This window comes from Coloeus monedula (assembly GCF_965178545.1).
Source record: "Coloeus monedula genome assembly, chromosome: 13".
In the NCBI taxonomy this organism is placed as follows: domain Eukaryota; kingdom Metazoa; phylum Chordata; class Aves; order Passeriformes; family Corvidae; genus Coloeus; species Coloeus monedula.
The window spans coordinates 1,503,354-1,609,265 of record NC_138793.1 but is presented as its reverse complement, the minus strand read 5'-3'; the positions used below and the strand labels follow the sequence as shown (position 1 = coordinate 1,609,265).

Here is a 105,912-nt window from a genome sequence, read left to right as displayed (position 1 = left end):
TAATCTCCCACTTTCATGCCAGGGAACCAAAACTGCTCCCATTCATAGGTGAGTGTGCAGTGAGCCTTACAGAGCACAGCAGTTGAGCAGCAGGATTTATTCTGTTACAGTTTGCAGATTGAGTGAATTGTAAAGCAAATATGAATTTTATAGAAGGAGAATCTTAAAAAGCAAAGGCCAGCTCATCATTGTGTTAAAATTGCCAATGCTGTACAAAACAGCTTCTCAGACGCAATTAATGTTTTATTTCTTCTTTTAGGTAGTGTAAGTAACAGTCATATTGCAGTGGCTTGTTTGGAGGCAGAATAGTTCACAGTGAAATCCTTTTGAGTTAGCTGCTGCTCGGCTGGCAGGAGTGAAGGCAGAGGTAAAGACATAAATAAGAGGTGGTGTAGAAAGGATTTCAGTGCTACAGTGGAAAACCTCTTGCCATAAACAGCTGAAGCACTAGAATTTCATGTCTAATGACACCTTCCAAAAATTAAGGCTGACATATTTTGGTTTTAAGCTTTATTAAAAATAAAATTAGTGGTTTATTTAATTTCTAACTTTTTTTGAAAAACAACAGTAGAGGGTGTAATTCTGGTAACTTACTGCAGTAGTTTTACTGAAGTTGACAGTGTTAGTGAGTTGGAAGTTGAGTGCTGTATTAGCTGGACTGAAATGTCACTGAGAGATTCAGGGGTGAAAAAATGGGGGGGGGGGGGGGGGGGTGTGGTTTTGTTCTGTCCCCCTGGCTTCTCCTTAGGTTATTACTTGTTTTTTGTTCTTAACCATGTGTTGTCATTTGGTTTACAGCATGAACGGCCAGAATGGAACTGCACAAGCAACTACGGGGTGAGGTATTTAGGAGGTGCAGCTGTGCTGCTCGTGCCTGGGCAGGGAGGAGTTGGAGGGGCAGAGAAAGCTCCTGGATCCCTCCTGTAACATGCTTTGAAGTGAAGGATTTTTAATGTATTTCCTTTACATGGGCTGCTCCCACAGAACATGGGACAGGCTCTTGGCTGTTCTGGGCAGTTCTTTTGAAGTTTGGTAATACAGAATGAGCCACTGAATGCAGGCTGCTGCTGTGGGGAATGAAAAGCTGCTTTTCAGAACTGGTGGAGTATGAGGCTACTGGTCACCAACACTATATTAATGTAGAATTTCCAACTCAAACTTTCTCTTGCTTTTTAGAAAAAATTATCAATTGAAGCATTAATTAAGCTCTCAAGTAATTAAACCTCAATTTTTCAAATGACAATTTGTTCAACTCCTAATAGCAGTAATGGTCATATGGAAGGAATATAGTTGGAAGGCACAAGATCTAAATGTTAAAATGGAGGAGAAATTCTTCCCAGGGCTTTGGCTCGGCAACCTAATGCAGGCTCTGTCTCCACTTACAGTTTTTGAGCTCAGCTCATTAAATCAGTCTACAAACTGCTATTTGCAGTGATATAAATTGGCTCTGCTGTCACACAGTTCTCAAGTTGTTTGTTTATAGTCAAGCAAAATTCTCTAATGCAGATAAGCTTTTCTGGCTGCTTTTATAGAAACAATTCTTGATGCATTTTTAATTTACTTGGTGAATTTGAGTGCCATGTATGGACAAGAAAATACAGACTATTACAGAGTGTACCTAGTGTCTGCATGCTTTTAATTCAATATCCCTTTTCTGCAGCAGAGCATGGAAAGAAATATTGACCGTTTATGACTGACAGCAGTTAACCAGAGATTCATTAAGCTGTTCTGAGGGAGGGTGAAGGAATTCCCAAAGCATCTAGAGAATCACCTTTATGAGGCAAATGATAACCATTCAGGAGAAAGAACTCTGGGGCCCTGGTGACAGATGCCCATTTTCTAAAGAGCCACTGTAACTTGTAGATGATCATTTAGTGTTTGTAGTGTTTCTATGTGACATTTTAGCTTTACTTTATGAAACCCTTCCATAGTTGAACCACAGAGAGAGATGCATCCTTTCCTGGCCTCTGGACTCTGACAGCTGGGAGCAGATTGATGTGCCATTTCAAGTTCTGACCTTTACAACAAAGACCTCTTGCTAACCATTTATTAGACTTCAGAAGATCAAATCAGCTTGTGTTCAGTCTGTAGATACCATTGATATCTGCTTCAAGCTTACTTCTACTGCCCCAAAATTTTAAATTTTGATTAGAAAACTGAATAAACACAGAATTAAGGAAAATAAATTTGGGGTTGTTCTGTTTCTGTGCCTATAGGTAGGGATATTTGTTCATTTTCTTTGCAGCTATAAGGACAAGAAGCCCTCCATTTTGTGCATCTAAAATACAGAATGTGCAACAAAGCAGGAACTAGGATCAGGATAATACAGCAAATTGTACACAAGTCAGTTATCTGGTTTTTGCTTGCCTGAGATTATTTCTGGGCTAGTGCCTAGGCAGAATGACTACAGGGAGCTTATACCTGCAGACAAATGTACGTGAGGGAGAGGCAATGCTTTGATTTGGAGGCCTTGATGCTTGTAAGGGAGGAACAGGATGAAGTAAATACATGTACTTGTAGATATAGCTTGATATCTGTTATATTAAAAGAAGGAAGTTGCTGTTTAGATACGTTACCTTTATCTCTCTCATCAGCAGACTCCTTCACTCACACAAAAAGAAGAAGTTTGCAGAACAATTTCCAAAAGAAAAGATACTTACTCAGCAGCACTTGAAGCTACCTGCAAACGTTAAGCAATTCCATCCCCGCAATACTGAGGCAGTGGCTGGAGATAAGACGAGACAGACCCCCAGGAGCTGCTGTGGTAGCACTTTGGCTTTGGAGGTGTGGGACTGACACCTTTGCTGCTGGGTAAGCGCAGGGCCAGAGCTCTGTGGGACACAGGGCTCATCGGACTGAAGCATTATTGGGGATTTGGAGAGGAGCTACAAGCTGGAGAGTGCAGAGGATGCTAGAACACAGAGACCAGGCTTCACTAGTCATGCTTATGGAACAGCTCTATCCTTGCAAATTTTGCATTATTTTCAGTTAACAAGTGATACCTCTATAATACCATTTTATATGGAAAATACAATGAAATGTCAATGTAAGTGGTGTTCTTAACAAATCAATGTCCTCTTCCTTCTGAAATGATCCTTCTCATCACAGCTGAAGTGCGTTGTGTTGCCAGGTCAGGAGGTCAGTGCTCGTAGCCTGCCTCATTTCTTTAATGGGTATAAAGAGGCACATACAGTCAGGCTGATACTTTTCACCACCAGAGCAGGGCATGTGTCTGGCAGCCTGACCCTCATGCAGTGTTTCTATTCTTTATTCAGTGCACTAGTGCTCTCTGATTCCTCTGCTGGATGAAGGTTTGCAGTACTGTAATCAGGACTTTCTTTTTTATCATATCAAGAGAAATTGTAGCTACTCCAAGCCTCTGAAATCAGAAGCTATGTAACTTCAGACCTCCTTAAAAGTACTAAGTGAGTGCACTGCTAACTCAGCTGGCCAAATAAAATGTGGATTTATGCAACTGTAGTATTTGCTAACTGATTGCATTGGAATATACAGTGACTGTGACCTGTGAGTGCAAGGAATGATGGCCAGTGCCCTGTGCAGCCTCCAAAGTATGAGCCTATAAACTGTACTGGACAGAAGTGTGGTTATCTGAAATATGTAAGAAGTGGAAGATGAAGCTATAAAAGAAATAAGATACATATATGGTGCATTAATCATAAGTGCTTGGACAGATGTTGTCTGTCTGCCCCAGCACGTTCACAAAGCGCCTGTTGTGACTGGAATTTTACAGGGTCTGTCCCAAGTTATGTTTGTGCAGCACAGTGAATAGCTGCAGTTGCAGTGAATAAGAAGAATGTAAAAAATGTTAAATAGTGTTTTATTGCAGATTTAGAAGGAGAAATGACCTGTAAGCCTGCAGAGTGGTGTTAGTCAGAAATATTTTAAATAGTTGTGCCTAGCGAGGGCAGCCATTCAAATACAGTGTGTGCTGTCTGCCAGAAGATGGTGCCCTAAAACACACTCTAGAATTACAATTTTTAGAAGCTGCAATCAATTGCAAATGAGAATTTTAAAAAACAGGTCGGAGCAGAGACAAACAAATCACCCAAGTCCAAATACATATTAATATCCAAACTTCATATTCCAAAATTTTTGCGGCTACTTAAAAGTATTGCAACACAAATTAACATACAGGATCCAAACATGCAAAACAAAGAAATATAAACCCAATACAGCTACCACTTCAAAGAAAATCAAAGCTTCAGTCTCCCACCCCAAAATAAAAACACTTCTTAGCATAGTTTTTTTGAATTAATTTCACAAAGTTTTGGGGGGTTTTGTGTTTGTTTGGGTTTGAGGTTTTTTTCATCAGCTTTAAAACACACCAGAGATAAAAGAATAATCATTTATGTTCCTTACCAAGAAATCGATCCATTTTAAAAGTGGAAAACAGTTACCTTGTGGATGTCATATAATTTCATTGATTTCTTAATGCTGGAGACAAAGAAGGAAATTGCAAAAAAGCAGGTAGCATCCAGTTCAGTAGGCAAATCTGTGGAGCAGCTTCAAATTGTTCAGTTGATGAAGTGAGACAAAGAACTCCCTCCTGCATTGTGTCAGGTCTGATATAACACACACACACCACAACACAAGTAATGGGATTTTTGCCATTGTCTTCAACCGAGCTGACTTTTCCACGGGGAGTTCTTACACTGACAGATTCCCTGCTTTGTTGGTAATAAACTGTTTGCAGCTCGGGAAGCAAAGCCTAGCAGAGCAGCAGGTCTCCCTGCCTGCTGGCCTGGGCAGTGCTCCCTTGTAGACGCTGGCAATTACAAGGAACAGGAGTGCTCTTGGGAGGCCTGGCCAGCTGATATTCACAGATCAATAACTCCACCTGGCCATTTTGCTCCCTCTGAGTCTTAGACAATGGAGTTTATTTAACAGAAGCAGCTGGCTTTACTTAATATCTGATTTACTGAAATAACTTAAAATCAGGCATAAGGATAACCACACCAAACCATGAAATGAAGTTCAGCTTTTATAACGCTCTCATAGTTCTTGTGCTCTTAGTTGCAGAAGTGTTAGTCTTTTTGCAGTATATACACGTTACTGCTGGTTGTTATAATCAAGTAAGTATATTGAAAATTATGTGGGGAGAAAACCACATCAGGATTGTCAAGCTGGAACTACCCAATACTTTGGATTTTCATGTATCTAAAAGTGAGGAGAATGATGGGGCTACTTAGTACAGCAACAGCAGCTTTAACTCCACTCTTTTTGTTTGCACAGCCTGGTACAGACGGTCCTCTGTGAGAAATGCAGCAATGCTCTGTGTGCTGTGTACCACTGCAAGCATATTTATTCCACCTGTATGGTCCACACCTGGGGCTGTACTGCAGATAAATGTGATGTTCTTCATGCATGTGACAGAAGTACAACTCCCTAGTGAAGAGGGAGCCAGGAGCATTGCCCCTGCAGCAGGGCTGAGATGGGAACACGGTACCAGGATGCTCTGGCCCGGGAGTTACTTATCAAGCATAAGCTTTCAAACAGTAAGTGATTTTTATCATTTGATCCACACTGCTTACTAAAATGGGCTGTTTCCTTAGACTCTGCAGTATGTTTTTCCCATGAGTGCATACTCAACAAAGTACATGCTTTCATGACTTCTGTACCAATAGACTTAGTGCAGAAACCTGCTATGTGCTGGCAGCAGAAGCAGCATAGAACTGAGCAGCCTCAAAAGGGCAGATTTGTGGCTCAGAAGGACAGAGCTACAGAAGGACATTGTAGCTGTAAGTGTGAGCTGTAGCTTCAGCTCTGCAGTTCCTGCTGTAAGGATACCTGCCCAAAATGCTTCCTTGCATGAGCACACAGGCAGGGCTTCCCAGTATGTCCTAGCCACTCTGTTAGATTAATGATAATGTTATCTAATGTTGTACGGTTAAAAAAGAAAACCAAAACAGGACACCCTTAAACCAGAGTACATTTTCTTTACATGTGCTCTGATGGACCTACCTTCCAAGCTGTCAAGGAGCTTCTCCTGCTTGCAGTGGCACACAGCACACAGAGCATTGCTCCCAGTTTCTCAGGAAGACAACCTTACAAAAGTTGGCAGTAACAAGAGAGAACAGCCTCATACAGGCCCCAGGAATGACTGAATGAGCTCTGCACCAGTACAGTTGAGGGCAGCAGGTCACAAGATGCCCACTGCCACAAACAAACTTCATCCCTGGTGAGGCAGATGAAGCCTCAAGTTAAAGGTGGTCTCCATGTGCCCTGTGTGGGAGGAACCTCTCTTTGATCTTAGCAGGGATGTGTCCATGTGACATGGCTGACGGCACAGTTTGTGTCTGTGTATGACAACTTTACCAGAGTCCATGGCTTGAATGGGACAGGGACTTGAGCTGCTGCTTTGATCCCGCTCGGAGCTAGGGCACATTGGCTGGGAAGTGCTCGCTGCTGGTGCCGAGGGCCCTGTGTGAGCGGGAGCAGCGAGGGGCTGCACCAGGACACGCAGCTGCAAGCGGTGCCTTCAACCGTCACACACCTGCGGGCTACAGGTGAAATGTAACTTGTTCCACAAGCACCACACGTGACAACAACTTGTTTAGGAGATGGGCAAAAAGTGTAATGAAAGATGTGAACACAGAAAAGAGCACTTGACTCCCAAGGGTGGTGGTGTTAGCTTACGTATGTCTACGTGGATGTGGACTGCCTCTGCCATGCCTAACATTTGTTTTTCAGGTCTTGTTCTGCACATTTACACGGTTTGTTGGATTTTTTTTTTCCTGCACACGCAAGAAAACAGATTGCCAATCAATTGCCCTCCACAGCTGGGGACATTTTTGAGTACACAGTTGCTTTTAATGTTTAATTAGGTCAGATAACAGAATAAAATGTTCTTGGCACAGCAGAGTGCCTATAGCTCAAACTTGAGCCATATTTCTTTCCTCACAGGGTGCTCAGCACCCAGCAGTGTAAGGACACCTGTCAGATACCTGTTGTTAGGGCTTTGTCAGCATTTCTGCCATCAACACAAATGATTGTCAGGGAGATGCAGCTCAGTTGCCAAAAAAAAAAAAAAAAAGAAGAAGAACGGTAAGCCACGGTTTAGTATCGGGGGTCTTGGTTCAGTAGCTGTTTTGAGGGTTTGTTTTTCGACAGTCTTTCCCGTGAGCACACAGATGTAAATAGCAAGTGGCGCTGGGGTGTTCGTCACCGATCAACAGATGAGAAGCTCTTGCAGTTACACACACAGTAGCTGCTTTTTTACACTCCCATCAACTCACAGATTGCTTTAGGCCACAATATGTTTATCATATGTCTCAGCGCTGCCTTTTTTTTTTTTTTTTTTTTCTCCAAGACTTAATAAATAACTGGCAACAACCCTCAGTTGCCGTGCTACAAACACAAGCTTTTTCAGCGGAAACACCTGGCCAGCATTGGGATCTCCGCACAGGTGCGGGGCTACTCCCGACCCCCCACCCCGTAGCGATGCCGGCATTTGCTGAGGGGAAGCCCCAGCCGGAGGTGGGGTAGAGCCAGCCCTTTTCCAACGCGGGACGAGGCCGCGGGTCCCGCCGGAGAGTTCCAGTGAGGGGTACGGGCGGCGGAGCCCCCCCGGGCCGGGACCCCGAGCGCTCCTGCCCGGGAGCTCCGTGCGCGGCTCCCCGGGGCTGCCCGAGCCCCGCGCGGGGACCCCCGGCGCGGTGACAGCCCCGCCGCCTCCGCGGCACCGCCCGCCGCCGGCCCCGGGCCGGGCTCGGCCGGCCCCAGCCGAGGAGGGAACTGCCGACCCCGCCGCCGAGCAGCGCCGCGGCCGCCCTCTCCCTGACTGACTCGGGGAAAATCATTGTTTGGCTCCAGCATTAACTACATTCCAGCGGGACGCAGCGCCCAGTCTCCTTCCTCGCATTCCTGCCCCACACAAAGGAGTCCCTGCCTCGCCGCGCCCCGCGCTGCGCTCGCCGCGCTGCAAAGCCCCTCCGGCCCGGCCGCCGCCTTCGCCCCCCGCCCGGGGGTGCGGGCGGGCCGCGGCCCCGCCGCGGGGCGGCCGCCGGGGGCGGCGGGGGCAGGGACCCGCCGAGCGCAAATTCCTCCGCGCAGCGCGCCATTGACTGGACCGAGCAACTTATTTAAGGCTGGAAAGTGACACAGGGGCGCCTCGTCTGCGCCGGCCGCGCTCCGCCGGGCAGCCCGGCCGCACCGAGCCCAGCGCCGCGGCGCAGGATGCCGCCCGGGTGACCGCCCCTCGCCCGGCCGCCGCCTCGCAGCTCTCCGGACAAGGAGCCGTGTCCCGCCGCTGCTCCGCCAGGACCGCGGGAAGGGGCTTTCTTTTGGGGTGCTTTTTGTGCTGCTGGATTTGGGGATTTTTTTTTTTTTCTTTTTCCTTTTTGGCTTTTTAATTTTTTTTTCCACTCCTCTTCTTTCTCCCCTCCGGGCTGCGTTTTCGCGGAGAGTTCATCGCCCTCCCCGCCCCGCGCCGCCGGGCTCCGGCCGAGCATGGAGAAGTACGAGGAGGACATGGCACTGAAGGCCACCAAGTTCATGGAGGACCTGTCCCTGTACGAGCCCTGCCCGGAGAGTCCGTACAGCCGGGGCGGCCGCCGGGACCTGGCGCTGCACCCCGACCTGGAGGAGACCAAGCGGGTCATCGCCGCCCACATGACGGCGGAGCAGCGGGGCCGGAAGATGAACGGTACCGCCGCGCCGCCGCCGCCCGCTGAAGGCTTCCCCGCCGCCGCCCCCTGCGGCAAAGCCGCCCCGCTCCGCGCCAACGGCCGCGCCGCCGCCGAGCCGCCCCCGGGCGCGGGGCCGCCGTGCTGCGAGGAGGGGCTGTGCACCCGCTCCGAGGTGGCGCTGCCCTGCTACAGCGGCTTCGCCGACAAGGGCAAGCGCTACTCGGCCGAGGGCTACCGCTACGCCGCGGGCAGTGCCTACGAGGGCGGCTACGTGGCCAAGGGCGGCGGGCGGGCGCCCGGCGGCCCGGACGGCAAATTCGGCGCCGCCAGCCCGCGGGCCAGCCTGGCCGCCTCCTCGCCGGGCCCCGCCGCCGAGCACGGCAAGTTCTCCAGCCCGCGCTCCAGCCTGGGCGGCGCGGTCGCGCTGCCCTACGAGAAGTTCTCCAGCCCCCGCTCCAGCCTGGTGGTGCCCGGGCAGGACAAGTACGGCAGCCCCCGCGCTAGCCTGGTGCAGTACGACGGAGCCGCCCTCAGCCCCCGCTCCAGCTACGCCAGCACGGCCAGCGACACCAGCAAACACTCCAGCCCCCGCGCCAGCCTCACCGGCTACGACGGCGGCGGCAGCAAGCCCAGCAGCAACCGCACCAGCGGCATCAGCATGGGCTACGACCAGCGCCACGCCAGCCCCCGCTCCAGCACCGCCAGCCAGTACTCCTGCACCGCCAGCCCCCGCTCCAGCTACTCGGACTCCAGGTACGGCCCGCCGGGCAGCGCCGAGCCCGAGGGGGCGGGCGGCGCCGGGCTCGCCCTCGCTAGCCCCCGCTCCAGCCTCTGTGGCCCCGAGGGCCGCGGCTCGGCCGGCCCCGCCGTGGTCAGCCCCCGCTCCAGCATCTCCAGCCAGAGCTCGCGGAGCTCCCGCGGCTCCATGAGCGCCTACCCCGAGCTGCAGCTGCCGTCGCCCCGCTCGTCCCTGCTGGGGCCCGGCCTGCAGGAGGACGGCGCCGTGCCCGAGCTGGGGGACGTGTACCACCGGATCCATGCCCAGTCCCCGCCGCGGCACGAGCAGCAGCACCCGGCCGGCGCCCCCGAGCCGCCGCCCCCCTACGCCTACAGCCCGACCAAAGGCTCTGCTTCGGCTCCAAAATTCAAGCTCCCCTACCAAGTGACGCCGTGCCGGGAGAGCGGCCCCAGCCAGGCGGAGAGGCGGCTAGAGGCGCTGACGCTGGAGCTGGAGAAGGAGCTGGAGATGCACATGAAGAAGGAGTACTTCGGTGAGTGGGGCGGGGGGAGCGGGCGGCTGGAGGGCGGCGGTGTGCGGGGCCTTCCGAGCCGGGCGGCTTCGGCCGTGGAGAAGGCGGGTGTGCGATGCCCGGGGCTGCTCTGGACCAGCTGCCTGCTGAAGTTTCACATGGCCGCAGACACTGTCTGGTGTCCGAAGCGCTTGCACCATAGTTCGCTCCCGGTATGTGAAGTCTCTCCCGTCTCTTCCTAATGCAGTTTGCCGGGGTTCGTGATTCTTCCCTTTCCACGTGCGGATGGGAGCCTTGTCTGAAGTGTGACAAGAGCTGTTTGTGCAGTCGGGGCTTACAGGGACTCTTGTTTGTTTCCCTTCCTCACGGGCCGCTGAAGCTTCCCTGTTAACCTCCAGCATCTCAGAAGCTGTGGTGTTCGCGATCGTGCTCTCAGTCTGTGGTAACTTGTAGATGATGAGTAAGAACTGCTCCACCAGCCATAGTGCCTCGTTCAATGAAATCTTTGTGTTGGTTCAGAGTACCTGTGGGAGCCCAGCATTGTTCCTGCCCCGTGAGGCCTCGCAGGGTCTGCTCCACACGCGGGGACATCCCTGGGACTAGGGCAGAGTTTGGAGGAGAGGAGGGCCCTCGGTCCTTGCTGAGGTTAAATCAGCCTGTTGGTCATCTCCTGAATTTTTGTTGCTTCTTTATGGAAGAAAAGTAATTTCATGAAATATGGATGAATGCACGTGTTTTATAGCCACACTAGTTAGGATTAGGCCTCCTCTGTCTTTCTTACTTTGTATTGGATGGCAAAGGTTAAAAACACCTGTGAAAAGTTGATCCTGGAGCGTGCAGATACTGCCCTGGCTCTCCTGCGCTGGGGACTGCCGATGAGCCGGCAGCTGCCGGACCTGGGCAGCCCTCGGGAGCAGCTCGCTCGTTCCCTGCTGGAGCGAGGGCTCCCGTGCGGGGATGTCAGAGCTTCCGCAGGGGAGGGAGGATGAGGCCTAGGAAGGTGAGGGGGTGTGGATGAGCCAGCCCTATCCGAGGCCTTTGAGGGAATGGTTATCTCCGTGCTGTGTGTGCTGCCGGGTGTGGGGAGAGGCTGCCTGGCCGCGTGCCTTCCCGAGGATGGAGACGTGTGCTACCTTGGTCGCCGATTTAATCGCGAAGCTCCGCGTGCTTGTGGCGCAGCACTGGTGTGCTCTGCAGGGAAGGAAGGAGTTGCAGGGCTCCCTTCATTTATCTGGGAGAGAGACCCGGGCCGATCAGTGGAGTGATCACCCTAAGTGAGCAGTAACCTCTCTACCAGGAAAACCTTCCTGTAAACTGCAGTGGCAGAGTTTCTCCAAGCTTTTGTGCCCAGACAAAGGAGGCTGAATGCAGTGCTTACTGCCTTCCTTCATCTGTCTAGGGCTGGTAAGAAAGCTGATGGATCACCTACTGCATCTTTTGCGGTGTTGGCACCTGGATGTTCCTCAGCAGCTGAGGGGATCCCGCTGAGGACAGTTGTGACTCCCTTCTGAGGGTCTGCAGAAGCTGGATGGGGCTTGTAACACATGAACTGTGGGAAATGCTACCTTCCAAATTTCCACGTTATACACTGAGAGACTGAGGAAAATCATGTAAAAGTAAGAAACAGGTTATCTGTCCTGAGCCTCTGGGAGGTGTTTCCAGTGGCCTGGGAAAGCTGGGTGTGCGATCAGGGCCTCTGGGAGCAAATGTGGGGAATCTGTGTTGAGGATAGATTTTCTTATTTATTGGAGTTTGGCTGTTGCAAGTGTCCCTGCTTGCATGTGTGTTCCTTAGCAATGTGCTGCAGCAGGCCCCAAAGCTCGGGAGATGCACCCAGGGCAGGATGAGCAGTGAGCCTGTGCCTGCAGAGCCTGTGGGCTGCTCTGGAGGCTCCTATGGCAGCACGAAGGACCACTGCTGTGACTTCCATCCTGGAAGCAGATGAAACCCAGAAAACTGGGGTGCTTTGAAAGAGAAAGTTGATTTCTGTGAGTTGTTGAGGTTTTGATAAATCCTGGTGGATTTGATCCCACATTTTGGTTCAGATGATCTATGTAGGTGAATGCTGAGTTTTGGCTGAGCTATTGCACGAGAGGCTGGTGGGGCTGACCACAAGCTGTTGGGTCAGTGTCAAGGAGTGTGAGAACAGAATAGGGGAAGTCTGTTTTTAGTTTGACTTACCTGAGAATGTCTTAAACAAGTTAATAAAAGGAAGCAAGGAAAATTCCTTGATTTTCATTGTAGTTTGTACATGCTGCAGCTGTGAAGTCTCTGCTTAGCACTGGTGTCTGGCACACTCCAGAGGCAATGGTGGGTGTCCTGTGATGCCTGTGGAGAGCAGAAGTGTTGAGCCAATAGGTCCAGCAAGATAGAGGGAACAGAGGAGATGGTTTACTGCTTCTTAATTAGGTGGGTTCAATTGTCTAGTGAGTGAATGCTGATATGAGGACACCAGGTATTCACTGTGCTCTGCGTCCTGCCATCATGTTGTTGTTGTCTGGCCCCCACACCCCCAGTAAAATTAAAAATTGAGCAGTGTGCTCTCTTGAAACTGAGGTCAAGGGACCAGCCAGCTCTGCTTGGAGGAGAAGCAGCTCTACTGTGCCTTCATCCTGGTTGTGGGTCAGTTTGTGTACGTTCCCCTAAGGGTGCTGGTGCTGGCAGGCCCTGGCTGCTTTCCCACACCTCTCTGCTCTGCTTCAGGAGGGACCCGTGGTCTGGGACAGATAAATACCAGATGGAGGAGAAGTGCAGGGTCTGAGCTCCAGAGAGGGCTGAGCAGGGTGCAAGCCCTCAGGTCTGGTGGAGTCACAGCTGTCTGCCCGTGCTTGTCTGCAGGGCCCGAGCAGTGCTGTGCTGGGAGCTTTGCTTTACTGCTTCACCTTCTCCATCCTCGTCTTTCTTCTCCCAGGCTTCAGTGCATTTGTAGAGAGAAGGAAGATGCCCTCCTACACTTGGTTTAATCTCACTAAAGATGCCAGTGCTGCCAAAGGAAGGTTCTGCATCTGCACAGTTGCACAGGTGAGGGGCGGCACCCTTCCACTCCCAAGTGCTCCCACCAACACCTTGCAGCCACCTGCTCTCACTGATTTGACAAAAACAAAGCCTGCAGAGAAAGAGGGAGAAGAGGGAGGGTTGTTAGGGGCTGGATTGGTAAGCTGCTCCAATTCATCCTAGTCAAAGAGATGGCTGGAGCTGACCCAAGGCAGAGGGTGCAGACAGAGGGCTCCAGGAAGCTGAGACCCTTCCTTTGGCAGCAGCTGAATTGGGTAAAGCTGTGAGACTGTTCCCTTGTAGCTGCTTCCTGTGCATTCCCTGCCCAAACCTCTTCCTCCTCAGCCCTGTGAGACCCCCTGTCTGTTCCCTGTCAAGGTACTCACGGTTCAGTAAACGTGCTTGGTTTAGTGGCAGATGCTGAGAAGTGAGGTAATAAAAATTACTTTCACTCATTTTCATAACTCTTTTGAGCTGAACGTTGATATAAGGTGAGGTGAAAGTTGCTTCAGGAATGTTTTTTAAATTGAGTGTTCATCCTAAGTTGTCAACAGGACACTCGTGGGTGTTGGAAAGTCATAAGCTCAGGGGCTGTCTTAAATTCTATTTTCTCTGCAGAATACTTCAGTCTGATGTCTAGGTTTTGGAAAAAAGTATAAGGCAAAAGTTGGATTTTGGCACACCCATGCAAGTCATGCATCCTTGGGGACTGACTGTAAACCTATGGCTTGTCATCTGCCAGGCAGGGAAATGTCTGTGTTGAACATAATGCTGATTTGGCTGTTATTTTTGAAGCAGATTTCTCTGCTGGTGTGCTCTCAGCAGTGGCAGGAGGGTGCATGGAGGGGTGCAGGCAGCAGTCACACGCTGCTGGCAGCCCCTGCTGTGCTGCAGCCATCCCCCAACAAGGGTTCTGCTCATCCTGGTCAGGGTGGTGGGATCCAGCACAAGAAGTGACTTAATTGTCTCACTGTCCTCAGCTAAAGATGTAAGAGGCATCTGGTCCTGGGGAGGTGGGGAGTGCAGATTCCTGCCTGTGCAGAGTCTGGAGAGACAAGCAAGTCTGTACTTCTGCCCTTGTCCTTTAGGTCCCTTTATGCAGGGAGTGCCCTTTGTGAAGGTGTTTTCCCCATCTCTGCACATCCAGAGCCTTCCCCACCCCTTGCTGCCACCTCACCCCCGCCTCTCTCACAGCTGAGATGCAGAACACATACCTTGTGTGGTGCTCCTCAGCGAGAACAAGTGATCCTGTCACAGAGCTGTCACCTTCCCTGTCTTCCATGGGCATCTTCATCTTCACCCTGCAGAAAAAGGCCTCTTCATCGGGCCATGAGTGAGCTTTACCAAGGGAAGGAGGGATGTCTCAGAATGAGACACAAAGTCTGGTTTCTGTTAATAGCTCCAGTCCTCTAGCACAGCCCGTGCCTACCCTGGCAAGTAGCCTGGACTTCTGAGAGCTCCTGTCTTTCCAGAAAGCCACCCAGCAGTACCAGCACGTGTTTTTTGAAGCACCACCAAGAAATGCTGCTGATAATGCAGTGTTGAAAAGCCTTTGGCCTGGTAGGTGAGGGAAGACCAGGTGAAGAGAAGTAGAAGATCTCTAGACCCATGCAGGCCCTCTCTGCCCTTTATGTGCATAGTCATCCATGTAAATCTGGATTTCAGCCCTACAATATGCCTGTGAATTCAGAGTTGTATGTTTGTGCTTGTTCTGGGTGTGCAGGTTGATGTGACCGAAGGGTGTTTATGCAAGTGAGATCAAAATAAGATAGGTAATAGTGGTGAGTCTCTAGAAGCTTTATTGCTTAGAGATGAAATTTGAAAATTTGAATGAAATTTAGATGAACTTGCAGTTGGTGACCAGAGCACTTGAGAGATTTGCTGTGGAGTTGTTTTCAGTCTTAGGAGTTCCTGAAGGTTTCTTTGTAAAATATTAGGTCTTTCCTGATTGCATTGAAGTAGAGGTAACGATTAATACATCATATTGTTTGGGGGGGTAAGCAAAGATTTATTTTCTGGTAATTACTTTCTATTTCCCTTCAGTTCGGCTTAGAAATCAATTGGGTGCTGGTAAGCAGCTGAGATCCTCCAGCATTTGCAGTTGAGGCTGTCCTGTGAAAAATTTGCCTTCAGTAGGGAAACATCTAAATAGAAATAAACTCATGTGGTGGGGTCTCCTGAAGTGTTCAAACAGGCCGTGAACCTCAGAGTTCTGGCTTTCTCTAACCTCCCTTTTATAGCTGGAAAATATATTGCTGAAACTGGTTTGTGAGTGGTCAGACTTTTCTCGCCAAGAAGCAAGAAAGCCCTCAAAAAGGGGTTGGGGCAAGGGAGGTGTGTGTTCAGGAGGAGCTGCAGTGGGAGATGCTGGGGTATGTGTGAAGTAGCAGCATCCTTGTGGCTCACGGCTACCAGGAGCCTGTCCCCTGGATGAGGCAAGAAAATCATGCTAAATAGGGATACAGTTGGTAGCTGGAGCATCATCCAAAGGGAGGAAGGAGTAGAAAGGTGGGGGGGGGGGGGGGGGGGGAGAGAAAGTAGAAGGAATTAACATGAAAAAAGCACGAGGTAACACAAGTCCTCAGAGCTGGGAAAAAGGAGCCTTGTCTGTGCTATGAGGGATGCTCTTGGGATGGCTTCTTGCAGTCCGTGCTAGCCATGCACATCCTTATGACTCTCCTTGAAGGTGGGAATTGATATAATAACAGCAGGGGAGAGCTGTGGAAAATGTGTATTTTTATTTTATTAAGTAGTAGATGCATGTAACATGTACAATTAACACGACATGGGAATTTGGATGACTCTGGCTTGGACAGAAGCCTGTGTTATGAGTGGGGTCAAATCTTTTCTTACCTTCAGTTGCAGGAAGCTTGACTGTGGATGGGACATTTTTTGGAAGCAAATTTTTTTTTTTTTCTCTGTATTGCATATGCTTGTAGTCAGTTATAAAAGCACTGCCTGTAAAAGGGAAAGAAGAAAACCATTCTTCCAAAGAACTGCCGTGTGTTTGATTAGAGGTACCAAGGTGAGGTTTCCAGTACAGAGGTTTGGGTCTGCAGTCCAAGAGCTGGTGTGGGCATGCGCCCTGCTGTGCTGTTACCTGCTTGGTGACCCTCCTCTGCTGCCCCACGGTCTGGGAGGAGTTCCTGTGTGTGCCCAGCGAGGCTGCACCTGAGCTGCTGAGCCAGGCTGTGCAGCAGTGTGCCAGGGGGCAGGAAGTTTTGCAGGGGCTGTGGGGAGCCTGTGTTGCAGTTTGGTTTGGAGTAGGAATGAGGAACACTGAGCAATTAATTGCTTCTGCTCAGCTTTTAGGGCTACCACAAGCTCCAGGCCAAGGCCGTGTTGCTTTTTTCAAGTATAAAGGCCTCAGAATCCCAGAAGTACCACCAGGCTTTTAAACATACCCTTCCCCCTTTGCCTACTCCCTCACCTGAAAAAAACCCCCAACCCAGTCAGCTCTGCTCTCTCAGGTGGGTCAGGGAGACATCCTGAGCAAGACTGAAAGGCAGAAATGGTTCTGTAGCAGAGTCGAACTTGTACTGGCAGTTGTTTCCCTCGCCTCCATGCTGGATCTTCCACAAAGATTTTTGGGTGTGAATGTCCTGTTTGAGGTCCAGTCATTCACTAGAGATTCATACATGGTGGTGTGTGAAGTGCCAGTAAATCCCAGTTTAATGACTTTAATGGGTTCAGTGGACACTGAAGTTTGCAGAACAGAAATGTGGCCCTGCTGTGAACTGTCAAAGTAGCTGTTGTTATAATGTGATTGAAGTTGATTTTTTCCAGTGGAAAACATCCCTGAAGTTCTATCACTTTTACGTCTAAAGTGTGTAAATGGTACAAGTTTGTGTGCTACCACTGATGGCTTCATGGCAGCAGGTCTAGGCTGAAATCCATAATATCCACAGTTAATAAATTAGGATGTAAATGTCTCTTAAGATGTGTGGATATTGGATGCTTAGAAAACACTCTCAAAGGAAGAGAATTTGCCTAATACTAAAGTGATTGTTCTTAAAAAATGCTCAAGTAATTATTTTTAAAAAGTCCCAAACTTGGCAAAGTAATTGTCAGGTGTATAGTAGGGTTGTTCAGCAGTGGAAAGAAAATAAGCTAACAAAGCCAAATAGCTTTAGTAAAGTCAGAACATTTATGCAGACATTTAATAAGCTCTGGGCTTGGCCTTCTACCTACATCATATGTCCCAAATATCTCAGGACAGCACTTCACAGCATGTTGGCAGATTCTGGTAGGTTGTGTCCAAAATAATTTCTTATTCTGTGACTGGAGAAACTGAGTGTTTTAGAGTATGATGTGCTGGTTGATTTTTATGCCCATCCTGGACAAAGTGCCTCCTCTGTGACAGGGATGGGATGTGTGATATAAAGCAGAACTGAAGGAGCCAGAAGGGTGAGATGCAGGAATGTGCATGATGCCTGTAAGTTTTATTATGAGCTTAGGAAGGCTCTCTTTGGAGGGCTGTGTTAGCTGCCTGAAAGGTTCAAGTCCCGACAGGACATCAGTACCTGGGGTTGTGATGTGGCATTGCTTGGAGCTGCTCCAGGGGTGTGACAGCTCCTGAGGCTGGCAGCAGGATTCCTGCTGGCTTATTAGCCTTCAGCTCTGAACAAAATTAGCAAATGTGCTAATGATCAACCAATAAATGTGGTGTTTGGCTGGATTTTTATGCAGTTTTTCACTGTGCCTGTGTGGGTGCTGTCTCTGGAAGCAGATTCTCTCCCTTTTTTTTTTTTTCCTACATTGCAGCAGATAGTTCCTTTCTGTGGTATGTGTTAACGCTTCTTGTTAACCTCACTGGGTTGTTTTAGCTCCCTATCAGCACAGCCTTGCTCGTTACTGTGCTGAGATGGAGCATAAAAAAGTGGCCAAGCAAGTCATGTATCTCTTCCAGCTGGAGTATTTCACATTGTCTGAAACTTCGTTCCTTGTTTTTTGGAGCAGTTTTTACTAAAGCTCTAATTTGTATTCCAGCAAACTTTTAAGAAAAGACCTATGACTCATTAAGGAAAAAACCCCAGCACCCCAGAGCACAAACACTCATTTACTGCTCAGCTGAGAACTACTGTGCCTATAAAACATGGAAGGGCTTACACAGGGGGACTCAGCTGGGGGGGGTGAGGGTTTATTGCTAGTGACGCCTATTTCCAAATTTGAGGTGCTGGAAAAGTTTTTACTGACAGGTTTTGCATGAAAACCTGTAGGCAGCAGGGTTTGAGCCTCTGTTCTATGTTGCTGGGGTGGGGCACAGAGACCACTGTCTGACTCTCCTGCTGCTGAGGGAAGGGGCACCAGTGGCAGCTCCTGGTAAAAAAGCCATGTTGGGCTGGTGGGGTTGGTGCTGCCCACCAGGGCTGAGCTGCCCTGGGCTCCCTGATGGTGCCACACGTGCAGGTGGGCTCAGGGATGCCCTGGTGAGCTCTTAGGGGCTGAGCTACCCAGCAGAGAGTTCGTCTGGTGCCAGGGATGAGAAGTCAAACGACTTTGGGAGAGGGATGTGGTTGGGTTGGAATAGCAGCACAAATACTTAATCATCTCCCCCAAATCCAGCCTTAATTGTAAAGTCATTAATTGCAGGCAGCAACAGTGAAATGCATCTGATGTCCTGTGAGGGTTAAATGTGTGTGTTTGGGCATGTTGGGAGAAGTGCAGGGAAAGCAGTGTGCAAGTGTAAAGAATGTTAATATCATAGGTTGTCATGAAATAGGGAGTGGATCAAATGGACAACCAGGAGCCATTTAATAGGTTACAAAAGGTTGTGTCTCATATGTAACATTGCTCTTCTAAGAATTTGGCTGAACAAGGCTTGTTTCAATTCAGAATGTATTTATAGTTTTTTGTGAAAAATAGATGGCTATTGTGGAAGAGCTGCTAGGGACTTCCATTGTTTCCCAGCCATCCAAACATTTATTTAATTGCTGAACTGTTTCACTTCTGACACCTCAGAACTCCTGGAAAGAGAAAACAAGATGTTTTCTTACTTTAATGTGGTTGCTTGAAAAAATTAGAAAATTTCAAAGTTAAAATAAAGAGAAACAAAAAGCCATTCCTAAATGCAGTTTGACAGTTGTGCATGTTTAGATGCTTCAGCTGGCTTGGATCATATTTCCTGTGGTCCATGGAGAGCCTGTGGCCTCTCCCAGGCATGGGAAATCCCCTTTTGTTCTGGTGGTCATGGCACAAACCTTTCCCCTGTGCTGCAGCTCATCCCCAGGCGTGCAGGGAACAGGGATGCAGGGGTGAAGCTCCCGGGGTGGCAGCTGGGTGGTCCTGCTGCGCTTTCTCAGCCTCCCTCTGTGCTGGCACTGCCACCCGGGAGTTTTGGGGAGCATCAGGTAAGGCCAGTCCTCAGTGTGGTCTGTGGTTGGGTCAGCTGTTGGTGAAACTCAATTCATGGATGTCCCAAATTTAAATGTGAGTAATTTGAGGGTCCTTTTTTTGTGCCTCTCTGGCAAGGGCCAAGCTGCTGCATGTGTGCATGTTGATTGGAAACCTTTGGTGGGAAGGGATTTCTAACTGGGTGGGAGAAGTGTGATAGTGAATGTAATAAATCAAACATGGACTTGGCTGAAATGAGAGAGCCGAGGGCTCTGCTGCTGTGGCTTGGTTCTGTTTTCTTGGCCTTGTGGATATGACATTGCCTTCAGGAGCATTAGAGCAGGATCTTGGTTTTCTGTCTTTTGCTGGTGTGAAATTCCTAATAAATCCATTTATTTGGGTCAAATACTGAATGACTGGAAAATAATCACTGGTGGAGTGGTTCTGAGCAAGGGGATAGTGAATCAACTTTGTCACTTACCTGTGGTTTCTCCTGCTCACAAGCGTGTTAATCTGGCCATGTGCTGCTCTCTGCTGCCCTGCCTGTTCTTGTCATTGACACGAAATGCAGCAGGATCAGACCTCTTGTCTGTGAATGTCTCACCTGTCGCTCTTTCCATCTCTCCATAACTATGCTGGTTAAAAGGGAATGTTGATTTTTGGTTTTGTTTAAAGGAAAAGGAGAGAAGAAGCAAAAGATACTGGAGTGCAACATCAGCTAAGACAAAACAACTGTATAGTAGGCAATGGAAAGAGCTGGAATTGGTAAAATCTTGGATTCTCCGTGTTTCTCTGTATTGTGGCAGTTGCTCTTAACCTTGAGCTCCCAGGTGTAGGTGCATTCTCAGGTGTAGGTGGGGAAAACAGGCAATTCCTCAGGGAACAAGGCAGAAGTTTTGATGAATGGTAATAACTGTTGCAGCTCTTTTTTTTTTTGTTTTTGCCAGGCAGTTACGTGAAAATTCTCTGCAGCTGGTGGGTTGCCCATTTTTAATCAAAGCCATGTTTTCCAGATCTAAACACTCAATAGAAAACAGACCTGCACACCAATCAAGCATGTTAGAGTCCAGAGTCTGAGCTGGTTTCAGAAATAAGCATGTAAGTTTTTGAAGTGTAGGTCAGTAGCTGGTTGTCTTGGAAAGTCTCTTGGCTTGTTGTACCTGTTCCTGGCTAGAGCAGGGCTGGGCCTCTGCAGTGCAGCCCTGCAAAGCTGCAGTGGTGCAGAGCAAGTGATGCACTTGCTCTGTTGGAACCCCATGACTTGGGTGCAGACCTTAGTGCCTCAGCTCAGGGGGGTGAAAGCCCTCAAGATATCTTAAAATAAAATTCATGCAAGGTATTTACTAGTACAGTTTTATTTAGAAGGTGGAACGCATCTGATAAACCCAGCAGCGCCTCATGAATGACAGTCCTGTTTAGGTCATGGGGCCATGATTGACTTGTTTCTGACAGCTGGGAGTCATCTCTGGTTGTTTTTATTACACCACAGAGATCAGGGAGTAAGTAAATTCACACCAGTGTTTTTCCCTGGCCATGTTTCTCTGCTTGGCCTGTCCAGCAGCCGCTGCACCTCCCAGGCCATGCCCACCATGGAATGGGCAAGTGTGTCACTGCTTTGTGCTGGGGCTGAAAGAGCCACGTGCTGTTTGCCTGGGAGCGTGGTATCCTGACAGAGAAACGCTAATTTTCTGTAAATTGTGATACAAGTAACCATGAACAGGGGGAGTCAGTGGTGTGGGAGGGGGCTGTGATGCTCTGTGTCCTGCTGTCCTCCCTCAGCTTGTACAGAGTCGCTTCAGGGCACAGAGTTCCCAGTTGCTTTGCTTGCAGGACAGGGCTGGAAGATGAGTGTGGTGGGATAGAGGCTGTGTCCAGATGTGAGCTGTGCATCCTCTGCTTTTCTTCTCCTTGTTATCTTCTGCCCAGAGCAGGGGTCCTTAAAGGTATCAAGAGCTAAGCCTGGAGGGGATGTACAGCACAGCTACAGGCACAGGCAGGGGTGATGCACATGACCTGCAGGTGGTTCTAGAGATCACCCTGATGCTGCCTGAGGTGCTGGGGCTCTGAGGACTCTTGTCATTTTCTTCCTTTGGTTGCTTTATTTTTTTTTTTTTTTTTTTTTCAGCAAAATAATAGGTCCAGCTTATTCATGCTGTCCTGGTTTGACACTGGCCAAACACCAGGCACCCACAAGAGTCACTTGCTCACCCTCCCCTGCCACAGCTGGGTAGAGGAGAGAAAAAAAATTAACTAAGGGCTCATGAGTTGAGATAAGGACCGGGAGAAAACACTCCAAGGGCAAAACAGGGTCAACTTAAAGTTGCAAAGTGAATTTATTACTAACAGAGTCAGAGGAGGATAACGAGAAGTAAAATAAGCCCTTGAAACACCTTTTCTTCCCCCAACCCCTCCCTCCTTCCCACCGACAGCGCAGGGGGACAGGGCATGGGGGTTTGGTCAGTTCATCACCCGAGTTCTTCCACTGCTCAGGGAGAGGAATCCTTCCCCTGCTGCACCGTGGGGTCCCTCCCACGGGAGACAATTCTCCGTGAACTTCTTCATCATGGCTCCAGTCCCACGGGCAGACAGTCCTCCCAAAACTGTGGGTCACTCTTCCACAGGGTGCAGTCCTCCAAGGCCAGGCTGCTCCAGCTGGGAAGCAAGGAGCTTCTTCTCTCTCCACCGGGTCTCTCACTGGACCACAGCCTCCTCCAGGCATCCACCCGTTCCGGCGTGGGCACCTCCCCCAGGGGCCGTGGGTGGATCTCTGCATCCCCTGTGGATCCCCAGGGGCTGCGGGTGGATCTCTGCATCCCCCGTGGATCCCCAGGGGCTGCGGGTGGATCTCTGCATCCCCCGTGGATCCCCAGGGGCTGCGGGTGGATCTCTGCATCCCCCGTGGATCCCCAGGGGCTGTGGGTGGATCTCTGCATCCCCCGTGGATCCCCAGGGGCTGTGGGTGGATCTCTGCATCCCCCGTGGATCCCCAGGGGCTGCGGGTGGATCTCTGCATCCCCCGTGGATCCCCAGGGGCTGCGGGTGGATCTCTGCATCCCCCGTGGATCCCCGTGGGCTGCGGGTGGATCTCTGCATCCCCCGTGGATCCCCGTGGGCTGTGGGTGGATCTCTGCATCCCCCATCGATCCCCAGGGGCTGTGGGGGGATCTCTGCATCCCCCGTGGATCCCCAGGGGCTGTGGGTGGATCTCTGCATCCCCAGGGGCTGCTTCACCATGGTTATCACCACGGCCTGCAGAGGAATCTTGGCTCTGGGGCCTGGAGTCCCGCCCTCCCCCTCCTTCACTGACCTTGGTGTCTCCGTGTTGTTTCCCTCACATGTTCTCACTTCCTCCTCTTCTCTAGCTGGAATTAACTGTGGCCCTCTTTGTTTTGATTTTCTTCTGAAATCTGTTATCACAGAGGCATTACCAACCTCTCTCATTGGCCCAGCCTTGGCCAGTGCCACGTCCATCTTCAGAGCCATCGGGGATCGGCTCTGCTGGACAAGGTGGAAGCTTCCAGCAGTTTCTCCGAGAAGCCACCTCTGTGGCACCCCTCCTACCAAAAACCAGCCCGTGCAAAACCAACACACATACTTAAAGTCTTTTTATGAAATTTTGGCAGTCATCAGGTGCAGGTCTCAGATGCTGTTTTACGAACAATTAGAAAAAAAGCTTGTTTTGCTTTGCCTGGGGAGAGAATCTCCCACTCTTTCTATGTGTTGGTTTGAGGGAGACGTTCCTGTGTGAGGGTGGTGACAGTGACGGCGCTGGGAGGTGTTGCCTGGTCGTGGAGAGTGGTGTAGGACTTCTGGCAGCCACACCAGCAACACCTGCAACTGGTCACTGCCCAGTTCAGAGAGAGGAAAGAAATCCACTGCAGGTTTGGGCCTGGGGCTTTGGATGCAGCACGGACAAGATTTGCCCCTTGCAGGAGTTTCTGGCAGAGTGGAGATGTGGCAATTCACTCACCAAATCCCACATTACCTGAGAGCCATGAGGCCATTCCATGTGGGGTAGAATGACTCTGGAGTGCCAGACCACGCCTCTTAAAAAAGCAAACCCAAAAAACCTCCCTGACCTATTAAGAAAATGTAAAAAGAGAAGGGATAGCTTAGGGTTGGCTGAAACAGCCTTGCATGCTGTGTAAGAGCAAACTGATGTTAAGTCTTTTGGGAAAAGGCTTTCTCAGCCCCTCTTTCACACCTGGGAGGAATCCAGGCCAGTGAAGAACCAGCCCAGAAAGCGGTGATTGAGGCTGCCCCAAAGAAAGCACTTTGAAGTTGTGCCAAGTGCAGACTTGCAAATCAGCTTCCTGGTGTGCCAAGTGTGTGAAGCTCTGCTTTTCCCTGCTTCCCACCTCCAGGGGCTTTGCCTGGCTTCCCCACAGGGGTGGCAGGAGGGATGATAGGCAGGAGCAGGGAGCAGCTCAAACCCACGTGGCCACAGCAGTGGCCTGGCTCTGGCTGGACACCACATCTTGCTTGGTCTGTCTGATTTACTTCTGCAGCTTGTGAAAGGGGAAAAAACAAGCCCACAAAACACCCGTGCTTCTGAGCTGAAGGACGAATCCTGGATTCCTTTGTGGCAGAACTTCCTTTGGAGTTCCTGGGTGTTTCACTTGGTTGGCCTGGCAGAATTGGGAGCTCTGGTGTTAGGTTATTGTAAGGTCAGAGAAACAGCTCATTTCAGGGTTGAGGGGAAGGACTTTTCTGACAAAGTACCCTTGAATAATGAGCATTGACTTGGAGCTGTTCTGTTCCCAGCTGGGTCAGTGCCTGCATGGGGAGTTTCTAGCCCTGTCCCAGGTGTCACTGCCTCCAACTCGCAGCCCACATCCTTGGTTAAGGGTAAAGTGCACTGGCTGATCCCAATGGTCAGAGTTCCTCTCTTCTCCTTTGAATGGGGTTGTGCCTGCTTTGATTCCTGTTCCCTCTCAACACTCAAGTGCAAGGTCTGTGTGGGCTTGTTCAGAGGCCACGGCTTCTTCAAGGACTTGGCTGCTCTGGTCCTCAAGGTTGCTGTGAATTTTGCTGTGATACTTAAAAGCAGAGAGGAAGAGATATGTGCAGTGAGTGTGTGGGAGCATCTCTTCAGAGGGCCAGTCACTTTGGGAGTGCCCACTGTGACTGGGTGGCTCACCAGTGAGTGCATTTGGGGAGCTCTAGCTTAGTGTCCACATACCATGTGAAAAGGCAAGAGAGAACTTTGACTAAAAAAAAAAAATGGAGGGAGGCTGCTGAGAGTTCTGGCAGATATATGGTAATACTTGCTTAAGTTTCTGAGAAATACATTATTTTCATCTCTATTATGAAGCTTATGCCTGTGTATTTGCAGCCCCCTAAGTGTTTTCTGGGCTTTTGCCATTTCAAGGCAATGTTTGCTGGTCCAGAACTGCCAGCACCAGGGGTGAGCTGAAAGTGGTACAAACTCACTTTGTTTTTAATTTGAGCCATTTTCATTTTGACCAGGGAACCAAATTATAGGGGCACTCTGGGGGACTGTTAGGTCGCAACTTCAGTTTTGCTTGTACACGTTGTAAATTTGATTGGGAATGCAACCAAAATGCAGCGAGATGGGTGAGCATGTGCCCTACTCAAGGGACAAGAGCTGCACACCCGGGTGGCAACGTTGTGTAAAAAATCTCCCTAAAGAGTGGACATTAATTCCTGGTTTGAAGGAAGATTTGGGAGCTGGGTGTGCTGCTGGTGCAGGTTCAGTTCTGCATGCATCATTTCCTGCTGGAACACTACTGTTCCCAAAAAAATAGCTACCAGCCAGAAAGTGCCCAATAAGTCTGCAAATAAATTAAGTTTTTTGGACCATGCAGCTTGCAGTTTCTCACCAAGCAGTTGACTTAAGACAACAAAGTAAGTGTTGTCTCGAGGTCTAAATTAGAGTAGGACTGACTCAAGATCAAGTGTGACCACTGGGGAACAATCAGTTGCATGTTTGTGCTCATCCTGCAGCCCAGGGCAGGGCACAAACTTGGAAGCACAAGGGGGAGGGAAGAAGTGAGATAAGGTTGTTCTGTGCAGGCTGGAGTGTAGAGATCAGAACAAGTGACAAGTCCACATGTTTGGTCCTAAATAGGAATAAAATAGTTCAGATTTTCTTCTCTTAAAGAGCTCCATGATCAGGTCATGAAGAAACAGTGGCAAGTGTCGTGGAGGGGAAAGAAGAGTTGGGAGCCTGGGGGACAGCCGCTATTTCAGGTCTGAGCTGAAGGTCCTGCTGCTGTGAGCAGATGCTGAGCTGTTGCCTTCTCCAGCAGGTGAAGGGCTGAGGTGCTGGCTGGGATTTCAGCCTGGCCCTGCAGAGGGCACGGCTCTGTCAGGGCCCAGAGCAGGGTGCTCAGCTGCCTCATAGCACACACCTGGGCGGTGTGGCTGCTGGTTCAGGGAAGGACAGGGAAAGGGATGCGTGTTCCTCCTTGCACAGCCATTCCTGCCAGCCTGAGTCATTGACTCCACTGCAGGATAAAAGCTGTGGCTCCACCAGCTGAAAACCAATGGGGAACAATCATTTTTAGTGATCTCTTAGGGTTTTAGGGTTTTTTTTGCTTTGCTTGAAGAAACATCTCTCTCGCTGTGGTGGAAGACAACCAGAGAAGGCGTTTTGTGACTGCTGCTAGAGTGAAGCACAGTCTGTTTTAACTGAGGATCAACAATGATTCCTTCTCTAAAAGGGACAATTAGCTCCTCTGCAGAAATGATAAAATCCTTTGTCTGTCAAAGGCACCAGTGGGAGAAGCAAGGGATGTGCAGCTCAGTACCAACTCTGTACTTTACTCTTAACCTTACAGAGAAAGCACAGTAGAGAGTTTCATCATTGATTTGGTAAAAGCCACCCTTATTTTCATGGATATAATTACAGAAGAGGTTACATTCATCTGCAAACAAAGGCTCTAGTAATTTTTTTTGAAAGCAGAAATAAATTTAAAACCCCCCCAACAACTAAACTAATTCTTTTAGTTAGTTTTCAAAAGATAAATTTTGGGGGTTGCATTAGTTGCTTTGTTGGGTTTTTTTCCAAGGGAGCATTGAGGAACCTATTTCTTGGTGAATACAGTGAAAGGAGAGATTCCAAAAGGGTTTTTGTGCAATTAAGGAAATGTTTGCATTAGGTTGTGCTGCAGTGATTTAACACATGAGAAGGAAAAATCCCAACTGAGTGATTAACACACTGATCTCAAATGTTTTGATCAAAAGTCAGACTCAGAAATGCATTTGTGCTTATTTTTAAGTCCAAAGAGAATCCAGTGGGGAGTTAAATCTCTAAATAGGCACCTAATGTGTAAATATTCACAGGTAGCTCTTTACTTAGCCATGTGATTTTGCTGTGAATTTAGACAGGGTGAGATATACTTGGAAGCTGAAGTCCAGACTCCACCAGTACCTACAATAGGGGAGAGCATTTCTGTAGACTGAACTGACTTTGAATATTTCATGTATAAATTCTGTGCTTTACTGGCTTACAGGAGTTCTAAAGTAGGTAGGGAGAAGTAAAAAGGGGTGAGGAAAGCTGATTGATTTTTTTCAAGGATTGCAGTCTCTTGGTTCAGGAATGGTCCATCCTGACATGCAGGACGTGGCAAGAGGCTGTGTGGACGAGCAAGGGGTTCTGAAGAAAGAAATGGAAAGGATATGTGTAATTTAAAAGGGGTGGGGGCAGGGACAGGTGACCTGGGGGGAATATAGAAGCCCTGCCAGAGAGAGTACACATGGATGGGGTCAGGAGACACAAGGCTGGTCTGGAGCTGGCCCTGGTGAAAGACAAGAAGTCAAGAAGTGCTTCTGCAGATACGTGAGTGAAAGCAAGACCAGGGAAAACGTGGAGCAGGGGTGCTGGGTTGGCCTTGTGTGATGAAAAGCCTGGGGAATTAGGGGACAGCAGTGCTGCTTGATGTCAGCTTTACTAAAGCTTTTGATGCTGCCACCCATAACATCCCTCTGGCCAAACTGGTGAAGTACAGGCTGTGAGATGGACTGAAAACTGGCTGAGCTCAAGTGTGACCAGCAGGGTGAGACTGAGTTGGAACCAGTTGCTAGTGGTGCACCTCAGAAGTCTGTGCTGGAGCCAGTTCTGGAGTCAGTAGTGTTTGACATCTTCATGAATGACTGGAGTGGTGGGAGAGAGTACCCCTCTAGCCAGCCTGTGGATTGTACCACCATGGGAGGACTGCTTGATAGACTGCATGGATGTGGTGGTGCTCAGCAGGGCCCTGACAGGCCGCAGAAATGTGGGAATGGGAACCTGATGAAATTCAGCACAGGGAAAAGCCTCCACCCAGTACTGGGAGCTGCGAGCCCACTGGCTGGAAGCAGCTCTTCAGAAAGGCCCTCTGGGGTCCAGGGTTGTGCATTTGGCAAAGGAAACCAACAGCAACGTGAGCTGGAGTTGAGGTTGTCTGTCCTGGATCATGGGGACACTGAAGCTGGATGTGTGTCCCGGGTAGCCCACGTGCTTGGTCCAGCCTCAGTGTCTGGGCGGTTTGCCCACAAAAGCTGTGTACCAGGGGCTGGTAGTGGGGTGTGTCAGCTTCTGGAGTGGTCTCCTGGGTGAGAGACACTCCAGCTCCCACTCAGTGCCCAGATGGAGGGTCCCTCTGTGTGTTGGGGGCCTGTGGGGAGCTCGGGTCTTATCCAGGCTTCCCGAAGGCAGCCCCTCCAGTGCCCACTTCTCAGGTGGACCCCCTGAAACCTAAAAGGGCACCAGACAACTACCACATAGTTCATAATCAGATGTGAATGATCTTTTATTGCTTTTGCCATGATCCTAATCTGAACCACTGCTTTAGCAGCAGGGAAAATACCAGTGACATTGCACGGGAGGTTTCCACTGGGATCTCCAAGGACGGGTGCACAGGCAGCAGTTTAGGTGAAAAGGGTTGCCTCTCTTTATCACCTCTCTGTTTTGCTGAGTGTTTTAATTAAAACCAAATAGAGGAAAATTACTCACACTGTTTCCAATTTTTAGTGGCTTTACCTGCTCTTGAAAATTGCATTAAGACATAACAGTAAAGGGAAGATGTAAAGAGGAATGAATGCTCCTTTTAGTGGCTATGAATAGGGGCTTCTCATATCAGTTAAGTGTTGACTTATAATTATGAAAAGATTACAGGTTTCTGTTATTTTTTAGCCAGTCCTCTAACACATGAATTAACTAACATTTCACCACTTCATGTAACCTTTCAAAATGGAAAAGGGAGGTTTGGCTGATGAAGTTCATAAGATCACATTTATTTGGAGATGTTGACTGTAACTAACAAAGTAAAAAATTACCTTCCTAACCCTTTTCTGTCTGCTCACTCTTTCCCTGGTTATACAGTTCTTGAGGTGGTGTTTTTTGCTGTTTCTAGAGGGATTTTTAAAGAATAATTTCACCAGGGGAGTTTGCTCTTCAACTGTACTTTAGTTGTATTTTTGTAAGAGTTGCTAGGAATTTAGCCACAACTCCTTTGCTGTCTCATGACTGTGGGTGGTGGAGCTGATGAGTTGCTCACTAAATGAGAGATGTTTGGGTGGTGAGGTGTCAGGAGTGGGAGAGAAGAGCATCTCGTGTCTTGTTCCTCACTTTGACTTGAGTCCGGCATCCAGCTTATGCCAAACAGAGTCCATCTTCCAAAAATCATCCTAAAAAGAGGATGCCTGGCTATCTTGGCATGCAGATGGTGAGTGGGGTGAGCGTGGAGAAGGCACCCAGTGTAGTTCTGGGGACAGGCCTCTCTGGTGTGTGGCTGGGTGCTGCAGTGCTGGGTGGCTGCTGTTTAGTGCTCTTGTTGGGCACCAGTGCCAGCACTGTGCACAGGGATCATTAGCAAAGATAAATCCTTTCCCCCTCAAGCAAATTGCTCTTTGACAGGAGCTGTTGAGGCCAGGAGTGTTTCCCTGTTTGCATCTCAGTGCCAAGTGCTCTTGCAGGACACGTGTTCTTTACTAGCAGCAGCTCAGCACTGCAGCTGAGCGGCTGCAGGTTTCTCCATAGGGGTTGTGGGCCAAGGCTTTGGCTGCAGGTGCAGTGGGCAGGTTGTGAAAGGAGCTGATGATGCCAAAACCCTGTTACAGGTGGGGGTTGCCTTCTGTGCCAGGTCCTTTCCAAGCTAAGTCAGTGTCTTGGATATTGTTCCCTCGGTGCCCACAGAGCAGCCAGGCACTTGTGTCACTGGTCTGTCTGTGAGAACAGAAAAGGTAAAAAAAAAAAAGGCAAGAAAAGGGTGCTTTTAGACTCAGTCTGCCAGGTCTGGCTGGTGGTTTGTCACTGTCTGGGAGACAGCTCATAACTGAGGGCATAAGCAGAGCCAACATGTGCTTCTTGGCTGGGTGCTGTGACTATGCCCATTTCACACTTTTTTCATTGGAGAAAATTAGCACTATGGGTTTTTCTTTTTTTTCCTCCAATTTCTGCCCTTTGGTACCCGCTTTGCTCCCGTTTTGTGTCAAGATGACAGTCTAGGTCAAACTAGGGGAGAGGGATGGTCCTGAGAGTAGTATTTGTGCCTTTCTGGATCGTTCATTGATACTATTTGGATGTGGATCAAGTGTGTGTTCACATTTGTGTTGAATTAGCCAGAGAGACCACATACCCTGGAGTTCATTCCAGCTGCTGGAGAGCAGACTGTTACCTGATCCAGGACTGACAATACCTGATCCAGCAAAAAGTCAAAGCAGTCCAGACAGAAGATACCTGACCTAGCAGAAATCCTGCCAACATCAAGTTAACTATCAGTACTTTACACTGTGTGGCATCTCTTTTTATGGTACTAAGAGCTGTAAAGCTGGATTTATTCAGGTGTTGGAACATGGCCTCCTGTGCTGCTGCCCATGTCAGTGGAAGGTTCAGTGTCAGAGTGAGGCCTGTCCACTCCTGCAGCTCTGGGTGGTGCTGGGGGGAGTAAGTCCCTGAAGGTGAGAATGGAGCTCAGGTCCTCTCATGGTTATGGCAAGTTCAGAGTTGCCCTCTTGCAGGAATCATTGTAGACTGGAGTCTGACAAAAGCCTGGAGCAACCCCATGCCCACCTTAGGTCTGCTCTGGAGGGCAGCTGAACACATGGGCAGCGTGTTGATTTTCTAACTTTTCCTTTTTCCCCCCAGTTGAATTCAGAGGCAGGAAATGAGCCTACATCTACAGCATTTAGTGTTGCTGTTTCCCCATGGTAGAGGAGGCAAAATTAGAATATCCTGTTTACATGTCGTTTGAGCTGTATTTGACCAGCTGTCCCAAGGGTTTTTAACTTGCTAGATCAGGACAGGCTTTTCTTACAGTCTGAGCATCTTCCTGTCTGAGTGGAGTGGAGGAGTGTTTGCACTGAGCACCTCCCTGGGCTGAGCCTTACAGCTGCAGAGGAGACAGCTTTTCACTGTCACCAAGGTGGGGAAGCTGTGGCCTGCCAGTACGTCAGAACTGAAGTCCTTCATGACTAAAGGTGGGAGAAACCTATGGCAAATTACTTTCTGAAATGGTTGTTCCTGTGCCTTACAGGAAGGTACATTCCTCCTCCTGATGTTCTCAAAGCATCCTTGAGTCACTGGACTTGAAGTGACTGAAAAAGTCTCGTTCAGAGGGTTGAGGTGACAGATTTTTAAGTCACTTCCAGCTTTTCTTAAGTGAATAGTTCAGTCTTTCTAAATATTAGCTTGGTATAATACCTGCCTTTATGTATGTTTGTGTTTAAGCAAACCTATTTATGCTTCTGGGAATCTTGAAGAACCTCCCTGGGGCAGGTGAGAACTATGGAGAGGTGTCAGCACTTTTGCTGGGTGGCTGCTTCAACTGTGGGGCTGTGGTGTCCATGTAGGGCTGGGAACTGCTTGTGGAAGGAGCTGCTGAGTTTATAACCAAGTGTGGTTACGTAATTCTATGCCTTTTCCAGACTGTCATGCTCGTGCTGGAAATAGACCGTTATCTAAGAAAATAGGAAAGTGCACCTGGAAACTTTTAGACTAGTCTCCTTGTTTAATCATAACCCATTTTAAATATGTCAAAGAAGGCAGCTGTAGTATATGACCTTTTGCTGCCATATATTAGAGTGATGACTCATACATGCGATGTCAGGAGAATGTAATGAAAAGTCTCTCCAACTTGATGTCTGTGCAGCTCTGTTTGCAGCTCTGACATGCTGTGGAGTTCAGGGTATTTGGGCTGCATCATTGGTGCTTTCAGTATCAGTGTTGTTACCTGGTTGCACAGATTTTTGTAAGCTGAAGTATTTAAACTGATTCTGTCTTTTCTGTGTCATCTCAGAAGGTTTTTTCTCTGAAGACCACAGCAGTGTCAGTGACTCATATTCACTATAGAAAAGGGCCAAGACAGAGACTAAAGGTAATTAAGAACATCAAAACTGGAAAAGAGAGCTGGTACAGTAGGTTTTCTGACTGGTTCTGTACTGTGAACACTGTCACTTATATAGAAAAAAATCTGTGCTGTGTAGGTAAATACACTATTGTTAATGTGTGGCATCAGCAGAAAGGAAAGGCAATAGCGATATGAGCTTTAAATATTCAGTTTATTGTTTATTTGCTGTAATAAAACTGTCTCAATGTCTGTAAACCTGTCACTGGAAAATAAAACTTAATAAAAGCTTAAATAAAACATAGAAGGTCTACTGTTTGACCTGCTTTGTGCCAAAGTCTGGAGTAATGACATGGGCAAACATGTCACCCCAGAGCTCAGGTGATCTCCAGCTGGTATAACCAGCAACTGGTATAAATTGCAGTATTCATGCTATTTAAAAACCAAGTCAATTTTTTTGGAAAATCTCCTCTGTCACCCTCTGTGAACTGCCACTTCTTCTGTTGCCCATTACATTGGGATGTGCGGTGTGAAGGTCTGCCCTCTTCCTCAGTCAGTTTGAGTACAGAGCTGGCCTGAATGCCCCTAATGCTTCACACCAGCTCCCCGAGGTGGGCATTTGCCCAGGAGCACTGTGGAGCTTCGGGTGTTGGTATTTGATCTGTCTGTACTGAAACCAGGGGCTGCAGGAGCATCGCTCAGTTCTGCTGGCTCTGGGCCCTACCTGTGTCTGTGTGTGTGCTGGGCTCACCCGAGTCTCTGGCTGTGGAGCTGTGTCCTCCTCTGCCAGCAGTTGTACAAGCTCCAGTTTTTGGCCCTAGCCTATCCTCCCCGGATTGCTACTGCACTCTGCTAGAAATTCAACACTCCTCAATTGGCTGAGTTATGAATGTGATTGCATTCACTGTGCTCCAGGCAGAATAAGTGTGGTTTGAGCTGAAAGGCCTTGCTGACCTGGTCCTTTTGGGCTGTAAGAGGGCTCATGTCCACAGCAAGACACTCAGGTATTCAGCAGTGGAGGGGCAGTAGAACAGGGATTTACAGATTTTTCCCTCCAAGTTATTCATTCCCAGTGGTGCTCTCCTTTACCACCCCAGCTGTGTGTGTCTCCTGGCATTGATAATCCCAGTCATCACAAGGTGCTTTTAGAAACAGGATCTTTTTCACTATTTTTGGTTAATACTTTAGTTGCTAAAGTTATTCGCAAATCCCCTTTGTGCTGTGGTTGTCAGTGTGAGCATGAGCCTTGAGCAGTCAGCTGAGTTCAGAATCCCAGACAAAGCAACCCACAGTGGCACAGCCCGTGGAGCAGCCACGAGAACTCCTCTGTCTTCCACTTCACTGCCTCAGTAGCAAAAGATTTTTCTCTAAATGCCAAATAAGAAATATAAATCACCCTGGAACTGCCACACACTAAATCAAGACACAGAGAGATGAATGGATATTTGTAAAGCGAGCGTCAGTGTAACTAAAACAGTGCAGGAACAATGGGGCCGTGCTCGGCCTTGTGCCGTCGGGAGGCTCCACACAAAGGGCAGCTCTGCAGCGGCGCCCAGCCCGGCCAGGGCGGGGTGAATCCCGCAGATAGTGTCAGTAATTTCATGCTTCAGAGCAGTAATTTCAAATGAAGCAATAAGCATTTGCTGTGCTGGCTTCGGGCTTTCACTGTGCGATGGGCTGGATATACTGCAGCAGTAACAAAAGCCTTGCCGTTTCCAGCAGCTGCTAATCAGAGCTGATATGGGCGCCCATGGCACCTCCACTCTGCAGTGCTGGCCTGGAGCTGGTTTAATTCACCAGCACAGACATGCCCTGGGCTCAGAGCTGCTAAATAGGGAGATGGTGAGGGTGCTGTTTGTGAATTGTTTCTGTGGCCTTCTGTTCCCAGACACTTGCCCATCACCTCACCCTACATCTGAAACCCCAGAAGGTTAAGGACAAAGCAGAACAGACAGCATGTATGGCTGCTTTCAGAGCAAGCAGGATTAGGCTGAGTCCTGCTGGCAGCGCCAATCCCTCAGGCAGGTGAAGCTTGGCTCCTGTGCTCTGATCAGCACTGTCATTCCTGGAACTGGTCCCAGTGCCTTCCTTTGTGGCCATGACCTCTCCCAGCAGCTTTGTCCTATGCGAGCCTCGTTAAGTAACAGGCAGAGTGGAGGTAATGAAAGTCATTCCGGAACCTAGAGCATTGCTTCTGCAAAACTTCCAGTGAATGTGAACTTTGCTGCATTTGTAACCAAACATAAATCAATCTCAAATTTTGATTTTTCTACACACGCATCCCTCCTGTGTGTTAATTGAGTAAAGCCTCCTGTAGCAGGCAGGCACTGAAGTGCTGGAGATCTTTTTAAGTCAGCAGATGTGTATCTAAGGGCTTAAATCATTTATTGTTTATTCCTTGAGGAGGAAAGCAAGGTTGGGGGCAATCTCAACAAGGTTTAACAGTGACAGCAAGAAGTTTCCTGGTCTACAGGCTGCTTCTTGCCTTGCTTTGCCTAAGCTGGGATTTGTGTTAGGTGTTGTGGCCCATGTTCCTCCAGTTTAGTGTACTCCAGCACAGTCGGTGCAGGGAGCACGTGGGGACTTCCAGGCTGGAGTTGGGAGTTGTGTTGCCAGGTGGAGTCAGCTCCCTCCCGGCTCCTGGGTGTTGGGGTGCCAGGTATGGATGGGCTGGGGCTTGGCAGGGGAGCCTAAAACATTTACTTGAGCTTTTCTCACTTTCTTTAACCTGTCATTTTCAACCTTAATTTAAGTCCTGGTGTCTTTCCTGGAGCAGAGGCAGTGCTGGTAGCTTAGCCAGGCAGTCCTTCCATCATTCCCATCACAGGATGTTGCTGCTGGGCATGTCCAGGTTGTATTTATTTATAACTTGTATGTACTAGATTTAGTTTCGTGTTAGATATTGACTCCTTGGTATATTTGCAAGGTATCTGCCAGGTAACAGGTGAAAGCCCTGCAGTGAGAGCTACCCATGGTGGCAAGGGCTGGGAGGGTTCCCTGGGCTGCCCTGCCTGGCTCTGCCCTGTGCAGGTGCCTCGTGTCTTCTATCTGCGCCTGACTGAGGGATGACGTGTGTGTTGGAAGATCCCTCCTCCTGTGGTTGTTGGAAGGAGAGGAGCATTTTTCTCCCCTGAAGTCACCTCTGCGACCCAAGCTGCCACAGCCCAGGACATGCACGGGAGCTGCCGGGAGCTCAGCAGGTACTGCAGCAGCAGTGGCACAGCTGCCTGGGCTCAGGGCAGCTCTGGGGCTTCACTGTTTACCTGGCTTCTTAGCAGAACACATTTTACAGGTAGTAGCAATGCCCTGTGTGAGATCACTGGCTGCAGGCAGTGTGGGAACACCTTCCCTGGCCAGGGGCACCTGCAGGCGTCTGACGCAGCCCCTCCACAGCCCTCTGCTCTTGTAGCTCTTGCTGCAGTTTGGCTTCTTGTTTGGAGCTGAGGCTTCCCTCCTCATTTGTTCTCCCTGCTCCGTGGCAGTAGGTTTCCATTTCCCTGCCCCTGTGCCATGGAAAGGCTGCAGGTGTGGAAGATTTTGTTTGGGGCTTATGTAGAGATGGTCTTTTCCTGTCTGAGAAGAAAAGGGGATTTTGCAGTGGCCCAGCATGATGTTCATCCACCCTTTTCCCAGAACTGCAGAGGCAGGGAGGGAGTCATCTGTGCCATGTGTTAGTTGTTAATTTTAGCTTTACCATAACTCTTGATGACAGGGCTTGGTTGTTTCCTACTGTAGGCAGCATGTAGCAGTTATCCTGGAGATACGGTGTGGCTGTAAGGCAGTAAAGCTGCAGCTCATCCCTGAGCTATGGTGCCCTGTCTGTGGTAGCTGGATTCTCCCAGCTCTCACAGCTGCTGCCTGCTGGAGTTGAGAGGCCACATGGTACCATTTTTCTTGCATTTGTGCTAAACCTTTGCCTTCAGGTTACAAAAGGATGGCATTAGGCAGAGGCTGCATTCAACATGTGTCTGAGGACGAAGCTTGGCCAAAAGGTGGTTAAATATCTGCTATGATATGCACTGCACTTAACAGCCCTTTTCCTAATTCTGGCTGCCTGGTGAAGTCTGTATGGAGCAGCAGCCTGTACTGGCATGGCCAAAAGAGCATTCCAGGATTTGATGTACAGGTCCCAAACTGAACTTCTTGTAATGCAAAGGCTACTACCGGGAACTCTTACAAGTACAAGCAGGCTGAAAAATTCTATAGTTGCAATGTCTTCTCTAGGCTGTTGCTGATACCTTTGCTAATTATAATGGTCTCAAGTCTTGAGCAAAGTCACTGAGCACATCAGAAAATACCTGTCTGATCTTCTGCTGGTGCTGATATTCGTGTTTGCTGGTGTGTGAGTTACCCAGAGAGCATCGTGCCTCTGACAGCTCTGTTGCCATGCAGTGCTGGAGGCTTGCCTGGCTTGTGTCCAGAGATGATGTTCTCACTGATGTAGTCAAGCTCAGTGAAGTGGACTGGTTAAAAGTGTGGGGAGCACTGGCCATGTGCTGGAGTCCAGCAGGGAGTCTCTGGGAGCTCCTTCTCTTTCTAGTACCATTTTTGTTGGTGTTCTTTTGCTCTGATCCACAGAGTGTTTGTTCGGTCTCTGCTGTCCCGTTTGGTTAAACACTGTGAGGGTGTGAACAGCTGTCCACCCCAGCCAGAGACTGCTTGTGACACTGTGCTCCTGGCTCAGCCAACCTTCTTGGCGACTTTGAATATATGCAACATCTGGCAATGTCTTTTTCTGGGTAGAGACACCAGATCTGTAGGAGAGCTGATAACCTGGGCAGAAACATAGCAGGTGATGTGTTAAAGAGCTGGGGTACAACTGTCTGCTCAGAATCAAGGTGTCAGGAGGACAAGGAATCATATAAAGGCAGGAATTGATCTGAAGTCATGTCAAGGAAAGTGTCAGAAACGAGACATGCTTGCTCTGCAACAGAACATTCTTCATGGGCAGTTTAACAAGCCTTGGAATTAAATTTGGGGGGGGAAAAAGTGATGTAGCTGTTATGTCAGGGCTTTAGAAGCTTGCAGTGTGCAGTCTGGGTTGTGACTAGTGGAAAAGCAGACCTGAGCAGCCCTGTAATCAGGGCTTTTCCTAGGCAGTTATGAGCTCACACTAAACTCACACTGCAGCTGCATATATATTTTCCAAAATACACTTTTGGAATTTTACATACGCTTTTTTAGTATGCTAATCATCTCTGTGGTCATTCATTCCTGGAGTTAATGACTGCTCTCTTGGAGAAAACAAGTTAACAAACTGACAGCTGCTCCTAAGAAATCTCTTGCCTGGAGAGGCCAATGCATGTTTAACATCCACAATAAATCCTTCTTTTGCTTCTGATGGTTCAGTGCAGCAACGGCAAAGAAATGAGGTAATAACTTTCATCTATCAAAGCAGTTTGGACTGTAGTAGATTTGTTAACAAGAGCTCAGAGACAGAACTGCCGGAGTTACAAACTGGATTCCTGCTCTTCTTTGAATAGCATTAAATGTAGACAGGAAAACGTACTTCTGTCAGCATAACCTCCCAGGCAGACACATTATCAGTAGCTGCCAGTGTTGGCATGAACAGGTGGGCAAGGAGTGCCCAGGGAGCTGGGGGGCTCTGAAGGGGCTTCCCCTGTCCCCAGGGCCAAGAGTGAACCGAGACGTCGGGCCAGGGCCTGATGCTGAAGTGACATTGGCTTGTTCCAGCTGTGCCCCCCCTGTTCTCTGCAGAGCCCCTGGGGTGTGCTGGGACAGCGAGCAGGTTCCTGGGCTCTGTGCTGCTGCTGGGAGTGAGGAATTCCTGCAGCTGCTGGCTCACAGGACACCTTTTCCAGTCACAGTGTCCACAGTAATCAACAGCTATCTTTGATCAGTTAACCTTTAACTCATGGCAAATAGCAGATATTTTCCATAAAATTTGGCTACAAATAAATGAATAGACTTGGCAGCCTTGAATAAGGCAACAAATGTTCTGAAATTCCCATTTCTTGTGTCAGGGCTGAGCTCACTTGAGGACTGGCATTTTCTTAACATGTTTGCAATAACCTGATGGATCTGGATGGCACTTAGTTTGTCTTACAGGTTTATCTTGGGTAGCTGTTAATCTTAAAGTTACAGGTTTTGCTTCCCTAAATTTCTGAAATCAGGTTTAAGATTTTAAAAAATCGTAGTAGATGTATTGGATTTTAAAGTTATCATTTTATTTGACAAATAGTCTAAAATGTGCCAGGATGTTGAGCTAGCTGAATGAAAGGCTAATGTCCCTTCATGACATTAAATGGGGGAGTTAAAGGTATAAACACCAGTAAAACCCATAATTTAAAGAATGGTCTTTTCATTTCAGTGTTGGACTTTGTACTACAGGAAAAATACTTTTTTAAAACTTGTCAGTATCCCAATTAATCTGATCACACTCCTCAACTCATACTGATGGTGGGTTGATGCTGCTCTGAGCAGAAGCAGTTCAGTTCCAGAAAGGGTGTTGTACTGGACTGGCAGGGCCAGGTTTTGGTGGTGGGGTGGCTTCTGTGAGAAGCTGCCAGAAGCTTCCCCTGTGTCCAGCAGAGCCAATTCCAGCCGGCTCCAGGACAGACCCACCCCTGGCCAAGGCTGGGCCCAGCAGTGACAGTGGCAGCAGCTCTGGGGAACATCTGGGAAGGGGGAGGAAATCCCCGAGGAATTGCAGCTGGGTGACAGCAGTGGGAATTTGTGAGAGGAGCAGCTCTGCAAACCCCCAGGGCAGGGCAGGAGGGCCAGGAGCTGCTCCAGGAGCTGCAGCTGAGGTTCCCCTGAGCCCGGGTGCAGCCCAGGGAGAGGCAGCTGTGCCCCCGCAGCCCGTGGGGTCCAGGATGGATCAGAGATCCCCCTGCAGCCCCTGCAGGGCCCCACACGGCAGCAGGGGCTGCCTGAAGGAGGCTGTGACCTCGGGAACTCCACGCTGCAGCAGCTCCTGGCAGCACCTGTGGCCCTGTGGAGAGAGGAGCCCAAGCTGGAACAGGTTTGCTGGCACAGGGGACCAGGCTGGAGCAGCTCCTGAAGGACTGACTGCACCCATGGAAAGGGACCAGGCTGGAGCAGCTCCTGAAGGACTGACTGCACCCATGGAAAGGGACCAGGCTGGAGCAGCTCCTGAAGGACTGACTGCACCCATGGAAAGGGACCAGGCTGGAGCAGCTCCTGAAGGACTGACTGCACCCATGGAAAGGGACCAGGCTGGAGCAGCTGATAAAGGACTGCAGCCTGGGGAGGCTCTCAGGCTGGAGAAGTTCATGGCAGGATGTCTCCCAGGAAAAGAGAGGGACACCTGTTCATAATATGCTGATCTTCCCCCAAAGAACTTGCATTTTTATTTTCCATGTACTTACCTAGAATGTTCACAGCACAGCAAAGAAGAATTCTGCAAGATAAAAGCCTGGTTTTGTAGTTCTCTAGTTCCTAGGTTCTTAGGTGTATTAGCAGTTTTGTTGATGCCAATGATTGATGCCCAGCTTGTGCATGCACTTGTAGAAATAGAGCCTCAAACAACACATGGAACACAGCAGTTTCTTTAGAGTTGTTTGAAGCAAAAAAATCTCCATTTTTATTTTCTATTGTAGTATTTAAAAAATATCACCAGCCTTGTCTTGATGGACTGTCCTGCTAGAATTGAATAGAGACCTATGGCCATCTCAGAAGAACTTAAGAATCAGTAGTCCCAATTGTGTGACAGATGGACATGGATTCGCCAGATTTTAATTTCTTCTTCTTAGGGATACAGACCCAAAGGGATCCTTGAGTTACCTCCCTTTCTGGGTTTGAATTTAGAGGGGTTATGCATAGGTAGAAAGAAACGCACAGGGAAACCACTCTTAAAACTTTGAGGAAATAGGTTTAAATACTCCCAAAACTCAAACCATCCCAAAAAAACCTCTTTGTAGAGTTTACTGAAAGCATGACCTTCCTGTGAGTCGGTCATGTGTAGAGCTAACCACTGACTTGTTGGCTCCTGGTGCTTTGTTCTCCTGAGGACTCCATGGGAGTCATCCCTGGCATCACCAGCAGCAGGCCTGGGCAGTGAAGTTGAATTTCTGACCCCACTGAAGCAGAACTGTGAGCCAGAATTTCTGCCCTGAGATCATAAGGAAGGCAGAGGCTTTGCTGTTTGGTGTGGTAAGGTGCCAGGTTGTGTTTATGAGGTTACATCCTCTGTTCACGAGGAATTAATTACTAAATGTGACTGACAGATCCATTTTTCAGTGGCCTTCACTGCGGACAAACGCGCTTGATGTTGCCTTTGTGGAGAGGGCCAAGGAGAAGTCTTTTGGGTTTGGACTGAATTGTTTTATCAGTGATGGTTGAATGTCATGTGGTGGATCATTTAGTTGTGAAGGTCTCACTGAATTATTTCTTGGGCTGGTGGAGTTGTTTTCAGGGAGTGTGTGGATTTCTCTGTCCTTTCTGGTGGCACCTGCCTCCTCCGGGTTTCTGTCTGTAGCCAGCCTCAGTGTCTCTGCACTAAACACCAGCAGAGGCTTGGCCCCCCTTAATTTTGGGTTAATTCCCATGCATTTGTTTCACTGCAGCCGCCTACTGCTCCCTTGGGTACTTGAATCTATTCAGGGTGAGGAGCTCATTGATTTAGGGTCTGATGGGGGGCATCATGAGTGCTGTGAATCAACAGCCTGGAGCTGTTTTTAGGAGCTGTGGAGGATTTTAACTTTGATTCTCTTTCTGCTTTGTAGGTATTTGTATAAAATGTGGAAAAGGTGTGTATGGAGCGAGCCAGGCTTGCCAAGCAATGGGTAACCTCTATCATACCAACTGCTTCACGTGCTGCTCTTGTGGTAAGTCAGATCTGCCATGCCCCTGGTATGTGGCTTCCTTTTGTAATATATATTCCTTTAGCAAACAGTGTACAAAGTGAGACCTCATCTTGCCTGCTTCCCTAGGAAAAATTCCCACGCAGGGCTCCAGCTTCAAAAGTTGTTTTTTATTTGCCATCCGTAAGTGTTCAATGGTGTTTTCCTAAGCAGCAGCCCAGAAAAGTAGTGTTTGGTTGTTCGAAGGGCTGCATTTACAAAATGGCTTCAACCTGTCTATTGGAAGCACTACATGCTTTAAATCACTTGTGTTTATAGAACTGTAATGTGCATGTATCATTTTAATAGAAAAAAGGGGTAAAATTTGTGCAGTGAAAACCATATTTTTGTCACTTTCTATTTGCAAATGCAGGTCTAGTCAGGCATGTGTATTTGTCATTTCTGTGTATGCGCAGTGCCCAAAAATTGTTCACTTATGGTTGAATGTGACAAGAACAAATAGAAACTGTGTGTTGAAATGTCTCACACTATTACAAGATTTTATTTTTGTAGGGGAAAAGTAGATAATAAATCACTGTTTCCTCCTTGCTGTTCTTGGGACCTTTTTAGGTTTCCTTTTTAATCTGAAAGAGATGTTTCTGTGTGTGATTTGGGGAAGTTCTGGCTTTGCCAGGGGAAATGGAAAATTCAGGGCAGCAGTTTCAGAAGTGTGCCTTAAGTCAGGCATTACAAACTTAAGTTGGAGACTTCCTCAGTGTCTTGTCTGTAACTGCTGAGAGCTCACAAATTCCCACCAAGCTCAAGGGAAGTGTGAGAGCTCAATTTCCAGGAGTCAGGTGATTTTTCTTGTTTTATATACACATCTAGTGAGGTTCCTTATATATGGAAATATTTGCCTGGATATTGAAGATCTTGTTATGATACACATACACAGGAAAAAATTGATTCTGAGCAGAACGTGCTGAGCACAGATTGTTTATAAAAAGGATTAATTAAGGATTAGAAAAAGAGTAAAGGATTATTGGCATAGAACCAAATAAATTGATAATCAAAAGAACATTGTAAAGTTCACTTCTGACAGGAGAAGTGTTGTCTTTTCTCCTGAGATTTGTACTGATAAATATTGGTTTAAAGAAACCTTCAACCTGAATGTAGAATTTAGTGACCTTTCTAAATGACTCTGGACCATTACCAGATGTGGGGTTGAACTCATCTCAGACCTTCAGGGATTGCTCCTGACTTTGCTCAGGTCTGGCAGTAAGTGAGTAGCTGTTTTGTTGGCTCCCAAAGTGAACAGCATCCAGCTTAGCAAAGGATTACAAAACAGTGTATCAGATAATGTCTGTCCACGGCATTAACCTAACCTAATTGTATGGGTGAATTCCAGCTTCCTCTCTGGGGCAGAAATGTTGTTTTCAGTACTCAGGCTGCATTTTTGCTGTCACGGGGTTCTGTGTGCAGGTCACTGTTCCTTAGGAAAATGTATAAGGGACAAGAAGTGTATTTAAACAGCAAAATACAAACTCAATTATTTAAACACACAACAAGCTTTTCTGACTGTTCTGGAGAGATGTGTGTGGCTGTGGTGCAGCTTGAGACATGTCCACTTGGAGCATCGTTTGCCCCACCCCACAGTGCCCTGGAATTTGATGATTCAGGCAGCTCCCCGTGAGTCACCACACGCACAGGGAGATGTCCAGGTTGTCCTCCCAGCCTCTCACCGTGCTGCCCTGGGCTGGAGGGCCCAGCTGTCATCCACCAGGATGGTTCACAAGTGAGAAGGGCTTGGATTTCATTCTGTCTGCAACCTCTGATACAACCCCGTTGGAAGGGGAGTGTTTGGGCACTTCTTTAGGCACTGGAGAGGGGCTGTGCTGCTGCTGTGGCTGCAGTGCCTGGGGCAGGTCAAACACCTGATCAAAGCTTCGGTTCAGCTGTGTTCAAGGGTGAGTCCAAAGCAGGGCTTTTCCTCTCAGCTCAGCTCTGAAATAGGATCAATGTGAGCATAGCTGGGAAGAGGGTGTTGCATTAACTCTTTCGTGTCTCGCTATATTTTGGGCTGTGCAACCCATGGGAAACCCAGAGTGGTTCAGTACAGTGCCAGTAGATCCAGAGCCTGGGACCAAGGCATGCAGGTCCTGTCTGTGGGAACTGTACCCTTGAGAATGATGCTGGAAAGGCTTTACAGGAGCTCTTGGACAAGCAACCAAATGGGAACTTCTTACACTACTGCAGTCTATGAACTGGGAGTTCATTTTGTGACATTGCTGGGACCCATGTGAGAATCCTGAGCTGTAGGTTTGGTGACCACCTTTAGATGGATGAGAATAACTAGAGAGGGCCCAGAAGAACTTCAGTAGGTGATTAAAGGCTGGAGAAAAGGTAATCATAAGAGCCCAGTGTATCTTGGGTATCTGAAATTATGGGAGGGCCATGTGACTGGAGCTTGTAAGGACTTGGACCATGAAACAGCATTAGAAAGTGGTCTCATATGTACTAGAGACAAACACAAGAGAGATCTTTCCTGGAGCCTGAAATTACACAACTCAAGTAGGAAATCAAAGACAGTTTTTCTACAATGATTAACTCCTGGAACAAAATAGCAAGAGAAGTGGCAGATTCTCTATTCTTCTTTGTTTTCAGATTAAGACCAAATGTCCCTTTGGAGAATGTTTTAAGTTGAGCCAAGCTTTAGGTAATTGGGTGATCATTAATGATCTTTGTTAGGCTGAGGGTCACAACACTGGTGCTTGTTCTGAGTCTTTGATGGGAGAGTAGAGAAGTCCATTGGTTCTCTCTGCCTAAACCGGTGTCTATGCTGTAGTTCCTGTGCATGTTTATGTGGTGGTTGACCCCGGCTGGACACCAGGTGCCCACCAAAGCCACTCCATCCCTGCCCTCCTCAGCTGGATGGGGAGAGGAAATGTAAGGAAAGGCTCATGGGTCAGGATAAGGACAGGGAGAGATCCCTCACCAGTTACTGACACAGCAAAACAAAAAAATCTGTTAACAACCAAATCAGAGTTGGATAACGAGAAATAAAAGCTAAAGCTTAAAACACCTTCTCCTCACCCCTCCTTGCTTCCTGGGTGTAACTTTACTCCCAGCTTTGTCCATCTCCTCCCCTGAGTGGTGCAGGGGGATGGGAAATGGGGGCTGTGCTCAGCTCATCCCAGGTTGTCTCTGCTGCTCATTCCCCTCAGGGGAAGGGCTCCTCACACTCTTCCCATGCTCCAGTGTGGGGTCCTTCCCACAGGAGACAGCGAACTCCATGAGCTGCTCCAGCCTGGTCCCTTTCCATGGGGTGCAGTCAGTTCTTCAGGAGCTGCTCCAGCCTGGTCCCTTTCCATGGGTGCAGTCAGTCCTTCAGGAGCTGCTCCAGCCTGGTCCCTTTCCATGGGTGCAGTCAGTCCTTCAGGAGCTGCTCCAGCCTGGTCCCTTTCCATGGGTGCAGTCAGTCCTTCAGGAGCTGCTCCAGCCTGGTCCCCTGTGCCAGCAAACCTGTTCCAGCTTGGGCTCCTCTCTCCACAGGGCCACAGGTGCTGCCAGGAGCTGCTGCAGCGTGGAGTTCCCGGGGTCACAGCCTCCTTCAGGCAGCCCCTGCTGCCGTGTGGGGCCCTGCAGGGGCTGCAGGGGGATCTCTGATCCATCCTGGACCCCACGGGCTGCGGGGGCACAGCTGCCTCTCCCTGGGCTGCACCCGGGCTCAGGGGAACCTCAGCTGCAGCTCCTGGAGCAGCTCCTGGCCCTCCTGCCCTGCCCTGGGGGTTTGCAGAGCTGCTCCTCTCACAAATTCCCACTGCTGTCACCCAGCTGCAATTCCTCGGGGATTTCCTCCCCCTTCCCAGATGTTCCCCAGAGCTGCTGCCACTGTCACTGCTGGGCCCAGCCTTGGCCAGGGGTGGGTCTGTCCTGGAGCCGGCTGGAATTGGCTCTGCTGGACACAGGGGAAGCTTCTGGCAGCTTCTCACAGAAGCCACCCCACCACCAAAACCTGGCCATGCCATCAGAATGCATCTCAGAAATGTGAGAGTAAGAGTACGAGACTGCCTTCCTTTTTCAGTCTGTCTTTTTTCCCCCAAATAACAAGAATGATCTGAGCTCACCTCCAGCAGTTTTCAGTTTTACTTTCAATCTAATGGCTGTAGAAAATAAAAGGCAATGACCAAAGAACAATAATTCTGCACCTGAAGACATCTGATTTAGATAAGGGCTCAATACTTAACCAGCTACAATTAAAAAATAAATAAAATAATATCTCAAACCCTTGGGAAAAGTTGTGGTTTGGAGACCACTCAGGCTGAAATGTGATAATGAATGATGGAGCCTCCAAGGCCTCATTTCATCACTTGGCAGTGAGTGTTTTCAACTCAGCAAAGACAAGTGCAGTTGTGCAGAGAAGTGGAAATTCTGCCTGAGTCAGAGCCCTTTCTTAGGCACTTCTTTGAGTTTGTCTTCGGTTTCTGTGCCAGGTGCCATCTGTAAGGGTGTCCTGGTTGAAGTGGGCAGCGTGTGCCAAGCCAGGCCATCCTATGCCTTCCCAGGAGCTCCCAGTGCTGTCCTTTCCCACTCCCACCATTGTTTATCACACGGTTGCTGGGGGGTTTATGTTGCTTGTAATTAAGTGGAGACCCAAAAATAGACTCTCAGCCATGGGCACCTCTGGGAGGGCTCCAGGCTTGCCATTGTAGGGGTATAAGGATGGAAGGGGGGTTATTGGGGTCTCCTGCAGTGATGGTGGTTCCCTCTTTGAGGACACGACTGCAGAAAGAAGAGGAAGTATTTCAGGTACACAGTAAATAAACAGGAGACTTCTGTCCCCTCTAGACATTTTGGTAAAATGCTCAGATGGTAAATGTCTTCGTTGTCTTCCTAGTTCTGGCAACTTTGGGAAGACAACTCAGTAATGTATTGATTCAGAGTGTACAGGATCTCCTCAGAAAAAGGAGATGTCACCAGTAAGCTGAGATTAGAATTAAAATGCAAAGGAAGAGTGGATGACATGCTGGGCATGTTTTATGTGCTGCTTTTCTGCCTGTGTTCAGTGGGCTCTGGATGGCTGAGCCTTGCTCCCATAACTGAGCAAGTTCAGCATCTCACATCCTGGCTCTGTCAGTAGACTTTTGCCACATCTCTGTAAACCCCTACAGCCTTCTGCCTAAAGCCATGCTCCTCAGATAGCTTTTTTTTCCAGAGGTCAAATAACTCTCTTCAGGTAAGGTAGAAGCCAAAGTGATCTGATTTCCTGAGATCAGGTATTTCAATGTCGATCTTTATTCACAATCTCTTAGAGGAAACAACTGAAGCTTGTTAGGATGGTTTTTAAATGCAGATTCTGTCTCAGCCCTGACACCAACAGAATCTCTTTTAGGCCTTGATTCAGCAAAAAAAAAAAATTCAGTGTGTTTAGATATGTTTTATTACTCGTATGTAAAATTGTTTTGCTGAATCTCAAATAACAGACATGAATTCAGGCAACAACATACTCTGTGCCTTCTGTTAAGTTTAAAACCTTGGCTTTGGCAGGAGTTCAGTTGCAGATTTTGCTAATGGAAGACAAGAGCTGAAAAATATCTGCCTGAAAAGCTCATCATCTAATTCCTCTTGATAGTGTTTCAGAGCATGACAGGATTTCTTGAAGGGTAATTGCTATAATGCCAGATAGCTTGTGTGATCTAAGTGCAGGTGAACAGTTGCAGGAATTAGTGGATTCTGTTTGATACTCATTAAAGAAGATAACTTACCAGGCAGGCACCTTCAGTTTGCAGATCATAATGCTGTTTACAGCGTCTTTTCAGGCTGAAAATTTTAATCCAGTGGCAATGATGGCAGAAACTGCAGTGATAAATCTTTACAATGAGGACTGTCAGTTCTCTGTTTGTTACTCATGGGGTGTAAGAGATGGTCAGGGAATGAGCTTTGCAGAGCTAAGGGTTTGAAGCCTCTACTCTCAAAGCTGAGATGTATTTCGCCATAAAAACCAGGGCCATGTTCTGCTCTCCTATGTGAAGGCAAATCCATGAGCATGCCATTCATCTTTAATTGGAGCTTTTGCTGCGGTTTTAAGGCACAGGAAATCATGGCAAGATCAACCAGAAGCTTAAAGCAAACTGTGGCACCTGAAGGGATGCAGCTCTCACCTGGTGGCTGTTGGCCAACCTGGAACACTCACAGGGGTCAGACAGCACTTTCAATTTAGAGGGACAGCTCGTAAGGGTGTCACAGTTTAGGTGATGATGGGCAGTGCTGCTGCCTTTGTCCAGTCTTCACAAGCTCATCGAGGTCTCCGGGGGGGATGCCAGGGAGGGCTGACACAGCTGCTGGTTTCAAAGGCCCAAGTGGAACAACCACAGTGGGAGTATTGTTATTATTACCCCGAGGCTATGAAGGGCACTTCTGCACCAGCCCATGCCCCCAGCTGATGGGAAAAGGGAGTCAGTTCATGGTTACAGTCACAACCTGCCTTTTCACTTCTGTCTGAGGCCACTCAGTACTACTAGATGTAGATGTCTATTAATAGGAGGTTGCTCATGTCCCGGAGAATTCCTTGTGACGCTGGAAATGGTCTTCTGCGTATTTGCTGCCCCAAGTTGAACCTTTGTTTGCTCTTGGTGGTAGTAGGGCACAGAACATTTTAAGGAAGCTGTCCCTTCAGTGTATATTTACAGCAGTTGGTGAGTTTTTAAAACACCCAAATTCCCAGTGGAAGGTTCATTTTCAATTCACATTTTTTCTGTCCCCACAGTGTATTTATAAGTTTGGCATGAGTCACCTCGTCGAAATTGCATGCTGCCAGTACATGCTTTGTAGCTGCAAATTAAATTGTCTGTGAATGTGACTTTCACATAAAATAAAACAAAATTCAGTGTCAAATCTATGAGCTCTGCAGTGTGTGTCCACCGGTGTTAGAGTTGGTAATCACAGTGGTACAAATGCGTGTGTTTGTGTCAGTGGTTAACCCTTGGTCCCTCGTGACCGACTGTTCCCTGACTTAGCTGCAGGTTCAGTATCTGTTCATCTTTCTGCAGCCACTTTGTGCTACTCCTCTGGGCACCAAGGAAACCCAGCAAGAGCCCTGAAGGAAGAGGGGCTCATGGGCATTGCTGCGAGGGGCCATGCAGTGACAGGCTGCTGGGTAGCTCATGTCCTTGTGCACTTTTCCCTGCTGTTTTCTAACCACGTGCTGTTGGACTGGAGCAGTCTGAAATGTTGGGGTTTTTGGTCTGTAATCCTGCCAGAGGCATTGGCAGTACCTGGTGCTCAGGGGCCAAGCTGAGCAGTGACTCAGTGCTGTGCTGTGGGAGCCTCCCTGCCGACCCTCTCAGCTCACACCCTGCCATTGTTGCTCATCCACGACTCTGGCCCGTGGTTGGATTGAGTCTGTGGCCACCTGGATGTTTGGTGGTTTCCAAGCCATAACTGGAGCTGGCAGCAGGTCCTGATGCGTGTGGGGCAGATACCTGGAGTCGTGATTCCCAGGAAAAGCCGAGCGCTGTGCGGAGGCGCGAGGTTGGCTATGAGGAAGGATTTGGTGTCTGTGCTGCTGACTGGGGCTGGTGTAGATGTGTCACTGAGATGACTCCTGCTGCTGCTGCAGGAGGGCAGACTTCTGCCTGAGTCAGTCTGCATCTCTGGGATGAGTTACAGCCTGTGCTCAGCCCCACCTTCCCATTTAAAACCTATCAGGACAGGCAGATAAAGCTATTTCAAGTCTGTCTGTAGTAGCAGTCCCAGCCAACCCCCAGTGCAGGACTCAGGAAAGGGAGGTGCTCACTGTAGAAAGAGGCAGTGGATGGCAGAGATGACAGCTGGCTTCACATGGTTTGGGCTTCCCTGTGCGAGACTCTGAGCCATGAGTGAGTCTCAGCAAAGGAATGTAATAATAAATTTAATTAAAAGTAAAACTTGGATACCAGCCCATGTAACAGCCCAAGTACCTTTGGGTACCGAGTGCTAGAAAAATGTTTTATCTTGATCTGTGGTTAGTCTGGTAATATCCCAGAAGAACAAAAATAATGGGATGGAAAAGGGTCATCAGAAATGTTTGAGATGGGGTAGACACAGGAAACTGTCCTTTATTTAAAATTTATGTAGTTGGGTTTAACATTTTAGGAGGCATTTTGTATTTCTCTGCATTGCTATCTGTTGTCCCAGGTAACTCTGGCCCAGCAGGGCACTGATCTGTGTGCTGGGCTTGAAATAAAGCAGTCCATTGCTGGGTCCCTGCTACAGACTATGCTGTAAATGTTATGTCATGAGATGTTTTCAATTCTGTGACTAACTTAAACTTAGTTCAGCTCTACGAGAGAACCTGTTTTTTAGGGGTGTCTCATCTGATTGCCTTAGTGCCATGGGGACATCCCAGACACTTGAAGATGCATGTGCTTAAAGCTTGTTTTGGTTGGGAGAGTGTGTGTCTTGTTACAGTGTCACTCTGAGAGCTGCTTTGGCAGCCTTGGTAGAGCTGGAGGCTCAGTGCCAGGGAAAGGTGGTGGGGATCAGTATTGGCTGACAGAGAACTGGGAAATGCTTGCACTCCCTGCTTCTGATGATCAGAGGGTATGGGATCAATAGTTGGCTGGTGGTTTGTCTCTGTCTCCTTGTTTGCTTGAAAGGTTGTCAGTGCATTCTGCTATTAATGATTCCAGCATGAAATATATGGCTTTTGATGGTTATTTTAATTGGTGGGGGTTGCCTGGCAACTCATGATGGAAACTTGATTGACTGACCAGAGATGCATTCCTTCCACAATATTTTTGTGTTCATAATGTGGAACCAATCCCTGATTGCACCTGTGATCGTTTCAGGGGTTGGAAAACACATAAAGTACAAAAAATACGCTGTAATTGACAAGGTTTCTGTCTCTGTTTTTTATTTCTGTAGAAACTCCAGAGAACCTAATCACTTCTTCACATAGTTTTGTGGGTCTGAAATGTCACCTTTGTCTAGAGTAACAAATTTCCCTGTTTCCTTATTGGCATCTTTTATCTGCAGGTCTTCTCTGAAACCTACATCTTCTGGGTGTTCAGTCTTTCCTTCTCTTTTTTTTTTCCTTTCTTACTTTACCCTCTGCCCATTTAAAATGTTTTCTTGGAACACACCTCAGTTCCTACACAAGAGGAGACTCCCTTGGGCTGCTGTTGAGTTCATCTCTCAGAGGGAAGAAATCCAGATAATCCAGAACAGAGCACAGGCAAGTCACTGACGTTGTCAACAGATGTTTCTGTTTCCCATTTCCAGGTTCTGTAATTTTTAAGTGTTACCAAAAAACAGGTGGAAGGAAAAAGTGAGGAAGAGAATGAATTAAGGGAGAAACACAGGGCTGGTTTCCTGTAATTCTATTGATCTGTTTCTCCTGTATGTTGTCCTGTATGTTCCCTAGTGCAGAAAATGCTTTAGTGATGTCCTGGATCTTTGCTCATCTGAAAACTAAACCTGCAAACTAAACTCTGAAATAATTTCTTATGTAAGATAGATCATCATCCCTTCTTCAACAATAAGTCAGTTCTGTGTCCACACCTGCAGTTAATCAGTTTTGTCCTTCAGCACTCAGGGAATCTGTTGTCCTGCCCACAGCCGACTGATGGTTTCTTTCCTGGAGCCTGTCTCAGTACACTTTGTCCTCATACAAAACTTATCCATGCACACAAACACGTTCAGGCTCTCTGTGTTTAGCCTACCCTAAAGCCCTGTATCACCTGGATCCTCTCTGGCATTGGGTGACTCTCCACCTTTCCTTTACCCTGGAGCTGATCTCATTGTTGCTGCTCTGGAGTGACCAAAGTAGGGTCTGTGGGCCACCATTACCTGATTGTTCTCCTGGTGTGTTGGAAGGATTGAACTTCAGTTTTTGTCTCTGATGCATCTTGTGGGAAGTTTTCCATCCCCTCCGTTGTCTTTCTCCTTCTTTCTGCCTGCATTTGCTCTGATGTGTCTGCTCTGCTACTGAAGAATTCAAACTTTCTTATTATTTCTGTGTGGGCATCTTTTGTTTTCCATCTCAAACAGGCACAATGGATGACTTTAGTCAAGATCTTAACTGCATGTCAGTACCTTTTTCTCCAGAAAATGGTGAGCTCCTCTTGCCTTTGGCACTGTTTGAAGTCTTACTGTACCCTGGTAATTTCCTCTTTTGATTTGTTACGCATATCTCAGTCTTTTCCTGGAATTCCCAGCATCTAAGGACTGCTGGCAGCTCATCATCCCCGTATCAAGGAGGCAGGATTATACCACTTTCCAGCCATGGAAACTTCAGTCTGTCCTGCCTCACCAGCAAAGCTCCTCCTCCAAACTTCAAAATAGTTTTCTATTCTTACTCCTGTTACCTGTGTTCCTGCTGTTTCCAGTCTTGGACTTGTTGCTGTTGGTTCCCTGGGGCCAGTGCAGGGACAGGACCTCTCCCCTCCTGCCAGGCCAGCTCTCAGTCCAGCTCTGCAAGCCCAGCCTAACGAGGACTGGAGCTCTTAGCAGAGGACACGGCATGAAGAGGAAATCTGGTTTTGCTGCTTCTGTGACCTTCACCTCCCATGCTGTCTGACAGGAGAGCTCTGGCTTTGCTCCTCACCCATGCCCCCTTGTCCAGGCTGGGTGACAATCTCATCCCAAATGCTTGTTTCCAGGGAGAGTCGTCTGTATGGCCTGAAAACACATTAAAGTTCTCACCAGAAAGCAGCCTGGGTTTACCTTGCAAATTCATTTTACAGATCAAGGGTTTCCACTGCCACTCTTCATCTTAAGGATGCTTTGACTTCTTGTGGGTCTAGAAAAGCTCTTTCCCATAAGAATCTTGCCATGTACAAAAAAAAAAAAGGATTTTTTTTTGTTAAAGTTTGTCTTCATGCTTATAAAACATGCAGTTGCAGCAAACCTCAGCAGTCTGTCTTCGAGGCTTTCTTCTGGCAGAGAGTATTGGCAAGCAACAGAGGAAAAATTCTTAGCTGAGAGGATTGGTAGGTTGGTGGTCACCAAGGGGTGCATCAGCCCTGTGAGGCAGAGGACAGGGTTTTGCTCCACTTGCTAAGGCTTCCTTGTCCTCTTGGGCAGATCACTTCACCTGTCTGGCTTGGCCCATGTGGACATAATCCTTCTCACCTCCCTCACCTGGGCGATATTGTGCTGCTTTCAGTATTTTGAAATTATGTGGAGATCTTGAGGTCAAAGTACCAGAGGAGTGAGAGGTTTTGTAAATCTTTTGGTAATTAATGTTATATCACAAAGAGATGCACTTGCTGGAGGAAACACTTGCAGTGTCTGGCAGCCAAACCATACAGCTGCTACTGCATGCTACTGAAACTAATTACTTGCTCAAATAATGCGTATTTACAGTTTATGGGGGACCAGTTTGAGGATTATATATCATTAAATAAATGGACTAATGCAAGATTTTAAAAAGCCTGCTTTCCCAGCACTGCTCCCAAGAGCCCTTAGTGCCTGGGCCACGTCAAAAGCGTTCCCATTCCTCTGTCCAAGCCCAGCGTTGTGTTTTTAATTTATTTTCAGTATCCCAGGAATGCTGTCTCCAGTATTCAGAGGACTCTAAATCGGATGTGAGACACAAATACACCAGAGAAGCTTATCAGAGAAACAGGCTTGGCGTAAAGCCTACACAAACAACCATAAATTTTTCTCATTTAAATGAGAGGACTCGGGAGGATTGGCCGATTATAGCTGCAGTGGGCTGGCCTTGGGCACCAAGGAAAGTGCTTTGGTAACCCCTGGTATTTGACATGACCTGAATGTTTTGGCTGCTTATAAACTTACTGTTATAGACTGACCAGCTTGGTTCTGGTAAATTCACTTCTACAGGTCAGAGTTATTTGTGGATGTTTTCTCCTCTCCTTGGACTTCTCAGGAAATTTTAGCTTGCTTTTAACCCAGGTAATGAAGAGCTCTTCTTTCCAACCACCCCTCTCTGCCTCACTCCCTTAGAACACAGAACAGGAAGAAACTCAGTAAATTCAGTCTTGGCCAGAAAGCTGGGTTTTTTTCCCCTGCTTCCAATAAATATCTCATTTCCTGAAAATCCTGACTTTGACCAAAACTTTTGGGACTTTCTAGATTTATCATCACTCATGGCCAAATCCAGTTTCAGTTAGTGTCGGGGTACCCTTGAGTTCATGGAGGGCAGTGTGAGCTCCGAGCGGGGCAGCAGGAGCTTGCCCCCATCACACTGACATTAATGCTGTGGTTTGTGCCAGGTGAGCCTCTTCCCTGTAGCTGTATAAAAACCAGGTGATTTTGCAATATGTCTTTGATTATAAACACCATGCCAGAAACAGTAAGGAATTATTTTATGGTTTTGTTGTGAAATTCCTATTATCTTACCAGCATGAACCCTACATGTGTGTGCCCTGCACTGAACTGACACAGGTAAAAATAGCCAACCATCATGCTTGCAGACTTGATCCCACAGTCTTGAAGGTACATAAATGCTTTCTGAAAGGAGACCTGAAGCAAACCCCGCTGTGGCCTCCCTGGTGGCCAGCGTCCAGTCCATCCATATCCAGTGCTCCTCCTTTTATAGGATCAGTGGCTGCCTCTGGCAGTTCGCAGGACTGGTGTCTGATGAAGTGGAGATTGTGTGCTGTGCTCTTGGTGCTGGGCTGGAAATCAGTTCTGGGCTGTCCCCTAAACAGTGCCCTCTTGCTGATCCACCCTCTTGCAAGGGCTTACCTGCTCTCCTGGCTTCAAGTTAGTGAGGATTGTTTTCTTCAAGTAGTGGAGAGAGGAGGAGTGTAATAACTTCAGGTGTAGTTCTGTGTTCCTCACCTGCCCCAAACATCCCTGCAGGCTCAGGGCATTCAAGGAGTGAGGAGGGAATGGTGTTGAGTGTTTGCTGGACACTTGGGCCTCTTACTCTGTTTCTCATGGACACTGAGTACTTCAGAACAGGTCCTGTGTCTTGGGGTCATGGGCCAGAGTAACCTCCTACCATTGTTTTGTGGTAGTGGATGCTCAGGGGCTTAAGCATTTCACGGACAAAATGGCTGTTCCTGGGCAATGAACAGCCCACCCTTGGAGCTGAAGTGGCAAAGAGCATTTCAGTCTCTGTGCCATGTGCCACAAAGCCAAGTGACAGGTGAAGATGTAGCTCAGTGTGTTTTTGTGTTTGTGTGTGACATTGACTGCAGAGGCCTGGCAGCCTGTGGGGCAGTAAGTGTTGCTCATCCTCTCAAAGTGTCTTCTGCTCAGTGGTTTTTCAGGTGCTCTGGTCACCTGGTGCACTTTCAGGCAGGAGGGTGCCGGGGAGGCTGTTAACAGTCGTGGGGTTTAAACCCCAAGGTAAACTCCATTGTTTTTGAGGTTACTGGGGCCCTGTAAAACCATTCCCAAAATCCCCCAGGAGTGCTTTCTGCCTTTTGGTGTTAGGGGCAGGCCTGGAGAACCAGTTTTCAGGTCCCATGGAGACCCTCCCTTTCCCCTGCCCGTTCATCCCGTGGAGTGCCGGTGGCACAGCAGCTTTTGCTGCTTGGTGACGGGGTCCCTCGCTGCTTTGTGCACTGTCCTGCTCTTGTTGTCTGCACAGGCTCCCTTTATGGATGCACAGAACCCTGTGTTCCTTCCTGTTCAGGGCCCCCTGCCCCTCCTTATCCACTGTTATTGCTGCTCTGCTGTGGCTCAGCTCTGGCCCTGGCACTGCAATGCCCTGCCTGCTCCCCGTGTCTGCCTCCTGCAGCCCACCGGGGCTGGGGAAGGGCTTCCAGCAGTGCTCCCTGCTCTGCCTGCCCCCTTAGGCTTGGTGCTTTCTCCTCTCTGCCTGCCCCCAACCTGATTTCTTCTTGTCTAAAACCTTCCAGAATTAACTATTTGTTTGCCAGACTCCTGTGAACTTGCACTGTGTTTGGAGTAGTGGTAATAAAAATGAACGATGAGCCAGGCAAGAAACAGGCAGGGAACTGGAGGAGAGACACTTTTGAGGTATCTGCTGTAAGAAGAATACCAGCAGGGACTCTGGCTCCAGCCAGCAGGGCTGGCTGTGCTGGTGTGGTGACTCTGCCAGCACATGTGCAGAACACGGCCACCTATACCTGCCATCTCTTTTAGCTGTACCTGCCTGTGCAGAGTGAAAGGCATCTGATTTTCTGTATATTTAAAAGCAGGAATGAATTCAGCAGTCGTTTTTGATTACTCACTGTTATATCTCAGGAGATGTCAGTCAGTGTGTTCTGAAACACAAGCATGCTATGTCCTGATATTAAATTAGCTATAGTCACAGAACCTCAGTCACACAACTCCTCTGGCTGCCTGGGTACTCTGCACTGTCACTCTTCCAACTGCACTGCCTGCAAAATTTTTCCTGGAAGTAATGCAAATAACTTTATTGAGTGAGTCAGTGGATTACTGATTTTAGGAACCACAGCAGTGTAAATTCAGACCCATGGAAACAATTTGCTGAATCAGTATTAACACTGCAGTGGTCTCTAGAGCCGCAGTCTCCAAAGTGGGGTGCAGGCACCCCAGTGTTCAAGATGGTCCTTTAGGGCACAGGAAGAAAATACTTCACTAGTGGATATATCTAATTCATAAATATATAAACATACGTGTATTGGGATGCATGTGCAAACATTTTTTACTGGTAGGGGAGCACGATCAAAAGTTTGGACTAGAGAAAGAAAGCCTAAAGAACACACAGACACCAGGAATTGTTCTGCTGATTCCATGAATTATTTAACAAAGCAGAATGGGTGCACTTGGGAAAATAAGGCTGGAAATCATCTACTTAATATCTTAAGAAAGTGTGTAGGTGAGAGCCAGAGATCATGTTTTCTAAGCCTTGTTTTTGAAGGGATGGGTTTTTTTATTGCCCTGTTTAGATTCAAGTAGCAAATCATCCCTGTTGTTACAATGTGCTGTTCCAGGCCCTGCTGCAAGAGGCTGGTTCATGGAAAGGGGCCGGTGGCTGCTCTCTCTGAAATCCTGGGGGGTTCAGATGATGATGCTGAAGATAATTTGGTTCACACACAGAGATGGCAGCACAGAAGCTGGCAGATCATACGGTACCTGCACATTGAAACCTCGAGGAGGTTTCAAAGTTCGTGCAAAGGGGAAAGTCTTCCTTTATCAGTGAAGTTCTGATCCTGGGCAGTTGGGAGTGATCAGCTTCGGGGGTCATGGGAGCCAGTGCATTTGATGTTTGTGGTTTGCTGTATAGCTGCTTTTTCATATTTGCTTCTAGAACCTTTTCCCCCTAGCCCAAATGTTGGGCAAGTGAACAGGATATGCAAAACCCAAAAACGAGGGGAAATCAGAAGGAGTAACCAGTCTTGATAGGAGCATGGCTAAAGGCAGAGGTTTGCAGGGTCTTGGTCACCCCTGGCTGTAGTGGAGAGCTGATGTCTCATGCTGGGTAGAGAAGAGAGGAAGGAAGTAGATTTAGCAGAAAATTGATTGCATCTACTTGGGCTCTTTCCAGCTGAATCCTGAGTTAAGTACATTCATCCTGAACTAATCGTTGTGGAGAATTGGCTGAAATCTCACATACTTGTTAAAAGGAAAGCTAAGCATTAAAGGAACAATATCCTTATTGTACCTGAGTGCCAAAAGAAGTGAGTGTACTGTCAGGAGCTGTACCTATTCAGCTCTCTGGCTTGGGAGCTGCTTGTGGGTTTAGTACTAATGTGACCTGTTGCAGGAAGCTGTGGTCAGCCCGCCACAAAATATCAAGGGCAGCCCAAGGAGGGCTGATCTTTGATTAGATTTCAAATTGGCTGAGTTAGCCCCAGTTCTTTTCAGTAATTGAGAACAACTATAATTTTCAGTTTTGTTTTGTTTACAGCAGAGTATACAGGAATATTGTCAAAAACACATATCTAAGGTCCTAGCAAGGTTTTGTCCCAAGTTACCCAGGATAAATCTGAAGTAATGTTATTAACATCAGAGGGATTGTTCACCAGTGTGGGCAACAGGAGAGTTGTTCTCTGTGCTGGTCTTTCAAATTTACAGCTAAGTAATCTAAACCCAAAAAATGTCCTTCAAAACTAGCAGATGCTTTAATACTTTGTCATTCTGAAAATACTTTTTTACACTGTGTACTGTCCTTTCTAAGTTTTCTTCGTGCCCCTGGACCCAAGGACCACTCCCTGACACATTCTTCCATGATCCCTTGAAGAAAAGTTACAGCTGTTGCTCAAGATGCCATTTCTAGGCACTGTGGATCCTAACAATCTCACTTTATTGCAAAGATTTATCTCAGGGGAAGGAGATTGTGCACTGTGAGCTTGGTTGCACCAACATGGGGTGCCGTTGGTGCTGGCTGTGAGCGCTTTGTGGATGTGACTCAAACCAAGCAGCGTGTGGAGGTTCGGCGGCAGCGCCCTTTGATGCTGCTCACGCTGGGGTGCTGACTCACACAGTGCTACTGCGAGGGACAGTGAACTCTGCAAATCCATTCTTGTTTCTCTGAGACAACGGGGAGAGAGTTTAGGGAAATTGCTCATCTCCCTTGAGGCTCTCTTGCGTGTTGCCACAGGACTGCGCTGTGTCCACTCCTTTTGTTCAACCTTTTTTATGTTAGGAGAGGTCCAACAGCCTCACCCAACGTTTGCTGGTTGTCAGCTGGAGCCTCCAGTGGGTTCTGCTCTGAACATCTGGACACTGAGGACCAAACATCTTTTTTCCTTCTTCCTTCTTTTCTTCCTTTAGTCTTACTGGAATACAGTAGCATCTTCTTTTGGATGTGTTCCCATAGGAATTGCCTCCTGTTGTGTTTCTCAGCAGCTCACCCCTCACAAAGGCTGCTCAGGAACTTGGGGCAGTGCAGAACTCGGGAGGTTGGTCCTGTCTCCCTCAGGGATCTCACACAGGCTGTGTGAACTTTGAGTCAGGGGCTCTGTTCCACATGTGTGTGTCCATGCTTGTGTTGTACAAAGAAGACCTGGGCAGATTCTCAGAATGCTGCTAGATAGAAAGACCAGTTGTGTGTGCTAGAGGTGTGCATCCCAGTAACATCCAGGTGCAGCTGAAGTTTCAGACTTACAGAGCTCTTGAATCTGGTGGTGATGACTGCAGAGGCCGCCTTGTTCTCTAGGATGCAGCAGAAGCTTGAGATCAGCAGAGGTTCAAAACAAACAAAAGAGAATGTTTCATACAATGCACAGTGAAACTGGGACTCTGCCATAGCGACAGCATGGAGGCCAAAAATATAAATGATCTCATAGAGAAATTAGACAAATTAGAGAAGGATTGGTCCAGTGAGGCTATTAAACATAATAGTTATGATGCAACCTGTGGTGCAGGAAGGCCTTAAGTGCTGGCTGTTGGAAGCTGAGAGGTTATTCTTGGGAACACTGCAGCCTGTGTGAGCCTGTAGTGCTCTTTCCCAGGGGACTTCCAGTCTTGACCAGATCTGGAGACAGGATGCCAGGGTAGATGGATCCTTGTTACTGACATTGTGGTGGTTCTTCCTGGAGGCTGAATGAGGGTCACCCACCACTGACACATGGGTAGGGACCAGCAGGGCAGCTGGGGAAGCTGTGTCCTGCCTGGAGCACCAGGAAGGGTTGGGCTGCACTTTGGTGATGGATTTACTCTGCCATAGAATGGGCTGGCACTTGGACCCTGGGACAGTGTGATAAGACAAGTACTCTTTTAAGTCCTGGCTTGCAGGCAGCAGCTGGAAAATTGGAATTCTTTGCTGATAACGAACAAGAGCCTGTGATGGAATGGTGAAAGCTTCCCACAGTGGAAACTACCTTGGGGGAAGAGCTATACCCCCTGCCCTCCCAGCTTGTCAAGTGGTGGGGGAGGCCTCTCGTGGTTTGGTGGGGTTTTTTTCTCATTTGTAAACCCAGCCCTGGGGGGGAAAAGTTAAATTGAAGTACACTTGGAGCTTTATTTTACATTTTCTTAGTGTTGCTACTTGCTGGCTTGTTAAGTAATATACTTTTAAGATGTGTGTTAATATATAGACCCAAAGTAGCTATTAGATCAATGCAGGCAGTTGTATTTCTGTTTTTAAATATATACTTGGCTTATGTTTTTGCAAACCCTTTTTCAGCATAAGTTTTTCTGTTAGAGCTCCATGGAAATAATTTATGTGTTAACCCTGAAATTGATGGGTGGTATGGGATAGAATAAATACATAAGTAGGAGAGAAAGGAAACATCTGCCAATTTAAACTTTTGCAAATTATATGGAAGCTTGAAAGTATCTGCTAGGTTTATAATACAGTCTGCACAGGAACGCCTTGCCAGAGTGCCAGAGGTCAGAGAGCTTCTTGTCCCTGCAGCTTTAAGCAACCTTTTTGTCAAATAACCTGACTGAAGAGTAGGAGGAGACAGAAAGGAAGAGAGAATTCCACACTAGAGTAAACATGGCACAGAGATTATGGATACCCTGCCAAGAAAGGTGGGGTTTTCCAGCAAGGTAACAAAAGATATTAGCTATCTATCTACATAATCCTGCTGGAGGCTGACAGCTGCAGTCATGCAGGGAGGCTGGGGCAGAAATGTGCCCTCCACACCTCAGAAATGTGCCCTCCGTGTCCTCAGCACCCGCTCGGGGCTGTGGTGGAGTCCTACGGAGGTCTGTGGTGCAGGGATGCGGGATGCAGGATGCAGGATGCAGGGGGGTTGGATGCAGCAAAGGAGCACCTACTGAGCACAGACGTGTTCCCTTCGGTGCCATGGCTGGCACGGGGCAAAATCCCAGGGAAGGTAATGAAGTTTTTCACTTTGACATCATGGCAGGTTAAGGTAAACTGCAGAGGAAAGCCTAGCGTTTACCTTGGGCTACAAACATGTCAGAATGATAAAGTGCTGTGTTTTCATGTGGATTTTAGCGCACGTTGGTGAGTGCCCAGCAGAGAGAGCCGTGCTTCTGTCGCCCTGGCAGCTCCGCAGCCGGCCCGGGGCCGCTCGGTGCCGGCAGCTGCCGCGGAGAGCCGCGGGCGGGGCAGCGGCTGCTCCCGCCCGAGAGGTGGCACGGGGCGGTGCCGAGCCTGGACAACAGCCCAGAAGGGAGGTGATAATTGTATTAGACAAGAGTGTGCTTTTGTCAGAGTCCGAGTGAGAGCTGGGCGACGGTAATTGGGAGGAAAAATAGTTAACTACCATCTGCCTCCCCAGGGCAGAGCGACGAGATGGAGAGTGAGAATGAATGCTGACTTTGTAGCCACGGTTAATTTGCACTGAAAAGCCCGGTTTTGGTGTACAAATATGAATTAGTATAGGAACTTAAACTAGAGAATGATTTCCAGTTATTAATTTGAAAATAATTAACTTGAAAATTATAATTTAAATTATCGTTTTAAACCATTTTTATGCTTTTTCCACATCAGTATTTCTTGAAATTGAATCTTCTAATTTCTTTAAACTGTTTGTTCATATCTTGCTATGTCTGATGATACCTGATGATAATATTTTATTAGAATTTGTTCACAGACTCTGAATACTCTTTCCTGAAAGAACCTATGTAAAGGGAGAAAACAATACACATCCTGTACTCCACCTTAGTAGGCCTCCAACATACGATGCCACCTTTTGTTTGCAAGAGTTTAAATTTCAAATAAAATCCCAGCATTCTTTTGAAAAAAAGGAAAGGGCCTCTCCCCTGCTTAGATTGTCAAATCCCAGACTAGCCCGGAATTGAATAGGCCAAGTCAGTGACCTCAGGCAGAAAGAATGTTGGTTATTTACGTAGGGCTTCTGCTATTTTAGCAGCAAACCTTTTCTTCTGAAAGGACAATGTATACTGTTTTGTGTTTATGGCCGAGTAAAAAGCTTGTACATTTGAGATTTGCATCGTAATAGCCTCGTAACTCAGTATACAGCATCCTCAAAAATAGCAGTGCAAGGCTCTGTTTTGTCTTAGCTGGTGCAGGTCTTTTAGAGGCTTTTACAAAAGTTCTCTGAAAAACCGACCTTAGGATTCAGCTGCTTATATGTTTGCTTTGGTGGCTTTTTTTTTTCCTTTCCCCAGAGTTGTTTTTTTTTCAAAACCTAAAATTACACGTGGTTTCTTTAGGAGCTATCAGGTCAGTGCTCAAAATATTTTGATGCATCTCAAGCTAAGCTGTGCCTGCAGCTTGAAACCAGGAAAACATGTGAGTGTGTGTGTGTGCAATTCAGACACTGAGCATTTTTCCTGAAATAATGGGAGATCTTTACAGGCATTCTGGCCTGGTGGATGAGCCTGCAATTCCAAATGGTTTTTAAAGTGTGCCTTTCTCAATAGATCGTAACCATGAGGAGCTATTGTGTGAGTAAAGCACACATTTAGGATCCAATCCTGCATTCCTTAAAGTCAATGGGAGTCTGAGCGTGAAAGGAATGCAGGATTGGGTCCTGGAACAGGGGAGCAAAATTGTGTGCCAGATTGTTTTGAAAAGAAGAATACAGCACATCCACAGTAGCCACTTTTTAGTGTTTCAGATTTCAAACGGCTGGAGTCTGTGAAAAGTGGCTTCTGCCAACATGCAGTATCTTCTATTCAAAGGAATTTGGCATTGATTTTTTTTTTTTCTTCCCCTATCTTAAACCCCCTGAAAGCCCTGGAAATTCACCTCTTCTTTCACAAAGGCTGAGCATTATGAGGAGGGGAGGGGGCCGTGGCGGTTGGGGGATGGAAGTTTCTCCAAGCCAGGGGCTGGGCTGGAGCTCAGTCCCCTCCTGGCACCCTGACTGTGGTGGCAGCTTCATCGCAGGACCCCGGCACCGAGAGCTTGTGCTTGGTGGCTTTGTGTGAGTCCACTGTAGGAGACCAAGGAGAAAAATTTAATTAGCACTTATTGAGAGGTTAAAGCAGCCTTGGTTCACCCCGGCTTGCAGTGGGTGGAGTGGCAGAAACCCTGTGGAAAGAAAACCTCTGTGCAGAGAGGCAGTGTAAGCCAGAGGGAGGGATGGGGAACTGCCGGCCCAAACTCACATGTGAGTAAAGGAGGAATGGTAACAAATAAAGAAAAAATATTGGAAGCTTTTGTTTTCTTTTGTCACATTTTCAGTTCCTGGGCAGGCAAACCTCCTCTACTGCTTGAAAGGAAACAGCTCTCCTGGGTGAAATTCTGCACCCATTTTAGCCAGAGGTGACGGGGCAGAGGAGGTAGCAGCAGTGGCTTGTTATTACTTAATGTTTTCGATTATTATTTGTGTTTGTAAAATTTGGTATTCCTCTTGAAGTTTCAGCTCCTGGACTCATCTGGCAACTTAAAATTTAGCTTCCACTGTTCAGAAATAGTAGCTGTCAGACCTGGGGGGATTGTGGAGAACTGGTTTGGGTTCTGGAGGTTTCACTTGCCCTTCAGCTTTTGAGTTCTGTGTGTCCCAGTTCCTCAATCATCAGGTGGTGTCGCACAGGTGAGAGGGACAGTCAGTCCTTGCATGCCAAGAGAAGCTGCAGCATGTGCCAGAGGTTGGTGGGCAGTCATGCCCATTGTGCTGCTGCTGTGGGCGGGACCTTCAGGAGGACCCTGGGCTGGAAAAGTGCCTTTGGGAGTGTGGGCAGCCCATGGGTGCACCAACAACCAGCTCAGAATCGGAGCAGCCCCAGACCAAGAGCCAGGGCATTTTGCAAAACCAAATGACCAGGTTTGGCCTGGTAAAAGTTTACATTGCATTGAGTGATGGAGAGTGTGGCAGAGGTGGGCAGTGGGCAGGCAGAAGTGTCTGCTCAGCTCAAGCCACCTTGTGTCTCATTGCACAGGGCTTTGGGGCAATATATGGGAATTTTCCTTCACTGTTATGGTAGCTGGGAAATATTTGAGCAAATGTTGTTGTGTATTAATCCTCTCTGTGTGTGTTTACTCATCACTGCAGTCTGAAGGCTTTGGGAGACTGTCACTTAAGGTGCTGGGATGAGACGAGTACTGGTGCTGGTGTCACATCAGTCACTGCAGAGATGGCATCTGAAGCAGTTAACAAGCAATTAGGTCCATGTTTAATATTGCTAACTAAAACAGGCACAATTCTTTGGTCAGCCAGGCATGAAAAGCTCAGGCTGCCACAGTCAGGAAGCTGAACAAGTCATGGACCAGAGCTTCCAGAGCACGGAGATTCTCACTGAGTGTCCCGATCACCCTTAGCACTGACAGTTCATTAAATAAGAAGGGGGAAGAATCCCAAGGAGAGAAGCAATGTGAGATTTTTTTTTTTCCTCCAGAAAGAGCTGTTAAAGGAGGATGCTGTGGATCTGTCTTGCTGCTGTGAGACAAGTCAGGAGCTCCTGGGTGCCACTTGACCAGCAGGAGCAGGGCATGGCTGCGCTGGGGGCTCCGGCAAGGCTGTGGTGCTGTGCAGGGCAGGGACAGCCACCCTGCCTGGTCCTGCAGCTGCCTGTGCCTTGGCCACTGCCTGCACCTTCTCTGTGCTGCACAGCCATGTCCCCAGCCAACAGGAATGGCAGCCACTGGAGTGATACTCCGTGGCATTAACTTGGGCTAATTAACAGTTCAGACTGTTAATTAGCTCTGCTTTAACGAATTTCTCATCTTTAGCAGTGATACCTACAACTGAACTCTTGGATTGCACTCCATTTGGGAGGGTTTAATTACATTTTGTGGCTAAAATAGGATCCTTGTTCCACACAGCTGTGACATTAGAAATAAGAGGACATTTTTAGTCATTTCACTCTTTGTCCCCTCTAACACTGAAACTTTCACACATGGAGGTAGAAGAGGCACATCTCTGTTGAGAATACCTCAAGAAGGATCCTGATGGTGAGGAGGTGCTCTGCTGTGGGTTTTTCAGCACGCTGGTAGTCTCTGGGATGCACCAGGCGTTTTCTGGGAGGCAGGGCTGGGGCTGCAGCATTCCCATGATGTCAGAGGGGAGCTGTTTGTGTTTGAGTAGCGTCAGGCACGGAGACAATGCAGGCTTCTCACATGAACTTGCTTACTCTACAGTACTACTAAATCATGATTTCCAAAGGGTTGTGTGTTTTTAATCATCAAAGTACTTAAAATATTATAATAATGCTTGGCACTTTTCAACTTCAAAGCATGCTGCAAACAGTAATTAGGTCTAATAACCCTGCTGTGACAGTGAGACATTCCTATCTCCTGTCTTACAGCGGTGAGGGGGATGTCAGCCCCTGATCCGGTTGCATCCATCCTGTGTGAGACAGGAGATCTTCCACTGAAGGCTGTGATTGATAAACTTACCTCCCCACAGGCAAATACTCAGGGCCAGCAGCAGCAGGGAGGGCTTGGAATATGCTTTCCAGTCTAGAGGGAACGGGGCAGGACACTTGCAGTGCCCTTTTTGGGCCATGTCCTCCACACTGTAAAACTTGGGCTGATTCACATTTCGTTCCATGGGGGCCTGGAGCAGCATTTGAAACAGCATGGGAAAAAAGTTTTACTCCATCTTGGCTTCCTGGCTGGTGTGTTTTCACCACCCAGCAAAGTGTTCTGGAGACTGGGGAGAATACTTGTGGACAGCCTGTGTCAACTGGGAGTCATCTTTCCTTTTGCAAGCTGTCTTTGAGTTGAATCCTTTGATAATGCAACAGCTCTCCCATTCCTTTTGGTTTGCAACATGTAGGAGATAAAAGTTGTGCAGGAAGTAATTGATAGACACATTTAAATAACAGAGACTTATAAACTGGTTAAACGTCCAAACCAGTGTTAAAAACCTAGAGATGATTCTGCTTTTAATTTTTTTTAAGAGTTCCACAAACCTGCATTCTTTTGGATGTTTGTCATGTTGGTTGCTATCACCAGTTGCTATCAGTCCTTGGGATAGAGTCATTTCTAGCTTTCATTTTATTATCTGCTAGATTATCTCATGAGTGTTTGCACTGTTTGCTGGAGTGTTCCTGAGGTCTGTCTCCCACCCGAGGTGGCGGAACTCCCTTGGCCTGGGGTGTCAGTCAGGAAGTGGGAGTTACTTGTTTGTCTCTGGGAGTGCATAAGCTTTGTTTTCTATGGGAAAACAAGGCTGAAGAGCACTCGGGGGAGAAGGGGCTTCCCCCTAAAAGCTGCTGCTGGTGTCAGGAGCCTGTGCACAGGTGGGTGGCTCCCGCCCCGGGCCCGGTCCCCCTGCACAGTCCCTGTTCCTGCTGCTCTGTCGGGTGTGAAACGGAGCCTCTTCCTCGCTGCTGCTGCAAACTGGTCTGACAGGGCAGGCATGCCAAGGTGAGTATCCAGCAGGAGGAGGAACCAAGTGCAGTGTTTGTGAAACCCCACATTCGTGAACTCTGCTAGGCTGCTCATTATTATTGTAATGAGCCATCAGCAAGTTGCATCAAGTTTTGTCAGAAACTCTTGACTTTTTTTGTTTCAATATTATGAAAGCAAATAGTAACCAGGCTTGGCTAGACTCAGTCATTCAAAGGAAAGCCAAGCAGCAGGGCCTGTGTGCCAGTGGGCAGGGTGATATTACCTTCTCTGGCTGGCCAGGTGCTCAGCTCAGCTGGCTAAAGGAACATCAGGGGGTTTTTAACTTGAATTTCTGCCTAATTGACAATAACAGGTTACAGCTACACAGAACAGGCTGGTGCTGTGCAGGTTCCCAAGCTGCTCCAGGACCTTGAAAGATGAGGCCACTTTGTCCAGTACCAGGAGCTCAGGGCAGGCATCCCAACATCAAGGTGTTGCACCCACCCTGCTGCACCGCTGCCCTGCGGCTGGGGCCACCGCCGCTGCCTCTCCTCGGGATTCCTGTCTTCCTGGCTGCAGCTGCCTGCACTTCCCTCTTGATTGTAGTTTGCACATGATGCCCAGACACTCAGAGGGTGGTGTTTGACTGTGTTCAGTGCTGTCATTTAGTAAACCCTTCTGGAGGGCAGTGAAATGTACGCTTTTGCCTTTATTTCTAAAATGCAGGATGTTGAAGCCAATATAGGCATCCATGGTTGTTTGAGTGATAACTTGCTGTTTCTTGTTTGTGAGGTAACTATTGTACGGTCCCTGAATGAAATTCTTCTAAGGTAAAAGGCCTGTCAATCTTATTAATCATTGCTAATAATAGTCATTATCATGTGAGCAAGCTGCTTGCCTGCTTTATGAGTTTAGGCAAGTCAGTTCCCTAGCAGGCGTCTTGTTTCTTTCAGCTGGAAAATGAGAGAAATGGTATTTTCCCTGAGTTTTGAAAGGTGGTGTGCTGGGAGTGCAGCATAGTGGTGGCAGGTGTAGGGCAGGGAGAACAGCTCTCAATGCTGGGCAGGTGGGGGCTCATGGGGCAGGCTGGGAGCAGGGATCCCACCAGTGCAGGGCTGATGTGGAGACTCACAGTGGGGCTGGGCACAGGGCAGTCAGCTGCCAAATGCATCTGAGACCTGCTGTGTGTGAGAGCCACTCCAGAACACTGGCTTTGGGTCAGAGGCTTCCCACTCCATCCCGGCCCAGGAGAGCGCTGATCCCGCTAGTGATGCTGTGCTAAGGAAAGAACCAGAGCAGAATTTGTGCCGTTCCCATCAAGCTCAGCACTGGCAGGCTGGGGTACAGAGTGGGATGTCAGGGTCCTCCTGCACCTCCTGCAGTGCCTCGGAGATGCTGGCACCTCCCCGCCCTGGCGCCTTGCTCTCCTGCAGAGATCCTTCCAGCAGCTGGCTCTGGGATTTGTCCCTAATCACCTCTGCTGCTTCTCACCACAGCGGCTGTGGGCTGAGGTGGTGGCCAGCGCTCCTTCTCCTGAAACACACGCCCGGCTCTGTGGGTAAGCACAGGGGAAGTGCTGCATCAGCACATCCAAGGCAGGTCCCTGTTCTGGGTGCAGCCATTTCATGTCCACCAGCTAAAGACAAGTTGTATGCCAAGGCTGGATCTGACAGAGACAACCTGTCCTTTACAAAGCCATTCTGGCCTCTTTCCTTTCTTCCTTTCTTTCCGTGTACTTTATCTTTCACTGGAGAGGTTAAAAAACATCTTTGATGAGCAGGAGGGAAGATCTAGATTTGGTTGCTCTTGCATGAGTTGAGAGAGGCCCCATGGTCCCCTGATTGCTGTCCCAGCCCTGTGCCTTGTTCAGGGGATGGCCCAGTTTTACCTAAGACTCTCAGAGGGATGAGCACATTGCTCACGTCACCAGGGTCCTGGTCCCCACCAGAGCCACCGGGCAGCTGGAAAGACAAACAAGAGCTGACTCCACCTACCAGCAGTATGGAGACAGCAGCCCGTGAGATCGACGGCCCAAGAATGTGCACACAAAAGAAGCATTTCCCTCAGCCACGACAGTAAAACCACCAGACAACCGCATGCAGCATGTGATTTCCCAAAAGCATCAGCCCAGATCCCAACTCTTTGTGCCACACAGTTTCCCAGGATCAGATCACAGTGGCAACGTGTAAAAGGCGCTTTCAAGCACTCAAAGTTAATCATATTTTCCTCAACATTGTTTATGGAAACCATGGAGAGTACTCCTGCCCCTCTGTGCTGGCCAGCTGGCTCAGCTCGCCAGCCCTCGGTGTCAAGCCCTCCATGGAGATCGGTGGTGTTTCTGCTGGAGTGGGAGGAGACAGCCGGGCTGATTCCATGGAGTGAAGCTCCGGTAGTGACCTGGGATCTGTTGACCCGAGTTCCTCTTGCCCCCTCTCCCTTTCCCTGTGCCGCTGCTGGCACAGCCCAAGGCAGCCCTTGTCCATCTGGGGCTGCCGAGGGCTGCTGAGAGCTCCCACATGCCTGGGAGGTTTGGCCAGTGGGACCTGGCAGAGTGGGAATGAGGTGAGTTGGGATCAGTGTGGTTTCCCTTTTCCCTCTCTGGTTTTACACCGGTGAAATGGCACTGCTTTCTACAGAGCTCTGATCTGCTGGATCTACAAACTGACTGGGGTTGGTGGTTCTTGAATTCCTGGTTTGCATCCTTTCTGTTGGGACTCTCCTGGAGTCTGCTGTACATTTCTTCACTGTAAAGGGAGCCATCAGTTAATGACTATCACAGGCTTTGTCACTCAAGTTCTGTGTGGGCTAATGAAATGGCAAATGTCAAAGCTTGAATGCAAAATCTCTTGTTTTCTGTGTGATTTTCCTGCCCTTCCCTCCATCATGTGTGCCTTGTACTGCAGGGAGCTGCTGTGACATTGATTATTAATATTCTTGAGCGTGGCAGGGGCATCCATATGCAGTATCCCTTGGGTAGTCCTTTGAAGACAAATGCTGCTGTTGTTGATTGCAGTGGATGTGAGCCTGCTGGGATTTTATCTGCCAAGAAGATTGTCTCAATTTGCAAAGGAGCCTTTTCCCCCAAATAATTTTTGAGTTGAGATTGCAAGTTTTTCAGGAACTGGTATCAGCTGGGTTCCATAACCTGCACTTAAAGATAACATTTAGTTGGTACCTAAGGCAAGGTTTGGTATCTGATTGGGTAAGGCCAGATAGAGCAAAGAGCCTGACCCTCAGCCCTGGCTCTGGATGGGCCCTCCAGGGAAGAGAGGGGCCAGGAACCGACCCCACAGACAGGTACAGGGGGTGTGCTTTTCACTTTGCATCCTGAACGACTGGGTTTGGGCATGGAGAACAAAATTCTGATGGTCCTGTGTTTTAACAGGGAGAAGACTACGAGGAAAAGCATTCTACAATGTCAATGGCAAGGTGTACTGTGAAGAAGACTTCCTAGTAAGTAAGATTTCAGGCTTTTTTTTTCTTATTTCTAAAGCAAATTGTTCTTTTATATTGGCTTGTTTGCTCTGAGAGACAGTTTGATGATGCGGGGCCTCCTGCCAGGGATGGAATTGGGAATCATTTACCACTGACTCCACAAGAGCACGATCAGCCCCTTGGTCTGAAGTGGTGGCTGTAAAACCAAGTACATAACTGTCCATAAGCCATCACAAAGTGTAAATTATGAGAATAAACACTGGAGCTGCTCAAGCTTGGGACTTGAACTGCAGCCACAGAGCCTTGCCTGCCAAGCCTGAGCTCGAAGTCAAACATCTGGGGAATACCAATCATAACAGGAGGGAGACGTTTGTGCCGGGAGCACGTCAGGGCTGTGCACAAAGTTGCTTTGTTGAGGCACAGTTTAATCACTGCTCTGCTCACAGGGCTGTGGGGCTGAGTTGTGATTAGCTGGGAACTGTTGGCCATGGAGGGGCAAGTCAAGTTCTCTCCCTGCTCACAGATTTTGTAAGTGCTTTACTTTAATAGAGACTCAGGAAAAGACAAATGAAGCCTGTTGCTGAGCTGCGTTGTTCCAAAAATAAAATATTTGTGCAATTAAGGGTGAGGATTGTGCAGTGCACAGCAAATGATTCGATAAGTACAGACCATTTAGAATTAAGAAGAAGAGGATGGCATGGCTGGGAATTGCAATTAGAGAGCAGTGATATATTTTGGCTTAGAGGAAGCTGAATTTATGCCACCTTATTTACTGAAAAACCATTAATTTAGAAGCTTGGATCTTCCAGAACAACTTTTCATTTCTAATGGAAATATAATCATGCTTTTTGCAAAGGAATTATTCAAACTATATCTCCCAACAAAATTGTTACTGGCAGTTCAAATGCATTTCTCATCAATGCAATCCATAAAAATCATGGAAATTCCTAAAATATAAGCCATCTTTGCCTTCATGTGTTACACCTTTACTGTGAGCTGGAGCCTGTTGGAAAAAAACCCCAAAATGTGTTTTGTGCAGAAAATAAGTATCTTGTTATAATCAAAACTTGTTACTGTTTTCTTGCATTCTGGAGAGAATTTTTTTTTTCTTCCTTGCTTTTTTCAGCTTTCTTTCCTGTGTTTCTGCAGAAGCACAGCGAGGAGGGGAAGAGGTGGAGTGTGAGAGGGAGGGGCTCAAACCCTTGAGATTTTTCATTTGAACTGTGTTGGAATGTACTTTCCCCATGATCAAAACCTTTCATCCAGACTTAATGACATGATTGTTGTTATTAGCTTGTCATTTCAGCCTATACACAAGAATTTTAAATCTAAAAATTGTAATCTTTTGGAGAACATTCAGTTTTCATGGGGTGGGGGGGGGAAAGCTCTTTATCTCAGGCATGTTCTGTAGTGGGTTTCTGAAGGAAGATACTTGCAGAGATTTTCCAAGGAAAACTGAGATTAAGGACTTGATAGGAATAAACTTTCTGCAAGTTAGGGAACTGTTGGGACATTTAAGGCACAGATTTAAAAGCCCAGACTTCCCACAGGTGTGTTTTAGCAGATTCCCAGGAGCACAGAGGAATGGGGGAGAAGCAGACCAAGGGACGCTGTGTAAGTCAGCAAGAAACCAAATTCTGACGTTGTCCCTGCTTGTGGTAATCTTGCTGCTTCTCAGGAAGTAATAGCATCTTCTCTCAGCTCCCCTGAGCAAATGTCATAGCAAGAATCCTAGGAATTGTATTGTTTCACTAACGAAATCAAACAACCTTGCCTACTTTAGAGTTCTGTGAACAGGGAAAGCTCAAAGCTTTTCTCAAAGTTGAAAGGAAAGAGGTTGCAAAGTCACCATTAAAAAGGAAATTATTTTAACTGCTTCATCTTCCCAGGTCTTCCTCTTGAACACTTCGAAACCCCAATCCTGTCTAAGAGGCATTTTCAGTCCAAAGCAGAAAACCCAATGCTTTTTCTGTATAACTGAGAATTTCAGTCTCTACTGTGAGTCCAGTTCTTTAGTGCAGCTTCATTACAGTGCAGCAGGATTCCCTGCTGACACTGTGGAAGTGGAATGTTAGGGAAGTTAAGGCAGGGGGATAAGAAAAAGATTATTTCAGTTTGGGAATGTAAACAGATACAGTCTAACTGCATTATAATTGTATGGCTGCTACGAAAATGCTGCCTGCCATGGGTATCCTTCCTCTTTCTTGGCTTTTGTTTGCCTCGGAATTGATCAGGAGAATCAGATGCTCCTCTAGGTTTGGGGGCGGGGTCACAGCTCTGTGGACTTGCAGCCCCACTTGTGACCAAGTTATTTCAAGCAGCAGGGATTAGAAAGCAGAGCAGCTTCAGAAAATGTGGGCAGGAGGTGCAGTGCTGTCCCACTGGGGGCACTGGTGACACCCAGGTGAGAACGGGCCGTGTGTACCTGGCTGGGTTTGCACCAGCCACGTGATCGTACCACGGCTTCCCAGGGACAGACTGAGAGGTTGGTGTTTCCTTGCTCACAGTCCCACCGAGGCAGCAGTGGCCTGAATGAGCCCCTCGTGTGCTTCCCAGCAAGAGGCATCCCGAGGGGAAGCTGCTGTGCTGCCAATGGGGGACAGAGGAGCCTCCCTGGTACCTGGAGGAGAGCCCGTCCACTTCCCTGGGAGGGCTGTCATTCCTGCAGAGCTCTGGCAGCCCCTACTGCAGCATCTCTTTATCCCATTCATTTGCTGCAGGTGCTTCTTCCCTGTCCCTGGAGTCTCACTGGGTATGTCCTGCAGGCCAGTCCGGGCAGGACACAGCGACTTTGGGGCTGCAACAAGTAGCACATGAGCAATGATGGGCAATAAAGGTGAACTGGCTTTTGATGTGAATGAATGCAGAAAATTTTAGTGAAGAACGGATATTGTTTTTGGGTTTCTTCCTACTGTAGCTGCTAGAAATATTTAACATCCTATAGATGTCAGTATTTTATTCCTCCTGCAATACTGCAGTTTGCTGTGCCAGACCAGCTCCTGCTGGAGCTCTCTCCAGAGCTGCAGTTAATGGCTTACATGGGATACCTGGTTCTTTAACTACCACTCATTCACGACAAATCAGCTCTTCCTCTCAATCAAATGTGGTACATGGAATTCACTGCAGTGTCATGTATGGTCCCTGAAGCCAAGACCTTGAGAAAACCCATTTTCCAGTCCTGTCAAATGTTTGACTCTTGTAAGAGCTCTCCTTGGCTAAAGTGTCCTCCTGGAGGTTCAGCCAGTGCCGGGGCCAGCTGCTCCAGGGGGTGTCTTCCATTTGCACTCTGGCTGTGAGCTCCTGTGCAGGTCACATTTGAACAGAGCGCAGTTGTCACTTCAAGCATAGCGAGCACCGAGAGCTTTGGCTACCAACTGCTTCCAAAAAATCAGTCGGTAAAAGTGTGGCATGAGGAGCTGCTGGCATCAAACTTCCCAAATCTGCCCCTTTCTTGCAAAAGTGCTTTTGATTTGGAGACACAGGTCATGAGTGAGCTGTTGCTGGTGCTCCTGGTGAGCACTGTGAGGCTGCCCCAGGACACCCCACACTGCCCCTGCAAAAGCCACAAGGTACATCCTTCTGGCAAATAGTTCTCCCATGTTTGCTCTTACTGAGGGCACAGTCTCAGTACCAGGTTATTTTGAGCTTATTTTGCTCATTCTTTGCAGGGAAGAAGTGTTAGAAGGGTTTAGCCCCACTGTGGAGCTGTAGATGGGATAGGGATGCCACAGTGCTGCCTTCTGTGGGGCTGGGAATGGATGGCTGGGGCTGGGAATACCCTGCACCTGGAGGAAATGGAATACCTCTGCCTTCTGGGGTTATCTTTGTCAGCCTCCTGCTTCCAGCCCTGATTAGCTGCACATTCCCTCAGTGCTTAAACACAAGCCATATTGGCTGAGAGAATGAATCAGATTAAAAAAATAAATCCACAGATAATTCTACTTCTGCCTAAGCATGGCACAGACATTGCCTGATCTGTGCCATCTCCAGTAGGATACCACATGTGTGAGGAGCAGAAAGAACAAAAACAGCCCCCCAAACTTTACATTGCTTTGCTTTAGCTCTGGGGAAGATCCAGTTACTCCTTTAAATGCCACCTTAAGTCCAGCAATAGCCAAGTCTTGCCCCAGCCCTGTTAGGAGAGTTATTTCATGAAAGGAAATAAAACAAATGACAGTTTAATCCTTTCCTGAAAGCTCTTCGGACACAGATGGCTAACTAGCCATAACAGAGACACTGTTCCTGGTGAAGTGAACAAAAAATAAATGCCTTACTGTATAATAAATAATCCCAGTCAGATGTTCTTGTTTCATTTTGTTGATAAATTGCTGCATAATCATAGGTAAAGGAAAAATAGCTCAATAATTTTAATTTGTCTTTCCTTTTCAATGCTTAAATATCATGTTAAGAAATTTTTTTTAAAATACTGTTTTGCTTGGCAAAAAACACTTTTAAAATGTCACCAAAGCAGCCTGAATCTTAGATCTATTATCTCTCTCTCTTTTTTCCCCCCTCTTTTTGATAGGCTTTTCCTTTTTCTCTTGAGGTAATGAACATTATTGAGTGGGGGTCCAGTTGAGGTTAAGAAATGAGAGAATTTCCCTCGAGGGAGGAGATGAGAGGGAAAATGAACCTCGTGACAGATGTTAGTTACATTGCTTAATGCACTACTGGAAGACGCTCAGATGCTCTGGAAATAACCTATTACAGACACCACAGGCTGCAGTGCATAGCATTAAGGTCATCCAAAACTTCCCCTTTTAAGATTTTCTCTTCCACTGTCTTAAAACTTTGCCAAATTTTATCATTTAGGCTGAACTTCTTCATGCTAGGTTTTTGCCTCTGGCTAACTTTGCTGTCATTAGTTGTTGGAAGTTTCATCTAGAGCTGTTCATGCATTTCATTGAGTAAGACTGGAGGAACTCTGCCCATAAATCCTCAAAGAGAAAGGCTCTAAAAACTTGGTTTTGCAAATGATGACCATAAAGAGACTCTGTGCATTGCAAACCTGCAGGAGCCTTTGGGAGTCCCCTTCCTGCCCTTCCCAGGAGGGTGCCCAGCCCCCGTGAGGGCTGTGGCAGGAGGAGGGCAAGCAGCCTACGGCCCCAGCAGAGCCCCTTGCAGCCCTGCAGCCTCTCTGTCTCTCTCCAGCCTTCCATCCAGTCTGGTGGGATTCTGGATCCCTTCTCCCCTACACCAGCCACAGGTTCCCAGCCAGGACACTTCTCTTGGCTCGTCACTGCAATGGAAAAGTTGGCTACAGAGGACATACGGGGCTTTGTCTTACACCCACAACTGTAAAATTGACAATGATTTCAGAAATGCAAAAGTATCAGGGTGTACAAAACTGGTAGGCAGGTGGGAAATGGAAATGCTCAGCCTTTCATGGTGGAAGGGACAGGATATCAACTGAGGAGTAGCTGAGTGATGGGCAGCTCATCAGAGCAGGGCTTGCACCTTCATCTCCTGTAGCACCAAACACAGCAAGACCCTTATCCCAACCAGGGCCCCTGAGCATGGCTGCAGTGTAAATATTAATACTAATGAGGCTTTTCTTCTCAGTTTGTGCACATGCTGTTTTCCAAGCCTGGCAGTGTGGGAAATGGCCTGTCCCACTTGCTGGGGCCCTCAGAAGATAGTTTTTATTTAGTGTAGCGGAGGCTGGTGTCAGCTGGAGTCAGAGGTTTGATTTTCCATCTCAGCGACTATAAATGTTTGGAAGTCCCCCTTGGGAGGGAGCCCTGGGACTGGTGCATTAGTCAGAGAGCCCATTTCTGCTGAGACTTTTAGAAAAAAATAGACTCAGTTGAAAAGGTGAATGATTGAAGTTGCAGCTTGTGTCCATTTCATATCTAATGGGAATCACAGAGCAAACCGAGTTCTAGATAACTGGGAGGATGTTGTATTTAGGAGACTTGCTATTAGGAGCCATACTCCAGTCAGAGAGCAGACAGACATGGGTGTTTATTGATATGTTCAAAGAATGATGGAATCAAAGCATGGAAAGGGATTTGCTGCAATACTCCTGATATACACAAGCATAAGGAAGTCTGTGAGGGTTTTCAAGGTGCTGATGGCTCTAGGTTGGGACAGGAGGTGCTTTCAGGTTCCAGAGGCATCATGAATCCTAAGTGTTGCTGTGCTCCCAGATGCTGTCACTGAAAACAAAGGCAAACAGTTAATGGCGTGTTTGTTCCTAATCGGGGCACGAGGGAGTGCAGTCATGTTGCTGCTTGTGTGTGTCTTGCTCCAGCCCCTGCCTGCCAAAAAAATTTGAATACTTTCCTTCCTTAGTTTTCCCTAAGTTTGTGGTGTGCCAGTGGTCCCGGGTTTATTTTATAAATGAATTTGACAGTAATGATGATTAATTGGGGTATTCTGAATTGAAGCATTGGGTCAAACCTACAGATGAGCTTAAAATTCAAGTTTCATAATTATCTAGGGATAGTCAAATATTGGTCTGCCTCTGCACTTTGGACTTGGATGTGAATCAGCATGAAGAGTGTGTAGAACTGGCAGTTTGGGTTCACCTCTCATTGCAACACAATTCCAGAGTGCTGTATCCTGGATCAAGAAGTTACAAGTCCACTGAAACTGGTGGCAGAACTCCCGTTGTCTTCAGAGGGGTGTCTGGGTTTTGTCCCAAGGATTCATCCCAGAGGACAAAGTTTTAAAGCTGGGGCCCATAAACAATGAGAGAAGCTGAGGGTGAAGGCTTGTGAGCACAGCGTGCAGGACACACCGCAGGCCTCACTGGGCAACACTGGGGGCCACAAGAGGAAACCAACTGGAGTCCTGAGACATCTTGGTTCTATGAAAGAGCAGTACACAGGTGGTACCTAGGCCCAGGTGATAATGTAGATAAACATAATGCAATGAAATTTCCATGTGTGAGTAAGATCTTCGTTCACTAAAAGGGCGCTAAGCATTTCCTGAACTGGCTTGCAGATTGTTAAATGAGTCGCAGGAATCACCTTCTGGGACATGGCAAAAGAGTCAAGGAAAGGCCAAGACAGGTTTTTTCTGAGATGTATCACTATTGACTACCATTTGTAGCTATCCCGTATGGTACAGTTGCTGGTGGAATGTTTGGAAGTGTGTTACGAAGGCCAGTTGGTTTCACGCCACATAATCACTCCCTTATTTCCTCTTGAGATGGTGATCCAAATAGTCAGACTATCCATTTTTCTTAATATTATACTGAAAAGTAAATTACAATAACTGAAGCACACTTAAAAGACCTAGAGCTCTTTCTAATTATGTCCTAACTCCTGCCACACACTTGTAAGCAGACAGCATTAATTTTTTCCTATGGGAGAGTTTAAAAAAGACCCATGTGAGAAAGTGGCATGTTTCCACTTTGGTAATAAACGTCAGTATTAGATGCTGTTCTGTTCTGAATTGAAATCTCTCAACAACTGTTTTGAATAAAATCCAGATAATTTTTTTTCCAGGAAGATAGGTTCTTGTGTAAACAGTTTCTTTCCGTGTATGCAGTAGATGGTAGCTGTGATGGTAAATAACCTGAAGCAAGAGTATAGCTCTGTGCAGTGTGAAGTGCTTTACAGTGTGAATCAAGTCAATAAATGTTGGGCTCTGTAATATGATGCAGAGCTAAAGCTGTTTGTTCAGCCTTTTTTCTTGATCATTGTCACTGTGAAGCTCCCACAGGAGTTTGTTTAAGGAAGATCTAGGTAAGAAAATCATTAGTGGCTCTTAATTAATCACACAGCAAAGTAGCCTTGATGAGTGCTCATCCAGGGTCTCTGCAGGTGCTGTAGGATGTAAATGGCTGGTCCCTTCTCAGGGCTATAAAATGCTTGACTGCCAGAGGCAGAGTTCAGGACCAGCTGAATTCCTGGGTCTTGGCAGAGTTTTGTGCATGGCCAGTCTACCTCCTACCTCTGTGCAGAGTGTGGAGTCCCTCCTTGCCCTGTCCTTGTCCTTCAAACATAACAAAGTGGAAAGACAGAAGCAAGAAGGCAAACTGCTGTGTAGTGTTTCCTCATGGACAGCAAGACAGAGTGAAGCAATAGGATTTATGAAAGGGTTTCAGCAGGATGAAGAGTAAAGTTGTGGACTGTTTTCCTTCAGTTAATCTGTCACCTGCCATGAGGCTCCTTTATCTTTGAGCCTGAGAAGGCCCCATTTTGTCCAGTTCATTTTAAGCACTGTATTTAAATATGTGTGTAAAAAACAACAAAACCCCATCTGCATGAATCCAAATTTCATATTTGCTCCCTCTCTTAATGTGATCCCATGAATTTCTTACATTGTTGTGTCCCATGTAGTAAGGGTCCCATGCAGAGAGCAAACAATACAGCAGTGAGAAGACAGATGCTCTGCTAATGGGAAACCAAGGAGCAGAGAGTCTGTGAGGGATTACAGGCAGCCTGGGGTAGGAATACGTTATTAGCATAGCACCCAATTCAGAAATTAAATGCCTGAAGCATTTTGGCAAAAACTCCTTATCATCCCGCTCAAAAGCTCTTAAAGCATAAAAGAGTAGGAATCTCAAGCCTAGGCTGAGCAGCCACGTTCGGTGACTTTGCAGTGCTGCAGCAGTGAAATGGAGATTTTACAGCTTCATACCATTACCGGGGCAGCAGCTGCCACACCCACTGAAATGTAACCCGCTCGCTCTGCTTGCACAAACCTTCAGCAGGTTTTGAACATCCTCATCAAAGAGGCAAATGGGCCTGAATGAGATTCCAGGGTCTGTTTCCAGGAGGAAGGTTTTGTTTTGTTGAGTGCATAACAGCAGGGAAGAGCACCAGCCCCTCCTTGGGCACGGTTAGGCATGTGAGGGAGGAGCAGTGACATGTCTTTTCAGAGGCCTGACATTGCCCAAGGTAGAAAGTTTGGGTCCTGAAGCCCTTTTCAGGCAAACTATTTTCTGAATGTTTTTCTTTTGAAGATCATGATGGGAACATCAAACTTTGAAAGACCCTGGTAGACAACCAGGATTTGCTACAGGACTGAGAGCAGGCAGGAGAGATTGTTTCACATAGTACTTGGTGGGATTATCCTCCATGCATAATTGTTCATTACATGCTCCAAAATCATTGTTAATTTCTTTTAGATATATTGCATATTAGACAGAAGAGTTATAAACCCCGAGATTATCACAGGAGGATACTAACAGGCCTAAATATTCAGGACAGAAGGGGACTTGTTTTCCTCTTACATTGAAACAAAGACTCTTGGACAGGATCATTAGAGATTTCTCTTTTTTTGTCTGTTTGATAATCAAAGTATATTGGACAGCAAACAAAAGAAAAGTTCAGTCAGCCAAGTCTTCTACTTTATTTTTACTCCTCTATTCTAATATAATTAACATATTTCTCAAGGTTTATTTAGTTTCCCAGAATCTTATTTTATATAAGTATCATTGGGGAGCTGAATTACAAAGTGTTGATTTGTGCATATAAAATGAGATTTTATTATCCTGCTAGAGAAGGCAAGGACAAGGTAAATAAGGAAGGAAATGAGAAAACAGTTGAGACCAGACTAAGAAATCAGGAAAAATAATATGCCAGCTCTTCAACTTGCACTTTGTTTTCTTTGCATCCTGTTGTATCCAGTACTGTACTCCTGAGTCACAGAAGGGAGAGTAAAGGGTAACACTTCATTTTCAGCTTAGAATTTCAGAGCTGGTCTTTTAATAACAACTTCTTTCATTGTTTTTATATATGCTTAAGGAGTATCTGTAATGAATATTAGGGAGAATTCAAAATTACGCTTCCCATTTGTTGTGGATACAGAGTGTCCATAGACTTCTGACTGTTCCCATCCACACTGAGATTGGTCTGTATTTACATCACTTTACTGCTCTGCCAACAAAATACTTCAAGAACCTGGCACAGAGGGAACCCTTATAGAGTAAGGCTAGAATTGAGCCCCACGGTGCTTAGATCCTGAATGAAATTGTACCTATGAATACCATGGGAACAAGAACCAGAGCCGAGATTGGGCTTCTCCATGAGGGTCTTGCCTATCAGCCTGTGTCACTTCACTGCTTTACCTCCGTCTGTTTTTCATGCCTTTCTGTGAATGGGGGCTGGTGTGCTCAAAAGCTCTTTTTACCCCTCCAACTCTGTCAGGAATAAAAAAGGCTCTAAGTCTGTGTAGTGAAACCTTCTCCTCTCCTGCAGTTACCTGTTCACAAGCTCTGGGGGACCAGTGCTTCTCCCAGCCAGCCATGCTGGGAGCCCACCCTGGGAGGCTCTTGGTGTGCTGAGAGACAATAAAGAGGCCGTTCTGCTTTGTCTGCAGTCTGGAGCAAGTCACAACTCCTCTCCCATTGCACACACAAGATCTGTGAACGTTGTTAATAATCGAGTGCTTCAAAGACAGACATTGACAATTTTAATTAGTATTTTAAGACTTTCAAGCTCTGCTTCTAAAATTCAAAGCTTAGTACAGTAGCCCTGTTTGAACACTCCAAATTAAGATCAAACAGTGCAAAGAAGCAGTTTACAGTAAGCTCCAGAAATGTTGAGAAAGTAATTTATTGTTTTTAGCAGCAGTGTCCACAGTACTGCCATCCTGTAGAAAACAGTGCTGCTGGGCTCTGAGGCTGTTTTCTTTTTCAGTCCAAATAGGTTTAAAACACAAGCAGACCTGAATCCAAAACCCTGATCTCACTGAACCAGGCCTTCAGTGTGTTTGGGACTGACCCTGTGACCAGGAGAGAGAAGAGTGTAGTGGTAAAGGACAGCTCCCTGAGCCCATGAAATATTTTGTCACTGCTGTTAGACTTACTGCCATTTAGCAAAGTCTTCTTAATTGGGTAATCTAGTTCTGGATGTGTTTGACTAATAACAATTCTCTTGTTAAAAACAAATCATGGTTTTAATTTAATAGGGTTAGTTATATAAAGAGTGATTTTGTGTCAGCAAAGCCTTTCTTTCTGACAAACACTATAATTTATGACAATCTAGTTAGCAATAAATGCCATTAATCTGACCACTGTCCCATTCTGTTCCTGGGGAATAATGTCCCCTCTTAATCAATAGCTGGGTGAATGCTCCTTTGCATTCCTTATCAAATGACAGCCAGATGGTGCTGGTAAATTCATTCCAGCAGGATTTTAGAATTAGGTGGGTTTGTGCTGTTGTTAATCCTCTGCTGTCTGTGTCACTAGGACCTGCCCACCTGTTTCCAGTAAGCCTGGAGTTCCCAGCCCTAGGAAGCAGCCTAGCCAGAGGGTTGCTCAGCCACAGTGCAGCCAAGAAACATCCCTAGCAATGAGACCTTTTTCTGCATTAGTAAGAAGAACAAAAAAGCAAATGAAAGCAGTATCTTACAGAAACAGCCAGCTAGCACTGCCTGCCTCTGTATTTGTTCCTCAACACCCTCATCTCTTCTAGGAAAGTTTCAAAGTTTCTTGAGACTGCATGAGCTGTGTTTCTTAGGGCACAGTAAGTTTTGGCCTGTGTCAGTTGCTATACCATCGTTTACTGACTTCTGGGCCCATCAAAGTGTCTACAAGACCTTTTTCTTCATAGTCACTTTGTTGCATAGCAACAATAATTTTGTCTCCAACCTATTGATCCAACATAATGTGTAATCTCCTCACTCCAATGAAAAGGAAAACATATGGCAGCTCCAGGCTGGGAACCACAGGCTTTTGATGTGAGGGGACAGTTAATCCCCACTAAACCAGGGGGGAATGGAGCAAGATATAAGCTCTGTTGGGGCTTAGAGGATGCCTTAGGTGCCTGAGCCAATTAACCTGTGTTCTAGGAGAAGAGTCTGGTTTACATTCATCCTCCCCTCCTCATCTTTTATCTTGTGCAACTAAAGCACATTTCAGGTGAGCTCTGCTAAAAGAGCATCACTGTGCAACACCCCCAGAAAGGTGAGCACCCCTTCCTTCTGGCAGGACGGTGCACACACAGCTCTCAGCTGAGATGGGGCTGCAGAGGGTGAGGGAGAGTTCAAGCCACTGCAAACACCAAGTTTCAAATGTACATGGCTGGAGTTGCTCACAAAGATGTCTCTTGTTTGTAAGGTGTGGTTTGGTAGGTCAGTCTGATAACCTGGATGGTTTTTCTATACCTCTAAACAGAGGACTAAAAGCAGACCTTGGCATCTGAAACAGGATCTGCTTTGGGGACAGGAGCACAAAGTTACGGTCAGGACCACTCAGGCAGGGAACACAGAGCTTTGGTCCCAAGCAGGCAAAGCATCTCCCCACAGCTGTGCCCTTGGCACTGCAGCGTGGGCTGGCAGCTGGACCATCTTGCTGAGGTACCTTACTGCTGCCCACATTGTGCAGTGAGCCCAAGCTCCTGTGAGTGCACTGCTGGATTCTCTCCTGGCTGGAAAGCTTGGTATCAACAGGGCAGCTAAATCCTTCTTGGGCCTGTCTTCATTTTTCTAGCTTGCAAATAGCGCTGAGTGAAATGTAGGTCCAAAGTCTGAGGTTGCTAATTTGAGGGTTTGGGAGGTGAGTCCTATGTTATTTAAAACAACCACCAAAAGAGTCAATTCAAGCTAATTTCCAAACATCAAACACAAACTTTCCAAATAGACTTTAAAAATAAAAAATCAAACTTACAGTAATACTGCTACACTGGGAATCTCAGTGGAAATACTGCAGTGGATCAGAAGGCCAAACTGGTATCTAAACATGCTGCAAGAGCTGAGCAAAGACTTCTGAGTCACTGTCTCCCAAACCTGTGTCATACACAGCACAGGCTGGAAAACAGCACAGCTTTCACCTAAAAGGTATTTCTATGGCTAGAGGAGTGTCTACTAATGATCCTTTCTTTTCTGTCATTTTAACAGTATTCAGGTTTTCAGCAAACAGCAGACAAGTGCTTTGTTTGTGGACACCTCATAATGGAAATGGTAAGAGACCTAAACTCCTAATGACGGGTAACTTGGCTTTCCCTCTACTTTGGGAAGTGCACTGTGAGATGTGCTTTTCCCTACCCAGGCTGGCATTGTGTCTTCACTGCTGTCAATGTAGTTTTTGAACCCGAGGCAGTAAATAAAAATACCTTCATGCTCTATTACTTCTATTAAGTACAGAAAGCTGGGCTTCTTTGCTACCTAAGAATGTGGGAGGCTGTTATTCTGCCATTTGTGAGTTAAAATAAAATAGAATTTTAGTACTAGAGGGGGAAAGTACAACACAACTTCGTATGAGAACATGGTAAAGGAACATGGCAAAGGAACATGGCAGGTGTGCTCTGTAAGACAGTGGATAACAAGAGCTCAGTCAAGTGGGTGGAATCTCGGCTAGAGCTGAGAGGGACACTATCAGTAGTCCTCAGGTTTGTCACCTGCTCCGTGACTTGCTTTATTTACCCTCTGTTGCTTGCTCCATGTCATTTCAAATGCATTATTGCCACTGGGATTTGTAGGGAGCCAGTAGTCAGAGTAACTTTTGTAATAAAAATCAAAGGGCTTTGGGTTAGCCAGATACTACTGGCATCATTTCAGTGGGTGAAAGTAGGAAAAGTTTTGTGTGCTCTTCCTAAGCAGAAATTCCCAAACAAAATGAAGTGGTTTGCACAACGAAGAAGGGCAGATCCCTTCATCTGTACATCTGTAGTTTGTCTATTTTCCTCTTGCTTTTAAGTGTGCATGAACCTCAGTGTGCCTAAGAGAAGTAGCTGTTGTGTTGCACACACAGAGGTTCAGTTGGAGCTGGAAGGGAGACTTCACTAATGAGGATTCTGGCTCATATCCTGGCACCACTGGTTGGACAAGGATATTGTTCGTTTTAGCCCAAGAGCAAATTTCTAGAGTTGTGTCATGCTGGGAGGGGGAGGGGTATCCTGACTTGAATGCTTTGAGCTGGCCCTTAATTGCAGAATCCCAGGCAAGTGTCCATAATATCTCGCTGGTGGAGCTCAGTAGCTGGAAGCTTGGCAGGTGCTTGTCTGCCTCTCTCCCATCAGCAAGTGTGCTCTGACAAAAGGAAACAGCTCTGGGAGCTCCAGGAATTCAGCACTCCTATTTGGCTAATTCCAGTGGGTTCCTGCCTGGGAGCACGGCCCGGCTGTGCCGTGTGCTGGCCTGGGGCAGGGCTGGGGCTGAGCAGGGCTGGGTGAGGAGCTGCCCTGTGCTCAGTGCCTGTGGCTGCACAGCTGTGCCAGGCTGGCACCACAACGCACTCCTGCCGCAGTACCAACCCCAGCACAGGGACCCGTTGGCTCTGGCTGGGAACGGCCTTGCCAGTCAAACAGAGTCAGATACCAGTCACTGAACTACAGGGCTTCATCAGAGAGGGAAAAAAAAAGGTTAAATTAAATTTGCCTTTTTTTCCTATACTTTTTTCCTGTTGGTTTGATCTTTATTCACAGAATCACTATAGGGCCATGGGAGCTTGGTCTGGGGAGATTTTTCTTCTCAAGCTTCCCAGCAGCTCCAAGCTGAGCACTGTGCTAGCAGTTGCTTTTTGAAATTACCTTCCAAAGCTACTTCTTACACCCAAAATGTATGGCATTGGTCTTCTAACCTGTTGAGAGCTGCCTGAAGATGACGCTGTGTCTCGCTCTTCCCAGGGGCTTGTTCATGGGCTTGCAGCATCCTCCTCGATGTCCCAGTGCCACACTGAGTGTTACATACAAGCATGTCAGGAGGGAGGGGATCTGTTCTGTCATAGTGCAGCCAAGGCTGCATCAGACCTTTCCTTGAAACCTTTAAAATGCAGTAGGGAAGGTCAGCATGGGAAAAGCCTGGGCAGGTGCATGGTTCAGTATCCAAACACATGGATAGTGATGGAATTTTATCAGAAACCGATGGGCCCCTGTGACTGAGTCAGTACCTCTGGGGGATTAGGATCCTTAGTTAATAAAGAAGCACCTCTTTATTTGTTTGTTTTGTTATTTAGCTTCTTGAGTAATGACCAGTTTGGATTCTGTCTGTCACAGCCTGTAAGTTTTATAAAGTAACTCTGTATCCCAGCAACTTGTATTTGGGATTTCCCTGGAACTGGTCTGTGAAGCCATTTTTAATTCCCATTGGGAATTTAGCCCTGTAGAGCTAAAACTGATGGGTTTAGCCTGATTTTCAGTTCTTGATCTTCATTGGGAGCATATTGAAACCCACTAAAAATATGGTTGATTGTTTCAAGAGGCCCCTTGCTGACAGATCTGCGGAGTGTTAATTTCATCCTGAAGTGCTTTTCTCACTGTCATTATTAAGAATGAGGGAGACACAGTAGTTTATGGGGAGAGAATATCTCATGTAATCATGCATCCACTTATTTTGTTGTTTGCCTCATAAGATCTTACAGGCCCTTGGAAAGTCCTACCATCCTGGCTGCTTCCGCTGTGTGGTGTGTAACGAGTGTTTGGATGGAGTCCCCTTCACTGTAGATGTGGAGAACAATATTTACTGTGTCAAAGACTACCATACGTGAGTACACAAATCCACTGCATGCTCAGAAAAATTACAGTAGTTAAATCATTGATGTAGTTATAAGCCTTCTAATAGATAAAAAGGTCACTCCTACTTGCTCAGATGTCCCTCAGCTGCTTCTTTCATGTGTTGTATTTGTAGAGTACTTTAAGCTTAGTTTATTAAGTATTAACTAGTCCTTCATGGGCCCAGTATGGCATACAGTGGGCCAAGCGAGGCTGAAAATCAAAATGTGTCAGAGGATGTGTTACTTGGGGGCTGTTCCTCTACTTCTTTCAGGACTATCAATACCAATTATACCAGGCCACTTCTGCAAGTGTTGGTAGGCTCTGCTGGCTGTTTCCAAGAGTGGAGGTTCTGGCAGTGCTAGACATGGGTGTAAGTTTTGTTAACCGACAGAAGATGTGTAATTAACAGTTAGCATTAAAACAGTTTTAGCCTTACCTGGCAAAAGGCAGAGGTTTAAGAGACTGCTCAAAGGCAACGGGATCCTGCTCTTAGCTCGAATACACCAGTAACTCAGTTATGCAGCAAGAGTAAATCACCCTGAATTCAACCCCGTTGGTGCCAATCTAACCGTGTTACAAGGACACAGTGAGTGTTGGCCCAGTGATTTTCATTAAATGCAGCTGTGGACCATAAGCCCAGTTGTGTATTTAGCTGTAGATCCTGGCCACAATCAGCCCCTCTCCTGTTCAGCATGGTTATGTCTTCCTGATGTCAGAGAGTGACAGTCAGGAAGCTGCTTTGCAGTCAATCATCTTAAATCAGGAGCTGCTTTGCGGTCAAGCATCAAGGCTCTGGAAGAATTTGAATGGTTTTATAAATAAAGGAAGGAAAGAAAAAAGGCGTATGCAGGAAGAGGGGTGGATTCACTATGCCTCAGGGTTGGGAAGACCTAAACAATAAAGCTGGGGTAGATCAGCCTTTCCCAAATCTCCTTTTCATTGAATATCATCTAACAATTAGAGGTGTTTCAAATCCTGTGGATCTCCCTTTTTCTAAAAACAAGGCATGATTAGAATGACTCTATTGGTTCTACTTTTTGAAGAAGCTTTAAATGTGATTGGAACACTTTCTTTTTGCACCCTAGGGTTTTTGCACCAAAATGTGCTTCCTGTAACCAGCCGATCCTCCCAGCACAGGTAGGTGTTAATATGCACTGACTCTTAGGGAAAACAGCTGTTGGCATATGGGCACTTCCTGAAAACACACTAAATGCTTTTCCTTCCTCTCTCAGAATCTATACTATGTGAGATACTAAATTAAACGCAGTTCAGCAGTTAAAGGCACTCCCAAACATTCCCAGAGGCAGTAATAGTCATACTACTTCTACAGCATAGTACTTTATATCTTTAGGGTGCTTTCCAGGTCTTCATTAATCTGTTAGAAACTTTATTTAATTGAAAATACTGGCTCGGGCTCCAAGAACAACCCAGAGAGTAAAGCCTTTGAAAAGACATCTGATGGTTACCCTGACCCTGTGAGAAGGCCACACAGTCTGTTGTCCTGAGGTGGCAATGGAATGAAAGTTCTTAAAGGGGTTGAAAAGGCAACAACAAAAATGGAACCAGGTGAAACCTGCTTGCAAGCTCAGCCTGTGCTGACAGTACTGTTGGCACAATTAGCTGCAGAGTGGGGCTCCCTCATGCTCTGGTGCGTGCAGGACCCTCTGGCTTCCCTTTGCTGAGGTCACTGACCAGCTCATTTGTAAACAAGGGCCTCAGCATCTCCTTGCTTTTCCTCCAGTCATGTTTATAGAGCCAGAGCTCCCTCCTGTAAGCTGCTGTCCCCCAGTAAAGGCTGAGACTAGAGCCTCTCACAGGCCCACCTCCATCACTCTGCACATTACTCTCATTTGTCATTAGTATTTCTGTTAATTGGCCAAGTCTTACATAAAAAACCCCCCATAAAGACTGAACCAGAACTGCTTGTCCTGATGATGGGTTGTGAGGAGAAAACCTCTATGTAAATTTCACCGAATTTGGGTCTTAAAATTGATTCTTTTTTCTTTTTAAGAAAGAAAGACAAAGAAATAAAAGGTAGTCATAGTGCTGACTCACATGATGACTAGCAGGACAGACTCCATATTCTTTCCCAGGGAGATTTCTAGGTTAGTTCAAGTCTAGCAATGCAGGTACTAACTTGCCCACAGCTTCTCTCAGACATGTCCACGTCATATCTGGTGCTCTAACCACACCTGGAACTGGAAACAATGCAAGGCAACCAATTTAATGAGCTCTGTCTTCAGAGTGGATCAGGAAAAGAGCCTGTGAGGTTACTAGAAGGGTATGGCCTGCTCTGCAGGGCCTGGGGCTTAGCCCGGAATTGTACAACTCCTCTGCACCCACCCTCACGCTGAGGTTTGGCCTGTGCACATAATTACCTGCCAGACTGGTATGTCAGCCCCTGTGGGGACACAGCGACATGTGCATGTGCAAAAGAGCTGTGCAGCAGATGGTCTGAGGGGAATACAAGCCCTGGAAAACAGAGCAGGATGTATACAAGGAAAAGTTACCCAATGAGCAGGTTTTTGACTGGTAATTTGTTCAGATCCTGGGTGCCCTTGGAAGATTGAAGATTACTTGATTTCAAGACTGATTTGTTTCTTGAGGATGAGGTTTTGGCTACACTTCCCAAATGACCCGTGCAGCTTTAGATGTGCCAGACACTCACACTGCTGCAACACAGTCAAGGAGTGGTGCAGTGCCGTGTCCCTGGGCCAAGACCCTGAGCGGTCACAGAGCTCTGCTGTGTTGGGGAAGAGGGATCCCCCAGGGAAACAGCTCTCCAAAGCAACAGGCTGGGCACTGAGTGAAGACTGAAAAAATGCTGCTTAGACACCACTCTTCTTTTCTCTTTGCTCCCCCCCAGGGCTCCGAGGAGACCATCCGGGTGGTGTCGATGGACAAGGACTACCACGTGGAGTGCTACCACTGCGAGGTGAGCCCCGGGCTCTGCCCGCCCGCCCTCGGTAGGCTCTGCCTCTGGGGGGACCCTGACTCACCCCATGGCCTGCACTCGCTGGCTCTTGCACACCTGGGCAGGTAGGGCTCTGCCCCACAGCTTCTGGAGGAAGGCAAAAGGGTGAATGCTGCCCGGGCTGGAAGTGGTGCTGCCATTGCCAGTACCAAATTACTTTAGGAGGGCTTTTTTCCCAGTATATTAACTTCAAAGCTGGGCTAGGTTTGTTGGGTTGAATTTTCTCAATACTTCTGGATGGGCAGAGAGCAAAGAGTAGGTGCCAGTTCTCTTTTTCCTCATCTCTAGGTACAGTCTGTAGGGCTCTGATCTGAGGAGACTTGAATTTGCATTGGCTGTGCAGGGAAGGAGTCTCACTGGAAGGCTTTTCTAGGGGATCTGGATTTTCCATGCTGGATGAATATTGATTCTTTACTAGGAAACAGGCAAGGATACCGCAGACTTTCTGTTACTTTTTTGGGAGTAGTTTCTTATTGTGCAGAACATCTAAACATTTATTGCCACAGATCAAGCTGTGGAATTAATGCTCTTGCTTCAGAGAGGCGACCTGAGATCATCCTTAGTCCTGCATCCAGGAACATGAGAAGGGAAACAAACTCACTAAGTTGGGATCAACCAAAAACTTCCCTTTTGCCATAGATTTGGCACTCTGACATAGCACACAAATATCCAAACAGATCTTACCTGTTAGCACCAGGGGCAATAATGCAGCAGTGCTGCCTTCGTGCACTGTTGCGCAAAGGTTTTACAAAGAATCTTCTGACTAAGAGAGAAAGTAACAAAATTCAGGGCATCTTGAAATGCTATGTACCTAAATGTAAGGAAGGTCCCATCCCCTCAGCTATCTCCTTTCAACAGAGACACCTGATACTCCATCCATTTCTATTAATTTTTCAAGAGAAATTGGCACAGGAAACCGCAATATTTTGGAGAGCTGAACTTCCCTCCTCCTCCCCCCAACTATTGCTTTGTGCAGGCTTCACGTAAGATGACAGCTCCCTCCCCTGCTCTCTCAGGCTATTGACTTGATTCTGGAATGTCCCGCTGGGGGTTTATTTTCCGTTCTGTTTCATTATTCATTTCCCCATTCCCCTTCCCATTTGAGGCAAATCAAGCTGCCTCCACATCTGCCCAGAAAGGCAGAGGGCATTTACGTACAGAAATCAGGAGTTAGCCATGTGTCAGCAGGGCTGGGTTACTGCCTGATGGTCTCAGATCAGGCTCTCTGTACACTGCTGTCCCCAAATGCTGCTCAAAAGTGAGTGCCAGTGTTTTGAGGTGCATGCAGACCTTAGTAAAGGCTGCCATGACTCAGGCAGCCACTTCTCATCTGCTGTTGATGTCACCTCACCTGCTGGCCATACACAGTCAGTGGTCAGGTTGGAAACTTTGCTGCTTTTCTGTGTCATCTCTTTCATGTACAACCATTTGACTTCTGTGGAAGAGTTCAAGCCCTTTTTACAGATCACTGGAGCCCCATTCTGAAACTGGAATCCACTGACAAGGCAGGCTTTCTCCTTGCAGAAAGGGAATTCAGTTTTGGAGATGGAAAAAGATACAAACGCTTGGCACATCTGTAGGGCATCTGAAATTGGTAAATTCTTATTTTAAATCTTGTATAAATTGCTATAAAATCATTATATAATATGTAACAACACACAGAAAATTGCCTTGGCAGATACTTTGATCAAGACCTCTCTAAACTAACACTCCAGTTTTAAAGCTTACTTTAAAACCCATTTTCACTCTTATTTCAGTATTGTAAAATTCAAGGATTTACACTTGAGCTGTGAAAGCTGAAAAATTATACTTTGTGTTCAGTTAAAAGCTTTGCATTTGTTTTTAGTACTAAAATAACCTAAATGCCCAGTTTGATCAGGTTTTTTTTTCTTTCTTTCTATTATGTGCACAGATACATATTTAGAATCTCTGGTTTCTCAGAACTGATCACAGTAATAATTTCTAAGTATTTAACATACTTGAAACATTAAATCTGAGCACCAAACTTCAATGATTTCCAAATGCCCTCAGAATTACAGTGATGGCAGCTGGAAATCAGGATGGTCTGTATTGCAGTATACATAACAGTCAGCAAGCAGGATTGCTGTTAGCTGCTTTTCTGTTTGTCTCTCTAGTTATGTGTCAGTCCCAGAGGTACCAGCATTTCCACTAAAGATGGACCACTGGGCCTTGAAGTCTTTAAATTCAGCTAATTCCAAATTAAAGACAGTGTAGCCCTGCTCCAGAAGGAAGATATGTCACCTCTCCCCCCTTTTTCTCGTCTTATTCTCTACTTATGCTCCCCCACATCTTGCTCACTGCCTTGCTGCAGAATTAGCTCCTTCTCTGTTCGAGCCTCTTCCAGGTTGTATTTGCCAGGGTCAGCCCCTGGCCTGCTTTTTGGCTGATTTGCATCAACATTTAATAGATGAAGAAGAGACCAGAATGGGAAACAGAGGTGAAAAAAAGGCTGGGCACTACTGTAGACTGTCCTGTTTGACTTCAGTAATGGCAGCATGAGATGGTCAGGGTGCACCTCCCAGGAGCTGTGGAGCTGTGGCTTTGGCAGCGGGGAGGGAGCTCTTGGGGTTGTGCAGGATAGACCAGCAGCATTGTGAGAGGCCTGCCTGAGCCACTCACTGATCTGGGATGTCTCTCTTTCTTCTAGGACTGTGGCTTGCAGCTCAATGATGAAGAAGGCCATCGTTGTTACCCCCTAGAGGGCCACTTGCTCTGCCACAGCTGTCATATCAGGCGCCTTAATATCAAACTGCCATCACATCCACCTCCAAGCTACCCCATGCATGTCACAGAACTCTGAAAGACATTTTCATGATCAATAAGTAGTTTGAAAGAGAACACAAAAATCTAAAAATTACTTCCATGCTCCTTTAAAGATGAGGTTCCAGTAACAACCATCTAAACCAGCTATTTATTTTTTGAATCAGAGGTGAGGGGTCCTTTTCTGATCTTGTACATATGCATTCTTTTATCTAGACATTTTCACTGAGACACCATCTACTTGAACAAATAATTCGCCACTAAACTGTAACTGTAAATGGCAGCATTTCTAAAAACAATGGTACAAAGGGCTGTTCTGCACTTCCTACTCACTTCCTTTAGTGGAGATTTCACCCAAGTAAGGAGTGTAGAATTACTTTCCAAAAGTTAGCACCTTATCATATTGCAACAAGCATGATAAGATAAATGCTAGCATTTTAGCTAGTTTTGTTGAATTCTGGTCTTAGAGAATACTTAGATTCCAGAAGTAGGGAATAGGCAGCAAGCAGGTGTTTTAGCCAGGGCAGTTTTCAGCGAGCTTAAAAAGAAGGGTGTTCTGTGAAGAAGCGTCAGGCCAGCTCTCCCTCCTACAGGATCCCACAGTCATCCAAAGACTAATTATTTAGCTTGTTCAAGAAATATGGCAAGCGTTTGATGTAAAAGCCACAGTACAGAAGATTGTATCCAAGAGATTGGCACGTGCAGGGTCAGCAGTTGCAGCCCTCTCTAACTGCTGGGTGTGTAGCCATGGCTTCAAAATGCATTCCTATCAACTGGACCATTTGGCACTTACTAAAGAATTCATCTTTCAAACCTGTTTTTTGTTTAATAGGGGTCTATGCAAAGGTACACTTGTCTTTATACTGCTTGTTGTATCCAAGACTTCATTTGTTACCAACTGCTTTATGATTGTATGTTGAGACATTATTAAAGAGAGGCACAGTGGTTTGGTATTACCTTTTCAGCTTTGTGTTCTTTTCGAGGTTACTTTTGAACTGATTATGGTGGTTGTCTTCATTGGAAAACAAAGTGCAGTTTAGCAGGAACAGTAATTTAGAGAGTCAGACCATTGAAACATCAGTATTTACAAGTATTAGCTGTACATAGAATGTACACGCTTTCATGTTTCGCATAAGCTTTTACAGTACCCTCAGACCTCTGGGGAGAAATATATGTCTTCCATATAGGAAGTTAGATGAATCTTTTTATGGTTTGTTTTCTACCATGTGCTGATGTTTTACATGCAAATCACACATCTGTATGTCAAAAAAATTCCTTGCACTCTCATGAGAATTGACCCAGCCTTCCTGAAGCTGCAATTTATCATTGCTGTCTTTATTCAAAGTTACAATAAAATAAAATTCTTCAGCTCCAGAGAAAGTAGAAATACCAGACCGACTTCTTGGCATGTGTAAACTGGGACGTTTCCATGCCAGTTCTCAGCACTTGAGAATCTGCCCGATCCATTCGGAAATGATCCCGTGTTAAATTCAGCATGCAGACTGATGGAATGACTTATTTGGCAACACCATTGCAGTTTAGTTTCTTATGCTCCATTGACTTTTTGAAAGCCATTTGTGGTGCTCTTGAAAAGCACAAAGAGCATCCAATGGCCACTAATTCGTAAGTGGAATAATTAACTCCCTTAACAGAACTTTTTCATAGTCTGGAATTTCCTTATGGGGAAAGGTGGGGGGTGTGGGAGAACAGGAAAAATTCCTGAGAACTATTTTTTTCTGTTAGTAAGGAACAAAAGGGATGGTTCCTGAGCTTCTGCCAGACTTCCATTGGCCTAGATTAACCTGTCCTACTGAATGCTCCTGGGCAAAGTAATTTTGTAGTTAATATATATCAGGTTATAATTAACATTTTTAGTGTTAATACCAGGATTTGAAGGAACTACAGTGCAATCAGTGCCCCATTTCTACACTGTGGTCCAGGAGGCCTGGCCTGCAAATAAGAGGCTGGGAGTGCACATGCACTTCTGCATTTGCAGACTCTCCCTGTCCATAGTCAGCAGTCCAGCCTCAGGAGGAAGTGGAACTACATGTGCCAGCAAATCTTGGAGAAAGGGGAAAAAAACTGGCTTGTATGACTAGGTCGATTCCTTTAGGTTATTACAAACATGGAAGGTGCCAGAGCTTCAGGATAAACTTTTAGCATCAGCTGCAATGGAATGCTCTTTCCATTGCAGGAGGGTGCTTTGGAACACATTTTGCTTTGAGGCATTTTCACTTGCATGTATTTACAATATATATTGAGGGCCCCAAATTAAGAAAAGATCATTAAAATACACAGAGAAGGTTTGGGTCTGTTCCTGGGAACAAATAACAGTTACTTGCTGAACTGGAAAAATGCTTTGCTCTACCAGTGGAGAAGCAAAACCTTGACACTGACAGTGGACAGAGCTGGAGGTGACTTACTCTGGCATTCAGCCCAGTCCTCTGCTAGCACCTTCCTGAACACTTTGCCTCTATCAGGGGCAGGTTTAAGTTTCCAACATACTTCCGAGGGACAGCACACTTTCAAACGTACATACCAAACCTTTTCTTCTTTTTTTTGAAAATGATCATCCTGTAGAACAGAATAATATTTAATTTCATTTCACATGCTGATTTTTCAGTCTCTTGTAGTTCTGTGCAGTTCTATTAAGTGTCATCATGGCAAAAATTCTGAAAGGTAATATGTCAATATAGAATAAGCAATTTGTTTAAAACCAGAAAGCAGCAGTTGTTGTTCTAGTATTTTCTATAGACAGATGCATTCCATTACTGTATTACGAAGTTCAGCTTTGCTTTTCCAGCATTTACTATAAAAACTGGGGCTTGAGTGAAATTTGCCAGGCTGGGTTGGGTTTTTTTTCAAATCAAAGAGAAAAATAAAATCAAACTTAAAATAATGATGTGCTGTACTCTTTAGTGCTAGTGACAGTTTCTGTGCATTTTACCTCCTGCCTGGGCAATTATGTAAATGAGAAATCTTGTTTTAATTATTTTCTTCTGGAATATTCTTATGTTAAATTAGTTCAACACCGATGAAAACTTCCTAAGTTCATCTTACGGTGCAATTGTTCTTCCGAAGCCTTTACTGTACTTTCAGAATATTTCCATCAAGTTACATCAGTTCTCATTTGCATCAGGCCCACACCTTGCTGTGCAGGCAGGGAATCTTCCCAAGCCCCTCCAGCACAAGCTGCTGTGGGCGATGCAGGATCCCTCACCCACGGGAGGATGTGTTCCAAAGAAAGGACCAAAATAATCATTTGAAAACAAAAGAATGCACTCAGAGAATTGAGCTTACAGAGAGGGTTTGTTTGGGTTTCTTTCCTTTTCCTTTCACGTGTGTGCATGTGCGTGTATATATTTTGTAAGGTGGAGCTTCAAAAGGAAAACATGGTTAGAGGAGCTCTTTAAGACCAGAAATTCCAGAGTAGTAAAGTAAACCAAAGCTCTAAAGGAGACAAAAGCTGCTTTCTTGTGTTTCAAGAAAAGTTTAAAAGTTTGTGATTCATCCTGTAACTAATGCCGTAACTAGAGTATATAATTTGACTTAAATTAAGTTTTCATTTGAGAAATATTTTCATTTTCTTTAAAAGAATATAGTTTTCTTCCAAGAACTTGGACCAACGTTGATTTTTATTTTGTAGGAAATATATGAATTCCCAGTTTGTATATCATGTAACTAGTTTACATGCTGAAAATATACATTAGTTAACTATTTTTGTGTATATATATCCTTGTAAAACCTTTCAATGTGCTTCTGTCTTTTAGTCTTTAGAATTACTTGTGGTTTTGTGTTTCAGTGTTTGATTCCCTTGATTGTTGAAGAAAAAAATTGGGAAATGTAGATTTATTTATCTAAAGAAGAAGCTACTTGCTATCATCTTAAGTTATTTAATATTAAAGTCGGAAGTTTCATTTAACCTTAGATGCTATAATCTGCTTTTTTCAATAAAGACATTTTGTAGTTATCTTTGGTTTTGTAGTTTGTTGCACATAAGTATTTTACTTTTTTTAAACTAGGTGGGCACTAAAGCAATTTTCAGGAACTCTTGTATTGCCTACAGAAATGCCTAACTGGTATTAATTGATTACAGCTGCATTCATGAAAGATTTTGGTCCTCTAGTGCAAGTGTTACTAATTAAGGTCTAAAATATGCCCACAGCTAACGTTCTGCAGCTGCACTTAGAAAAGAATTTAGTCACTCTGGCACTTTTTAATTAAGCTTTAACCAGTCTGGCTAGCTCACATGTCGGACAGTCAGTATTGAGGAACACTTCCTTTTCAAAACTCCCATTATTTTTTGGAGTGTTCCACAACAGAAGTATTTGCCTGGGCTATGAACTTAGACAGCTTGAAGCACTTGGACCTTGGTTTGGGGAATTTTCTCTGTATTCTTGCTAAGTCACAGTAATCCAGAAACTGTGGCCAGAGCTCTGATAGGATCAAAGGGATGCATGTTTATCTATTTTGCCTTTCTGAAGCTTTTTGCCACTTTCCTGTCTCCAGTTTCATGGCACAGATGGGAGCTTGGTCACATTTACCTTCCTTACCCCATGGTCCCTCAAGAGCAGCTGTGTCTGCTGGGCAGAATGTGCACTGGTGTCTTGTCTCCAGCTGGCATAGGGAGAGAGGACAACAGCCAGTTTCTTCCTTGTTTCCTCACATTCAGTGGCCTTCCTTTCCATTAGGCTGGTCAGTCTGCTCTCCTGGTGAATGTTCTTCCCTCCAGTGACTGGCAGGCATCAAGCGCTCACAAGCTGCTGTTTGGGTGTGTGGCCACCCTCCCATTGGAGGGGCCTCTGCAGCTCTGCCACCCTGGCTTGGCAAAGCCCAAATGACTTCACAGCTGGAAAAGAAACTTCCTGGAGGTTTTCCCACAATGGCTGTTTTGGCAAATTTTTCTTCTGCACAGTCAGAATGGAAAGAGTTACAAATGCCACAATTGTTTTAGGGACATAGTCTGCACTTTGGTGCTTTGAAACAGATGTACCATACTCCTGTAGGGCCTCCACATACATGCTGTTTTCTCACCCATTATTTTTAAAAATTCATTCAAAATGAGCAGCAATTCATGCCCTCCTTGAAGAAAAAAATAGGCACAAAGACTGGCCAACTCAAAGCATTTTAACAGGGCCTTACTACATGGGTGACACAAATGTACTTAATAAAAATCTAGGACATCTTAATGCAGCAAGAATTTACACCATCTCATAATCAGCCTGACTGAAAAGAACAGAGTACTTAAAAATCTTAACTGTTCCATGTGGGCCTCAGAGCAGAAAGCTTGTACTGGACAAATGAACATTCATTCATGGCAGGATGGGTGTGAGTTGGGCCCTGGCTCCCAGGGGAGCACCACCAAAAGCTGCACTGTGCTGGGTCCCTGGCATGCAGATGTTTTGGGGCTTTGCAAGCCCTGCCCTTCCACCTTACCAGACGTCCCCAGTGCTTGCAGCTACTGCACAGAACCAGGATTCTGCCAGGTCATCCCAGGACTGAGCCAGAGACATTTGGATAGTTATGGTAACTATTAGGAACGTGTGAACTAGGCTGGTGAGGCTGTCTTCAGCTCAAACTCTTTACTCAGCTTTTAGTTCCCCACAGTTCATAGACTCAGAATAAATGAGGCTGGACAAGATGTCGTTTGATGCAACACCTCACCATCAACACACACACACATGCTCAAAGCAAATATGTGTGTGTACATAAGTCATAGAATTGTTTAGGTTGGCAAAGAACTCTAAGATCATTTGAGTCCAACCATTAACACAGCCAAGGCCACCACTGACCCATGTCCCCGAATGCCACATCCACGCATCCTTTATATCCGCCCAGGGAGAGTTATGCCAATGCTTGACTACCTGTTCTGTGAAGACATTTTCCATAATATCCTGCCTAAACCTTGTTTGGCACAACTTGAGGCCGTTCCCTCTCCTCCTGTCCCTGTTCCCTGGGAGCAGAGCCCGACCCCCCCGGCTGCCCCCTCCTGTCAGGGACTTGTGCAGAGCCACAAGGTTCCCCCTGAGCCTCCTTTGCTCCAGCCTGAGCCCCTTTCCCAGCTCCCTCAGCCACTACTGGTGCTCCAGCCCCTTCCCCAGCTCCATTCCCTTCCCTGGACACCCTCCAGCCCCTCCATATGTCTTTCCTGTAGTGAGGGGCCCACAACTGGGCACAGCACTCAGCGTGTGGCCTCACCAGTGCCAAGTACAGGGTGACAATCACTTCCCTGGCCCTGATGCCCACCTGGGCTCATGTTCAGCCACAGTCACCAGCATGCCCAGGCCTTTCCCTGTGTGCAGATTTCCAGCCCCTCTGCCCCGGCCTGTTGCACTGCAGGGGTGGTTGTGACCCAAGGACAGGACCCAGCATTTTACCTTGTTGACCCTCACACCGATGACCTCAGCCCATCCATCCACGCTGTCCTGATCCCTCCGCAGAGCGTTCTGCTCTCCCACCCAACTTGATGTCATTGTTGAATTTAGCTGAATTTGCTAAAACTATGATCCCAGTTGGTGCAACAAGCCTCATGCTTGGGGCAACTTGCAGATAAGGATTTGAAGGAGGACCTACTAAGCAAGGTCTGGAAATAGTGAGCAAGAGCTACTGGACATGGAGTAAGAGACATCAGTCTTCACTGGGTGTCTAAGCTGGCCATGAAAATGTCACCCTCTAAACAGCGGGCATTGGTTTCTGGAATAAATTGCAGGTCACTCCTTGGTCACCACCACTGGGATCATCAGCAGCTGATGTATGTATTTTAAAAGCTATGGAGTTCGCCATAACTTCTAATAAAACTCCAGAAGACAAAAAATATTTTCTTCCTGTTCAAAATTCATTTGAGATCCTATCCAAGTGCTCGATACAATTCCCACCATCTCTTAACACTTTGAGACAACAAACCTAAGTTCCCATGTTGTTTAAGAACACATATTAACAACTAGCTCATGTCTGCAGTACCTGCACTGTCCCTGTGCTGTCAGTTTCTGTCCCATCTGAAGACAACACACAACATTAGAAAGCATAAATCACTGTGCTCACACAAAGAGCACAGGAGAAGTACAGACTGAAAACTGTACAAAAAGTAAGAAACCATGAGGAGATCTGGTTTGCCAGAAGTGATGAAGTATCCAGCAACACATTTAAGAACAAATTCTTAAAGGTTTGCATCACAGCTGAAAAAAGAAATCCTCAAACCCCGTCATTTGTATGTACATATCTGGGAAGTCATTGCCTCGAAGAACAAGGTCTGCTTTGGTTAGTCACAGTAATTCAAGTGGTTAAGTGGACTATCCAAAAACAACATGTTCATTAAAAATTTGTTACATTTAAACTATTGCCAACTGATCAGTTAATTACTGACAAGGCAAATGAAAGCCAGAGACACCCTCTGTGCTTCCAGCACAGGAAGGGAACAGTGACACACACGGTTCCCAAACGGTGCCCGTGGGCCTGGCACTGCTGACCCTGGCACTGTGCTGGCTCATGCTCTAAGGGCACTGGGACAGGAGAGAAAATCACTGTGTCAGACAGTGACTTTTACCATCTCAGTCCTGCGGCTGAAAGCTTTGTGAGTCAAATGCAACAAGGGAAATAGAGCAGTGATAAATTCTGCTGTGTGAGGGTCGGGTATTGTGGGGCTCTGGTCTCACCTCAGTGTCTTGACCTGAAGTTTCAAAGCTCACACACTGTGGATGGATACACAATGGAGTAGGGCAGAAGATTAAAGCAGCCTGTGTAGCAGAGTGAAGTGCCAAGGAGAGAATAACAATACTTATCTGCAATGTCTGCAAGCTACATGTTTAACTGCACTTACCTGTGCCAGTGGAGATGGCTCCCTAAAATTTTTTCCACAGAGCTTCTTTGATGAGGCAAAAAAAGGGACCAGTGTCCTGCATCAGGCATTGCTGCCTGTCTTCCAAAAGGATGGTGGTGATGCTTGTCCACACATGCCTGTACCTGGGCTCACCCGGGAGTTCATCCTTTTTCTCACTTCTTCCTGTATCAGAAAAAGAACAGAAAAGAAAGAAAGCACCACAGCTTTCTGCACCACTTATTTTCCATTCCTTATCTGGGCATTTCCCAGCAAGGGAGAAGAGGAAGCTGACTGGGCACAAAAGTGGGGCTCTCAGCACAGTGTCACTGTCACATGTGAATCCTTTTGTAAAAATGGCAAGTCTTGGTCCAACAAACAATATGGTCACTTTAGACACATTCTGCTGCTTCTAGTGACATCTCATCTTTTGGAATAGTTCATTTGCTACCTACATTGCTTACCCATAAAAGCTATGGCTGCAGTTTATTTGGCTCATTGTTCTTTTATCACCCCAATATACTGCAGTTAATGGTGAAAGTGACAAACCATGCAGCTGTATTTAGATTTGCCTTTACTTTGCTATAAATGTTATTTCATTCTCTCTTTAAAAGAAAATATTTGTAACCATTTTTTTCAAAATTACTTACTCTCCTTGCAATCAGCTGCTAGCTGCCCCCCCTACCCACAGCATATTTTCAAATCTCTAGATCAAAACTTATTTTTTAAAGCCAGAAACCCTATTTTTAAAATTAATACATGTACTGCCAGTTAATATATAACTGGCCAGTCATTTTCCAGAAGCCCCATCAGAATGGGGAAAAATTAACTCATGGAAGAGTCCATGAATGCCTCTGAAATGGAGCAGAAGTCCTTAAAGAATGTGCCATTCAAACAATCAGAAAAGAAGGAAGGTGGAGCAAGACAAAGTTTTGATGTTTCTTGGATAAGGCCTTGAGCAACCTGATGTAGTGGGAGGTGTCCCTGCATAGGGCAGGGGGTTTGGGACTTGATGACCTTTAGGGTCTATTACAACCCCATACATTCTCTGACTCTCATTTTATTCTGCCTGCTAAACCAATGGCTCTGGCAGCTACCAGACAGTGCTTTGATAAAACATGATGGATTTCAGGGTATCATTTAACTTTTTTTTTTTTTTTTTTTTTTGCATATATCGCTATATCTTCAAAGGTGAAATATTTTGGTTTGCTGATGAGCCAAAAGATAGTGTGAAGTTAGGCACCTACTGCACTGCAGTAATTTCCATATCACCTTTCCCAAAAGTTTTGTTGCATTATTGGCACCCAGGTCCAAGGATCTCCTGCAGCAGGAATTTGCTTGGAGGCGTAGCAGGCACAGTTAGGGAGGACAAAGGAGGAGGTACCAAAGGCTTTTGTTTCCCTTGAGCTGGATCTTCAATTGCAGCCTGGTGTCTGAATGTGCAGCCCCAAAGAGAGCAGCACTCTTTGTAGAGAGGTTGCTGCAGAGACTCAGCAGTGCTCCCATGTGAAACAGGGGGGATGAGGGGAGCCCAGCTGTGGGTAATGTGCCAGCTGCCCCCCTGTTTGCGAGGAACAGCAAAGCTCTCCTGCTGAGGTGCATGAGCAGTCTCTGCGTGCTTTGTCCAAAATCTCGGCAGTTTACTATCACTGCATGTTGTCCTTTGTATCTGCTCATGAAGAGGGCAAAGGTTTTGTTTGTCCTTACAGCACCTCCCACCTAAAAAAGCCCCAATCTCATATATATGAACTCACTGTAAATACTGTACTCAATATATACCACTAAAAAATCCACATGTAGAGGTGTAAGTGGGCTGAAGGGCTGTTGTGTGCAAAGTTCTCCTTTTAGAGGGAAGCAGGTCACATCAGATTCACTGACGAAGTGTTACAGAGTATTTTACGTTTCCCAACATTACTCATTAGAGGCAGGAGATAACACCACTTACATGTACACAAGCACATTTCCTCTCATTATGTGACAGTAGTTACTCCTCACTCCCTCTCCAGCTGAAGTGTATCAAATGTCCTGTTTTACTGGGAGGAGATTCTCCCTGAGTTGCAGATCCACACCCAAGGACAGGCAGCAGAAGCAATGGCCACTGTGCCCGTGGCAGGGCATGGCCTGCGGCCAGGCTGTGGCCAAAGATGGGGACCAGGCTGCGGTCCTGCTTTGGGGGTTGTGTCTTGATGCTGCCCCACAGCTGTAGATGCTGAAGAGGCTAGCAGAGAAATCTCCCACCTTTTGCAGTCTCCTGTGAAAGTCTCCGTTCTCACGCAAACTAGCTGAGAGATGGTTTGCTATTTTGTAAACATTTGCAGGTGCTGGGTGTTGTGAGAATACAGTGGATATTGTTTTGGTTCATTGAGAATAAAATTTTGAGAATGAGAACTATTTCTCTCAACCAACCATTTTGGTGGAAGGTTAATCAATAGGCCAATCATGTCATTTCTCTATTGCGAATCATGCTATAAAAGGACAGGTTTTTGGCATTAAAGGGTCGGCCTCGACCATCTTCTCTGACCTGAATTCGTGTTGTTCTTCGCGCCGTCCCTGCGGACAACAGCGACACACAGCCTCCCCCAACATAGCGCAGGCCTGCGAGCACAGCAAGATGAACCTTCCTGGGGTTTGCTGTGTTTGAGTCCCAGGTGGAAGAAATAAGCTGCAGCATGTAGAACTAAAGTAAAGGTGAACAAAGGGTGGGAGAGCCAGAGGTAACCCAGCCAGGGGCTGGTTTGAAGAGCAGTTGGTTGTTGGTCAGCCTCCTGCATGGTGCCAAGTGCACCAACTTTAAAGGACATGGGAATGTCGCCAGAGGACCTTTTCCAGCAGAAATACCAAAGTTATTTCAAAGCAGATACTCTTGAGGAGCATCCTCTGTCCTCCCCAGTGCTTCCTGGTGTGCCCAGCAGAGCCAGCTAACAAGTGAGCCCTAGAAAGGCAAGCACTAGAACAGCACCTCCAGTTCCTCTCCTCCTCTGGCAAAGTGGCTGCTGGAAGCTGAGGACCAGCAGAAGAACTCATCAAGCCCCCCACGCTGTGTAAGGAACCCCCAGAGTCCTAACAACTCTTCTGTGTTTCTGCCTGGAAGAGATCAGCAATGGTTATCTGGGACACCGTGGAGGAGACCCTCCTGCCGTGCCTGCTACTGTAAACTGCAGTGAACTCCACTGAGTCCCACTGCAGCAAGGCCGGGTTTAACTGTTCAGCTAACTCTCTGTTTTTTTCATTTTTTGATAATAGAAGCTTCTGGAAGTCACTAAAAATAAGTTTGTTTGGGTTTTTAAGCCTGATTCAGATTTGTGTCATCTTTCAGGATGGCCCTTCCCCATTGCGCCTGCTTGACAACAGATTTGTCAGTCATTAAGAATGCTCTGTATGCACAGAAATATCTCGGGTTATTTTTCCCATAATCAAAAGAAAACAAATCCCAGAGCAGCCCTGGCAGGCCACTTCCGGCCGGCACTGCTGCCCCCCCAGAGACACATCAGGCTCAGCTGCTGCCTTCAGAGGGCAAACAAGAGAGTTTGCTTCCAGTATAAAATTAGGCACTGAAACAAACTGACTTTTTTCCTCCCCCTAAAAAAAGCCCCAAGCTCTAGCCCAGCTACTTCTCCACTGAGGATATTCCAGGACAGTAATTTAGATGTATATGAGTGCTTGGGCTGGATAAGGCAGCACAGAGGTTCTCTCCTCGCTCTGCTCTGCTCTCAGTGCTGGCTGGTGTTCCCTAGCCAGAGCCAGGAGCTCCCAGCCCTCTGTGAGCAGTGGTGACCCAGCTCAGCCCAGCTCTCAGCTTCCAGGGTGCCCTCTCCCACTGCCTGCTTGTGCTTACTGGCTTGCCCCTAAAAGGCCCTTCCTGATTATAGAGGATTGGCATTTAGAAGGAACTGCAGTTATTTACCTCATTATCCTCCTTTAAATCCCTCCCTAATACCTTCATCTGCTGTTATGGTTAAATGAATTTTGCCAATTAGAGATGGTAATGTGCTATGGCTATGACCTGTATCTATCTATCCTGCCCAAATTTGGACAGTAAGTTTCTGAGGGAAAAAAACTGTTTTTAATTACAAGAAAGACAGTCTTGAAATGCTACAAGTTTACATGTAAACACCAGCAAATCTTTCAGTATTGCCAAAATTTTGGCCTAATGTAATAGCAATTCTTCTATAGGAAGGATTTTTATATCTAGCACTGAAAGCTGGCCTTATCAAAAACAAAAAATAAAATTAAAAAAATAATCTATCACAGCCAACCTTAGCAGTACCATTCCCGCAGTGGGTTTATGTTGCTACATATAAATTAAAGAGATTCATAAGCAGTTTGCAATAATTTACTCAATTAGTCTTTTGTTTTCCCTGTCCATTTTATGTAACATTGGTGAGAAAACTGCTGGCTGCTATCTAGAATTGTTGACGAAAGCTTCTGGAATGCTTTGCATTCTTGTGATGGGGACCTTAGCAGAGACCACTGTCGGCACTCTGAGTCTTGGGTCTACAAGGTCAGATGAGTCACTGCAGCGTCTCCTTTTCACGTCTGATCAACTGTGCAAAATCCTGGGGACAAATACTCCTGCACATTACTCTTATGTCCTGGGGATCTTCATTCAAAACCATTCAGAGAAAACAAGCATGAAACAAGGCTGTGAAGTGACATCATTTAAGAATTTCAGCAGAGTTACAAAAAACATCTGGGGGCCTAAACCAACCTTTTGCTACCCACATATAGCACCCAGCACAATGGAGACCTAGTGTATTATTGTGGCCCTAGACTTGTGGCTTAATAAAAAATTTCAGCAGACCTGCTAATTCAGTAGGTGTCTCACCTTATGCATTTACAGCAGCTTTGAACATCCCAAGACCTTTAATCCTCATCTAGGCCTCTTCCCTCAAAAATATGTATCATCACACTGGAAGTGCCACCAAGGAAATGCAAAAGAAATGTTCTGTATCATCACATTTTTTTGGTGTGGAGTTGCACAAATTTCATCCCAGAGAGCTCTGGAAAATAAGAAAATTACAGTAGCTTCAATCACTGCAAAATATTCAGAAGGTGAAGCTCAAACACATAAAGGATTCCAGTTGTGAAAGGTTTTTCACTGCTGTTCACTGCGAAGAAATAACCAGAGGCACCACTGAGCCTCGTCAAACCCCTGCTGCATCAGCCTTTATGCATGTAGGATTCCACAAACCAACTACACTGGGATTTTATACTCATGTTTAAGCCAAAACCTAGTTCTTGTTCTTTGCTAATGAGAGGGGAAAGGCATGGGCAGGGAAATGTACAGAGACTAGAGCATGGCAGAGAAAAGAGCAAGGAGAGAAGGCAGTGCTGCAAGGAAAACAACTGCCTGCCTTCCATTCGGAGACAAATTTTTTCTCTGGGCTGGGCTTCATGAAAAACAGCCGCTGAGCATGGCTCCTGGGGGAATGTGTTGGCCTTGGCAAAGCTACTCAGCCTGGGGGCACAGGTCTTGGAACAACTTCATCCTCCCAAAGCTTGGTCCAAGAGTAAAGCTCGGTGCAGCTCCCCACCTCTCAGGACGCCTGAGGATCCCAAGAAGTCAGGGGCAGACCCACCACCCTATGTCTCCTGGTAGAGTGGACACCCCCCTCCTGACTGTCCTCGTGTCCCATGAGGAGCACCATGTGGCCTCCAAATAGCAGGAGCATTTGGAGAGATCTGGACCAGGTATTACACATGCAGACTCTCCCTTTAATGTTCATATCCGGGCCTCTAAACAAAAAGCAGCAACGTCACACAATTGTAGCAATCACAGCCCAGTCACCAGCAACACTTGTGTGGTGAGCTGCATGCCTACCTCAGCTCCACACAGATAAAAGTGTCTGCAGCCAGTGACAAGCTTATACAATTAAAACGCCTTCATTTCTTGATTTCTTAACTTTCAAAAAGATGATCGGAAGAAGCAGTGTGAAAACAGAGAAGCCTTTCCAGTTGAGAATGGTCGACTTCCCAACTTTTAAAGTACTTGTGTACAGGACACTGCAGAATGTCATACAGCCACCTAGTGCTGGAAAAAAATCACTTCTCCACATCTGGGACTGTCCTCTGCAGTCCCACAAATGCAGTTGAGACCAAGTGTCCAGCAAGGAGGAACAAAAGCCAAGTCTCTGCAAAAGTCATGACTGCACTTCCAGTTATGGGCAGCAGCAAGTCTGAGAACGAAACGGCCGATGAACTGCACACAGGAAGCACGCTTTTATCCCGATAAAGACAAGGAAAGACATCCCACAGACAACATGACTGTGGCTTCTCCAGTGGCTGTTATCTGCAGCACATCTCCTCAGTACTCTGGGTTAGGCTGAGTAGCAGGCAGATCTGCTTATTTTCAAGGGTACCCAAGCTGCCTACCCCACTGCTGGCCCTCCCAGCTCTGTCTCATCAAACATGTTGATCTCTTCTCTTCCTAACAGGGAACTACCAAGATTTGCTTCGGTCAAACCCATCTAATTTCACAGAAATTCCTTGCCATGATATGGCCAAGACTTCCTGTCCTCATATCTAATGATGGCTAAAAAATGAAAGCACAATATGCTCCTTCCAAGTTACTTGCTCCTGTGTTCGCCTCCTCCCATGGGGTGGCACAGGCAGTCATGCAGCTGTGCAGTGGAGCAGATCAGGGAACCAATCTGGGTTAAAACTCTTCCAGCAAAGGAACAAAGAAAGACAGGAAAAAAAGTTTTCATCCAGCCAGATCTGTTACCTGGGTCCTGTTCACCACATGGGGGAACAGATGCTCGTGCCAGCAGGAGACTGGGGCAGCACCGGCACCTGATGTGTTTGGCAAACTACAGCCCCAGTCATCATCTCTGCCCCCACCACGGCCAGAAACAGCCAGCAGAAGTCTGGAATATGCCCTGTGATGCCTCCACTAAGGCATAACCCTGATTAAAGTCAGTTTAGTTACTTAAACCTTTCTTTAAAGCCTGTGTTTTTCCATAGCTTGTAGACTAGTTCCCTGGAAGATGGTAGAGCTAACTCCACTCAGGATGCATGCCATTTGAATGCCAGTTTGGAATATCCAACTTTATTGGGGTTTTTTCCCCTTAGAATTTGAAAATATTCTGCCATGCAGCTAGCTAACCAGGTCTTAGAGGGATATGATTTCTTGTTCTCTTGCTTACAAGGGAAACTCGAAACAAATTAAAATTATACTGGCCTTGTACTAAAGGTCAGCGTTGTGGGGAGAGATGACTTGTTCGGAATTCAGTCAGGAAGTTTAACACAAATAATCCAGCTTGAAGTTCTGTGAGAACAAGTCCCAGCCAACCAAAAGAAAAAAAAAAAAAGGAGTGCTGATAGAACTAATTTAAGTACTAAATCTCTGTTTCCAAGCATTTTTTCCACTGATAAGCCCAGAGGCTTTTAAAGCTGCCATGTGAAAAATTATTTAGCTAGGTGTGAGAGAGATATATATTGCTACCTTCCTAGATAAACACAGGCTTTTATCAGGAGATTTGCACAGGAATGAGCAGGAACAAGCAGGAGAAGGAACAAAATGTATTGTTACGCGTTACTGTGAAGATGGATTGCACTGCAGTGTCACCAGTACTTGTGGGTAAAGCTTTAGGCTGCTTCAAACTATTTTAGCGAAATGTTCATGCCATGAAAAAGGGGGAAGAGCTAATAAAACCCAACAGTTACTTGCAAATAACTACTTTGTTAGTAAAGAAATGCCTTGCATTTGTACAGATGCCTTCTGTATCTGTAAAGCCACATTAGCCTCTATGAGACTACATCATGAATTACATTTGGAACTGTTCAGGACTTACCTTAAAGTCTTTCTGGGCTTTCTCTATTCTATTCCCACTAGAAACAGGTGTTTAAAAGCAGATATTAGAATTAGTAAAAAAATAGTAGTTGCTCTGCCTTCAAGTCACTGCCAGCCTTGAAATGAGACCTTCAAGGAGAATTAGAAAGCATTTATGCTTTAGAGAATACATTTGTGTTTGTATGTATGTAAATACCTATGTCCATGTATTTTTTTAATAAAGTCCCTAGGGACACAGTGGGTTAGGAGATCCCTCCCAAAACTGTGGAAAAGAGAAGAACATGGGTAGTTGATTCCTCACAGATCTATACCTCTCTGGTAGGTCTGGCTGAAGCCAAAGGGGCTATAAAGCATCTGCATCCAAAAATCTAAATCCAGACTCCACCAGTCTGGTTTTGTTTTTCTGGCTGACCAAAAGCTGTTACCAAGAAATGATCCCCTCTGCCATTTCAGAGCATTCAGTTCCACCAGTAAGTGGCTGCTCACATCAAACTGGTTGTACCTGGGACTGGAGAAACATTAAAACCAAGTGAGCTGCAGTCTTCCTGTGACAGTCACATCACCCAGCGAGTGTCAGGAGTGCTGCGGGGCGAAACTGTCCGGCAGACAGGAACAAACCAAGAAGTCTGTGTTGTTCTTAAAAGAACTTCCATTCATTTCCAGAGCTGCTGAGCTGGAGCAATGATCAATTCACTTTGAAAGCTTTAAATTAATTTTCTATACCTGAATCTAACAGGACAACAGACAATCTATCAAATCCTAATAATAAAAAAACTTCCACATTTTATAGACAAACACTTGGAAAATTTTGCAGTTAAGAGTTACTATGACCCACAATTGACCAGCAAATATGCACTTCATGAACATGAATTAGCACAATTCACATTCCAGGCTTTCCAAAGTCTCTGCTGGGTTACCTGCACGCCCAGTCCTACCCCTTGCGATGCCGCACGATCGTGACTCGCTGCTGCCCTCTTTATTCCAGTAGCAGCTCCAGTGCAGGATAAATACAGCAGTGCCAGAATCTTTCTCCCATTCGGTGACTCAGTCTTCACTACTTGACTATTTGTTCTCTCTTCTCAGCAAGAATAACTTGGAGAAAGTTACACTTCGCTCAGAAAAAAAACCCCCATCCCTGTAGTCCGGGTTGGGGAAAACACAGCAGAAAGCAGAACTGACTCACTGAGTGCTCCCTCACAGGCAGCACGATGTTTTGCCACCCAAGGTGTTGTAATCAGACCATAACACGTGGCTGTTCCCTTTCAGCTCTAATGAAGCATCAGCAAATGGATAACATATCTACAGCCTCTCCCTTTTCCCTGTCTCTGGGAGGCAGGTGCAGCCTCAAGAAAGGTTCACAAAATGGATTCAGATGTGACAGATTTGTAAATTCTTC

The 105,912-nt window shown here is 46.8% G+C and overlaps 1 protein-coding gene across 1 annotated transcript; it reads left to right on the top strand.

Moving 5' to 3' along the window:
- Positions 1-8,248: 8,248 nt before the first annotated feature.
- On the top strand, positions 8,249-90,560 carry WTIP (WT1 interacting protein). The gene is made up of 8 exons (XM_082289998.1): positions 8,249-9,919; positions 40,224-40,325; positions 67,718-67,785; positions 80,563-80,625; positions 83,015-83,145; positions 84,242-84,293; positions 86,023-86,091; positions 88,799-90,560. The coding sequence occupies exons 1-8, from the start codon at positions 8,470-8,472 to the stop codon at positions 88,949-88,951; spliced, it is 2,088 nt and encodes a 695-aa protein (XP_082146124.1). The 5' UTR covers positions 8,249-8,469; the 3' UTR covers positions 88,952-90,560.
- The last annotated feature ends 15,352 nt before the right edge of the window (positions 90,561-105,912 follow it).

Bases quoted from the DNA above. Each gene is read 5' to 3' on its own strand.
- WTIP (XM_082289998.1), top strand. From the start codon at position 8,470: ATGGAGAAGTACGAGGAGGACATGGCACTGAAGGCCACCAAGTTCATG. The intron at 67,786-80,562 runs GTAAGTAAGATT...TCATTTTAACAG, and splicing joins ACTGTGAAGAAGACTTCCTA to TATTCAGGTTTTCAGCAAAC. The intron at 83,146-84,241 runs GTGAGTACACAA...TTTGCACCCTAG, and splicing joins TGTGTCAAAGACTACCATAC to GGTTTTTGCACCAAAATGTG.